Genomic DNA, 144,179 nt, shown 5'->3' on the forward strand with positions numbered 1-144,179 from the left:
TGAGATGATGGCAAGTTAGTTAGATGCCATTATGACCCAGATGGAGTCTCTGGACGGTTGGAATAAAGCAGATGGGGGCTTCCGGAGATGGCAACTCGGCAATGGGACAGCACGGTTGGTCAGTCACAGTTGGTCAGTCACAGTATTACATAATAACTATTAGCGCAGAGAAGGCCGGCAAAAAGGTCTACACAGAGGACTACACAAAAAGGCCAGCACAAAGGTCTACACAGAGGACTACACAAAGAGGCCAACACAAAAATGAGGTCTACACAAAGAAAGGCCAGCACAAAATGACTACCCAGGGTTCTGCACCGAGTCAGTCAGACCCTCCACAGCCTCGTCGCTTCGTCCTAATGGAAGGGTATGATGGCCGTTCAGATGGTCCAGGCGGTGGCCCAGCCCCTGCAGTGGGGCGGCGGTAGCAGGCCCGATGGAGTTGTGGGGTGGCGGCCTTGCCTTCTCCTCCTCCCCCGGGGCGGCGGGAGGGAAGGGGCGTCGCTGTGGAGGCCTAGCAGGCCCGATGGAGTCGTGGGGCGTCGCTGTGGAGGCCTAGCAGGCCTGATGGAGTCGCGGGGCGGCAGCCTTGCCTTCTCCTCCTCCCCCGGGGCGGCGGGAGGAAAGAAGCGTCGCTATAGAGGCCTAGCAGGCCCGATGGAATCGTGGGGCGTCGCTGTGGAGGCCTAGCAGGCCCGATGGAGTCGCGGGGCGGCGGCCTTGCCTTCTCCTCCTCCCCTGGGACGGCGGGGGGAAAGGAGCGTCGCTGTGGAGGCCTGGCAGGCCCGATGGAATCGCAGGGCGGCGGCCTTGCTTTCTCCTCCCCCCCCGGGACGGCGGGAGGAAAGGAGTGTCGTTATGGAGGCCCGGCAAGCCCGATGGGGTCGTGGGGCGGCGACCTCGCCTTCTCCTCCTCCCCCGGGGCGGCGGGAGGAAAGGAGCATTGCTGTAGAGGCCTAGCCGGCCCGATGGAATCGCGGGCGGCGGCCTTGTCTTCTCCTCCTCCCCCGGGGCGGCGGGAGGACAGGAGTGTCGCTATGGAGGCCTAGCAGGCCCGATGAAATCGCGGGGCGGCGGCCTTGCCTTCTCCTCCTCCCCCGGGGCGGCGGGAGGAAAGGAGCGTCACTGTAGAGGCCTAGCAGGCCCGATGGAATCGCGGGCGGCGGCCTTGCCTTCTCCTCCTCTCCCGGGGCGGCGGGAGGAAAGGAGCGTCATTGTGGAGGCCTAGCAAGCCCGATGGAGTCTCCTCCTAGGCCGCCTCAGCGGCAGTCCTAGCAGTCCCAGCGGCGGCACAGCAGCAGCTCGACCCCCCACAGTGGGCTCCAGCACTCACCGGTAGGCTCTGGGGCAGTGATCTTGTCAAGGGAGGAAGGAAGCCGACCGCGTTGGAGTGACGGCGCTCCCTGTCGCCTTCGCCTTCCCGGATTCTTATCTTTGGCACCCCCCAGAACACTCGGGTCTCTTCCAGACCCATGGGGTTTGAGTCTCTCTTTCCCCGTTTCCGAGATGGTCGAGAGGGGGGGGGGGGGTCGGCCGGATTCCCCCTGATTGAATTATTCAAGCGGCGCAGCTCAGCGTTTTGCTGCTGACCGAAACTGCCAGATGAAACGTATAGGAATTTGAGTCATGGAGTGCCAACAAAAATGATTGCAAATCCACTATGTGCAATCTTTATATTGTTTGTTCCATAAATTTAGGACTGGGCAAAGATCTTCAAGGTGGATGGGGACAGGTTGCCTGACCAGAGCCCTTATGAACAATATAACTTCCAAGTATTGAAAAGGCAAAATCCCCAGATTTAAGACCTCTGAAGTGTATGGGCTTCTTGGGGCTTGAAGAGGGGAAAAACATACAGAAAATATATCACAAAATAAATATTGATCAGCCAGCAGCACTTATGGCACTTATGGCAGCTGCTCAGTTATGGTGGTGGTGGTGGGGCGGGATTGTGTATCATGCAGTGGGTCTCTTTTAGTTCTGAGTGGCCATGGAGAACTACATTTTCATGTCACTTTACCTGTTGTCCTCTAAAAGGGATTTTCCACTCAGTAGAAGTCCAGACAGTTTCTTCATCTGAAAACTGCTAAAGTAAGTTAATCCTAGGATTCTGCTCAATTTTGTTAACTAATAGTTTGTTCCATTTTTTTAAAAGAACGATTCACTCTTTCTGATTTTGTTTCTCCTTCCTTCTAGTTCAGTTAGGAACTAAAGTTTTTCTGGGTTTCTCTAGAAACAAGACTTACTTAAGTTTTGGACATGCTATTACTTCTGAAAGTACTGGTAAAGATTTACTCACTTTGAATTAATAAAGGCTAATTAAATAACTACATATAACAAATACAGTCAGAATTATTTTTCACAATTGTAATGTGAAATAAATCCAAAAGAAACCCTTTCATATCTAAAGAACCCAACTTTCACTTACTCAACCCCCCCCCCCCCACACACACACACAAACACACATGCACACCAGAAAATATAACAAATGATCTCAGAGAAAGATCTGTTACTCAGATTGTTTGTTTGTTGTTTGCCTTTTTGTGTTTGTGTGTATATACCTGTATCATATGTTTTACTTGGAGCAACAGAGAAGGAGAGAGAAAAAAAAGAAAACAATAAATAAATAAATAATGCAGTATGAAAAAAAGAAAAAGAAAAATGGGTGTGCTTTTTATTTTGATGAAACTTTGCCTTAAAGACCATCTGTCTTATTGAGGCAAGAAGCAGTTTGCTAAAAACACAAAGAATCAGGAACGGGAATACAATGTTAAGATGTACCAATGTAGACAAACTACTCAATAAACCTAGTGGTTGATATGCAAAAATCTGGAAGTCATGCCAGGCCACATGAGTTGATATTCTTCAATATATTTTTGACTGCTTATCTTATCAAGATCTGCCCCCTGTTTCATAAAGGGACATCTGGAACTACAGGTGTGTAGATCTCCTCTGAGAATAATACTTTTCAATATAATCTTTGATCAGCTATGCCATGTTTTCAAAGAAGTTACATCCTTTTGATTCACCATTCCATGAAATAATATGGTTTTTAGTAAAACACGGAAAACAACAAAGAACCTTTGGTCATTAATTTCCCTCTGCAAGTAATCTGACAAAGGACTTATTCTCTGGAGTTACTAGGGAAATGGCAGTGTCAGGGGCTCCCTGGCTAATTGTTATAGGAATTCACACAAATAACATATTGCTTTTCATGAACTATTATCCTACTTTTATTTGGAATCATAAATGAATAAAAGACAATAACAAAAATGTCATAGTATGTCTTTTTGAGCTACATGAAATCCTATATTCTAGCTAAAAACTACATGTGTTATAATTTTTGTTTTGTGATCACTGAAATGCAGCAATATGTACTGGTCAATATGCTTGGTCTCAGAGATATCACCTATTCATCATGAACACTCTGGAATTTTAGCATTTTTTTCTATTTGTATCTATCAACACTGCAATGAGTCAAGAACGTCTGGCTCTGGGTCCCCAGTGAATTGACAAAGGTCTACTTTCTAACATCTAAGTATTTTGCAAGTTTTTCTATGCTTCAAAAAGAAACTAGAAAGTCCTGTCAGTGGCATGTACATTACATAAAAGTTTATTTCATCCAGTTGTCACACTATCTGTAGTATTTTAAATTAGAGGGAAAAATTAAATATGCATTTTAATACTGTTATTCTCAAAGGCATTTCTAAAAGTTAGGGATATTTATTATTTCAACCATTGGCATTTCAATCATATTTTGTGTTTGGCTTTAGTTTGGAAAGCCAAAGTTTGTAATCAGAACATTTGAGAAATGCAGGACGGCAGTGTGGAATATATTGCTTATGATAATTCATATATAATTTCCAAAAAAGCAAAATCAATTAAAGGGATAGCTATTACCTGCAGAGCTTAGGCAGAGTTATAGTTTCACCCTTGTCTTTGGAAAGCAGATTTGGCCATAATGAGTATTCGTGACTCACACCTTAATCATGTATTGTTCAGATTGCTCTTATTTCATGCATGTATTGTTGTAATATCCAACTGGCAAATTTGCCTTATAGTTCTCTTCTTCCTTTGGATTTCATTCAGAATAGTGCTGTCCTCAGCTACTTGAACCTGCTCTAAAACTTTTTAATATTCTAGTAATGGATGCTTTATGGTGAAGGAATCTGGGCTTTAGATATTATTAATATTTGTAAAGCTTTGGAAATATTGCAGAACAAGTTGCTATGAAAACTTAATTTTCCTCCAAATGGAGATCTGCAGCATTTTTGTATACAGGATCTGGATGGCCATCAGCCAAAAGAAAAGTAGATTGGGTTCAATTAAGATACTTGAAATAAATTGCTACTCTACCAAACAACTGTTTTCCAGCATTGTGCTACTTTGAAATTAGAAACATTCATAATTGGAAATCAAGTCTAGAAAATCTCCTTCTCAGTTACAATTTCCTTCAGTTGAATTTTGCCTTGGATTTGAATTAGAGGCAATTAAGAGACTAGCTATTTTAGATAATTCAAAAAAGGATCTGCAATAAATTAGGACCTCAAAATTCTCCCTATGGATTTCCTTTTTTGAACACTGAATATTTTAGAGTCAAATGTTTGATCAAGTTTAAGCCAGCCTCCTTAAGAATTGCGTTTACTGAATTGCAATCCCAAGTAATGCCTACTACAGTTTTAGATGGGCATTGAAAAAATGTACCATTGGTAAACAGACTTATGTATTTATTTATAGTCAATGTCAGGTAGAAGATATTGAACATTATATGGTAAATTTATATTCTGCATAGTGACCCCAAGAAAGATTTCTGAAACCCTTGCTGATAAATCAAAATAGGATCTCTCTTATAGAATTGGTTCATTTTTTGTTGAGTGACTCCAATGAATATGTAACATATAATGTAGCCCTTTTTGCTTTGGCTACAAAAAAGATCAAAACAAGCTAGATAAAATTGCCATGGAGACTCAAAGTGCAAATTTGATTTTTCCCAACATTTTTATCTGTAATTACTGTAATTTACAATGCTTTCAATTTTGTGTGAACATGATAATTTTAGTATATTCTATTCCTTATTTATTCTGAACAAACAGTTCTGTACATTTTATAGGTTTTTCATGGCCTTGGGCTAGTACAATATACATATTGATTGATTGCTGCCAAGATCAACACCACTTTTCTTGCAAGCCACTCGGGCTTCACTGATGCCCATCTCAAACTAGCTTCACTTCTGCCCATCTCATCCCACTAAATACTGCTCATGGTCAGATCTCCCAGTACCCACCACAATGTCTCGCTAAGCCTTGGCTGATACTGGCATCAGTCCCTGCCAAAAAGAATAAAAAGGAAAGGGAGGAAAAAAGATGGGGAGGAGAGGGTCTTGCAGGTGCTTTGCAGTGGAAATTGTAGATATTTTGATATTGCCCAGTCTGATAGTATCACCCAATGTGGTCTGCTTTCCCCTCCCCCAGTCAAACACACACACAGACACACACACTACTAGCAATGCTACTGTAACAACTACAAGTTTGGGCTGGAAGAAAGTCTAAAAAAATAGATATTGTAGTTAGAGCTGCCTGCTCTTCTCTCCCATGGTACTTTAATTAGCATTGTATGTATCATCTAGACATTTAAGGTCCATGGGCAAAATATTATTGTCTGCTCTACCAATACACACAGCTTAGTCAAGGCTGTTGGCCTTTCAAGACTTGGTTTTGTATTTGTGGAACAGTCTTCCTTTGGAGGATTTTCATAAGTAATTAAAGACTTTCCTCCTTCAAATCAAATCAAAACATTTATTTCGGTCATTGACCAGCACAGGAAATAGTGTCACATTTCCATACAAACCTGGCATGTTTGGTACATTAAAAATATAAATATAAATATAACTACTAAAAACACAATATGGGTGAGGGAGCAGAAGGGGAAACAGGGTGAAAACATACAATGCCCAGATCCATCACCAAATTGTAGATTCAGGGAAGAAGATTACTGGACACACAGTTGACTTTTGGAACTAGTCATTCCCTGGCGGATTTTGTATGCTGCTGCACAGAACTTTGCGACATTGTAGGTTGTAGCTGAATTAGTATCTGCCAGTAACAGGGAGGTATAAAATTGTCCTGAATGGCCTGGGTGCTTGTCTATCAGAGGTAAGATAAGCCTGGCACGGGTATCCCTGTAGAACGGGCACTGAAGGAGCACATGTTCTATTGTTTCTACATGACCCGAGTCACAGGGGCAGAGTCTCTCTGGGAAAGGGATCTTCCGGTAGCGGCCTTCAAGTACAGCTGATGGGAGAGCATGGCATTGGGCCAGGGTGAAAGCCCTTCGATGAATAGGAACTTCTAAGTATGTTAAATATGCCATAGGGGAGGCAAGGTATCTGCTGTCTCCACTGATAAGGAAGGTTGGAGCCGAGGCCAGATCTAGTTGGCGCTCTGTGTCTGTGATACGTTGTTTAATAAGTGCTTTGGCTTGATTGTAATCCATAGCTAATAGTAGACCTGGAGAAAATCCCAACGAGGAGATTTTGGATGCTACCGCCTGCTTCCATGTAGATTGGAAGTCATCCTCCATGGTTAGTGGGGCAAGGCCAAGGGGTGCACGGGACAGTCTGAGCCAGAGGTTGAGTATGGCCACCCACACCCTGGCCTCCACTCTCATAAAACCCGTCTCTAGTTGCAGGGTGGCATTAGAAACGCATTTAGGTACCTGCAAGGCCGATCTCAGAAACTTGGACTGAACCAGCTCTAATGGGGCAAAACTGGGGAAGGGGCCCAGCTGAGCACCATACAAGAGTTGGGCTAATGACTTGGCTTCAAACAGCTTGAGCGCTGCCGGTGTGAAGTGGCCCCCTCTTGTCCTGAGATATTTAAGAATGGCAATTGAGCTCCCCTGCGCGGTGTTGGATACTTGATCCCCATGAGCTCTTCTGCTAGACTTTCCTCCTTGACTGTTAAGGTTAAGGTAATGAATTATGCCTGAATGTGCAGTGGTAGATAGGTGCTTGTGGATGCTGTGGATTATATATATATATATTGCTATTTGTATTTTTTCTATGCTTATATATGTTTGATGTTCTACCTTTTGGTGGAAAGTGTGTTATCATGAAATATTATTATTTACACCTTAAAGTCTTTCACAGTCATGCCACAAAAGAGTGTATGCCACTCTTCAGTTATAAATCTCTATAATACAAAACACAACTGTGATCCCACGCATATGCTAATACATTAGAACGCAGCTATGGGTGCATTTCTTTCATAACAGCTAGACAGAATCTCAGCTTCCATAAAGCATATTATGAGTTCCATACCATTGCTAAATATTTGGAGCTACATTCAAGAAGTCTTGGGTGTATTCTCTACCCGAGAGTGTTACTTTTACTCTTTATAACTACTGATCCCATGATAGATTAAGCATTGTTGTTACACATAATAGAAGATTTAATTTTCTGTTTCTGCCTTCTCAAAGTATTTGTTCTTTCAAAGCCCTTTACACACACACCAAATACTAAAACACCTTTGTGTGTGACCAAGTTCCTCCATAGAAGGCATGCAGCTATGTCTCCATAGCTAGGTTTGCTAAAGCTATCACTTACATCATCATAATTTATATACAGAATCTCAAACTGTATCTTTTTGTTTGCTTCTTGAAATTAGGTGGTATATTCAAATTTCTTCTCACGGGCATATGATGTACATCACATTGCAGACAAATTAGAACAGTGGTGCATGCCTTGGTGTTTTATCTTTTCAAAAACATATTTTATCATGTTTTACATTCTTGTAAATTGCAGGGACAATCTTCTCCACTAAAGGGATCATGTTTCCAAAACTCCATGTGACTAAGTGCAGGGAGATTTGTGTAAGAGCAGCCTTAACATTGGGGGGGGGGGGTGTCCAGTAAAAGAGTGGAAGGTGCAGCCTATACATCAACTCTCCTCGGTGGCAGCTACATTTCAGTGCCCCTCCCCATCCTCAGTCTACTGGCAAGTGATAGCTCACACTTGACTTATGACACCACAACTGATGAAATCTGTGTTCCCTTGGACTTTTATGAAACTGATCAGTAGACTACTACCATCATCAGATAAGACTCTCCCTCCACCTGCCCCAAGGACCCCATATCACATTTACCATCCTCCAAGAAGGCCCAGGACTATTTGTGTGTGTGTGTGTGTTTGGGTTTTTTTTTTTGTTTTTTTACCCTTCCCAATTTGCATTCTGTTGCAACTCAGAGTAGTTTTCACCTTGCTCCAGACACCACCACACCAAGGCTGTAGGTTTTTGTAGTTTATTGAGAATAACAAAATCAAAACAAAGAAATAGAGATGCAATAGTTCCATAGGCAAAGCAGAGACTTAAATGTAAAGGCAAAGTTCCCAAGATCCAAAGGCAAAAACATGAAGCATAATTCCTTAGCAATGGTCAAGCAAAAGTCCATGGTAAACAGTTGAAAACAAGACCCAAATTCCAAACTCAGGAAGCCAGAAGACTGCTGCAAAAAGCCAAGGAGAATCTCCAGAAGTTAACATGGAAAGAGCAGTGTTGGACTGACAACAACTGCCTGTCAGCTACAAGACTAAATACCCTTTGCAAACCAAGCGAGTGCTTCTCCGAAGCCTTAATTGCAAACGATCTTGTCTGCTCATTAATTCATTATCTGCAAGGGTATGCAACCCCTTCTCTGGGTCCAGCTGGGATGGATCCTCCACCTGGCCATGTGGGATTTCACTCTCGCTATCATTCTCTCTAACTGCAGGGACATTCCTTTCCCCTGAGAACTGACTTGCTGTTTCTCCTTCAGCAGCCACACTATCAGCCCCGTCTGAAACATGCACAGGAATCTGTAACCCATCAGCCTCCTCATCATCCTGCAGGCCAAAGTCAGGCTCAGAAGGCCCAAACAGCTCAGCTTATTTGTTGTTGTTGTTATATTATTATTATTATTATTATCTTTATTTTAACCCCGTCTTTCTCCTTGTGGGGACTCAAGGGGGCTAACAATCCCACACTAAACCTTAAAAAGTACAATACAAAAGTTATTATTATTAAAAGTTAGGAGTTATAACTGTTTATTTTAATACTATTACTATTTAATTCTATTTTAATGTTTGTATGTTTTAAAACTGAATTATATCTGTTTTATATCAGTTTTATTGTACACCGTTTTGGTCTCTTTCTTGGAGAGAAAAAGAAGTGTAAATAATAATAATAATAATAATAATAATAATAATAATTCATGCATCTTTACCCAGGAACAAATTTTAATTTGGTCCACCATTTTCTTTTTGTAGTGTTTCCAAGCTTAACTTATCATTCAGATGGGGCTGCCTATAGATCCTAATCCAAGTAACAGAAATTAAATTTCAAGTTAAAGAATGACAGAATTAAGTTATGATAACTTGTGCTGGGGTTTAACTGCCGGAACCTGCGAAGGCTGCAAAACATTGCATGGTTCAACAATAAAGGCACTAACAATTTCTGCCTTCTTTGATCTCTACCCCAAAAGTAATTTCCTTCTGTCAAATAGGTTGGCAGGGTAAACAGAAATTCAGAAAAAATGAACACAGAATAATTTGTACTCTATACCTTAAGGGATACAGTCAGTTACCAATGACACTAGTGAGTACTGTTGACTCCCAGGAGTAAACCAAAGAAACTGCCAGAAATGTTGTTCAAGTGTGCAAACAGCATAAGAAGAGAAAGAAGAGAAGGTGACTTGAAAACAAACAACAAATGATACAAATTAACTTAGGTTTGCAAATAAGTGCAAGAGTTTCTACTGGCATTTCTGACTGGGATTAATTCATCACAACACATAAATGTCTACTGGCTGTATTCAAAAATGAAATATGTTGATTAAAGTTCTAATGAAGTGACAAGCAGAAGAACAGCAAGTACACACTTATCCTCTATGACAGACTGCATTCACTACCAATGTAATATTTAAGTGTGAAACTTTGTAGAGTATTACAAAGATTATTTAATAATTACATTAATCCATACTTGGGAAAACATGTTCCAAAGTTGATTGAACAAGGGGATGAATTAAAAGGTAGAGTGTTGTCAATCATAATGATGCCTAGGCCAGGAACTGAGCATTCTTTCAGGATCTCAACAAATTTAAATTGTTAAAATAAGTTAAAATGGCCAAGAATCAGTTTCTCAAATTCTCAATTTCTCAAATTTCTCAATTTTATTCTTGATGAAATCTGCAATCCATCATTTTAGCTAGACTGGTCCTACTGGAAAATGAAATTTCCTACTGGAAAATGAAATTGACTTTTTGTTGTATTATACAATGGTCGATCTCACCCGTCAACCACCAGTTACATGAACTTCGCTGCCACCAATCTAAATGCATTGGCCTATGACCACACCATTCAAATAGAGGCAAACTCCCACTTAAAGAGTGAGGGCTGTTATCCAGACAGACCCTCTTTTTATATTGATGCACTGATAGACACACTGAAGACTTGTGGCGAAGTATAAACAGATTTGTGAACTAGAACAAGAAGGCTTCTTAGATATTGGGAGAGGTTCAGAACTATGTTCACTCACAGGTGAACTAATTGGGCTTTTCAAAACACCTCAGCCCTCTCTTCCAGAGGGTCCTAATATATAAGCACTCTGTCCATTAGAGACTCTCTAAAAATGTAGCACTTCTCCCCAGAGGCTATTTTTAAATTCCCCTCTCACATTTAATTTAGAAGGTGTACTTAAAATGGGATTTGTAATCATATTCAGGTCTAAATGTTTTCTTTTAAAATTTGTTGTTCTTTCACATTTTTTATTTATTCATTTATTCCATTTATATCCCGCCTTTCTCTCAGAATGTGAGCACAACAGCTTACAATTAAATACAGTAAATAGCATTAACTACTGACATCTTTAAAAAGGCAATTTTTCAAAGAGCAGCTGTTTGTAAGCCTCTTATGAAGAAGATGGATCCAGACCTAGTCATTGGATCATGGATTTTGAAATACATAGGATTAACCTTACATCTTATTTCTTTCACTTAGTATGTTATTCTAACATATCTGTTATTATATGTGTTTGTATTGCCTATGGTACATGAAAAATGAATAATAAGAATCTTCTCAATTAATTATAAAACCCATTAAGGGAGCAAAGTAACTAATTAACATAATTGATGTGCATATTTGATTGGATTTTTTTTCTCCAGAAACATTAAGGCAGTGGTTCTCAACCTGTGAGTCCCCAGCTGTTTTGGCCTACAACTCCCAGAAATCCCATCTGGTTTACCAGCTGTTAGGATTTCTGAGAGTTGAAACCCAAAACATCTGGGGACCCACAGGTTGAGAACCCCTGCACTAAAGAGATTTCTTTTTATTCCTTAGGTGACAATTTTCTGTGTTCAGTGGACAGGGTGATATTTTTCTTGATCTTTAGACATTGTATCAAAAGGCATTTTAATTTAATTTGATTCAAATTGTGTTTTTATGTGTGCATTTTTATTATCACATAGAGTGACATTTTTAGATGTAGGTGATTCATAAAACATGTATTGAATGACATCAGGTTGTTTCTGATTTATGGAGAATCTAAGGTAAAGCTGTCATGAGTTTTCTTGGCAAATAAAGAATCTTTCTCTTTCTCTTTCTCTGAGAGTGAAGTCTCATCTACACTGGCATTGAACTGCACTATATGGTCAGTGTAGCCTCATATAATGCAATTCAACCTGCATTATAATAGCAGTATAGATGGGGCCTGAGTTTTCATGGAAGAGTTGAAATTTAAACCCTGGTCTCCCAGATTCCTGCTCCAAAGCTGAAAAAACTACTACTTTGTCTTGCACTGGAAACCAATAACTATCATAAAAATGACATGCACACACACAAACACATTTCAGTGCAGAATTTTACATATTAATTTTAACTATAGAGGGGAAACTACTTTCTAGAAGATGTATTCAGGACTGCAGTGCTGTGTGTCATATAATTACATTGTGTCCTGCATAATTTCTCCAAATGTGTGTAATAGATTTATTGGTTAATCTATAAGTTAATAAATAAATAGATGCACCTACATTATTTGCTAGTTGGATAGATTCTTATGGGGCACTTCATAAGAATCAGTACAAGTTCAAATTATCACGAAAAATATGAAAAAAGAAAAAGGGAGGAGCTTCAAGAAAAAAAAACAGGTATTAAAGTAGTCTCAAAAGTAAAATATTTGGGAGTCATATTAGCTTCAAATAATTCACATTTATTAAAGAATAATTATGAAAAAATGGGTAGAAATAAAAAATAAATTTAAAAATGGGAACATTTCAACCTCTCCCTTTTAGGAAGAGTGGCAGTTATTAAAATGGATATCCTACCTGACATATTATTTATCTTTTAATCACTCCCAATTTTGAGATCTAACACAATGCTTCAGAAATGGCAAAAAGAAATTATCAATTTTATATGGAGAGGGAAAAAACACAGGATAAGTGCCAGAAACCTAATTGATGACAAAAAAAAGAGGAGGCTTCGCTTTACCAGAATTGCAATTGTACTACGAGGCAGCAGCTTTAAGCTGGGTAAGAGACTGGGGAACATTGAGGAAAAAAAGAATTCTAGCTCTGGAGGGTTTTGACATCGCCCAAGGTTGGCACGCCTATCTTTGGAGAGAAAAGGGAAAAAAGAAAAGAACTTTAGAAATCACCCAATACGAGCAGCGCTCATCCGGATCTGGAACAAGTACAAGAGTAGATTCTACCAAAAGACACCAATGTGGTTCTCACCCAACAAAGCCTACCACCCAGGGAAAAGTGGCTGCATTATAAGCAATTGATTAAGATAAAAGGTCAAGAAATTACACTTAAACCACAAGAAGAACTTACGATACTAGATCCATCTATTTCATGGTTCCACTACTACCAAATTAAAGAAAACTATAAAATAGACAGTGCAATAGGTTTTGAAACGAAAGAAACCTTTTGGGATAAAATATTCAAAACAGATACCAAATTAATAAGAAGGATATATAACCAATTACTAATATGGAATACAGAAACCGAACAAATAAAAGAAAACATGATAAACTGGTCAAAAGATATAGGCCGATCCATACCTCTAATAAAATGGGAAGAGATCTGACAAAGGAAAATTAAGTATACCTACGCAACGGACCTTAAAGAGAGTTGGTTTAAGATTTTTTACAGGTGGTACCTTACACCAGAAATTCTAGCTAAAATTAATAAAGGCAAGATGAAAGATCTATGCTGGAAATGTGAAAAAGAAAAAGGCAATTTTATCCACATGTGGTGGGGTTGTAGGAAAGTTAAAAATTACTGGCTACAAATACACAAAAAAATAGAAGACGTCCTAAAATATAAAATTTAAGCCTAACCCAGAAACACTATTATTGGGAATAACAGACTTTAAGATAGAAAAGAATAAGGATAAGATACTCTATCTAATAGCAGCAGCAAGGATGACGCTAGCGAAAGTATGGAAAACAAAAGAAATACCTACAACGGAGCAGTGGATAGCAAAAATAATGGACATAATAAGTATGGTCATATTGACTCAAAGAATGTCACACAACTATATAAAACCTCAAAAAACTAATTGGAAAGCAGTTCTGGATTATATAAAAGAGGAAAATAAAGATATATATATATATATTATGGACTTGTAACCAAAACTCAAGGAAAATACAAACAAGAAGATATAACAAAAATGAGCAAGGATAAAAAATATGTTTGTGTATGTGTGCATACAAATTAACGGAGAAAAATATGCAAATATGTGTATACATTTATATTAGCACAAGCATGTAAAAATATAATTAAAGAAGACACCCTGGGGAATCTTGGAAGCAACCTACAAATTTCATTCCTATTTCCCCCTCCCTTTCTCTCCCTTTCTCATCCACACGCTATCCTAATATCCCAACCCCAATATCCTCCCAATAACTACCCTTCCCACTTTTCCCTTCCTACCTTTTTACCTGAGTATCAACCTTTTATTGTAAATGTGAAGAAAATAATGCAAATATTTTTTTAAAAGAATCACTACAAGTTTTGTTTCATCTCTATGTTTTTGGGGAAGGGATTTTTAAACAAGATATTTGTAACAGAAAAACATTGTTTAAAATTAGGACAAAATCCATACAGAGTGACCAATCAATCTGACATCCTACCCAAAGTGAAAATACCAATCCATGTTGAGTTTCCTTTATTCAAAATACTTGGTACTTGAAGTATTTTGAATTTTGGATTCTTTTACAGAATTTGGAATGCCTGTATGTGGATATACAAATATAATGAAATGTTTTGGAGATGGTACGAAAGTTAAACTACAAAATTCATTTATGTTTCATATACACATTTTAAATAATTTTGAGCATGAATCAATTTGAGTACTAGAAGACAAAATGTCACCATCTCAGCCACCCATTCAATAGGTTTTGATTTTGTAGTATTTAGTTTTTTATAATTCCAGATAATTGATGTTCAACCTGTACTTCACTTTTTGGAGGGAGGGGTTTTTTTATGTAGCTAAATAAAGATAGACCTTTTAAAAAGTTCCAGTTTAATAATTATTTGATCAATATAGCAATGACAGATTCCTTCTGGTCCTAAATATTAAAAGAGCCTATTTTGCAAACAACATCTTGCAAAATGCTTAGTTGCTTAACATATGTGTCTTTGTATCTATTGTTTTGTATGTTTCTGCCATAATTTGGCAGCATGGGTTTGTATGATACTGTAAGATTACATTTCATCCAGTTAGCCCACACATTGCAACCTAATTAGGATTTTAAATATTTTATATAATATTTATAGCCTGTTAGGCACATTTTAACATAGCTGAAGGTATGTGTGCTTACTGCTGTGTTGCCTTTTGAATAAATTAAAATATTTTCACCATAAAATGTTTGTCTCCTTTTTTTTGCTATATAAACAGTAATTCAACTCCAAGTGAATTTTTCGTGAATAATTAATCTGAGAACGTAACATTCCCAAAAAATCCACATGCGTCTCCATTGTAGACATAAAATTAGAAAGTCTCCCAACCCTCTCCCAGTTTCACTCGTATATAATTTCTCAACATAATTAGGCACCTGAATTTAGTTGTTGTATTTTCATACATGGGATTATGAATTATTAAAATGTACTTTGTGCAGCTTTGTTCTCCTTTTTTTACCATTCAGATTCCTCAGGGAAACATTTGCTTTTCCAATCTTTTTCAAAAAGCTTTGGGGCCCTATTGTTTCTTTTATATTAAAGTTTTACAAATATTAAAATGTCAGTTGAAAATAGAAGTGAAGTAGTATTCAAAAACTTTTATAATCAAGCAGAAAATGTAAATTGTAAGTTCGCAAAAATATACAATGTTTGTAACATAAACTATGAAATCTGATCACCTGAAAGTTGCTCTTTAGGATGCAATGGTGGTTTGTGGCTGCTATATCAAAGGGATTGTGAGCCCATTCTGGAGTTCACTGTCATTCTCAGATGCCTTCAAACTATCTCTGTCTTATGCCAACCCTCAGGCACAATGGTGTTTTCTTGGCATGATTTATTCAGAGAACATTTGCCATTACCTTCTGAGAGTACGTTTTTTGGGTTTATATACCTGAACGGGGATTTAACTTTTTGTCTCCCAGAATCCTAATCCAGCACCCAAACTTCTAGACTTTGCTGGTTCCTTTTCTGGATCTTTATATAACCTTTAAAAAAGTATTCCAAGGTTATGAATCTATCTTAAGGCACATCCAGACAGTGCCTATAATGTGCACTCTGCTAGATTTTTACCTGGAGCATCCAAATGGCAGCTCAGCTAAAAACAAATTCCTTTTAGGAGAAAGCAGGAAAACCCTACTTTGTCCCGAAGGAATTTGATACTGGAAAACTTGGGTCGTCCTGAAAGACTTGTGTCTAACCCAGTATGGCCACTGTCTGGACTTCCCCTCTAAAGTTCTGGGACTTCAGGGGGGGGGGGGGCATCCACACAGCCCTGAATCAGTCCAGAATACCCAAGAGGGCTCACATCCTCTCCCCAGAACCCCTGAAAAATGAGGAAAAATAAAATAACTTACCCAGCCACCATTAAACTGCTGCCAGAGATCTCCTGGTGCATAGAAATGACATGCCAGGAGACGGGAGGGGGGCAAAAGTTATTTTCCTTTTGGACTACAAGTGTATTATTATGTGAAAAAGGATGTGAGAAAGGATGTATCAATGGTTAGTTTTCACTGAATGGATATAGAAAACTAAGAGTATATAACCACTAGACAGAGAATGTAAATCCCTTATATTAGATAATGTAGATGGTTTGTAGTTTGTAGTTTATTGTTTTGATGTTTAGGATGTAGTATTATTATTCTAGAAAAGGTATTTCAAATCTTTTGTTGTCGATGATGTCAATTATTTATGTTTGTATGTACTGTAGGTTTTGTTAAATCTGTTTAAATAAAAAATTTAATCATTAAAAAAGGAAGAAATGTAAGAAGTAGAAGGAGCATCTCCGCTATGAGATCTTGGCCTCCAAAAACAGGGTTCAGGGCTTAGTGATCACAGACAAACATAACATGTCAAAGACTAAAAGTGTAAAAGTTTCAGGGTTTTTCTCTAAGAAGCTGCAATGGAGAGGGAAGATGAACTTGAAAATTGACTTTCTCATTCAACTACTGTCATGTCAGAAGTCTAAACTTCAAGGGGCTATATAATAAACTGATATATGAAGCAGGTCTAATTGCTAGGTTCGTGGAAGTTCTGTGAACTGAGTGCATGAATTGAAGGAACATCTATTGGTCAAAAATAAGAAATTTATAGAGAAAAAAATGTAGACTTTGGTAAACAAAGTGCCATATCAGATTAACTCATATTGAGTCATCTCCAGCTTTTTAATGGAGGAAAAGGTTGTACTGAAAACGACCCTAGGGCACTTCATGACCTCAGAAAACCAATATCTTTTCCTGCAATAATCAGTTGAGCAAACAGCATCCTCCTAAAAATGAACTATGGTTAGAAAAAATAACAGAATCTGTTTGTTTAAAGAAAATGGTACTTTCTAGCAGCTTTAACCCATTTTCTTTCTGAAATTTTCATGTGGTAATAGCATTTCCAGTTCCTTAGTTAAGGAATATAACCCTCTTATGGTATAAATTGCCCAGCTTGACCAATAAACAAAAAAAAATCATTGGGATGGAAGCAATTGCATGTGTTTCCTAACATTTGCCACATGGATCCAAGTATGTAGTAGTACATCAACTGTGGAATTCAGGGTGTATCAGTATCCATACTGTAGAATTAATGGAGTTCAACATCACTTGAACTGCCATGGTTCAATGCTATGGAATCTTGGAAGCTGTAGTTTAGGGAAGCAACAGCCCTCTTGGAACAAAAAGATGAAAGACCATGTAAAAGAACAACTCCCAAAATTCCATAGTATTGAGGCATGGGCAATTCAAGTCGTAGCAAACTGCATTAATTCTACAGTGTGGAAAATAAGATGCTCCCTTAGTTTCAACAAAGGTCAGGCTGGCTCCGTCCCTTCCAAATGTTTGGGGTGCAATGACTGTTATTTCCCTTTCCCTGTGGTTCTTAAAATAAGGAGAGGTTTCTCTGTTTTTTTAAAGTGTTTTTAACTCTTTTTAAAATTTGTGTTTAATGATGATGATGATGATGATGATGATGATGATGATGATGATGTTTAGAACTCTTTCTAAAAGGAGTAAAGTTAAATTTCTTCTTAAATTTTTATCATGTATTTCATACTTTCTATGTTTTTTTTTACCTGGCAATGAATGCCTTTAAAGAACAAGCAAATAAACAGTTGTACTTTCATTCAGTGAAATGAATATGTACATAAACAAACATTCAACACAAGAATGACTTTTTGGTGCAACCTCACCCCCTCTCCCAAATTTATGCAAATGTATTTTTCCCTATGACAAGATATTGGTTTTTGTTTTTGCTTTCCATGGAATGTGAATGCATGAAAACTAAACCTTTTTCCTGCAGAATATGAAAGTCTTACAGCCTTTTGTAAAAGATACATAATTTGAAGACCACATCCATTTCTGTAGAGGTAAAAACATTTCTGCATGCTTTTGTGTTAATAAAATAACAAAACAACACAGAGTCTAATGTGCTTTGTGTCCCAAATCTTGTTTTCAGAACAAGGAAACTACATATATAGTTCTGCAACTGAATCTTCTGCAATAAGAAGCTTGTGGGGAGGCTTGCCAGGAATGATCAGTGCCTGACCAGCAGGTTTGATTGTGTCTTCCTGCTGTTGCCTCCAGGCCAGGAAACCCTCTGACTTCAAACAGCACACAACTGAGTAAAATGCAAGCAGTATATTGAAGATAATTAAAGCAGAAGCAGTAAAAAGCAATCCACAGCAAAAGGTAAATCCAAATAGGTAGAAAAGCTAGATAGGAACAGATAATCCAGGAAAATAGTCCATGAAAACAAACAGTGGAACTTCCAAGGCACAAACCTAAAGTACTTGTGCATTAATCAAACAAAACACTTCAACATGAAATAACAAACACTTAATTCAGGAATCTATCCAAGGCAAGGCATCCAGGAACCTGAGATGAGATCTTGATCTAATTCCAGTGTTGCTTCATCTGGCTACAGATTCTGCACTTGACTCTTCTATCCCTCTAATGAACTGTATATCCCAAGTGGCCAAGAACGGATTTCTTCTCAGCCTTGAATCTCCTATCAGTCTCTGCTGCAATCTGGCAGAGCACCTGAGAGCCTGGTTTGTTTTTCTTTGCTGACTGAAAACACTTATGTTCACAGGCTCATTAATTTCTACAGCTGGACCAGGCACGAGCCTTTCTCAGGTTCAAGGCCTTGGGAATCCTCTGGTAGCAATCCAGGCCCAGGGAACAGACCATCATCCCCAAACCCTTCAGGAACATTCCCATCAAAAGAGTCACTTTGAACATGAAACACATTGTCCTTCTCCTTGCATCTAGAGCAATCTCATTGTCATTCTCTGCATCTAGAGCAACCTCATCATTAGACACATGAACCTCATTGTCACTCACATCATCCAGAGTAGCCTGACCATTAGACACAATCACAAGCTGAACTCCAACACCTGAGGGTGGACTGGATGGCTTCTGTGTGACCTCATCAGATGAGTCATTTTCAGTGCCATAGGATGCTTTTGCCCCAGTTGAGCCTTGGAGTCCCATGCTACCCACCAGACTATGAAGGCTCACTTTTGGCAGGATTCCCTGGCTTAACTGGTGCACTAAAATCCTACAACATTACATGGGAGGCTTCCTGATTTCCATTTCAAATCATAGTATCAGCACCGGGGGGGGGGGATGCAGTGACATTTCCCCACATGTGGTGGTGAAGCATTGGTGCAGGTGATGCAGGGCACAGAGCACCAGGATTGCCCTGCTATCCTGCCAATTCACCACAGACTGGTAAATCACCCCAGGGGGCCTCATCAATGTGATGGGATTTGTGGTCTCTTCCAATTCTATGATTCTATGATTTTATTCTACAATTCATTTGTCACAGCCTTGGCAGGAACTGACAATGTCAACCAGGTCACTTTACCCTATGTAGTTGCTACTTGGAGCCAGAGATCCAGACATCTCCTTGGCCCCAGGAGACTCAAAAGAGCCTTCAGCTTCCTAAGAAAACTTGTAGATGGCATGGTCCCTTCCTCCTTGTCACTAATCCTATTTTTGGAATAGTATAAAGGCATGTAAGCACAGGCTTCATTCCACCACAGCAGGCAGACAGCTATTTGTTTCTTTGTTTGAGGGAAGGGACATCCAATTGGATATTTCCACTAGCAGTGGGCTCTCAATAAAGCATATTTGACATGGTGTAAATAACATATCAGTAAAGATGAGTGAAATTTCTTACTCTCAGAAACACAGTGACAAAATGTCAGATATAAAATATTTTATTTATTTATTTATTTACAGTATTTATATTCCGCTCTTCTCACCCCACAGGAGATTCAGGGCAGATTACAATGAACACATATATGGCAAACATTCAATGCCAAGACACACAACATAGACAAGACAGTCAGAGGCTATTTAACTTTTTCTGGGTGCCAGGGGAGCTGTCGCTTTTTTAAAAAAATATTTTTATTAGAATACTTTTTCAGAATAATACAAAATGCAAAGTACAGCGTAAATACAAAGAGGGAAAGGGGGGGGGTTCACTATACATTAGAGTTTAAAAGACAGAGGGGGGAGGGGGAGGGGGAGGGGAAGAGGGGGATTGAGGAGGGGGGGAAGGAGGGGATGGGAAAAGAGGTAAGATAAGGGGGGAGGAAAGGGGCTAAAGGGACATGGAAGTTGAGGGGGGGGAGGAAAAGAGTGACTTCCTATTCCGTTTTCACCGCGTTCTTGGTTTGATTTCTTCTTAACTTAGTGCGATCTGAGGCCTATCCCTTTAGGCTCTAAGTTATTTCTTATTTAGGTTTCTCTCATCTCGCTATGTTTCTTGTCTTCTCCTAAAAAACCGTTTAGTAGGCTCCAGTCCGTCCTCTTTAAGGGACGGCCGTTAGAGTCTTTCAGAGCATAAGTTAGCCTATCCATTTCTCTTATCTCTAATATTTTGTCCATCCATTCTTGTTCCGGGAGCTGACAAGACAGTCAGAGGCTATTTAACTTTTTCTGGGTGCCGGGGAGCTGTCGCTTTTATGGTCCATCTGTGACACTGATGAAGTACTTCCGCATTCCCCGCATGCTTTTTGCTGGAGTGCATTGCTGGAGTCTTTTTTTCTAGACCATAATTGTTTTAGCTAAAATTAGCACAAAACTTTGGGCGCACAGAGCAAAATGTACTGCAGATGCTGAGAAAGCAGCTTCCTTCTGAAGTTGTAAAGCAAAAAATAGTGTGAGAAAACAAGAGTGCCAAAAGTAACCTTGAGGAGAACTCTTGGGAGAAGAAGTATTGATCTTGACTCCATGAAGCAGATGGAGTCAGCTGCATGTCTCAGTAGATCTGGATGGAGGTTACCCTTTGTTTCAGTGTACAATGCATTTTGTACAAAGTCTTCTAACATATTTTCATGTTTATTTCAAAGATAAAAATTAAAGGTATATAATGAGATTTCATGAAATTTGTGAAGCTTCTTTCCATAAGTTCCTTGTGAAGCTTCTCTCCATATTTTCTTTCTGAAAATATCAAAACACTATCAGGCATCAGTATTTAGGGGAAAAAATAGGTTGCCGTTGAATTCAGTGTGGCTTTATTCAGAGTTTCAGATTCAAGAAATTTAGAAGTGAATGTCCTTTCCTATTTCTTATATTTCCTAATATTTTGAAATTTCAGGAATACGTTACTGAAGACAAGTTAAAGTTGATTAGCTGTTACCATTTTTATATGTGTCTCGGTGGAGATATTTTCTCCTTCTCTCTTCCTGCCATTTGGTGATTGTCATGCCCCAAGGAAGAGATATAAAACCCGAATGTTTTGTTTCATTAAGGTTGTTGATTAATATTGATTGTTACTCAAAATGACAATATAGAAATATTGGTGAATGATACTGCTTATATTTTAAATTAAATGAATTGTCCATTAAATATGATTTCAAGAAAATGAAATAATTCTGAAGTAACAAAATAGAAAGAAAATTTTTACAAAAGAAAGAGAGAATTTATCTCACGTTACAAAACATAAGAGTGACAGAATGAACAAAGGTTATTGAGAAGGTTCAGTTTCAAGTTGTTTCCCCTTGGTTTAGACAACAAGCCCTAAATGTACTTCACTTTTATTCTAAGCAATGAGTAGAACAAACCATCATCTTGTATTTTGCTTCATCATACAACATATTGAGACCAGGACAGGATTTCTTATGTAACATTCCACTCTTCCTTTTGAAAAGTTACAATATAATTTTACTAAGTCAGCATCTATTTCTGTCAGTTCAAATACTGATTCGTCTAACACTACCTTGATAAATGTGCAGGAAATAATTGAATACTGATTTACAAAGTTCTCCTAAGACCATGATGATGATAATGAAAAACAGTTTAGTAACATGATATTTCATTTTTATTACAAAAAAGGTGAAGTTCAGATATGTCACTATGCAAGTGCAAATGAATTGGCAGATATGGTGATTTTGGAGACAAATGAATAAAAGAACCATTTTAAGCACACTTTAAAATGTACTTCAAGTCACGGAGGAAGAAAATTATTATGATTTAGTGCTGAGCAATTCAGAGTGGCTCTCTTGTGTGAGACACAGGCAGATACAGGTTATATATCTTTAAAATTGCTTGCAATATAAAGTTTTATTACAGATGTAGTTTCCAAGTATTTCTATTGTTGAACCATAGTACATTTAAGTCTTTGAGCACTTTTAAGTCTGAGCAACACTGCTGCGATTATTAAGCATGTCCTTGACATGTGCTTATTTCCTGGAATCAAATGTATGGGACACTAACTATTATGCTCCCCAGACAGCAAGCCCAAAATTGACATGATGTAGTCTGCCAGCATTTGGGGGATTGCACATTCCTCATATTTATGTTAAGACTGTTAAACATACCTTATTTGGGGTTTTTTAAGGATATGTTTGTACACAGGTTGCCTTTAGAAAGAAACATGTATGGTATTTTGTCTTAGCATAATATGAAACATCGTACAAAGAAAAAGGTTTTTTTATTGTTGTAGTAAAAATATTTTAACATACACAAAATTGAGAGCCATAACATTTTGTGGTCAAAACATCTCACCTTTTCTTATAAATAGAAAATAAATCTGTTGTCATAATCAAAGAAAAGAATAGTCTATGGACTTTATCATGTTCAAAGTGGGAAATGTCTTTTCTGTAAGCACCCTATGGCTTTGAGGACTGGATACATACTGGATACATATGAAACAGATAACACTCTCAGTTCCTTCCTTCCCATATTTATTAAAATAACATGCTTTGTCTGATCACATGGCAGACAGATGACTCCTCCCAATCCATCTGGCGTTTCCCTATGTCATAGCTTTTGGGTCAGAACTCCAAATGGGGTAGTCTTAACTGTCCTCGTATTATTTATTTATTATTTATTTTCTCTATTTATTCCCTGCCTTTCTCAATCCCGTAGGGGACTCAAGGCAGCTTACATATATAGACAACAATTCAATTCAACATACCTCCTCTCCTGACAGTGTGCCTGTCTCCCTGCCTTCCCTTAAAAATGTCATATATAAAATGATGTCATGAGTCAAATAATCTTAAGAATCCCTGCCCAACAGAAATGTTTTCCTTTTTTATTTTATTTTTTGGAGGGGGAACAGATCTTGCAGCAGTCTGCAAGTTCATAACCTCTATCCCAATGAGTAAACAGGAAAATATCTTTCTGGTCTTACAAAGTTCCACAGTTTCAACATCTAAACAACAATAACACTATGTAACACAATTTTTGTTTCTTGGTTATAAATGTCATTTCCTAATTGGTTCTATAAAAAAACACATGAAAATGTATTAAAATGCAAAAACGTTGGTTTTGTGGGACATGCTGCAGCACATTTTGCTATAATTTTTCAATGAATAGCTCATAGAGTCTCAACTAATTCAATATAGTTTGTAGCAGCCACAAAACAAAGTTTGGGGAGTATAACAACTACTTTCAAAGTAAGTACCACATAATAAAACAGTAAATAACACTTTCAAACTAGGAATGGATGATGTGCTTTTCAAATATTGTTATATAGTGTAATAATAAAGGAAACAATACTGTGAACGTAGAAAACATGAATGGTTTACCTGGGGTCTTTTTCTGACTGCCAGCGGAAGTGTACTACCACCTGATTCAACAATTGAGCATTGATTAAAACATGTCCTGTGTGATACATCACTGGCACATCAGAAAAGATGCATTTGGGATTAAAATCACACTTAAAAAGCTAAGCCTCTGATGGGTGAAGACAATTTGGAAATCATTTTACAAAAATTATCAGCTGAATAACTTTTACATATGTGTCCTACAGATTACAGACAAATCAGGCAGTATTTCATATGGTCATAGTCATATGGAAAGGGTGTCAGAGATGAGTTATTTCCTTGTTGTGATAAGGTCTTACAAGGAAGACAAGGTGAATCTTCAAATTATTTAACATAAAAGACTTTTAGGATAATGAAAAAAATGACCAAATATCCCCAGAACTTCATCTGCTTATTGTAGCTTGGACTTATCCAAATCAAAACTAGGTTTAGTTAGACACAGGCCTCATCTACACTGACCATTATTGCAGTGGCAAGACAACAAATTCCCAGAAAAGTGAACAAAATTAAGCCCTTAAAGTACATCAGTGCTCTGAACTTCAAAGTCATTTCAGTATTTCCAATATAGTCAACTGCACAGTGAAATCACGTTTTCCAAACTGGTTTGAAACTGCATTAAATGGTCAGTGTAGAAGGGGCCTCAGTCAATGTATTGTTGAGAAAAGGGGTTCTGAAACTTGCCCCACAATATGTTAAAACTTTAAGTAGCCCCAGGAACCATCATTCATTCTTTTAAATATTAGAAGTTGTAGTCCTATCCATCTGGAAACTCAAGAGTGGTAACCATTGGCCTGGTTCGAAATTCCACAACAGAAATAGTTTTCTTATGGAACAGTTGCAATTGTTGTCATTTTCTGGGTGGAAAAAAAGGAAGTCTGCAGTGTTGAACGAACAGACAGCCAACAATAGCAAACAATGTTCAACATTATGAGAAGTTTTCCTCTGTTTATAGCAATCACAAAAAATACCGGAGCATCCTAATTGGCCAAAAGGCTGTGCCCAGACACATCTACACCAATTTTTAGCTGAGGGAAGGGCGGAATAGATGGTGTACAGAACTTAGAAATGAGGCCAAGGTGGGTCACAATAATCGTAGAACAAATGATGAAAGATTGAAGATTCACTTTGAAATTAAGATGTATTTTAATAATTACAGAAGAACTAGGAAGTTTGAGAGTATCTGTGTAGTCATACATTTCACTAAGGATCATATTTCAAATACCTTCACAGTGTTGAAAATTTATAGAGGGCAAATTGGTCTGCAAAGGCAAATTCATTATTAAAACTATAATCCCAATAACAATTTGGATCACAATCTTCAAACCATTCTCACCATAGTATTCTCACTAAAGCTAATGAAGCTAATCCTAAAGTCCTTAGGAAACTCCAGTCACGATTCAATAAAACATATTATTTGAGACTTGAGAATATTTCCATGTAATTTCATTCTTTAAGTTTTCAGGATGCTTCTCTGCAAAAAACAAAACAAAACATACGCCATCTGTATGATTGTTCTTTAAACTGCATCAAATCTCAAATGTTGTCACCTCCACCATGAAAATAAAGAGAAGCTTCTTTTCTTAAAAAATAATTTTCTGTAATTTTGTGCAAATGATATATTTGTAAAATAACAGCTTTATGTCTTTTTGAACCAAAGCAAAGTACACTGAGAAAGTATGTACAGGGGAACTGGCAGATTCAAATAAATGGAATCATATGATTCTTCTTAAAAGCCCTTTTTAAAAAAAGAAGATGGTTATACCCTTCATAATTTGGAACCACTGTGAAATTTACACAAATGTTCCTGCAGATAGAAAGAATCTCATCAAAAAGGTCAGGGCATATCTCATCCCTCAAAGGGGGGCGGGGGGGAGAGTGAACATTTATGTCTCCATATTGTTTCTTTTATTTCTCATGTTGCTTGAAAATTGTACTTCTGTTTCTTATTTGACTTTCAGTTGTTCTCCAATACATTACTTGGGAATTTCCCCTGAACTCATGAAGTTATACTAATCCATGATATAATGAAAAATATTGATGGTACAAGTGATATACACATGGACATCACTTCAAGTCTCTACCACTAAGGGTATATTGGGGTGGGTAAGATTGGCCATACAAATGGTTGTCCAAATTAAATCACTGTAATTCCTTATCGAAATGATCACAAATTATCCCAAAATACAAAAATGGAGACAATTATTTACAATGATATGCTATTTATACAGCAACAGTAGACACTAGACCAAAAGTGTCTTTACTCTGTGAAGAAAAAAAGTTATTGAAGTACTGATTCTTTTGGGGATAAGTACAGAGCTCTTTATAGCTCCTTAAAAATGGATTCTCTCTCTCTCCCCCCCCCCATCCATTTTATCACAAGCACTGATATCCATCCACATATATTTGTGACATATCATTTTTGTACATTTTTATTTTATAGAGCTCTGAATAACTCATTCATTAATTTGTTATACTAAAAATGTGTGCTTACCTCATAATTTCAACAGATTTTCTAGATTTTTTCACATAAAAATTGCTTTAGTAAATAAGGTCATTATATCTTATTAGAATTAATTGTAGTGGGTACTTCTGTTTCTCTGTGTCATATTTATTAAGTCAAAAAGACCTTCTGTCTCAGGTGAAGTAAAATTTGGAATTGAAAAAAAATCTTATGGGTCTGTTTATAGGCAAGCTAATCTGTATGATTTGCTTGGAATTAAAGCAGAGAAGGGGAAAGAAAAAAGAGATCATTTTGGAGTAGAAGTACTGGATTTGTGGAAAATAACAACTGGGTATGGCAAAGCTAAAAAGGAAAAAAGAATTAAAAAGAGGTGAAAAGTGAATGTTGGAATGAAATAAAGGTGTGGCAATGTGAGAAGGGGTTAGAAATAACACTTATCTGGTGAATTCTAGGTCCTTGTCAAGCAGCTGACACAGAATCTCTGTTAATGTAGTTGTTCACTATCTCATAGACAAAGGCAGTGTGTAGTCATATATTGCAAGCAGTGCAACAAGGGTAAGGCATAGAAATAGTCCAATGTTCTTTCCAATGGTCAGAGCCAAGCAATATCACCAATTCAAGTCACGTCCAAAAAAAAAAGTCACCAAAGTCAAAGTTCTATCAAAGAGTTCACAAATAGAATCAGGCTGCAGCAGTGCCACAATGTTGTTCCCAGCAACTACCTAATCTAGACACTTTCACAAGTGCTCTCATCTGTTGGCCTTTCCCATTAGATCTCCTCAGTAGGGTGGCAACAGTCCTTAATTGCAGCCTAGCTGGAATGTTTAACTCCTGGTCTGCTTCCTGGAAATCCTGATCCTGCTCTAACTCTGTGTCCCTACTCCCCCGAGGCTCCTGATTCTGCTCTGCAGAGATAGATTTCTCAGAGTCAGGCTGCTGCTCTCAGCTTGTCCATGACTCAGAGCCCATCGAGACAGGCCCAAACTGCAGCACCTACCTCAGTTTCACCAAAGGCGTCCAAACAATGTCTCAGGTAAAAGTGAATTAATGCAGAGTAAAACAATGTTTCACTGGCTTATTCTGCATTAATTAAATACTTCATTAGGTCTGGAAATTTATGGAAGATATAATTCTAATGAGGTGCTGGGCCTGTGAGGATTGACTACCGGAACATGTCACTTGTTTCCCCGTGGTTGGTCTCCACAGTCATTCCGCACATTTGGGTTCCTGGAGGGTGCCCACCCCATACCCCTCAGGCTCCAATTTATGCCTTAAAACCTACTGAAAAGGCCCCTGGCTGCCATGAAGCCTGAGGATACAGGGTGGGGGACCGAGGGATTTTCCTCCTCCTCATTTTTCCATGCCACGAGCAGTTCCATAGTGACCAGGGACCTTTTCAATAATTTTAGGACATAAATAAGGGGCATGTAGCCACTCTGGGAGTGGTGGTTACTAGAACACATGCCAAAGTGGGTTACTTTAACCCATTTTGGCACAAAATGCCCACCTTCCAATGCTGAGCAAAGCAGCCCATTATCTTTGTCCACACCACTAGTCCTAACAGACCTCCAAGGTGGCTCTATGGTCAACCTTCAGCTGAAATTGACCATAGAGCCACTCTGGAGGATCAAGATATTCCTAGAGAAGGGTTAGCTTAGGCTTTCAAAGCCTATGGGGGAAATACTAAAAATGCCTGCGTAGTCCCTTCTGTGCTGTTTTGATTCTGGTCTGTTGTCTGTGAGTCAGGGGGCAAAAAACATGCTGAGACATTTTCTGAGGCAACACTAAATGTGGCATGAGTATGTGGTAGTAGCAGATTAATATGCATTATTCCTGGATGTCACAGGGCTCAGTTCTTTTCTCTTTGTGGTACTGCTTTAAAAGAAAGCAAATAAGGATTGTTTTGCCTTTCTTTATGGCAGCAAATAAAGATTATGCATTAAGAATCTTAAGCTGTGCTGCTGTAGTTAATTGGTGTGTTCAGTAAGAGAATCCCTGATTACATGAAGGATCAAAGAAGTATCTATAAAACATGAAGTGTTTCTTAGGTGGACACTGTAGAACTATTAAATCACTATAGCAAGCCTGCACAAAATTTCTGTGGCCCTCCAGATGTTTTGGACTTCAGCTCCCAGAATTCCTGACCATTGGACAATCTGACTAGGGCTTTTGGGAGTAGAAGTCTCAAACACCTGGATGGTCACAGGTTGTGCAGGTCTGTACTATAGTATTTTGCCAACAAAACCTAACCCAAATCTAGAATTTCTTCACAGGTGAAACATTTGAAAAAACAGGTAAGAACAAAAAAAACACGAATAAAAGAGTTTCAAAACATTTGCATGTGTGTATTGTAAAGCAAAACAGAATTAATGAGCAAATGCAGAATTATGAATTATTTTCTACAGACCTGAAGAATCAGTGTTGATACTGAACTTCACCTATTCAGAGGATAGAAGATAGTTTAAAAAGTTCTAAGTAAGGGTAGTGATATTACCTTCAGGAGAACAAAGGGATCACATGTATCTATGCCAAAAAGTCTTTGGATCTTGAAAGCTGCCTGGTACATAACAAAGTCAGTCTTAGCTGGAAATGAAATTGATCAAATGAAATACCAAATCTGTGTTCCACTGCTCTCCCATTTTGTGTGTATGAATGTTTAACGGTTTTCAATTATCACACAATTCCATAATCTTTCTTTAATGAGATTTCTCTATAATTAGGTTTTCTTTAATACTCTCACTTTCAGAGGATAATAGCTAGTTAAATCAATTAGGATCTCCAATACCTAAAATTGATGATGTAGAATGAAAGAGACTAGATTGGGGTCTCTGTGTGTGATGCTTTCATTTTAGAAAATCTGAAGAGATTCATGTTAAAGTGTGATGAATACATTTCTAGAAATGTTTAATTATCATTTATACATTTTTTTAAATCTTCAAAACACTTCATGTACATAATAATCCTCATCAAATCCTTTGGGGAGAATTAGTATGTTGAAAAGAAAGCTAAAGTAAAAGTTACTCGGTTAAGGGTAGTAAGGTCCAACTCACTTCAATGTGGTTTACTTCTGAGTAAATATGTATAAGAATATGATGACTGTGACTTTGCAGCTGGAATGGGGTGCTACACTAGTACAAAGATGGAAATAATTTTCATTTGTTATTCATTTTCCAATCAGAAAGAGGAAAAGGAAGGGAAAAATACAAATTTATGGATGCTACTAAGGTATATTTTGCATGTTGGAAAATATTTGTTTCTTTTGCACAAATGTTTCTTTTGCACATAAACATGTTTTCTGCACAGCAAATCCACACACATTTCTGCACAATAAGTGAATTAACATCTGAAGTAAACATGGTATTCGTCACTGTAGATATATCAAATATTTTTACTGTGGAACAAATACTAAGTAAAGAAATACAAACTGGAACTGTTGGCTTCACATGCTTCCCCCCCCCCCCCCCTCTTTTCATGTGACACAACTGAAAAGGTCCACAGGAATAAAGCACAGACTCCACTTGGATACATTTCCGATGTCAAAGACCCAAAATCTTTAACACAAATATTTATGGAAGGCCCTGGAATTTTTGAGACAGTTTTGCCAAAGGAATATTATAAGCTACTCAAGGAAGAGTGCTTCCAGACAGCATCCATGATTTAAATGCGAGATAAAAAAATCCCAGGACCTGTCATGTTCAGCATTTTAAAATTGTAATCATTACATTTGGCCCGGCCTTAGTTTTAAATGCATCATGGTGTTATTGTCTAATGTTTATTGCTATTGTTTTAATGTTTATTGCTTTTTTTGAGTTTATTTATTGTTGTATTTGTTATGCTGTTGTTTTATTGATGTGTTGGGGCTCGGCCTCTTGTAAGCCGCACCGAGTCCTTCGGGAGATGTTAGCGGGGTATAAATAAAGGATTATTATTATTATTATTGTAGGATTTTACTATAAGCCATCAAACCAAGTCAAAATAGTGAATGATGCTAAAATGTCTTGCTTTGTTCAAGAAAATAATTACCACAAAATTACATGCATGCTCCACAAAGCAGGGTTTATGGAAGAGTGACAATAAGAATGACATTGTTGAAACAAACCTTTAGCAAATTCCATTTGAAGTTTGTGAAGTGGCATGAATAAGTCAGACCAAACATGAGGGTGTTGGAAGGGGGGACCTTGTCACAAATACCATGTGTGGCACAAAGCCAACAGAATTCAGAGACAAAATTCATATGAAGTACTTGACATAATGTTGTTTTCATCAGGAGTCACTGAGTCACTAGTCAGGCCTGAAGACAAGATGAATGGAATCAAATATTAGACCATTCTGAAGAAGAATCTACATGGGTCACCTTCCATCAAAACAATAAACCCAAACACAGAGCCAAAGTAACACTGAAATTATTAAAAATAAAAGCTGCTTAAGGGGTGGGGGGAGTCTGGGGCTATTATGGCCCATGCACAACCATAATATCAACCAGATGCACCTGTCTGAACCCACTACAGTACCACATTGGTGCCCAGACAATCCAGCTATGGTGGTGACATGGAGATGAACCACCCACTTCCCCTGCACTGATCAGTGTGTGGAAAGTAATAGTGTGATGTCCAATTATACAAGAGTTGGATCAAATTGGACTTGGTCCAGCTGTTTAGACTGCCATGAAGCCCTGGGATACTCTGAAATTTCCAGCCAACTCTGAAAATCCCCCAAATTTTCCCAAAGCAGGGCAAAGTCTGGTTAAAGCAAGAAAACCCACAATACACACCAAAAGTGTTGGACAGTCAGTGCTGGATTCTAGATTAACCTACCTTTCCTTGTTCATGTAGACCCACTCCTAGAATTGCTAGATCTCAATTCACTTAAGAATCAGTGGCTAGACATGAAAATGGTTGTTCAAAATAGATCCCAAACCAAGCTAACAGACTTGGAGAAAAATTGCCATCAATAATTGATAATAACTTCAGGAAGGATCCTGATGTCCAAAGTTAATACGATACTTACCCAAGGAGAGTCATAATTACTGCCAGAAGTGTGTCTACTAAATCTGTCACAAAAATTTAATGTGCAAATTTGATAAATGTGAATTTAATGATATGTGGGTATGAATGAGTTGAATGGAAGGATGTATGGATGGAGTTAATAATTTTGGAAACACTAATAAAAAACTAAGGCCTGCAATGACTGCCTTCTTGCTGGACTGTGATTAAAACCTGCTAATAAGAACTGAAAATTAAACTGTGATAAGAACTGTGACAATGGTTTTTTCAAGTTAAGAAAATGTTTGCAACATTCCTTATGTTAAGAAGGAAGTCAACACAAGCCTTGTACTTTTCAACACCAATCAAGAAGAGGCAACATCTGGCCAGGAAACCGAGATGGAGCCAGGATGGAAGATGTATTTCATTAAGTTACAAGTTTGGGACAACATCAGAAGAATATTCCTATTAAAGATTCATTATAATAATGCTCAAATTGTGTCAGACCTGAAGAGTGTGTTCCACCCGCCATGCTCTGCTCGATGGGAAGGACAGAGATGATGTATTTGGAGAGTGTCAGATATGCTACGGGAAAGCATGATTCTGTACACTTTGGGGTTGTTACTCCTCCTCCTCCTTAGCTGCTTTCAATCCCAATTTTGTGGGGAATGTAGTAAATAAATAATACCTCGATCAGAAAGAAAATAAACCAAGGGATCGAAAATACAATGGGGGTTTGTATTATGTTTTCAAATAACATTTCAGCAAACATCTGCTTCAGCAATAAATGGGGAGAAAGATAATTAAAATAAAGATGTGCTTTAAGGAGGATAAACAGCAGGCTAAGTGAATTATGCTATAAAAATTCCATCAATCCCTTGAGAGAATATTATAGCTCAGAGATCAAAATGTCCTATTTTTCATGAAATCCAACACAATAATCAGATTTCCTGCAGCTCAGTCTCAACAAACAAACAAAATGTTTCTAGTAGATGTCTCTAGTAGATTTCCCATTATATTTTGAGAGCTCTTAATTCTTCTATTTACTTTCATATATTCTTCATTGGCAGTTGGTTTCCTTTTTCTTCCACACCCACTTCTTCAGCCTCACTGGATTTCAATAGGAGATGAAACACAGGCAGATCACTTAGATCACTGAGTAATCCCATCAGCCTCGTGCTGGCTAAATGCTGCATGGGGTTGATCTGAATTAACCCAGGGCAAGACTTCCATAACACAGACCTATCCCAGGTAATACTAAGTTGGTTTTCCCCTGATTTAGGGACAGTGAAGACAGTTGTGTTGGTTCCTAACTGGAACTGGCCACAACTGTCTTTACTATCATCGTGTGTTCCCTGCATGCAGGCAATGACCATCCCCTTCATTCCCCTTCCCATGTCACAGTGGTCCCCGGATATGACACATCACCTATCTTCTCAGAGCTCCGGCTAATGTCAGCTAGAATGCTGCTACACTGAGGATGATAGGAACATTGATGGAAGCATTACCCTCTACCATCTCCCAACATTCTCAATGCAGTGGTGCTCCAGCTGACATCAACTAGAGTGCCAAGAAATAGGCTGGTGGAAGCTGGAGACTGCCACAACAGGAAGAGTGGGACACCCCTGAGGGCTGCCCATTGGCACTGAACTGTGTTCAAAACACCTGGACAATAGGGACTCATATGTACATCCTTAGGCAAGGTCATTGTGGATCTCCTATCTCAGAAAAAAGGGGACAAATAACTAACTCACTTTTGAAAGAAGGGAGAAGTAACCTGTGAAAGCAAAAAGCCTTGAGTACATAGATCAGAGAAAGAAACAGAGAGGTGAAACAAATACTCTTCATAATTTCCTCTGACTAATTGCTTTATACAAGTGTTGATGCTTCTTTGCTTCTAGCAGTGAGAACATTTATTAGGGTGAAAATGTATCAAATGGAACCATCAACAAATGGATTAAGTGAATTGTACATACTGAAGGCCTTGTAAATGCACTTATCTATTCATTTGCTTATATGACATTCAATCCATTAAAGCCTCAAAGAGAGTAAACACATTTACAACTTGAGTAGAAGTTATTAAAAGCAATTAAGAGAATGAACATTTAAAAGTCCATTATGGCATGTGAAAAGATCCATTTTCCGTCAAAGTAAAATGCACAAGATAAACTGAAACAAAATGAAAGTATAACTTGATACTACAGAAAGACAACTCCATAGTGCACAGAATACATGCAGCAACAGCTCTGGGGTTTAATTTGAGCTTTAAAAGAGCTGTGTAGGGTGCTCAACACATTGCCAGATAAGATTCATCTTTAATATCTGTACTAAGATCTGCTTATGCCCTAGTTTGGAGGGAGTTGCTATGTATGTAATAGGACGAATGCAGGCCTGCTTGTATTGTCATATAAATTTAAGCCGCACCATTGAGAAAACACTGCTGACTGGGTGAGCACTTTCTTATGTCTCAAAATCTTGTCTAGTGACATGTTTGAACCAAGAATCATCAAAATGGATAGTATGCTTTTTATTGTAATAAGAACCTAGGCAGTAGCCTTAGCTTCTTTGAGAAGCAAAATGTATACTCTGAATGAATTATATTACCATTTCTTTCTGAGACTACGGTTGGTTTGCTTGCTTGATAAATTGAAAAATCTGACTTGAAGGTACCAGATAATCAATATCTTATTGGCTTCTACAAGGCTTTGGAACCCCCTGCCAAGGGAAATCATCTTGTTCCCCTTCCTTCAGTGCTTCCATTGTTAGAGTGTGGTTCTACAGAGGAAAATATTGCAGCTCCAACTGATGTGAAAAATTCTAGTTTGAAGATGCATTATGCAACACAGGGAACTTGTCAACTTCCTTAGAAGTGAGACAGCAACCCCACAGTCCAGCTGGATTAAAACCAGTTTCAGCACAGCTGGGAATGGGGCAGGATTCCAATCCCGCCCAAAACCCTAATCTCCCAACCTCTCAAAAGGCATGTCCCATGTGACTGAGCCTTGCAGCTTGGAAGGAGGGGAGGGGACTAACTTCTTCCAATTTATTTTGTTCAGTAAATGCATGGGGTTCTGGTAAGTGGTGCTTTTCTGTCTCTTTGGGGGCAATTGGGATACTAGGGGATAGGGGGACCAAACACTTAGCTTCCCTAGGCTATCTGAACCTAGGGAACATGTTATAGCTGTTGGGACACAATTCTGATCTTGTACTCACTGCCACAAGTCAGGTGAAATTCTAAATCCTGGAGTAGGATCTGGACTTTCCCCCATGCTTTCTTAATCCAAGATTCATGAATAAGTGATTTATGGAGAACTCTATCATAATTCTTCTTAATCAAAGATAAACATAATAGTGCTCAGGACAAAGAGCAGTGGGAAATGTATTCACTTGTACACAAATAACTTTCAATTTCCAATTGTATATCCTAAATGAGGCTAGTTTTTGTAACTCCAAAAACTAACCTCACTTAGGATATACAATTAAAATGGAAATGTCTAGAATAACTACAGAAGATTACATTCTTGAATGTTCTTAACTAAGGTCTGATTTCCTAAGTAAAAAGTTATATCACAATGCTATGGCTAGATGTTCTATTTTAGAAGAACAGTTTCATATTTGTTCCTACTCCTCGAAGTTGAGAAAGCATTCAGGAAAGCATCAACCTAACAATGAAACTTTAGGAAACAATATGAATCTTCATCTTGAATTAACATAAAATATTGTTGTAGTACTATTTTAGAGGTGTGTGAAGCTGCTGAAATCCAATTAGCAATTTGTTTCAGAGATTCTGATGTCCCCCACTTCATTTCATAAAGATTCAGAGGGGTCCCATTCCAATTAGTAATCCAAATCTCTGAAGTGTCATAGTTATTTCATTAAGATTTTTTTTCCATTACAGGCAATTGGAAAATTTAGAGATTCATTTCTCCATTATTTTTATGGCTATCAGGATGAAACTTGGCTACTTGGAAAATGTAGTTTATGGCAGGCTCTTTTGAATGCACTTCTATATAGGTCCTCACCTTCCCAAATTACATTTCCTAGAATTCTGCTTTCATCAGAAGAACAGTGCTGTCCTTGTATTGTCGAAGGCTTTCATGGCTGGAATCACTAGGTTCTTGTGGGTTTTTCGGGCTGTAGGGCCATGTTCTAGAGGCATTTCTCCTGACGTTTCGCCTGCATCTATGGCAAGCATCCTCAGAGGTAGTGAGGTCTGTTGGAAATAGGACAATGGGTTTATATATCTGTGGAATGGCTGGGGTGGGGCAAAGAGCTCTTCTCTGCTAGAGCTAGGTGTGAATGCTAATGAAGGTGGTCAGTTGAAACATTCACACCTAGCTCTAGGTGTCAGGAGAAATGCCTCTAGAATATGGCCCTATATAGCCCGAAAAAACCCACAAGAACCTAGTGCTGTCCTTGTTACAGCCTCAGTGTGATAGGCTGTAAATCACTTTCTCATCAATGAGAGTTTTAAGCAATAAGCACACACAGTAACCTGCTAAAAGAAGGATTTAAGAACTAAGGACTGTAAAGTTTGGGGAGGGGAACTAAGGGCTGTAAAGTTTGGGGAGGGAGTATGGGAATTTGGAAAATATAAATTTGGGGTTGGATAATTTCAACAGAGGAAGGAATGGAAAGAAACAGAATTATCAAAAACCTACTGGTTTAGGTTATAACAAGCACACCGAATGAGCAGCACACGTTTTTCTCTCACAGTCTCGTACTAATTCACTTATTTCTAGTCTGGCCAGATGGTCAAATGTGTTTTTATTAGGGCACGTCTTTGGTATGGGACACAGTTTCTTGCTGAACACCAGCTTGGTAGACATATAAACTCCATGTTTATGGATGCTGAGGGGAGGAGATCAGCTTTGTACAAAGGCATGTTATTGGCTTTCTACCAGTCTGTTCTCTTTGGTAACCTTGAGTTCTTCATCAGTAAACGAGTTAGTTTATCCATGTCTATAATTTCCATAATTTTTATTAGCCATTGATGTTTTCTAGGTTTTTTTGTTCTATAGTTTCTTGTGTATACAATCCTTGCTGCTGTTACTAAGTAATTAAAGAGAATCTCTTTGTTTGTGTCCATATCTGTCAATCCTAGTAGGAAGTATTCTGTTTTCATTTGTATTTTGACTTTGAGTATCTTTTGGATAGTTTCTTGGATCTCTTTCCAATAATACTTCATTTTCCACAGGTCCTCCACATATGCTAGAATAAACCTTCTTAAATTTTGCATTTTCAGCATTTATTCAGTACATCGTTTGATACCAATTTTCTTTAAAGTCCATAGCATATGTAAATTTCAATTTTTGATTCCATATTGATTCCCATTCATCTAATTTTATTGGGTGGCCTATATTGGCAGCTGATTTTGTCATGCATTCTTTTATTTGTTCCATTTCAGTGGACCATTCCAACATTTTTTGTATATCTTTGTAACATTTTTTTCCTGATGATATTATTTTATCCCATACAGTTTCTTCATCAATGAAACCTAGTTTTTCTGCCTTTATTATAATATTCTTTAAATTGCATATATTGAAACCAGGAGATGTTCTTGTATAAATTGTGAATGTCTTCTTGTATTTTCATCTGAAATGTTCCATTTTGTTTTTTCAAAATTTCTTTGTAGGCAGGCCATTTTACCTACCCTATAGTCCTCTCTGACTTGCTTCCAGAGAATTTTAATCAAGGCTGATCTTACAAAATGATTTCCAATTTTTTTCTCAAACTTTGTTTTTTTCATACCAAAAGTAGGAGTGCTAACCAATCCATAAGTCAAATCCTTCCAATGTTAATTTTTTCCCCTTTTAAGCAGTATCCAGTCTTTTGTCCATGTCAGAGCACAGGCCTCATAATATAATTTTAAGTCTGGTAGGCCAAAGCCTCCTCTCTTTTTCTCATCAGTTAAATTTAATAATTTAATTCTGGGTTTCTTGCCCTGCCAGAGAAATTTCAATAAGTTTCTGTTCCATTCTTTAAGGTTTTTTTTTTTTTACAATTACACAATTAAGGAGAATGTTATATTGAAAAAAAAACACAGCTTGAAATTTTATGAAACAACTTTACTAATTTCTCAAAAATGTTCCAGAGGCTTTTGTTTTGATTCTTAATGTTTTGGAGGGGTCCCAGTCTGATTAGTAATTCAGAGATTTGTATTAAGAAATCATACAAATCTCTGAATTATGAAACAGAACTCCAAAGCTTTGCACAGTTCTACTAAATTTTTTTTTACTAGAGATAGTTCCATATAGAGCAGAAGTGACTGTTACAGAAACAAGGGGCAGAGGAGGCTTGCTAGCTATCCCTAGAAATTTTCTTGCATGGATAGTGCTATCTTTTTAAACATAGAGTTTATATGTCTACCAAGATGGTGTTCATCAAAAAACTGTGTCCCATACCAAAGACATGCCTGAATAAAAACACATTTGACCACCTGGGCCGACTAGAAATAAGATAAGAAACCAGCTTCTGGTCTGCTGAACTCCAGTTCATCCAAGTAATTCTCCTAATCTTCCATTGACATCACCACCAATTGGATTCCAAGAGAAACACGATTAACAGTGGAGAATAAGAAAGCAGTGATCCAACAGCAAAGTGTGTAAAATAATCCCTTGAAGGACAACCTTAACTGTTCAAACTCAGAAATCTTTACAAGTAAATAAATACCAGCACTTCTTTCTTCCTCTTTCATATACCAGAGAAATATACCAAAAGTTTTTTTTCTATGTCTGCAACACATTTTGATTTGCAGTATAGTCAAACTTTAGCATGCTCTGATTTGCACAAATTATCATGCATGCTCACATCCAGCGACCCTATCATACTGGACACAACAATCTATGGATATGCTGCTGAAAAAAGCACCATCTGATAAGGTTGTTAATCCTGTAACATGTCTTGATATCTTTATTTGACATTCAGACCCAGCAGCAAATTAGAAAGGGAATCTTGTAGTCCTTTCTCTCAATGTGTAGAGGAAGAGTGGACCACGAGACCAGATGTCACCCATTTGTGTGCTGTGAAAGCAGGCTTTATTAATGATTAATTGCACTAGTTTATTTTATGATGTAAAATACTATATTAAATTAATTGTGACTTGCGGGCATATGCTTGTCACTACTGCCCACATTTCTGGACATTACATACTTTTCAATATATAGGTAGTCCTATTCAATTCATTTATTCCCCTTTCAGACAACAATTTAAACAAGAAGTGACAATATTTATTTATTGCTTTAACTGAAGCCTTGGGTGGGCTCAGGTAAAAGATTAATTTGCTGAAGAAAATGCAAGAGACAGCTCTTCCTGTTTCAAATGAGATAAACCATAATGAAGGGAGACCTAATGTCAGTACTCTTGGAGCATCACTGTTAACATTAAGAAAATCTATCAAAGCTATACCACTAAAGCTATTGACTTAAGTGGTCAGTACAACTTAATTCCTATATTAATATGTGAATATGTTACTACAGGAATATGTTACTGTATGTTATTCCATTTAAAGTGTGATCAGAAGTGGGTTCATAGACGGAGATGCGGTCACGCAGGTAGGCAGGTCCCAAACCGTTTAGGGCTTTGTAGGTGAGCACCTGCACCTTAAATTGGGACTGGAAGATGAACGTCAGCCAATGGAGCTCCTTAAACAGGAGGGTTGACCTCTCTCTGTAAGGAGCGCCAGTTAACAGCCTGGCCGCCGACCGTTGGACCAGTTGGAATTTCCAAGCCGTTTTCAAGGGCAGCCCCATGTAGAGCACATTACAGTAGTCCAATCTAGATGTGACCAAGGCATGGACCACCCTGGCCAGATCAGCCTTTACGAGGTATGGTCACAGTTGGCGCATGAGTCTCAATTGTGCAAAAGCCCTCCCGGCCACTGCCGATGCCTGAGCCTCAAGGGTAAGTGATGAGTCCAGGAGGACACCCAAACTGCGGACCTGTGACTTCAGGGGGAGTGTAACCCCATCCAACACAGGTTGCCACCCTATACCCCGATCCGGTTTACGATCGACCAGGAGGACCTCTGTCTTGTCAGGATTGATCTTCAGCTTGTTCATCCTCATCCAGATAGCCACAGTGGTCAGGCACTTGTCCAGCACCCGAAGGGCTTCCTTGGAGTTTGGTGGAGAAGAGTAGTAGAGTTGTGTGTCATCTGCATAGAGTTGGCACCTAACTCCAAAACTCCGGATGACCTCTCCCAGTGGTTTCATGTAGATGTTAAAAAGCATAGGAGACAGAATGGAGCCTTGCGGGATCCCACACATCAAATGCCAGGGGTCCGAGCAGGCGTTTCCAAGCTTCACCAACTGGGATCTACCCTCCAGGATGGATCAGAGCCACGAAAAGACCGTGCTCCCGAGACCCATCCCAGAGAGTCGTCCCAGAAGGATACCATGATCGATGGTATCAAAAGCCGCTGAGATGTCCAAGAGAACTAGCAAGGTCACACTCCCCCTGTCCAGCTCTCTGCGGAGGTCATCCACCAAGGTGTCTCGATGTCGTGACCAGGCCTGAAGCCAGACTGTGACTGATCCAGGTAATTGATGTCATCTAGAAAACCCTGAAGCTGGGAGGCGACCACCCGGTCCAGAACCTTGCCCAGAAAAGGGAGGTTGGAGATTGGTCTGTAATTGTTCAGCACCGTGGAGTCAAGGGAGACCTTTTTAAGGAGTGGATGGACCACAGCCTGTTTTAGTCAAGATGGAAAAAAACCCTGCTCCAATGATGCATTAATGATCAACACAAACCAATCAGTCATCCCATCCCTGGCCGATTTAATTAGCCAAGGCGGGCAAGGATCTAAAGCCGATGTGGTCGCCCTCACAGCACCAAGGACCTCCTCCATGATCTCAGGATGAACAAGCCTGAAAGAATCCCACAAAATTCGACAAGCAGATGCCTCAATCACCTCCCCTGGCACTGTGAGGAAATTGGAGTCTAGCTCAAGGTGTATCTGAGCAACTTTGCCTGCAAAATGGTGTGAGAACTCGCAACACCGAGTTGCTGAGTCATCGAAGGTCTCCTCCACCACGGGTGGGTGAAGGAGTTCCCTGACAACCCAATATTTCAAAATTGAAAACCCAACTTGGTTTGTATGGGTTGCTAACATAGTAATGTCTTTGCTTTCTGATGGTCCAGTGTATACAAACCATGTTTCATGAACAACATCATTAAAATTTTGTGCATAAAATTACATTCTGACTATGTGTATAGCATACATATGAAACATAAATGAATTTTCTGTTTAGACATGGGTTCCATCTCCAAGATACCTCATCATCGTATATGCAAATGCGAGTATTCCAAAATCTAAAAATAAAATGCAAAATACATCTGGTATCAAACATTTCAAATAAAGGGGATACTCAACCTGTAAATGACATAGATAATTTAGAATAAATATTATGAGATACAAGGGAAATGCATATCGAGGAACTATTATTATTTTGCAGAAACTCAGACTAAATCGACATGGAGAGGATTATTTTAAAATAAATGGAGCAGATTTTTAAAATCCACAGTTATTCTTGCACAAACCTTTGCACAAAGGAGAAGTAGTCATTGACAGAATTTAATTAGAATAAAGTTTCCCAGAGCTGATTTCTGATGAAAATACCTTCCCATTTCCTTTTATTAAGCCCAAATGTCCTTTCATACCATGAAAAACATGAATTAGTGGCTTAATTCCAAAAAAGGATTTTCTGCTTTAGACATATTTCTCTTGAGATTTTGCATTTCTGGCTGCTTTATGTTTGTATACAAAACAAATGATTAAAATCTGTTTGTTTTAATTTTGAAAAGGCACTTGCTTTGATTTCTGAAAGATTACATTACCTTTGCTTGTGTTTTAATATTCTCCTTTTTTCACCATGGAAGATTCATTCTCTGTTGTTAGACTTTGCTGATACTTTTTGATATATGATCTACACACACACACACATCATAGGACAGGAACTCAGGCATCAACTGGACAATTATTAGTTCCATCATGCTGAAATATCTAGAAGCAAAATTGTTCATCATGGTGAAAACAATTTTAGTATCCATGAAAGGAAATGTATACCATTGAATGAGGAAGATCTACGGGTACATCTACCCAAAACACTCTAGATCAGCCTCACAGAGGCTAAACGGTGAATGGGGCTGTTCTAGATAACCCAAGGGAAGGTGGTTCATATGAAGGACATGGTTTTGTCCTTCATATTAAGCTAACTTAGAGGAAACCCCTAATTCTATACCAGAATTTGAGTTTTCCCACAAGTTAGGGGTGTCGAGACAGCTGGGACAATTCCTGACAAGAACCAAGTGCAGCTATCTTGATACCTCACTAAAAAGTCTTGGAGGGTGATGGGGAGTTTCTACCTTTCTCCTTTTCAGCCACCAAAACAAGCAGTACCCTTACTGATGGTAGCCAAGGCACTCAAACTGTAAGGTAGGTGTGAATCAAGGCTGGTGACAATCACAACATAGAAGGAAGAGGATGAAATTTAGAGTGTCTGCCCAGCATTGCCAAACCATGTTTGGTGCGGCTAGGCAATGGGGATTCCCTGTCACCTCCAAAGGAGCCAAGGGAGTCCCAGTTGAGCTGTCAAGTAGACTTGAAATGACATTTGAGACACCAGATTTTACTCACTTAGTGGATCTATGTAGAATGGCCCTAAGCCTTTGGCTTGTGCTGGTTATCAAACTGCAAAGCACATAAGTCCCTCACCTAACAAATCTTGAACTATGGCTGAGGTCTATGATGTAGTCTTCTGTCTTATTTCATGCTTCTCAAAGAAAAGGGTTGTTGAATCATCAATCTATTAATAGATTCAGTACTTATAACTGCATCTTATACCTCAGTCCTATCAATTAATTCCTATTACAAATGACTCACTTAACTAACTCTTGAAAAAAATCTCATTGATTCAATGGATCTGCACCTTTTGAAACTAACAATAAGTTCCCGGACTTTTGCTTGGAAGGACATAATGTTGAATAGACATTAAATCAATGCACTCCACCATGCATTAAAAAATTGTATACATAACCAGTAATCAACAAGGAGAAAATGATATATAAATCAAAATAACATGAAATTAAAACATATATAAAACACAGAACATAAAAATCCCCCTTTTATCTCCTCCCTCACCTTCAGGATCCTTAATCCTCTGCAATGTCTTTGGACTGCTGTAGGCCTGAAGGCAGTCTATCATGTCCATATTTATGAATGTGTTTCTTTGTTCAGTACAGTTTACATAAATTGTGTTTTCAGAGATAAGAACTAAATAATAAAAGATAATTAAGTTATCATTCAAATTGAAAATTTCTAACAAAAAGGGACAATTTAATTTTATTCATCAAGATGTAATTTGAGTATTAAATCCTATAATTAGCTATTAGTTAAGCTATTAATGAATTAAATATTTGAACATGCTAATGAGCCAAGAAATGTTTGTGTTTTCCCACACAGTCTTTATCCAAACCTGACTTATGTGAAGAGGAGGTTGTATGTGTTTCTCCAACCAAGAAAACAGTTCTTGCTTTTGTTCTTAAGTGTCAGCCAAGATCCAAAGTATATACTTTAGTACATAGTTAGATATACTTCTAATTTCAATATTGATTTTATACTAAGAAGTAGTAAGAATAGTTTGAAAAGGGGCTGGTCTTCTTTTCATGCCCTGCGTTTTACACCAGATGTCACGTACTGTGTCTTCAAGCAACATTATTATTATTATTATTATTATTATTATTATTATTATTATTAGCTGTACCCGCCATGCGTTGCTGTGGCCAACCTTCCCTTGCTCTTTGTCTCCTTTTTTTTCTTTGGGGGGGGGGGGGAGATGTAGTGCACATGCACACACGCTTACACATATGGGCATTGACCTTTTCAGCTGCAGCATCACACTGTTGGCTCATGACTGGCTTGTGGTTGACTAAGACTCCTTTCATAGAGTCCTAGAGTTGGAAGGGACCTCTAAAAGCTATCTAGTCCAATCCCCTTCATTCTGCCTTCATGCAGGGAAACCACAATTAAAACTCCCCTGACAAATGGCCATCCGTCCTCAATGATTAATAATAATAATAATAATAATAATAATAATAATAATAATAATGTGGAAAAGACCCCCTTGGGCCATCTAGCCCAACCCCCTTCATTCTGCCTTCGTGCAGGGAAAACATAACAAAAGCATCCCTGACAGATGGCCATCCAGCCTCAGTAATAATAATAACAATAACAATATCAATAACAATAATAATGATAATAATAATAATAATAATAATAATAATAATAAATTATAAATAAATGAAAGCAATATAGGAATACATAGAAAAAGATAACTTTAGCATTTCTGAAAATGAAATAGTTCCAATGAAAATTAGGGAAAAATGTATTTTCTGTCGTTTTGAAAGTGGTTTTTGGCATATGTTAGCATGAGTCCCCTTTCAGGGGGAGAAGGGCAGGGTATAAATATAGGAAATAAATCTATATAAATAAAAATGTAATGTTCATTTGTGGGATTAACAGAACTCAAAAACCACTGGACACCTAACAACCCAATGTATGTCCTTCACTAAAAAAAAATTGATTTTGTCATTTGGGAGTTGTAGTTGCTGGGATTTATAGTTTACCTATAATCAAAGAACATTCTGAACCCCACCAACTATGAAATTGAACCAAACTGGGCACACAGTTCTCCCATGACCAACAGAAAATACTGGAAGGGTTTGGTGGGCAGTGTCCTTTGGTTTTAGAGTTGTAGTTCACCTACATCCAAAGATCACTGTGGACTCAAACAATGATGGATCTGGACCAAACTTGGCATGAATATTCCATAGGCCCAAATGTGAACACTGGTGGACTATGGGGGAAATAGAATCTTGACATTTGGGAGTTGTAGTTGCTGGGATTTGTAGTTCACCTACAATCACAGAGCATTCTGAACCCCATCAACGATAGAATTGGGCCAAACCTTTTCAGAGCGGCACCCATCACTTGTTCTCAGCTGGGAATGGAGCAGGAGGCGCCTCGTTGCCGTGGAGCGCAGAGAGCGCAGCAGAAGATCCCTGATGGCGAAGAGGGGGGGTGTGCGCTCTTGGTGACGGAGGTGGCGCTGGGTGGGTGTGGCCAGGCAACGCTGGCTTCCCTGGCCCGGAGGCCCCACCCGGGAGGCTTCTCACTCCCACACAGGAGGGAAGGAAGGGAGAAGGAAAGGAAGGGAGGGAAGAGAGGAAGGGGAGAGAAAGGGGGAAGGGGAAGGAAGGAATGAGGGAGGGAGGGAGAAGCCTGGCCCGGCGCAGCCCTGCCCGAAGCTGCTCTGGGGGGAGAGAGAGAAACACTGCTGACACAAGTGGCAAGGGGCTTTGCACAAGGCCTGGTCAGGCCATGCGGGCCAGATAAATGCCCTCGGCGGGCCACATCAGGCTGCAGTGAGGGAGGAAGCTGGGTGCCACTCACTGTGCCAGTTCTATTTGCATGGCCGTGCGTGCACACTGGCTCTCAGTGCTGGAATAGCTGCTCTTCCCTTGTGTGGATTTTTGTGTTTTCTGCTGTTTCTTTGGGGGGGGAGGGGTTGAGGGGAGGACATACATTGGACTGTTAGGTGTCTTGTGTCCACATTTGGTGTCAATTTCCCCAGTGGTTTTTGAGTTCTGATGGTATCACAAACAAACATTACATTTTTATTTATATAGATTATTATTATTAATATTATTTACTGAAGTACATTTGCAAAGATACATTTTGTCATCAGTAAGCTAAAAAGGATGGGAATTTTAAAAGAAGAAGAAAGAGACAGTAAGCTAGTGTTCATGTGGGGTGGATACAGAGGATTAGAAATGGGTTTGGCAGCTTGAAGATTGACAGTAGTCCATAAATTTGGTTACCACATGGCATGACTACTGTCCCTTCTTGTAATACGTCTGCATTATGAAACAAATTTTGCTATCTAAACAAACCAAAAAAGCAATAATATACAGTAGGCGCGTGCAATTCAGCTGAACAAGATTTTGGGAGATCCATGTATTCATTTTCTCACACCTCCCCAAAACAGGTGGACGTATTCAGTCCGCAGTCAGAAAATGCGGCTAGATCCAGCCCATTCCCATCATTTTTAGGGCTATTGGGATGAAAATGGCCACACTTGGAGGACACATCCACCACTGCTGACCCACCAAGTTTCATAACGTTTGGGTAGTCCCCTGATTTTTAGGGGAAAAAAAATTCATTCTAGAAATAAAGTCTCCTTTAAAAATTTCCCAGGATTGCTCAAGACACCTAAACCTGCTGGTTAACTCAATTTCTAATAAGTTAAATCCAGGCACAAGGAAATGTACCTCAGATCAATGAAGCAAGAGAGGGAGAAGAAAAAATGCCCACCCATACGAAAGGACAATATTGGAAATGGAACAGAAGGTACAATTGCACCAGAAATAATAATCCAACAGCAGCAATATTGTGCCCGTTGATAGGATTTTCCCATCAGCAAAGAGATGTGAATTCAAAACAACCAAAGCACAATGCAGCAATTGGATGGGCATGTTGTCATATGATGGTGTTATGGTATAATTGTGATTTATGAGCCCCATATGATAAAGTCTTCAGTCTCAAAGAAAGGCAAAGGCAACCATTTTCTGAACAAATTTTGCCAAGAAAACCCCAGGATAGGTTAAGAATACTATAAGTCAGCAATGACTTGGAGGCAGACAGCAATAAAGCTGTAATATGTTGCTAAATTTAGAGTGGTCTCCTCAATTGTCTCAGGCCCATTGGCAGTTCTGAGTGGCCCTAGTTTTCCCCGAGTCTGCTACAAATTGTAAAATATTTCATGGGGTGACCTTTCATTTCATTCTCTTCTACTGCAAAAGGCAGTGTTCTGTCCAAAACCGCTTTTTCATGTTCTTAGCAGAAGCACCAAGCTTTTAATTAAAATACAATAAACAGGTGGGAGGATTTATTTCACATTCAGACTGTAGTGTTTTCTGCTATCTTTCACAGCCTGACAAAGAGAGGCACCTGCAACAAATGTTACATCTTTGCAGTTTAAGGGGATAACATCAAAAGCACAGGTAAACATGTTCACTCACAGAGCCTAAGAGTGAGTCCATCTATGGAGCAAAGGAACAAAGCAAATGGCTTCTTTCAGAAATCACCTGTATGAAAGAAAATGGACTGCTCACTAGTTTTATGATAATAGAGATGGGCAGTGAAGCTGAGAGCTCCTGGAATTAGCTAAAGTGAGATGATAGTCGCTGATGAGATAGCCAAGTCTCCTTGAATAACTCAATTGGATTTTGTTTTTTAAATTACTTTAAAGTTGTTTGTGTGTGTTTTCAAAAGCCAAATGCATTGCTAAAATAAAGTATGCAATTCAACAAGATAAATTGGATGATTTCCTACAAATTCAACACAAGCCCAGGTATATTTCTTTTCTAAACAAAGTCCCAAGTGCTTCATAAAGAAATACAGGCTCTCCTAGGCAGTCTCTGTAAATCCATGAAATTGAAGCATTCCATCTTCCCAGCCTAAAGCATTATAGTTGCAGAGACATGAAGATGAGATGGGTATACAGAAAGGACATGATAATTGTTCACACATACAGCTGTAAAGAATCTACTGCCTGTTTCCATTGTCCCCTAATTATTGGGAGATGTTTTAATTTATACCACCAGCCAGCTCTATGGCCATTAATTAGGTTTAAACACTTTTGAAAGAACTCCAGAGAACCATTTGTTACTAGTACAGCTCTGAAACAGACTACAGAATATTTTAATAGCTTGATAATGAGCATGACTCTGTTGTACTCAGCCATACACGAGATCCAGAAGTTGATTGCCTATGAGATTTATTTTGCTAAACACTTCATTGGCACTCCTTTAGAACTGAATTTGGTAATGGTCCAGGGTTTGGGGATTTTTTTCCTGAAGCCAAAGTCACTTCTACACCTTCTACACCAGGCATGGGAAAACTTTGGCACTAGAGATGTTTTGGACTTCAATTCCCACAATTCCTAACAGCTGGTAAACTGGCTGGGATTTCTGGGAGTTGAAGTCCAAAACACCTGAAGCAATGAATTTTTCCCATGCCTGGTCCTAGGCATGACTTTAACCTTAAAGGAGGTGGTTGCATCAGTAGCAGGATGGATTACAACAGTCTCCACCTCACTGGAAGTTCCCTCATTAAATCGCTGGACTCTTTTCTTCAATTCCCTGATACTGTCAATAGCTTCTTTTCCTGCTATTCTCTTCACACATACTTTATTTTCAGTGGTACAATAGTATCATATTCCTCCAGCTTTGGAGACCGATGGCTCCCATCACACCCTTGATAACTACTTGGGGGGGGGGGGGAGGCTCCATGGTTGAAATGCTGACGCTGTCAAGAAAGATGGTGATGGTGGACAATGACAGAAAGAAAGATGGGTCAAGCCACTGAAAAAAGGCTCCTCCCCATGTGATGAGAAAGAGGGGAAGCCGTGTTTGTGGCAGCAGGTCCCCATGCCCCCTTGTGACTGCTGCTGGGGCGGTGGTTACTCCCTAATTTTGGTGGCACATCTGACAAGGTCCCTAGACTCCTATCCATCTCTTCCAGCCTAGTCACTTGGACACATTATTCCTCTATGCCTGTTTCTGCTCTCCCCCTTCAAGTGCTGGACACTTTAAGTGGTTAAAATGGTTCTCAGATCTAGGAGGATTCTGCATGGTAGGGGGTGGACTATATGGCCCTGATGGTCTCTTCCAGCTTTATGATTGTCCGATTCTGTGTGGCTTTTCATATCTAACAGGACCATAATTTCACTTTAAAAATGTTTTACATGAATATTTCTGAAACTTGAGAGGAATAATCCCCTCATATCTTGTGTCATCGTATAGAAAATTCAAGGAGATAGCTCTTGTGTTTTTTATGTTGTTTGTAAAATCTGCTTCTTGGCAGGGGGTTGGACTGGATGGCCCATGAGGTCTCTTCCAACTCTTTGATTCTATGATTCTATGATTCTATGATTCTATCTTTGATGATCTATGGATGAGTGAAATGTTCTGAAACTTGATGGGCTAACAGCAGTAAATGTGTTCTATAATCGTAGCAAGTTTCATGCCAATAGCTCTACCAATGAGGAAGAAAGTAGCCCCTGAAGTTCTCCCATTGCTACCATTACTTAACAAAAAGTAACAAAGAGTGCTTAACTTATTATAATTATGCTATGGACTCCATACAACTTTATAAACACTTTAGAAATTATTTTGCTCCCACCCCTGAATTTCGTAATGAGTATTGTTTTCATTGATCGCACAGGCCTAATACTTTGTCTTGGACATATGCAAAATTACAAGGTATATTATGCATTCAGATCAGGTGTGTGTTTCAATAGTTTGAATAGCTAAAATATGTAGAGTTGAAAATGCTTTAATCAGTGTGTATACATGACCAGTTGATGATTATTTTTGAAAACAAATATAGGCATGCATGCATAAAAATGCATACATAAAAAGCATGTGCATTGTAATGCAGTAATAAAAATGTCGTGTAACCTAGTTTGCAAAATGCGAGGGAAATTATGCTGGGTTGTAGAGAAATGCAACAAAACTGAAGGTATGACTGTGCGATACAGTCCATTACCTGAGGCTGTCACTCTATTAATAGGGTTGTGAGGTCTTCAGACACTAGCTGAAATCTCAAACAGTTTCTGCATTTCTTGAATGAAGAAGAAATAAGTTTCAAACAGTAGTAAAAGAGGAGAAAGTTTCATGGCTTCAAAGTTTGAACATCCATAATCCTTTAATCTTAGCAGGTTCCCAAGTTCTTTGCCTTAGTGCAAAGATATTTGTATTTATGTTACATTTATGATGTGCTGATGCATCAAATAATAGATGAGACTGAGGAATAAGGGCCATCATACTATTACTACAATATGTGGAGCAGCAACCGCATATATTGTGACTTTCGTGTTATATAAAGCTTGGCCTGGTTGGGGATCTGGAGAACTCCCCTAGAGTTCAATAAGCCAAACCAACAGTATGGCTTCTAGAAGAAGTTATCAGTTGTACTTATCCACTGGACTCAGGTTCTGGTCCTGAAATCTTAGGGCATAGAAAGCTGTTGACCTTGCAATCCTACCTGTTACTGTGTGAAGTCAAGTCTGAGATCTTGTTTTCTGCACCAAAAGGAACAAGAGATAGACATTGTCCCTTAAGTATTGTCTGTTATATTTTAGTTCAAGTTTCATTCTGCATCAACCCTTTCTGTTTCTAGTTTTTTTGTGTTTTCCAGGCATAAATTAATAGATAGCTCTTTTGAATACAACTAGGCTACCTCTTTCTTATCTTCCCCTGATTAGAAAATGATGGCTGATTTTGTTGGGAAAAAATCACATTTACCTTAAAAGGGACATGAACTATGAGAGTACTAACGTGCAATCCCAAAATTATAAACACATTTTTAAAGTTTTAACAATGACTGTTTAACCATTTTGCTGGTTTTCACTGGTTTATCTATGTTTTATGGATTTCCGTTATCAAGATTATGTAAATAATTGAAACAGAAGAATAAGATGAAAAATAAACTGATGGGTAGAATGGATAAAATAAGAACTATAAAATAGAGATAACAATGCCATATGAGTATTAGCATTTTTTGATATTTCTTCATTATGCCCACACACAATCTCCTAGACACATTATATGAATGAGACCATTTAAAGTAGCATTACTTTTACTATACATAAATGAGCCATAAAGTAATATCTCAAAATAAATGTTGAATCTCTGACTTAAACCTAATATTGAAAATGTAAGTAGCTTAGTCAAATAATACTCCACAAGACTAAGTCAATGCTGAAGCTAATCAAATAAAATTATTGAATTTAACTGGGTCCTACTCCCTGTCTAGAGTGAAAGTACAGATCCTCTTGGTGTCTAGGGTGGAAGTTCATTTGAACTGAGAATAAATGGGATAAGCAATGTTCAGTTACTTAGCATATAATAGCTTTCAGAAATTTTAACATGAAAGTTATGTCCCTGAAACTCAGTAGTCATAGCAACATTTCTAAATATCAGTCAAATCAATTGAAGGACAAGAGGCTGGACAGCTAAAATATATTATTGGCATTCAGTTGATGAAAAGCTACACCATTTTCACTTTGTGGTGTAGCATGGTTGTCAGCAGTGGTACTCATCTCTGGAAAATCATAGAGTTGGAAGAGACCACCACACAATCAAAGCATTCTTGACAGACTGTGGCCCAGCCTTTGTTTAAAAACTCCAAGAAGAAAAATCCACCATCCTTAGAGGAAGCATATTCTACTGTTGAACAGCTCTTCTGAATGTTTAGGTGTAATCTTTCATGGATTTGGACCAAGAGATGCAGCTACATAGCTGAATGCAAATCCACACTGGAGACTCCCAAGACTAGTTGCTCTGTGTGCTCTACATACATAAGTTACAGTATTACCCATAAGGTATGATATTACCAAATACTTCAGACATGTTGTATAATCTATCACAGATTCTGACATCATTTACTACACTAAAACAAAGAGAAATCAACAAATCAGTTTTCTTTTCTTAGACTAAAAATGTTTCTACAGATTGTGAATTAATATATCCCATGTCTCCTGACAATGATGGAGCCAGCATGTCATTTGGTAAGGCAAAAAAAGTTTTCATATTGAAGGTAGGAAAATAGCCTTCTGTTTAGATTCAGCCTGCATGCCTATGGCTTTAAAAACTACTTAAATCTCTTAAGATAACAAGAAAATGTTCCTGAAACTTCTACAAAAGTCAAAACTGTTCCCCTTTTGTATGGAATCCATTGTGTAGCTGGTTTGTGGTGATGGAAGAGAAAAATATCTACAAGCACCAAGTAACCTATTTCTTCACTGTCGTTTTCTTCCTGCTGTCAGCACCTACACTGACATAGTTAAACCTGTGAAGCAAGATTTCACTTTAAGAACCTTTTGATTAATATTAACCAATGCACAAGAATACATGGATACTGGTGAGATATTTAATCCCAAAAATATTACGCAATCATGCAGGCATCACAACAGGATTCATTCCCTAGGGTAATTATCAATATACTTCCATGCTGTGGAAATATGAAAATGGGTTATAGAAGCAAATTAATATGAGGAAAGGTGAAGTAAACTACCTTCCTTGATTGCTTTAGTGTGTCTCATGATGAAAGTAGATTCCAAGTGACTGAATACAGGCGCCGATTAAAATAGATCCAAACTGGGGTCCTTCAGAAGTTGCTATAATGAGACTCTCATGATTTCTCACTATTGTTATTGCTGACTAGGGTGATAGAGATTTTCAGTCTAACCATGACTAGAGGGCCACACATTCCCCAGCCTGCTCCAACAGACAGTAGCAGAAAATGGATATTTTTCTCTACTGGATTAGAAACTGTCTTGCAGAATGCTGTTTGAGCTCTCTGTGGACCACAGAAATGCTGATGCTGAGGTGTGAAAATATCCACTTTAGTTCTTTAGTGGGTTCTTTTTTAGCAGCTCTCCCTGTCCCAAAAGCTTCTCGTGAATTTTTAATCAATCACAATTTAACATCCCTGATGCAACCTAGTCCATTAAGGAAAAGCTGATAGGGAAAAAAACTCTAAAATTTCACAGAAAATGTGAAATATAATGTGAAGGACTAGTGGCTATTCTGAATCTGCTAAAGGAAAGTAGATAGAAATCTTCTAAAAATTTCACAAAGTATAATCTCAAAGATTCACGGGGAGCCTTACGATGACACATTTGGTGAGGACATAGGAAATAGTCTCCTTGGTGGCTGCTCCCAAGTTGTGGAACTTTCTCCACAGGTTCAGTTAGCTCACTCTTTGATTTCCTGATGGTAATCAAAGCTTTTCTCTATTTTTATATTGCTTTTTGAAAATCTTTTCCCTTGACCCTCCCTGGCTGCTCAATTGTTCTTGATAGTTTTTGAGAAAGTCTGAGCTCCCTGGGTGGGGAAAGCATGGAAATAAATACATGTAGTCCCCAAGTTGCAAACAAAATAGGTTCTGTAGGTTTGTTCTTAAGTTATGAGGTTGTAAGACAGAGATGTGATCTGGCCCTAATAGGATTTATTTATTTGAAACATTTATATTCTGCCCCCCTCACCCCATAAGGGACTCAGGGCAGAGCAGAACATATATACGGCAAACATTCAATGCCAGGACATAAAACCATAAATATACACAAACATTAAAATCACTTATATTCACTTTAAAATCAGTTGCTTTTGCATGGATATTAAAATATCCAGCAAAATAAATTAGGGAAAATTAACACCACTCTGGGATCATCTCCAACAGTTCCAGCAAGAAAACACTTGAGCAGTGAGACGGCACAGCAATAGTTTCTCCATCCCATGTTATTGGCTTATCATTAGCTGTATACATTCAAACCTTAGAGATTGTTGGACAGGATAATTCAACAACAACAACAACAACAACAACAACAACAACAACAACAATTTTATTTCTTGTCTGCCTCTCCGCACGGCTCAAGGCAGGTTACAGCATTTCTAAAACGTAAACAATTCTAAAACATAAACAAACAAAATAATTTTAAAATACTTTGTAAAAGACATATATTAAAACATACCGCCATAAAATGCATATCCAAATACACAAAACAAAAACAAAGCATACAGTGGAGTTGATAATTGTTCTGCCGGCAGGTCATTCCACAGTCATGGAGCATCCAATGTAAATGTCCTCTGGGTGGTGGTTGCCAGTAAAGGTTTAACTAGTTCGAGTAACTGGCCCTCAGAGGACATAAGTGTGTGGGACAGATTTTATGGGAGAAGGCTATCCTGTAGGTAACCTGGGTCCAAACCATGTAAGGCTTTAAAGGTCAAATTGTGAGGCATGAACTCACAATAAATCACCGCAACTCCCCCTCCACACCCAGCAAGTCCTGGATCATGTAGCTTTTCAAGTCACCCACTTGGAATTAAGTGGCAGTACTTTGTGTTTTGATGAAGCCATTCTACAGTAGCCAGGAATCTGTTGAGTGCATGGTAAACCAGAAGGAAGAATAACCACAAGATGTCTCTTTCTCCTTTACTAACTTGTTGAAGAAACATCACTACATTTTCTGCTGATACCTAGCAACATCAAAACTTATTACAATTTATTTATTTATTATTTATTTATTTCGAGGTTTTATATACCGACCCTCTCACCTTCAAAGAGGGATTCGGACCGGTTCACAACATGTGTTAACATATAAAAAATATACAATAACAACACAATGCCACGTCATTACACGATTAAAATATCAGCACCATACACATTAAAACATTATCATCCCAGTTAAAAGAGCCAAATCATCCGACACCATCACAATCCCATTCATCATCCTCCTTTCATGTGGGCAAAGAATTAAATCAGTTGTCAAATGCCGCGTTCCACAACCAGGTCTTTGTTAGTTTCCTGAACGTCATGAGGGAGGGGGCAGTTCTGATCTCTAATGGCAGGGAGTTCCAAAGTCGAGGGGCCACCATCGAGAAGGCCCTGTCCCTCGTCCCCACCAGCCGTGCTTGTGCAGGCGGAGGGACCGAGAGCAGGGCCCCTCCACACGATCTTAGTGGTCTTGATGGTTCGTAGGGGAGAATACGTTCGGAGAGGTAAACAGGGCCGGAGTCATTTGAATTTGTTTGAATTTGAATTTGAAGTCGGGGGCGGAGGGGGGGGGGAGAGTACGAAAACAGATCAAGGCATAATCATTCAATTTGTGCTGAATGTGTTTGTATTTCTCTTAAAGGCCATTATTACTACTTTGCATCAGCTGTAGGAGAGCTCAAGGTGAAGAACACTGTTTCATTTTTGTGTGCTTTCTACAACTTTATCATCATATCCTCAAACATACAGATCTTATATGATTTTGCTGACTGAAGTCTCTAATATTTATGTGAGAAATCAGCAGAGAATGGTGGGGGTTCCCAGAGAGAGGAAGCCTCAAACTATGGAGAGCCACTATTAATCTTAGTTGTCAATACTGGGCTCAATGAATTGTCTAATTCAATCTATGACAGCTTGCTATGTTGCTATCTGATTGGTCACTGTGTGAGCAGAATGCAGACCTAAAATGTGCCTTTAATATTCCCCAGTAGAGTAGTTCTCCTTACGCTTTTGTATTTTATAATTTTTCCTGAATCTGCATTGGAATTTGGATATTCAGGGCCTGGGTTTAGCCAAAAACATCATTAGAAGACTGTATATTATTGTTTCTTAAACAATAAAGCCACAGCAAGGCATGCATATATCTCATCTGAATTGCTGCAATAAACTACACAAGGTTGTCTTTTAAGAGTGTTCAGAAACTTCATCAAATTTAGACTGATAAACAATTAACGGAAGACTATTACAAGGTATCCTGGTATAATGCAAAGTTCTAGATTTGACCTATTAAACACTAAATTACTTACAGGTTACGTAATGTATAATAATCTCCAGTAACATGTTGTCATTTGACTTATTGAGAGAACTGCATCCTGTACATTTTTTACCCAAAACTCTGCATTCACTAGTAGTCATTTTGCAGGATTTGGGTGCTTACACAAGAGCTTCCAAAGGGGAACCCTTTTCATGTCATGTAGTTGTTTTGGACAAGGACTGAACAGCAGTAAACTCACAGGTGTGAACATGAAGAGAATTGTATAAAACTGCCCCAAATTGTTAAAAAAAAGGAGGGGAAAGAAAACAGAAGAGAAAATTTATAACAACTATCCAAATGCCAAGTACCTTTAGTTTGGACAGGTCTGTCAAGCTATTCTGCCTATTTTATTAACTGACTCTTGTCAAATCTCTATGAATGTTTATTGTTGTGGGGTTTTTATTTATTTGTTTTATTTGCTCTGCTCTTGTGCTTTTACTTGTTTTTATTACATTTAACTGTTGGTATTAGTTGTCTTGAGTGCCCTGTGTAAAAAACCAAGAACATAAATAATACATTGCTGCTGCAGCATAAGAGCCATTTGTCTGGTCAGACATCATTCCTGTGATACTGCAACAGGGGAAACACGGAGACAGGATGGATGTCATGGCAGTATCACCTTCCTGCACACTGAAAGGACATTTCTCAATTGATTTCTTAGGTCTTATTCATGATCTTGTCACCCTGGCTAAACATGCATAGATAGATAAATATAGGGATTTCTGAGGCACACAGGAAAGGTGCATGCCTCAAAATATTTTTTTTGGGGGGGGGGGGGTAAATCTTTGGTTGTCTTAAAAGGTCAGTGTAATTTTCATTATAAACATTAAGCAACTTTGGTAAAGCCAAGAGAACAAAGTCCTTTTAAAATCATTCCTTTGGCCTCATTTTCACCAGTGCCATCATAAGGAAGGAGTTGTGGGTGTGACTAAGCAGAGCCATCTTAACTGTAGTTTGGGAAGGATAGGACCCCAATGGTAGTGATTGCAAAAGGCCCTGCTGCAAGCTACATTTCCCAGAATGCAAAGCCGCTTAGGATCCGAATGAGGCTGAAGGAATCAAGTAAAGACCGGCCTCAGCAGTCACTGTTTAGAGTTTGTCTAAATCTATATAAATAAAAATGTAATGTTCATTTGTGCTACCATCAGAACTCAAAAACCACTGGGGGGATTGACACCAAATTTGGACACGATATACCTAACAACCCAATTTATGTTCTCCACTCAAAAAAATAAACAATAATTAACTGGAAAGAACTTACCCCCACAAGGCTAAATGCCTATATAGAGCCTGTGTTAAAATAACACTCTCCCTCGCCCTTCGCTCCTGCACGAGGGAAAAAAACCCAACCGCTGAGAGAGAGAGAGAGAGAGAGAGAGAGAGAGGGGGGGGAGGCACGGCACAAGAGAGGGAAAGGTGGCCGGTCTATCTTCCTAAAGGATCGAGAGAGAGAGAGGGAGGGAGAGGGAGGGAGAGGGAGTGTGTGTGTGTGTTCCTTTTCTTCTTGCCTTGCTGCCTCCGCTGGGCTGCTGGGAACTCACAGGGATTCTGTGTGTGTGTGTGTGTGCCCACAAACCTCACCCATACTGAGTTCTGGGAAGGCATTCTGGGAAATGAAGTCCAGTATTCAAAGTGTTACGGGAGAATCCCCATTTTCCAGGATCCAGGAGATCAGTGAAGAAGGATGAGACAGAGACAGCTTTTGCAAGTTCACAGAATTTAATGCTTACCCAGGGTAAGGGTGCTCCAGCTTCCAAAAGTGGCTGATGTGGCACAAAGCAATCCCCCAAAGCAACCAGTATTTATAGGCAGAATTACCTAGTTTGCACATGCGCATAGGATCTTGACATTTAACAATCTAATCATTATCAGTTTGTCCTCGAGAAACCGCGGCCAAGAACATTTGTTGGCAAAATACTATAATTTCCACTGTTTCCCTTTCCATCAGCTGACCAGCCACGTTTCCCAAATGAATTACGTAAAGGTGAATCTTCAGAATGAATCATAACTTCATATATATCTCTTTACACATATACGACTCCATATATCTTCATATATGTATTTCTAACTTATTTAAAGCAAGCATTTTCCCTTATTAATCCTTCTATAATCACAATACATTATTTTCCTATTCTTATTAAAATACATTGGGCTGAATTGCCTGCTATTTACATCAGATGGAGGATAGGTGGCGCTATTGTACCATATCTTCAAATGTCCTAGTTTTGGATCAATAATTATCGATTTACCTGTAGTGCCAATTCTTTGTGACCTTCCCTTTTAGTACATAGCACACAAAACCTTGGCTTCCTCCAATATTGACTTAAGATCTGGCGTATTCTAGTGTTCCCATCTGTTAATTTCCCTTAGTATTCTTCCCCCGAAAGCCTCAAGAACGGACGGCTAGCTTTTAAGGTAAGACTTCTTCATTTAATTCCATTTTTCTAATTATTATTTTCCTAATGACTGCCACATACCCCACAAAATCTTGTGACGAAGAAAACCTTCACTTTTCGGAGTCACACCTTAAGTGTGATTATATCACCTTGTCTTCCCTGGATAACTGCTGCATCTCCTCTAATGACTGCCACAAAAGAAGGGACAAAAAGGCACACTATGTGAGTTAGCAAAGGCTGTCCAGGAAGGCAGAATCAAAACACTCCCAAAAGATGGCCATCCATTTTTACTTTATAGCAACCCTGGGCTATAATATATGTACAATAATAATAATATCTATATATCCATCATAATAATATCTATCAGTCCCTAATAATATATATGTCTATGATATCTATATGTCTTTAACAATGATAACTACATTTCTATCATAATATCTATATGTCTGTAATAATGTCTATATGCCTATAATAATATCTACAGGTCTATAATAATATCCATATGTCCATAATTATAATATCTGTCTGTCAAAAATGTACATTTATAACAATAATACCTATATGCCTATAATATAATATAATATAATATAATAATAATATCTATATAAAGTATAATAATGTCTATACATCTATAATAATAATAGCTATATAATATCTATAAAATAACAATAAAAATAATCACATCTATATGTCTAATAATATCTATAGGTATCTCATAATATCCATACATCTGTTGCCTGTTTTTGCTCAAAAGATATTGAGCGGCTCAATTTGAGCCCTATGCTCCTTCTATTTTTACTCAGTTTTATACTAATTTATACAAGGCATTTGATATTATTATTATTATTATTATTATTATTATTATTATTATTAACTTTATTTGTACCCCGCTAGCATCTCCCGAAAGACTCGATGCGGCTTACACAGGCCGAAGCCTCAAAACACAATACAATAGAAACATAACACAACAATAAACAAAGCAAATCAAATAATTAAGCAAATAACAGCAACAGTGACAATGCATCAAGACACTTTAAAACTGGGCCGGCCGGCGCAATGGGGTACAGGGTTAAAAGTGCTGAAACGGCAGGAGGAACGTAGGATTAAAATAGTGCGGTGTGCAGTAATATTGATTGTACTAAAGTGCTTCTAGGACTTGGGATGGGGGATTCCTAATCTGAGAAGGCACATCGGAACAGCCAAGTTTTTAGGTTCTTTCTGAAAGCTGCTAAAGTAGGGGCCTGTCGAAGATCTTTTGGAAGAGCATTCCAGAGTCGGGGGGCCGCCACAGAGAAGGCCCTGTCCCGTGTCCCCACCAAGCGCGCTTGCAACGTGGGTGGGATCACGAGCAGGGCCTCCCCAGATGACCGGAGCGAGCGTGTGGGTTCGTAGATGGAGATGCGGTCACGCAGGTAGGGTGGTCCCAAACCGTTCAGGGCTTGTAGGTGAGCACCTGCACCTTGAATATGAAATTCATAAATAAATAACATCTATAATACTAATACCTATATAGCTTTAATAATAATATTTGTATCTATAATAATAAAATCTAAATGCCTATAATAATATCTATTAGGCCTGGGTAACAACGCAAAAATTTGTTTCTAAAATTGATTTGTAATTGGGGGTTTTTTTTGTTTCGATATTTAAAATAATTACAAAACTTTCCCAAAAAAAAGTTTCGGTATTTACGAAATTTCGTAAATATTTACAAAACATTTTGTAAAGATGGCGCCCTTTTTTTTTCAATATTTTTAAAATATTTTTTAAATTTAATTATTAATTTAGTAGAATAGGGATTAATTATTATTAATTATTATTAAGGAGGGAAGGCAGGCACTCACTCTGGCGGGCCCTCTCGCTCGCCGCTCGCTCGCCCCTCTCGCTCACCGCTCGCTCGCCCCTCTCGCTCCAGCAGACAAGAGTTCTTCCTCCCACCCTGAACATTATTCCACAGATATATCAACCCCACTTGCCTAGTTTCCAACAGACCTCACAACCTCTGAGGATGCCTGCCATAGATGTGGGTGAAATGTCAGGAGAGAGTGCTTCCACCCTTCTCGCTCGCCGCTCGCTCGCCCCTCTCGCTCGCCGCTCGCTCGCCCCGCTCGCTATTATTATTAATAGGCAATGCTAAGCAAGCTGGCCAATTGCAACATTCAGGCAGGAAGCAGCCAGACCATGAAGCTGCAAGGCCATTCGATGCTCATCAAGCTGGCCAGCTGCAACATTCACGCTTGCCTCCAGCAGACAAGAGTTCTTCCTCCCACCCTGAACATTATTCCACAGATATATATCAACCCCACTTGCCTAGTTTCCAACAGACCTCACAACCTCTGAGGATGCCTGCCATAGATGTGGGTGAAATGTCAGGAGAGAGTGCTTCCGCCCCTCTCGCTCGCCGCTCGCTCGCCCCTCTCGCTCGCCGCTCGCTATTATTATTAATAGGCAATGCTAAGCAAGCTGGCCAATTGCAACATTCAGGCAGGAAGCAGCCAGACCATGAAGCTGCAAGGCCATTCGATGCTCATCAAGCTGGCCAGCTGCAACATTCACGCTTGCCTCCAGCAGACAAGAGTTCTTCCTCCCACCCTGAACATTATTCCACAGATATATCAACCCCACTTGCCTAGTTTCCCAACAGACCTCACAACCTCTGAGGATGCCTGCCATAGATGTGGGTGAAATGTCAGGAGAGAGTGCTTCCGCCCCTCTCGCTCGCCGCTCACTCGCCCCTCTCGCTCACCCCTCTCAGCAAGCATCGGCAGGCGGCCATCTTATGTATTTCCGAAATGGACGGAAATACAAAATTTTTTGGCGCCTGCCGTTTCGATATTTAAAAACACTTCCAGGTTAAAAAAAATGTTTTGTAATCGTTTCGTAATTCAAAAATTAACAAATTTTTTAACGAATTATGAATTAACGAAACGAATTGACCAGCCCTAATATCTATATGTCTATAATGACAACAATACCTATATAAAATCTTTGAACTGGGTTATATGGCAGTGTGGAGTCAGGTAACCCAGGGCCCTTCCACATATCCATATAACCCTTTGACCTCGAGGAGACTGAAATGGGCCTGTATTAGGTTGACACTTTGCCACTTCTGTTGTGTATTGATAACTTAAAAACCAGATCTTCCTCTTTTCTTTCTTTCCCATTTTTCCACAATGGGCCACAGCAACGCGTGGCAGGGTACAGCTAGTCTATATAAATAAAAATGTAATGTTTGTTTGTGATACCATCAGAACTCAAAAACCACTGGGGGAATTGACACCAAATTTGGACACAAGACACCTAACAACCCAATGTATGTCCTCCACTAAAAAAAATGATTTTGTCATTTGGGAATTGTCGTTGCTGGGATTTATAGTGTACCTATGATCAAAGAGCATTCTGAACTCCACCAATGATGGAATTGGGCCAAACTTAGCACACAGGGCTCCCATGATCAACAGAAAAAACTGGAAGGGTTTGGTGGATATTGACCTTGAGTTTGGGAATTGTAATTCACCCACATCCAGAGAGGACTGTGGACTCAAACAATGACGATCTGGACCAAACTTGGCACAAATATTCCATATGTCCAAATATGAACACAGATGGAGTTTAAGGGAAATAGACCTTGACATTGGGAGTTGTAGTTGCTGGGATTTATAGTTCACCTACAATCAAAGAGCATTCTGAACTCCACCAAAGATGGAATTGAACCAAACATGGCATACAGGACTTCCATGACCAACAGAACACACTGGGATGGTTTGGTGGTCATTGACCTTGAGTTTGGGAGTTGTCGTTCACCTACATCCAGATTTGTAGTTACTGGGATTTATAGTTCACTACAATTAAAGAGCATTCTGAAACCCACAAACGACAGAAATGGGGCCAACTTCCCACACAGAACCCCCGTGACCAACAGAAAATACTTAAGGCCATCCAGTCCAACTCTCTTCACCAGGGCAAGAAAATGTAATCAGAGCCTTCCTGACAAAGAGCCATCCAGTCATAAATATAGATAGATATGATTCTCACACACACACACAGATATAGTATCATAGATTTGAAAGAGACCCTTAAAGAAGGACTATGATATGTTGCATATTCCAGAGTAGGCAAACCAGACACTCTCCACATCAACACTGACAAAGAAACAACAAGAAATACTGTTTACTCACAAGCATAAAGGAATTACATATATTACAAACCAACACTTTCTCATTGCTTCATTTTCCAGATCACCAGACTGGGCCACAGCAACGCGTGGCAGGGGACAGCTAGTAAAATAAATAAAATAATTAAATCTGCAAAGAAGACTAAAGCAAGCAAGCATTAAGCAACTTTGGCAAAGCCAAGAGAACATAAAGTGCTTAAAAAACATTCCTTTTACTTTGGACCATCATCATAAGGAAGGCACTGTGGGGGGCAGCCAGACAGCCATTTAGTCAGTCTAATAATCAATTGAATAAATTGATTTGCTCCAAGCCAATCTCTGTGCTGGGCTGTAAAAAAAAAAGGTAATGACCTATATGAATGTGTCTTGAGGGACTCTTCCAACACAATGGGGGAAGCAAATGGATGTCAGGAGAGTTTGGATGGTGACTTTCTGCCCAGAAGAAAGGGGTCAGTCTAGATGTCCCTTGATGGTGTCTGTACTATGATTTCTGTCCCTGGGTTATAGATGTGATTTCCTAATTGGTTCTGTCATAAAAACATGACAAAAGTTTATTAAACTGCTAAAACTTTGTCTTTGTGCAAGGGACATTGTCCTATATATAGCAGGGAGCACCTTATTTCACTTTGTTGAGTCTCCACCAATTTAACACAATTTCTGCCACAAAAACAAAGTTTCTGGAGTATAACAACTACTTTGAAAATTCACCAAAAATCTGTGGATAAGTCACTGTTAGGTCAGCTGTGATAAATGTGTTCTACCACTGTAGCAATTTTCATCCAGAAAGCTCAAAAATGATGAATAGAGAAGCCCCTGAACTTTCCCCACAGACAGTGATTTTTCCCTATTGCAGAATTGCATCCGCCATTAACGAAGTACTTATGAAGATTCAGAAGTTTTGTGAAGTTCAGAAATTTTAACCCCCCCCCCCAAAAAAAAATTTTTTTGCAAAGACTTTAGAAACAAAGTGCCAGTCCTCCCTGTTTTTGGAAGGAGTTTAGAACTGCATTTTTAATGGGTCGCTCATGCGATCATTTATGCTATCCAGTATTTAGCCATAGGTGAATGTTCACACCTGTTAAGGCTTCTTTTCAGTAGACTGCACTTCTTCTTCTCTTTCTTCTTCCTCTTCTTCTTCTTCCTCCTCCTCCTCCTCTAGAAACCTTATCAGATTTATTACCAGCCAAGTGATTGTTTGTGAAGCTTTCTTTTGTATTGCTTCTCTCATTTTTTAAATGATATTTGGAGATGGGATCAAATTTTATTGTGGGTAATTTCTATTGCTGCCATTATCTGCATAAATTGTAAGGGTATTTTCTCTGCTTGTATCGATTTCTTTTCGGTCTCTGGAAGAGGGAGCAAGAGCATCATTTCTACAACTACCTGTGTTTCCTTGGTTGCTATGGAAACACTGTTGTACCACTCCAGCAAGGTGTATAGATGCTACAGACAAGCTGAGACACAAAGATTCATTGCTTGATTCCAGGTACCCCTTAGGCAATGCAATTTCTGTCTGTCTCTGTCTATATGTGATGTGTCATGACTTAATTTGAGAATGTATTTCTTAAACTCCTTAGTTTACATGAGCACTCTGACATTTTTCCTCCTAATATTGGTCACTAAAATACTCATGATAAAGGTGGAATATGTTCATTTAAATACAAATGGATACAGTGATGAAAACACAATCCTGAAGAAACAGTTATTTTTATTTATTTACCATATTTTCACCCCAAAGGGGCCTCAAGGGGGATTTATATATAGGCAACAATTCAGTGCCATAAATTCAACATGCATGTGTATGCAAGTGCATACATACTAGGCTTGTGCATTTCGGCTGAAACTCAATCAGTTTCTGCTGGCTGGATTCCAGTAGGTTCCTGTATCCATTTTCACATGGCTCTTGAAAATGAGTGAGTATCCAGGTAGCCTTTTTTCAGTCCTCGCTTGAAAAATATGGCTAGATCTGGCCCATTGGCAGCAATGGGAAACAGATGAGGCTCCCCTTTCCATTCATGAGACACTTTCCTTTCTTCCCTGCAAAGCAGCCTGGCTTTTAGCAACAGGGTTAAGGAAGCACCCTTATGGTGGGAACTTCACAGGCTCCCGTTCCCTTCATTTCAGGCATTGTTTGTGCTTGTATCCTTCATTAAGATCTGGATTAAAAGCATCATAACAATTATCTTTTAGAGTATTTTCCAAAGGAGGGGAGGGGAGAAGAAAAAGAGGTGACCTTTCAAGGGTGACCTTCCAAAAAGGGTGACCTTCCAAGCCTCCAAACATATGTGCATGCATCTCACCCACCCATCCAGCATGTTCCCAACTCTCAGTTAGTCCCACTACTTCAGCGGTTCTCAACCTGGTGGTTGCGACCCCTTGAGCAGTCAATTGGTCAGTTGAAAGGCGTCATGCCACCATTTCTTTTGGCCCCACTACCTCCACCTCCCCAGAATGTCTGAGGAGACGTGAACTGGGCGAGAGGCTCCATGCCAGCTATAGACCCAGCTACAGGGCCTCCATCAACTGGAACTCACTGCCTACTGAGCCCAGCAAAGGCATGAGCTGGGCAAGAGGCTCTGTGCCAGGCCTAGGCTCTGCCACAGGGCCTACATTACACGGCTCTTGCCACCTGCTAGGCTCCCTGCCCGATCTGGGACTGGGCCTTGCTGTGGGCCCCCTGGTGCCAGCTTTCACCACCTGAAAGATAGGTGCCAAGTTGGTCATGGGAGTTCTGTATGCCAAGTGTGGTTCAATTACATTGTTGGTTCACTTCAGGATGCTCTTTGATTGAGGTGTAACTGCAACTCCCAAATGTCTGGATCTATTTTCTCCAAACCCCTCCAGTATTTTCTGTTGGTCATGTGAGTTCTGTATGCCAAGTTTGGTTCAATTCCATTGTTGGTGCAGTTCAGAATGCTCATTGATTGCAGGTGCAACTGCAACTTCCAAACGCCTGGGTCTATTTTCTCCAAACCTCTCCAGTATTTTCTGTTGGTCATGGAAGTTCTGTATGCCAAGTTTGGTCCAGGTCTGTAATTTGTGGAGGTCTCAGTGGTCTCTGGAATTCAGAGCTGAATCAGTTCAAGGTACTGCAAATCCCATCATCTTGTCTATACTCCCCCAAATATATTGTTTTTGTGATTAATCACTATACTTGAATTATGTTACATTTGTAACAATGACAACATCCTCCATATCAGATATTTCAGTAGAAAAAAATACAGTTATAAAGTAGCAATGAAAATAATTTTACTGTTGGGGTCACCACAACATGAGGAACTATATTTAGGGGTCACAGCATTAGAAAAGTTGAGAACCACTAAACTAAATAAAAAGAATAAAAAATAAAGGAAAATCAAATAGATTCAATAGAGAGGCCAATCCAGAAGCCAAGTCAAAAATATACTGAATTAAATAAAAAGAATAAAAAATAAAGGAAAATCAAATAGAATCAAATAAATTCAATAGAGAGGCCAATCCAGAAGCCAAGTCAAAAATACACTGAAGCCAAGATGCAACCGTGATGCACAGGTTTTGTGTGTCAAGGACCAAGAACCCACTGAAGATCATCAGTCATCATAATGTCTCAAAGAGGTAAACCTCAACTGGAATGGTTTGCACATCAATGCTAATTTTCTTACTGCTTTCTCCTTTTCTCTCTCTTTTGAGAGTAGGGACAAAATAAGAGAAGCTGTAAGGAGTTGAAGATGACTTCTATTTTGTCCAGTTGTTATGTAGAGACATTGAGAAGTCCAAGAGTGTTCCACAATTGTGAAAAAGAAAAGCTTTGGGAGTTACATTTTATTTTTGACTCTAGAGAAACTTCTGAGTTACATCTTCAAGCAGGGCTGTCCTCTTAATTGAACGTGTGTGCACATTAAATTACAGGGATTACTAAACAACTTTAAAGGATACTTCAAAAGAACATGGTAGGTCCAGTCTGCCTCTGTTATTCTACAAGCTACCTGTCAATTTGTGAACAAAACAAGCAGATTAGTTCTAGGCATGATGCCTGAACATCTTTAATATGAGTTCTTTACATTTAACAAAACCATGAACTGCCTAAGCCTTTTATTTGTTAAATAATATGAGTCACTTTTCCAAATCGTCCCACATAAATGGTTCATTTGTCACTCTTGTTTCCTATTGCAAACTAAAAATGCAACATGATGGGGGTGCGAGAGACAATTGTATGGGACAAATGCCTAACAACCTTCAACTTTGCAGAGTGCCGTTAAATACAATTCCAAGTGATAATACACTAGGGTCCCATCTGTGGAACTGCATTATATCATCAGTGTACTCATATAATGAAGTTTATCTGCATTGAACTGCATTATATGGATCTGAACTGACCAGTTTATATTATATGACTGTGTAGATGAGGCCTAAAATATATGTATACAGTATACATGCACCAAAATCACAACCTGGGAGAAAAAAACTCTGTCTTTATCATGTTTTCAGGAAAATGAATGTAATGTGAAAGCTTGCTAGTAAAACTGACAAGTATTCTATCAGCTACAAAATGAACCAAAGCAAGAGTTCACACATTGCTGTTAAAATATTTCCCAAAACAACTTGATTTCAGAAGTTGTGAAATATAACAATCAGGGTAGATTAATTATGTTTAAAATGTATTTTTTAGGTATACTAAATATAGGAAATAATTTTGCTGGAGCTGAGATTCTTGACAAAAGGATGCATTTTCAAAACAATATCATCGCTCAGCCATGATATTGTTTAAAAATGTTTGTGACTGCGATATGTTTTTTTTCCTGATGTATTGTTTTTTATTTGATTTTATTGTTATTACGTTTGTTTTAATCTGTATTTTTTAGACTTGTCCCCTTGTAAGCCACCCTGAGTCCCTTCGGGAGATGGCAAGATATAAAAATAAAGTTATTATTATTATTATTATTATTATTATTATTATTATTACATCCTTTCTCTTTGAATTGAAGAGGAAGGTATGCATTAATGGACTGCTAAATAGCCCAGAAATTTGTTTGGATTAGGTTACGTGACAAATGTTTTTCCAAAACTGAGCGAATTTCAATTCATGGACCACATCTGTCTTACCAAATAAAAGGCTTTTCTATAGTTTGCCAGCATACTTCATTGCACCCCCGGTGGTGCAATGGGTCAAACCCTTGTGCCAGCAGGACTGCTGATTGAAAGGTTGGTGGTTTGAATCTGGGGAGCAAGGTGAGCTCCCATCTGCCAGCTCCAACTTCCCATGTGGGGACATGAGAGAAACCTCCCACAGAATGGTAAAACATCAGTTCATACCCTGGGCAACATCCTTGCAGATGGCCAGTTCTCTCACACCAGAAGCGACTAGCCATTTCTAAATTTGCTCCTGACACACAAAAAATGCCAGAAAATAATCCTGAAGAGTTAGTTGCTCAATAATTGCTACACATGTTTTCAACTTTAAAAAAAATCAAATATTCTTTTTATCTGTATTCTTTTCCTCTTAAGAGAGTTAGCTACCTTACTGGTCAATTCCAATGGCTCAATTTCCTTGACAGACAGATATCTGGGCTCCAGAATGTTCTTAGACTGATTTTTAAAATGGAGAATAGGATTAAGTGGCAACAACAGTCACAAAGCATGAAATTCTGCATACATATTTCTCTGCTATCTAAGTTCAGAAGCCTTCTATATTGAATTCAAACAATTAAACAAAATGTTTAAGCTGTGTGGTTCACACAGATAACAGTGTTGCTCTATACCGTTGGACATAAATCTGTTTTCCCTTACTGAAGTAGGTGCATTGTGCTAGCCAGATCATTAAATTACAGAATAAACACATCCAATTTGCATATTCAAAAGAAGAGTTGAGATTATTTCCTTCAGAACTTGTTAAATGGAATTCTGGAAATGAATATTTATTAGACATTGTGAAATAACATTGATGATGTTCCTTAAATGTGAAGCTTAAATTATTTACATGTGTAACAGTCTATGTATGCAAAACAGGATGCCATTCAAAATAAAGCAATCAATGTTTAGTGATCCTACCTCTAATATTAAAAAGATGTCAAAATTTACAAGCAGCAGATAATGCATTATCTGCTTTATAAAACAATCATATGTTAAGTTGTCATTAAAAAGGTGTTTGATTCTTCAGTTCCTAAATCTTCAGCTCCATCGCTGAGTCAATCATGTTCTGCAAACTCAGGATAGTGCCATCATGTCAATATTATGACAAAAATTGCTGTTTGCTATTTAGAAAAGTCAGGGCATTCCTTAACATTCATGCAATTAAAATATATTGTCATCTACCAAGAACTATGTGGAGGCAGGGGTGGAATCCTGTTGTGGGAATGCTTGTGATCACACTTTTTTCCATGGTTACATGGTAGCCAGAGAAGACAGGTGTAATCTGCAGCTCTGCACAATCTCCTCCTCTGATACTTTTCTTGCTTCATGACTGCTGTGACCAAAATATTTTTTCTTTCAGCCACAACCAGCATGACTGTCAGACTCCAGAGAGCTGTAAGCCTGGTGTTACAATGGGTATAGGCCTGGTCTTTCCAACTCTAGAGTAAGTCTTCTAGATACAACAAGGACATGCAGAAGCAAACCATATTACTCATCAAATGAATTTCAAATTATAAGAAATCAGTTCCAGGGCACATGTCTATAAGTATGATAGTCTTCGCTGAGAGTTGTTGCATTTACTGCTAAGTGCACAGACTGCCTGCACTATTTTATATTTTATTTCATTTTCATTTTCTTTTCTTTTTATAAAACTGGATATTAATAGAAAGTTTATTGATAATGTTGTTTACCAGTTTCAGATATCCCAAACTACATAGTTTATTTTCCAACCTGGAATGTATGATTTTTCAATTATAATACATTCTTCAAAATAAATCTAAATTCTCCTTCATGTTCACTAGTACAGTTTAATAAGTACACACAATTCTAGCATACAGAGAGTGATATAACGGATATTAGAGATAAGGGGAAAATAAAAAAGAAGTGGCAGATTTAAATCAGCACTTCTATAGACTCAAATGAAATGTTTTCATATTAAGAACCAAGACCTCGATGAATGATTCGGGCTATTTTCATTTCTTTTACATTCATTTTTATCTCTAAATATATATATATATTCTCCCCATTCTAAGTATGAAGAAATTTTAAAATGGCAATGCAACTTTCTCAGAAAAAAATAAAACAAGAAAATTAGTCCCAGACATATTGGATGGGCCAAAGGATTGCAGGTCATATATTACAAAGAAAGAGTTGTATCTTTTATCTGTGCACTGGGTGCATCTTTCCAATGAACCCAAACATTTATTTATTTATTTGAAACATTAATATTCTGCCCTTTTCACCTCAAGTGAGACTCAGAGTAGAGCACAACATATATACAGCAAGCATTCCATGCCGGGATATAAAATAACTATCAGTAATATACACAAACACTAAAATTATCTTTCCCCCACCAGCGCAGCAGGCAGGGGGAGAGAGCTTTGCCTCTTCCCCCAAAGAAGAAAACCAACCCAAAGTAATTCCTGCCGGAACTACTTTGGGGGGCAGAGCCTGGAGGGAAATAGCCTCCCTCTGGCTCAGTCTTTGCCTGACATTGACCCACCTCACCCGCCCATTAACAGTTTAATTATTGGTTGCCCTAGGGAGCCGGTAGGAATTTTTTCCCCTTCTACATTTTTTTTTGCCTACCCTATACTGTTACAGTGGGGCAGATTGGGTTTGGTGGTTATAAATAGGTTTAGCAGAAAACAGCTAGAAAAGAAATACATTTTGGTGTGTACCCAAAGCATCTCCTTTTGGGACAAAATCCGTTAACATAAAACATCACCGGTTGTTACTCTAACCGAGGTAACTACAGGATAAATGGCTTTAAATGGGGAGGGTCTTACCTCAACATCCTTGGGGAAGATTCCTCCAACACATTACCTAAAAGGTTACACAGGTTTATGTCACCCAGGAACCGGGTGCTTCGCCCTATTTAGCCGAGGAGTAGGCTGGGAAGGGACACCACCTTGGCTTTATTCACTACACATTCATGCTAGTCTGATTATGAGATACAGTTATTGATTTAATTAGGTAACAATAATAATGTTGCCCAGTTTTAAACTCATAACTGTTGTATGGTGTCTTCATTTGGGGGGGGGGGGGGGGTTTGGCAAGCAATCAGTTATATCTACTTTAAAATCAGTTGTTTAAAACCATTGTGAGCATGTTGCAGTAATCTATGCTGGATGTAATGAGAACATGGATCACCTTGGCTAAGTCTGACTTCCCAAGATACGGGCACAACTGGTGCACACATTTTCATTGTGCTAAAGCCCCCCCCCCCCCAGCCATTGTTGCAACCTGAGGTTCCAGGTTCAGCAATGAGTCAAGGAGGACTCCCAAGCTGGGCTCAGAAAATGGCAGGATAGTTGGACAATCAGGGAACATCCTGGTTCACTAGGAGGAAGAGATTCTTCCAGAAATGCCTGACCGAAGGTTGGCTTTATTCAGGTCCCCTGGCAAACATAAAACTATCCCTCTGTACTCTCATGGGTGATCTGTCCTTATGCTTCATCCCATTCACCCTCCTATAGCTTGTGGTGGTTGTATTTGTTGTATGGAAATATGTATTCATTCATATTCCAGTGATACTTTCTTTCCTTTTGTCACAATATTGGAATAGACACAGATTCATATTTGAGGGAGAAGTTATAAGGCCCTGTGCTCCCATAGTACCAAAATGGGAGAAGCCTCCAATGAAAATGTACTGGTGAATAGAGTTTCCAGTATTGAGAAGGGAGCCCTTTGATGCCCAAACATAACTGATGGAAGGTCAAAGCTGTGACCTTTCCTGTTCAATGAAAAATGTATGTGCTTTTTGCTAAGATGTAATGCATAACTTTCAGTGCTGGATACAGAATATTTAGCCATTCTTATAAAAGTCCTGTGATATATATTTATAAGCTTTATATAGTGTATATGATAGCTTAGTCATACCTCCAAGGTATCATCTAGTACTTTATTAAAACACAACTATGAATAGGTTTTTGCAACTTTTCCTAATTAGAAAATCAGCTCAATTGGATGAAACAGAATTAGATGAAAGAAGACCTGTGTTGGGTTAAATTCTAAACTGTTATGTGTTAATTGCAAAATGTTCTGGTGTGTTGTTTTTAGCCACTTTTGTTTTCAAAATGTATTTTAGCAGTTGACATATCTGAAAATCTCCACATACTTAGAATGTCTGTCTATTAAGAGACATCTTTCAACTTCTAATTTCTCTCCTGAAATAACATTGTGAAAATATTCTGTTGGATACTACTGCAAACTATAGGTTTTTTAAAGCTCACTTCTGCAGGTGAATGAGAGTGTGCCTCACTACATACCAGATGAGAGACTCCCTCCTGGGCACACAGAAGACTGGGCTACTTGGAAGGCACTGAACAGACTGCGCTCTGGCACCAATGGGGCTACAAAGTTGAATCCATGACATGCAAGTGTGGAGAAGAGCAAACCACAGACCACCTGCTGCAATGCAACCTGAACCCTGCTGCATGCACAATGGAGGACCTTCTTGCGGCAACACCAGAGGCACTCCAAGTGGCCAGATACTGGTCAAAGGACATTTAATCAACTACCGAGTTTGCAAAATTTGTGTTTTTTTATCTGTTTGTTTAGTTCTGTTAGAAATGTAATACAATAGTATGGTTGCTGATGACACGATAAATAAATACTACATAAGTTTTAGAAAAAATTCCAGCACAGTTACCCTAATGCTAACATCCACAGCAGAGAGTGGAACAATGCTCCATTAATGCCAGTTCACTTTAATTTTGATATTACTTTAGAGCAGGGGTTCTCAAAATTTTTCAGCCGCGGAGCCCTTTTTGAAACAAAAGTTTCTCGTGGAATCCCAAGAAATGTTTATATATTACTTATATATAATGTAAATTTATCAGGCATGGGTAAACTTTTGGACACAGGGGCCACATTGCATTTTAAAATTTGGCAGTGACAGATGGATAGAAAGTGTTTTTGTGAACTAACTAAAAAAATGAATAAATTCCTATGTATACTGCACATATCTTGTTTGTAGTGCAAAAAGAAAGAACAATACAATATTTAAAATGAAGAACAATTTTAATTAATATAAACTTAACAGCATTTCAGTTGAATACTTTAGAGGTGATCCAGTCCAATCCTCTTCTGCCATACAGGAAAAGCACAATCAAAGCACCCCCATGCAGCCTTTGAAATAATAATAATAATAATAATAATAATAATAATAATAATAATAACTTTTATTGAAAATAGGATGAAGCACTGGAAAACTGAAATGTTTGTTGGAAATGAAAACTATGGACTTGTCAACATCAGAAGAGGAATTTTCTATGGAGACTCATTGTCCACACTGCTTTTCATCATTGCCATGATCCCTCTGTCAACAATCTTACAAAAAACAAACCTTGGCTATCAAACGTCTCAGAGATCTCACAAAATTTCATCTGTACATGGATGACCTGAAGCTGTATGGGAAAATTGAAACTGAAATCCAGTCTCTGACTAACACTGTCAGGAAAAAGGAGGAAAAACTTGGAAGGCAACGAAGAGGAGGGAGGAAGAGGAGTTATGCCATCATGAGGGAAATAGAGAGAGAGAGAGAGAGAGAGAGAGAGAGAAGAAAAGAAGGCAGTGCTAGGTCCAGGTGGTTGCAATGGAGGGACAATCCTTTTGCAAAGGCATGCAGACAGGGTCAGGGTGCTCGCAACTGTCAGGCTGGACTTAGAACAGAGGGGAGAAAAAGGAAGAACACGGGGAGCCCCTCTGGATGCTTTGCAGAACTCTTGAGTTTGAGAACCACTGCTTTAGAGTGACTAGATATGGGTTGCACAACAAACTAAAATTTCTTATGCACATGCAAGCCACTTTCTACTATCTATCATTTGATACAACCCAACCTATCTTGCTGAAATTACTAGTTGTGAGCTTCTCCAGATGAACCAAATGTATTGGGAAGTTGCTGAAGTGTGGCATTTGTTGTTATTTGCTTGTCTATTCATCCAAATTATGTTTCTTTTATGCCAGATGATTTCTGGCAATTTTTGGCACATCTGCAACATTTTATTCCCATCCTTAAGTGGGTTTCCTTTTAATTCTGAAATATAATGGAATAAAAACGTATTCTTCTCTACTCTTCCTTCTCCTCTCCTCTCTCTTGTTCTCTTTGGCTTTAGAAACAGTGCTGCTAAACTGCATCAGCATATCAGTGAAAAAGCACTTTGAACTCTAACAAATATTGAAGGAGAAAATGTGCCCTTCAAATCATAGGATTATCTCAACAAAACATGACACAAGTTTTTTTAATCCTTTGAAAGAATTAGAGTGCAGAAGAAGGAGCCAATAGATGCAGAAGTGATAACAACTAGCAAAACATGGCAAAATTCAAGAATTTGTATTTTAAGAATTCACACTTCTTGAATCAAGAAGGAACATATTATTAGGCAATCAAGCTATTTAAAGTAGTTTTTGCTAGGAATCATATGCTCCCTGAAAACACTCCCAATAATGGATTATTTACTTGACATAAATGGAAAAAGGAGATATAGTCACGAAAAACTCTCCATTGCATATGGAAAAATGAGATGTGGATATTTAACAATTCCCTCTTATATTAGGTTAATAATGTTTTCCCTTGATCTTTTCATTCATCTGCAGTAGGAGTGATTCATTCTGAATGACTGTCAGTCTGAGCAACTCTGATCAGTATATTTTATAAATAATATATTTAAAAACTCCTATGCGCTGAAATTATTTTAAGGCTGAAAGACACACTGACAACAGTCAGTAAATTTGAAGTTAAGCTTTTGATGCCCAAATTGGCTGTTATCCAATGGGTCCATTTAGTCTCAGAAAAAAGAGATCTACTAATGATTTTTACTGCCAAGGAGTCAAAGCTTGCAATTTGTATTTTATTCACAGCATCCTGGATAAAAGGCATTTCTCTTGTCACTTTGGAGAAGGCAAGGACCAGCTTTAACTATGTGAAGTAAGGAACATTTTGCTTCATTGTGTTTTTTCACTATTAATAATAAGACAGCTAGATTTATCTCCCTCAAGCAGTTGCTGGCAGATTATTTTTTTCTGAATACTCATATACATGGTGAGCAGTAGACAATTGTGTTTCTTTCCCCCCACCCCCCACCCCTCCAGCAAATCCTAACCATGAAACCAAAGCAATTATCTTTTTTTGGGTTTTCTTTAGTGAAAGGAAATTTAAAGTAAAATCTACACAACATTAATAGTGAGGCCAACAAAAAAATAAATAATAAAATAAAATAAAATGCTAGTCCTTTTGCAAATGAAGAAGATTTTGGAAATTGCCCGACAAAACAGATTTTAGCACAGCACTAGTACTCAAGACATTTTGAATTTGTCTAAGGGCCTGTCTCAGATTTTCTTCATACTGTAGACATCCTACTGCTTACAATGATAAAACACAGCCTGGATGTAAACACAATAGTGTCTTCACATTAATATTCCCCAGAAACTGAGAATAATATCATGATATTGTTGCTACACTAAAAGTCAACATTGTTAAGTCCATAGTATGCAGAGAGAGTGAGTAGTTGGACTAGATCTGATGCTGATTACACCAAGAATCCAAGAATAGCATGAAATTAGGAGAATTAAAGTAGCATTGATACACTACAGTTTTACTGGTCAGTGGGATGGTAGTAGTGGTAGTTAACACTTTATCTGAAATTTGGTATATTGAGGAGTTGTGAAGTCAAATATAGGAACTTTGGGCATTCAGCACCCTGGACTAAGAAATCCAGTTTCAGTAAACTTAGAAAATTTTCAGCAAGTGAAGGGATTATATTTCAATATAGAAAGAATTTCCAGATGGGTTAAGACTCTTCCCCCCCCCCTCTCTCTATATGCATATAATGTAAGAAAAAGAAATAATCAAAGAGGAACGCAAATACCCACAATTTGTACAGAGAAAATAATAAAAGCTAACACTCAAAATGAGTTCAGGCTTGTTAGGAGATATAAATAACAATAAAAAGTGGAGTTTTGGCTATGTTCATAATGTGGTGGAAGATAAGGAATGATGGGGCTACAGTAAAAAAAAAGATGCTGAAATGCTAACAGTGATTGAGAGATGGAAAAAAATGGTTAACACCTTCTTTTTCTCAGGGCCCTTCCAGGGCCCTTTCACACAGGCCCTGTATCCCAGGATCTAATCCTAGCTTTTCTGATTACCCCACATTATCTGACAGTGTGGATTCATATAATCCAGTTTAAAGCAGAAAACCTGGGATCAGATCCTGGGATATAAAGTGTGTCTGGAATGGCCTCCGGTGTTCTAGACTAGTGAAAATAGAAGAACTTATGACGTAAAGAGAATGTAGCCCAGGATAGATAACATAGTGCAGGAATACCTGGCTACTCTCAATTAATGTGAGTCTCCAGGATCAGATGAACGATATCAAACAGTACAAAAGGAATGTTTAGATATAATTTCAGAGCCATTATCAATACTCTTTTATAATTCTTGGGGAACAGGAGAGGTCCTAAAAGATTTTGAATGGTGTCCCCATCTTCAGGAAGGGAGAGGTAATGATCCAAGAAAATACCAATCAGCTTGTCATCAATACAGACAGTACCCAAGTTACAAACAAGATAGATTCTGTTGGTTTGTTTTTCAGTTGAATTTGTATGTAAGTCAAAACAGATACATTTTTAAAATGCAACTCCAGCCAAATATAAATATATATATTTCTTAGCTTTAGATAGCATAGGGAACGAGTGAACACCCCTGTGGTATTTGCTGCCTGTTCAGAAGATTTCACTGCACTTTTTGCCCCTGTGATAATTGGACTTTGAAAAAATTGGTATGTTGTGGAAACAATGATTGGTAATAAAGTTTCAGTAGAGACACTTTTTTCCACATGATAACTCTCTCTGGAGTCTCTCACTTCCTGATGTCTCTCACTTCCTGTTGTCTCAGACTGTTGTCATTGTAATTTGGATGTTTGCAACTTGGGAACTGCCTGTACTATTATTTATTTATTTATTTCATTCACTTATACCCCGCCCTTCTCACCCCGAGGGGGACTCAGGGCGGCTTACAGGGAGGGCACAATTAGATGCCCGATCACATAACAAGTAATCCAAAAAATAACAATTCAACACTTAAATTAAAACATCAATACATAGTAAAATCCTAAAACCTAAAACAATCTCATGTCAGAGTCCATATATCAGAGTCCATAAGTCCGTTCTACTCCGTTTGTCTTTGTCTATTCCCAGGTCCTTGAGTTAATTGTCAGAGTGACCAAAAGCTTGGTCCCACATCCAGGTCTTTAGTTTTTTCCTAAATGCTAGGAGGGAGGTCGCCGATCTAATCTCCCCGGGGAGTGAGTTCCACAGGCGGGGGGCCGCCACTGAGAAGGCCCTGCTCCTCGACCCCGCCAGCCTCGCTTGAGAGACTAGCAAAGGTAAACAATCTATAAATATTTAGAAAATAATTTTGTGATTACTAAGAGCGATTGTGTTTTTCAAAATATGTCATGACATCTTTTTTCATATATTTACACACTTGGGTGATTATGTTAATGCAGTAGTTCTAGCTATAATTCAAGAATATTGCCAAGTTGTATCATGCTCAGAAGAGGGTGTCCAAGATGCTAAAAGATTTGGAGACCAAGACCTATGATGAACAGCTTAAGAAGTTGGGAATGTTAAGCTGGGAAGTGGTGGTGATATAATACAATAGTCAATTGGCATACCATTGAATGAATGTGATATAGAAGAGAGAACAAGCTTGTTTTCTGCTTCTCCAAAGACAAGAAACTCGAAACACTGGACTGGAGGAGCTTATGGTCTCTCCCAGTTCTATGATACTATAAATCAATGAGTCGATGTTGTGTAGATACTGTCTAAAATTCTTAACTCACCTGAGGTTATGAAGTGAATTGATAGCAACATCGCACCCCAACTATCCTGCAAATATCTTCAAAATGTTTTGATTAATGCTAAAACAATAAGTGATAACATTATTGTGAAGATAATATAGAAATCCCAAACTGTTTAATATTCAGAAAGAAATATGTTGGTTGTAGCTTTAGCTAAATAGTTGAAGAGGCAGATTAAATTATTTTACAGTGTACAGAATATTTGTAAACTTACTATAAGCATTTGATGTTGATGTGACAGAATCTCTCAGCCAACTCCTATCAAAAAGCCTTTGTGAAATAGGGTTTGGGAGCTATGAGTGGCTATTTCTTACTTACTTTGTTACATTGTGTTGAGGAAGTACTCTTACTTCATAAAACTACAGTTATTAATTCTAAAAGACAACTCTGAAATTTAAATGTTTAAATCTTTTATATAAAACTAATGATTTTTTCCCCTTTATGTATATAAAAGGAACAAAACTAACTACCCATTTTCCACTCCACAAAATCTACTTGAAAAAACAAATCAGAATAGAGATGGCATCTTTCCCTGCCTCCCTCATTCACTCATACATATTTGCAATAAATGGATTTAAAAGCATCCAACATCTCCATAAACACTTATCTCTATAGTATAGCCTAATCATTTTGTGTTTCTCATTAGATGACAGAGACCTATTTCAGAATCCTCTATTCATTTGTTCTTATTCTGAAAAGATGTGATGTATTTCCAGTGCTGAACTATGACAATATTACTGTGGTTGACATAAATTAATGGTGACAACTTCAGTTACATGGTGTCCACTGCTGCTTTAAAATTAAAACTTCAAAGTATTTAGCAATTATCTTGTTAGATTTCTCTTTTACTTGGCTTCCCACTTCATCTTTCTATCCTCCTTTTTAATGCCTGCCTGTCTACTCTGCATTCTGGCTACCTATCTATCTATACCTGCCTCCCAACTATTCCCATCTGCATGTCTAGCTTTCTCTTTGGTCCAAAACACTATGTCATGTTAAGAAGATAGCTCACTTGAAGCTTCACAATCATTCAAAGGTCCCCATGCTTCTTTTCATTTAACATAAAATTTAGCATGCAAATGAATATGGCGACCATATCACCTGAAATACATTTGCACAAAGAAATCTATGGAACTTGAATTCCTATTATCATGTTTGGCCGAATTACATCATATTATGAATATATTTGGAATTTGTTGTAATAATTTATGTAATTTATGATTGTTTGTCCTTAAGTAAGTTGTATTTTAATGTGTTTACTGATTTAAAGTTTTCTGATTCCAAAGAAGGCACATCTATTCAAATGTAGATGATGTCAGAGTGGTTATAGTTATTTCATATGTATGTATGTTTTCAATGTGTTTGTATTAGTATTATAATGTATTACAATGTATTAGTTTGCATTTCAAAGATGGATTCAGCTGTGTATTAGAATTGTTATTAAGAGGCAGAGAGAGAAAGAACCTTGAGACAGAGATAACAGAAATTCCTTTGCCCAGAGAAGAAAAAGGGAGTTACCCAGCTTGAAGGACAGGATGTTTATTCTTGCCTGTATGTCTTGTGCTGTGTCCGTCGCCATGTTTTTTAGTTCCAAAATGTAGTTCCATCATGTAGTCTCTATGTGTATAGACGCTTTAAGTAAAGCTAACTTAGAAGAATGCTGCCTGTGTTTGTTTATTTTTGAAACTACACGCTTGCTGCGTCAGACTGGAGAGTCTGAACCCTGTCATTGGTTATGGGCCCAGAATTACGCCCAGAATTACGCCCTGATGACCAGATTTATGGATAATAAGAGTACCAAGGAGCAGACCTGTAAGCATGCTGCCGGAGCCCTGAATTGCAACCCAGTTGACAGAAGAGGCTGACGGAGCATGGGAACTGAAACAGCCTGACGGAGCAAAAAGAGAGAATTTTGCCGTGGCTATTCAGTGTGAGTTGATGACAAAGATTGCAGCCTGCGGTGAGTAACACGGCTGAGTTTTGAAAGAAGATACGCAGCGGGGCGCGCTGGGCCAATTAAGTGATTAAGGAGGTGATTGATGTTGGAATCTGCCAAGCCATAAAACTGCCAGAAGCTGTTTTTCTTACAGCTGGGCTTAAACTCGGGGACCGAGGGTTAAAACATGGCTACGTCTATCAATCATCCTACAGTAAGTTTTGACAAACTGAATGATGACAATTACAATGAATGGTCCATATACATGCAGCATTTGTTGGCAAGAGAAGGATTACAAAATTGTTTAACTGGGACTGAAGCAGATCCTGAGAAGAATCGTAAAGCTATTTCTACTATTGTATTGTGCCTGAGTGGTGGTCAACTTTTACACATAAGGAATTTACAAACTGCAAAGGAGATCTGGGATACTTTAAAGGAAATACATGTTACTGACAGTGTTGTGGCAAAATTAATTTGGACAAAGCGGCTTTACAGAGCTAAGCTTGAATCAGGAGGAGACATTCGTACACATCTCAAGCTGATGAAAGAATTGTTTATGGGATGCAGTTCCCGGGGAGTGGAGCTGAGCAATGAATCAAGAGCTTACATTCTTTCGGCATCATTAAGCTCTGAGTGGGACTTTTTATTTCATTCATTACAATCAGTAAGAGCACAAGATTTAACAGTAGAATTGGTGTGCAGTCGAATTTTGCAAGAAGATGAGCGGCGACGTTATGAGAGAGAACAAAGTCTTTGCGTGGGGGAGTCAATAAACACAGCCGATGAAGCACAGCCATCAGTCAGATCTGTTACAACTGACCGGAGATGTTTCAACTGCAATAGAATTGGACATTTGGCACGTAATTGTGTAGAGAGAAGAGACCAACCCAGAAGCAGTCGTGCTCGTGGTTCCAGAGGTCGCGGAAGCAGAGGGGGCTATTATGGGAGAAATAGCTCAAGTCAAGCCGAAGAAGCGAGGATCATGGTTGCTGCTGTAGGAGAACTGGATGGCATCAAAAGAGACAGATGGGTTCTAGATTCGGGTGCGACGCATCATATTTCGAATTCTCTACGTAACTTTAATTGCACCCAATATACCCAGGGGAGTATGGTAACAATGGCTGATGGGTCTTATCTCATGTTTGAAAAGTTTGGTACTTGTTATATCCCTTGTCTTAATGTTTGTTGGGAGAAAGTATTGTATGTACCAGAAATGAGAACTAATCTGTTAAGTGTAGCAACTTTGACTGAACATAATTATCAAGTAAAGTTCAAGGGAATTTATTGTTATATTTTTGACCCCAAGGGTGTTTTGATTGCCAAGGGTGTGAAGAAAGATAAAATGTACTTAATGTTTGAGAAATTGAATCAGACAGAGAGCAATGAGAATGTACAAGTGCAATGTGTTAAAAATGAGATCCAACATGACAGGTGCATACATTTACTTCATAGAATTATGGGGCATGCTGATATGGAAGTCTTGAAGAAAACTTTAAATTTGTGTCCAGAACATGAGCTTGAAAAATGTTATTTTGATTTAAAATGTGCAATCTGCAGTGAGGTAAAAAGACAACCAATTAAGTGTTACAAGAAATCCAAAATTAGAGCTGAGAGACTTTTCCAAATAGGACACATTAGTATTGCAGGACCTTACCAACAAAGTGGCGGGAATTCTAGATTTACTATGTTGATAGTGGAGAGATTATCTAAATTTTCTTTTGTATATTTCTTGAAAGATTTGTCAGAGGCCACTGAGAAGCTCGGAAATTGGTTAAAAATGGTTGAGAATGTTTTCGATGTACAACTGGAGACGCTGTATATTGATAAAGGAGCTGAAGTGTGTAAAGATGAGTTAAAACAGTTTGTGAAGTCAGAAGGAATTGAAGTCATTGAAATGAGTCAGTTTAAGAATGAGGAAGGAATTGCAGATAAAAGAATGGAGTATATAAATGAAATGAAAACATGTATTTTCAAAGACTCGAAGATTGAGAATGTTTACTGGCCGGAAGCAATTCACACAGCTAATTATATAATGAATCGTTTATGGGATCAGGTGTTGGATGATATTCCTTTTCGTAAGTTGTATGGCTATGCACCAAGTTTCAGACACATGAGAATCTTTGGACACTGTGCAAATGTATTATTATCTGTGAATGAGAGAAACAAACGCAACCGTTATCGCGAGATGTTTTTCCTAGGCTATTATAAGAATTATCTAAAATTTTTGAGTTCACCACAAACAGTCAAGTTAGCTAGAGTGGCATATTTTCAAAGATTGAGAGACTGGGAAGACATACACATTAACAAAGAGAATTTACATGGTTTACCCACAAAGAGAGAGGAGAATAGAGTTGCACCAGACGTAGAGGTTGAGCAGAAGCAGAAACATGAGGGAAAGATTGAGCCAGATACACGTAGAAAGGAAAGGAGTGTTGCCACAGACACAGAAGGGAAAAAGAGACATGAGTCAGGAACACACACACAGACAAAGAGTGAGAAAATAGCTAAGCAATATACAGAAGTGATGCAGAAGGTGCAGGAGTTGGCAGAAAGAGGTACACATTCAAAGGAAAGAGAAGCCACATACAAGTCAGAAGCAGAATCACCAAAAAGTAGAGGAGAAATGACAAAAACACCTGAAAGAAAGAGTTTGCAAGTTAAACAGGAACCTGAAGAGCCAATAGTTACAAAGCAAATTAGTGTCATGAATGAGAGAGATGCAGTGAAATACATGCAGTACCATAATTCAGCCACTGGGGGCGTAGATACAGTTGCAGTAGGTAAAGATTACACCAGCTGGGATGATAGTGAGTTCTAGAACCAGCAAGTACCAGAATGTTTTGAAATGAAATGAGTTTGTTATGAATTGGTTTAGATTGTCAAAAATGTAATAGTGCAAGATGTTTGAAACTGTGTTCAACTAAAAAGCGTAGGTGCCTTTGCAAAAATGCAATGTGTTTTATGTTTTTTGTAGTTTTGCTATGTGTATTGCTAAGATCTTTATTATGCATTTATTCCCCTGTATTGTTGTATTGATGTATTGAAACTAAGAAGTCATATCATGTGGTGTAAAGTTATAGAGTGTAAAGAATTACAATGATTATGAAATGATTATTAAAGATAATGGTTATTAAAGTATTGAGGTAATGAAGAAGAGTAATTGTGTGTATTGAAGAGATTACAGAATTACAGAAAGACATTATGAAATGAAGAGCAGTAATGATATAGAGTTAATATGTAAAAGAAATGCAGAATTGTATGGAGACATGATTGTATGTACTAAGACATTATAAGTTTGCAGAAATGTGTTATGTAATGAAAAAAGTTACTGTGTGTAGAAAAGTTATAATGAAGCAAGCAGAGTAATATGGAAGAAGTATTATATGTGTTTAAGATGTAATAGAAATGTTGTTAGATTGCTAAGAAAAGTTAAAGAGTAAAGAATAAGTGAATATTGAAGTTGAGAGTCAAGAGTTAAGAAGTTACTATTATGCAAACCACATGGATGTATGTAATAGAGGAATTGTAACACATTGAAAAAGAGGGGGAATTGTCAGAGTGGTTATAGTTATTTCATATGTATGTATGTTTTCAATGTGTTTGTATTAGTATTATAATGTATTACAATGTATTAGTTTGCATTTCAAAGATGGATTCAGCTGTGTATTAGAATTGTTATTAAGAGGCAGAGAGAGAAAGAACCTTGAGACAGAGATAACAGAAATTCCTTTGCCCAGAGAAGAAAAAGGGAGTTGCCCAGCTTGAAGGACAGGATGTTTATTCTTGCCTGTATGTCTTGTGCTGTGTCCGTCGCCATGTTTTTTAGTTCCAAAATGTAGTTCCATCATGTAGTCTCTATGTGTATAGACGCTTTAAGTAAAGCTAACTTAGAAGAATGCTGCCTGTGTTTGTTTATTTTTGAAACTACACGCTTGCTGCGTCAGACTGGAGAGTCTGAACCCTGTCAGATGAATTGTATTTAACTAGATCAAAACAGATTTGGAAGTAGAAAACATGAAAATCTACAAAAACTCACAGATTTGCCCATTCCAGGACAAAGTATCTCATTGATATAAAGAATAGATTTTTCAACAGAATAGATGTTATAAATAGTGCCAAACTAGAGCACTTCTTTTACTCTATAATTGATTATGAATCTCCATTTTAAGCTTTCCATTTAAAGCATATTATCTTTACAGCTTTTTAATGAAGCATTGCTTGGCTGTTTGTTGCACATTTATTGACTGGCTACATTAACTCCTTTGACAACTCTTCTTTATAGAAACAAAATATGCAGATGAAACTGAGTGATGAACTTAATAGTACCACCAACATTCATCTTTGCCAAAAACTCCAGAGTATTGTCTGGCCTTCCTTAGTAAAGGGCTAGTTTTAATGAAAAGAGATTGGTCTCTTGAACAATTCATTTTCCTTGGTAGGGGGACCTATATACAGAGTAATGCCCACCTCATGGGCATATCCTGTTTCACTCCTGCTTGGTTGGAAACTATGCAATGTCTCTGATCTCAAGTAGCTTCCTCAGCTCCAATTCTCATGGTTGCCTTCTGCTTAGGGTCAAAAGGCTGAGCTATTCAAATGTTCTGGATCATTTGATCATTGGGTATTGTCACTCAATTTGTGTCTCATATTAGGACAAACTAAATTTCTGTATGAGCAATTAAGTTGTGGCCATATCAACTCCAGGTTATACTTTCGCAAGCACTAATGTTCTTGTCTCAGCTCCTTTTGCTTCACACCATCTCATTGCCACTAGGTCCACTAAATGATCATGCAATTTCTGTGCCACTTCCTTATTTTCAAAACCCAGCAAAATGTGGAACACTTTAATGTTTATGTAAGCATAGTTTTAAAATAGAATTATTAAAAAGAGATCTTTGTTATAATTTGAGGCATTGTTAATTTTATGTAAGTTTTGAGTCAGGAGGTCAGACATGGTCAGTGGAGTATTGATTAAATATATTTATACTGCATTCCCTTTATTAAAATTATAACTAAAATGATTTTGCAAGCAAAGCTTCTCTTTTTTTGGCAAGGAAACTATGGTCAGCATTCTATTCCTTCACATTATTTGAGATTAATGTAACTATATTTACATGCTAAACTCATTAGAAATGATTAGCAGTCTAACTTTTGGTGCCAAGGCATTGATAATGCTTACCTTGTACAACAACTTGCGCATTTAAGGGAACAGTCTTGGGCATACTTATCTATGAATGACCTCAAATGGATGCATCAGGTCCGCCAAATAAGGAATGGAGATTGAATGTCAGCTGGTAATTGGCTAAAGCCATGTGGAGTAAAGTTGTGTGTGTATATATATAAGATTTATATGTGTGCCAGGGTGCGGCAGCTTTTTGCAATGTACTGAGTTGCGTGTGGCACTGATGCTTGTCTCGGCATGGACATGATGAAATAAAGTTTTCTTTTGTACTTCTCCTGAGACTGGGTGTCTGCCTATTTGCCTCCTGCGACCAGACACAATGTGGGGGCCCTGAATTAGGGTCCCTATCAGTGGGAGGGAGATGGTAGTGAGCAAGTGACTCAATAGCAACATTTTTGGAGAGAAAATCATTTATACAAAAACATTATATTTTGTCTAAAAATACTTTTGAAGACAGAAGTCCCAAAATATAGGAAAAAATCATTGCAAAGCATACATAAAATCTTGTAAACTAAATCGTTATTAGTTCTGAATAAATTCTAATCCAGTCACATTTTGATTAATTCACCAAAGATTTTCACTTTGCCTCTAATTCAAACCTTTGGGTGAAGAGTTCCTTCCTTTATGCTAAAGCCCCTTCTGTACAGCCCTATGCCCAAGGATCTGATCCTAGATTATCTGCTTTAAACTGGATTATATGAATCTCCACTGCCAGATAATCCAGAATAAGCAGATAATCTGAGATCAGATCTTGGGATATATGGGCAGTATGGAAGGGGCCTAAGAGATGACAGGGAGACCATGGACTCCACTTTTGTGGCTTCTTTTGTCCTAAAACCACAGTTTCCAAAATGCATGAAAATGTTAAAATATCCCCATTCATCTGCACAAAAGCAACTTATATCTCAAAATACTAGCATTTTCCTCTGCAACATTTTGAGAGAGATTTGAAAGAAAAACAAAGATATTTAGCTTACAGGGTTTGGTCCATAGGGAAATAAAAAGGAAAATAGATCCTTAGCCCTTATGCATGTGCCAACCTCTGTTTTAGGAAATGCCCCCCTCTCCCCCCACTTTTTGAATTCAATTTATTAACAGGCAATTCTGAGGGGCCTGAGGACATGCTTTCTTTCCTGAAACTCAATGGGGATTGCACAAACTCTCAAAAACATAAAAAATGAGGGACAAAAATGTAAATAAAAGTCTATCTTTTTCGTTAAGAACTGCCAAGACATTCTGCATCCTGGTGAAAATGTAGATCAGTGCTCTTGCAGGAATATAACACTTCTACACTGCCATAAAAAATCCAGATTATCTTCTCTGAACTGGATTATATGGCAGTATATGCTCATATAATCCTGTTCAATGCAGAAAATGTGGATTATCTGCTTTCATAATCCAGATTATATGGCAGTTTAGAAAAGGCCAGAGACATTTCACACACACACACATGTAAACAAGAATGACTAAAGAGTCAGAAACATTCTGGGGGCAGCCTTTATGTTACACAGAAAGAGGCAAATACCTCAAGCAAAGTATACAATCAGCCTTGCATATTTACTGGAGGTAGGGCACAGGAACCATACAAAAGTGGGGATATTATTAATAGAAGAAGCTTAGTTTAAAAAAAAAAACCTGAGCAAGCCCTTCTTAAAGAATCTCTAGCTCCTCCAGCATGAGTCAGCTTCAAATGGAGGACCTGTAAATTCCCAGAGAAGGAATTTAGGAATCTCTAAGTCTTCTAGTGCAACTCCATGATCAGCTTCTGGCAGAAGTTAAAGGGTCACACTGGAAAACCTAGAGATTCCTTTATAAAATATCAATCAAAACTACAAATAAGCAAATCAATGAAAATGAAGCCAGGAAATGAGGAGGGTTGGCTGTAATGGAAGGTAGCACCAATTATAACTCACTCTGCTTTCTTTACTTAAATTTTCATGTTATCTTTTGCCCCTTAACCCCTGAAATAACGAGACAGACAACAAAGGTATGGATTCAAATTGGGCAACTTTATTGAATGTCTAAACAAGACTGAAGGAGGGAGGCAAGCCAGCCCCGCCCTCCTTCTAGGAGGTTCAAACCGGAACCTCCTCCTCTCTGCCTTCAGGGGGTGGGGCAAATCGCTCTCCCCACCAACTGTGTTGGTGTGGAGAGTCCCTTTTCTGCATTTTCACATGGTCTGTCCTGTGTGCTGTATTAGGAAGCCTGAAATAGGAACAGAGAGGAATTCAATTTTATTTTAGATAGCCTATCTTTTGCTGGCCCTGTTTTTTCTTAATAAATTTCCTACCTGATTCTCTTGGATGTGGTAGGTGAAATCTTCAGAGGCTGCCATCTCCTGATGGCTGACCCTCCCTTTCCACAGTGTGCCCTGTACTCAGGGGAGTGTGAGGAGGAAGGGCCTGAGAAGCAATCAAATGGTTTGAACCAGCTAAACTCATTGGCTAAAAGTAAAGAGAAACAGTATAAAAGCTGCTGCTAGGAGCTCCCCTGACAGTTATTTCTTGTACCCACCCCCCCCCCCCTCAGGTTGTAACAACCGACTGTGTGGGTGGTTGATAGCATGGGCTCTGAAACTCAATCTGGGAGAACCAGTGTCAGTTTGGCACTAGTTAGGGGAAAGGAAATCCCTTACTGGGGGCTCAGGTGGTGTATCCAGAGTTGGGTCCAAACCAGCAGTTAGGTTGGATGTGAGTAGCACCCCCTGGTTGGTCTATGCAGGTCAATTAACAGGCAGGTTGATCAATACAGAAATCCAGATCTCATATTGTTAGCTAACATTACTGTCAAATGTAACCAATAAGATTGTGACCATTTGTATTCCAATATACATTCATCTGTGTGCAGTTCTTGGGACTGAGTGGCATCACCTCATTTATGCAATATATTGTCATAACCAAATATTATACTGTCTGTATGACAGATTCAACACCCCCCTCCACACACACACACTTTTGTATCTACTTTCTTTTTATATCACTGTAAGATCAGACTAGAGCATAGAATGATAATTCTCTTTCTGAAACAATTCTGTATAAAGATTTTTTTTAAAAAAATGTGCTGCATTTGGTTTCTTTGTGTACTAAAAGTGAAATAATTATAAGAGATGGGTAGAAATGAATTAAACATGAGCAACCTTCTAAACAACAATTATTCTTTTTCTCCCTAACACAAAAAAGCAATTAATTCTTTATAAGGCAGAGAAGGAAGCATTTACCATTACAGATATTCTTGTGACAAACTTTAAGGAGACTAAGATGTTCAGTTTCCATGGTATGGCAATTTCACTTTTCATGCCACAGCATTTCCACAGAAGTAAGCATATATAGAGATGTGTGTGTGTGTGTAGGGGGAGATTCTTCAAATATACAAAAATGTGATGCCAGGGAACTGAATTTAAGTAGAGTTGAATCATAGCCATCAATTATCCACAACTAGATACCTCTGCTTGATGAGCCAGTTGTAACCACATTATACAACAATTTTCCCCAATGACTGAAACTTGCTTTTGCTCATTCACATTTGTGCATATCCAATGCCTTTTAAATGTTTTTTTTTGTTGCCAAAAATCAATAAATACACAGCATTATCAACTTGTAGCCATGTAACTGGAGGAATTCTATCATCATACATGGTTGACAAACAGTGCATTAATTATATCAATTATAATTTACACTGTAACAGTATGCATCTCTAAGAGTTATTTTCAAAAGAGCAGTTTGAAAATATGCAAATGTTAGTAGATCAATAGGTACCGCTCCGGCGGGAAGGTAATGGCACTTCATGAAGTCATGCTGGTCACATGACCTTGGAGGTGTCTACGGAGATGTCTTTGGCTTAGAAATGAAGATGAGCACCAACCCTCAGAATTGGACATGACTGGACTTAATGTCGGGGGACAACCTTTGCCTAATTTTAAAATCCTGTCATCTTATCTTACATAACATGCAAATAAAGGCTCATTCCTTCTTTTTTAAAAACCTGTCTATTCTCTTCTTAATGTAGTCAACATGTCTATTTCAGCACATTCAAACACTTCCAAGGTCTTGTTGAAGGCATTCAGAACCGGAATTGCTGGGGTGTTGTGTGGTTTCTGAGTCGTATGACTGTGGTTTAACAACATGTTCTCCTGATGTTTCACCTACATCTGTTGCTGGTATCTTCAGAGGATTCTCTGGAGATGCCAGACAGATGCAGGTGAAACATCAGGAGAAAATGTTGCTAGAACATGGTCATACAGCTTGGAAACCACACAAAACCACACTTTCAAGGTTAACTATTCAAATGAGGGAATCTTGTCCACTTCTGTACACATCATAATCCTGCTGCAGTGATCCTATATTGTTGAATTCTTTCTTAATGCTGATCATCTGTCAGGGGTGCTTTGATTGTGCTTTTTCTGCATGGCAGGGGACTGTACTAGATGGCCCATATGTTTTCTTTCAATTCTGTTATTCTGTCTGTCAGTCTTGGGGCTCATCTGCACTGAGGCCCCATCTATACTAGCATATAACATCTAGATTATCTGCTTTGAACTGGATTATATGGCACTGTAGACTCATATAATTCAGTTCAATAATCTGGATTATCTTCTTTGATAATCTGGATTATATGGCAGTGTAGATCCAGCCTGAGGGGATTATTACATTGAAAGTCCTGAAACTTTAAAGAACAGGAGGAAATAACAAAACACATGATGGATGCAATTAAAGCCTCAGTTGCCCTAGGCTGGAAGGACCACAAGAAATGGGATATAATAATTTGGTATAAATATCTAGCTGACTACATACTCCAAGTTTATATTAGTGAAATGAAAACTTTTTATAAGATGGGTCAAATCAGAAGGACCTGGAGGCAAAATGTAAGGGTCTCATTTCCAGAATAAAGGCGAAAGATAGATATAAGGAGTTAAATAAGACTATCCTCATGATTGAACAATTGTAATAAGTATAACAAGAGTAGTAAACTGCTCCTGGAATTGGGGGGGGGGGATGAAAATAAAATGAATACTTTTTGAGACCCTTAGACAGATGGTTGTGTACAAAATGGTAACCAGGGAAAAATGATTAAATGCTCGAATATACTGAGGTACAAATATTCAATAGTATTCCTGTACCTTTGTATCATTAGAAGTCATAGGTAGAGGTTTGGGGATGGGATGGGATGTGGTGGTGGTGAGATTGGAAAAATACTTGTATTTTGACTGCTGAATTTTGAAGATTGTATGTTTCTGTGTGTGTGTATTATATATATATATTATATATATAATAAAATTCATAATAATAATAATAATAATAATAATAATAATAATAATAAATATTGAATGTCCTGAAACGGCTTGGATGCTGCTTACACACCTGCAGATGTTGGCATCAAACTGGTTCTAGGAACTCCAGAATGCAGGGTTTTCATTTTGTTCCCTCCCCACCAGAACGCTTTGGATATCTGTACAGCAATTCATATCACACAGAACTGACCACCAAATTATGTGGTTTATATTAGATCTGGTTATATTTAGATATTTCACCTTCTTCTCTAGGAGCCCTCGGTGGCGCAGTGGGTTAAACCCCTGTGCTAGCAGGACTGAAGACTGACAGGTCACAGGTTCGAATCCGGGGAGAGGCAGATGAGCTCCCTCTATCAACTCCAGCTCCTCGTGCGGGGACATGAGCGAAGCCTCCCACAAGGATGATAAAAACATCAAATCATCTGGGCGTCCCCTGGGCAACGTCCTTGCAGACGGCCAATTCTCTCACACCAGAAGCAACTTGCAGTTTCTCAAGTCGCTCCTGACATGACAAAAAAAAACTTCTTCTCTAAAGGTCTAACAATTCTTTTTTTGACAAAATCTCAAATATTGTGTCATTTAAAAAAAGAAACTGTCCCTTGGCTGGGAGCTTATTAAAATCTGGCCCCCAGTTTTCCAAATGTTTTCAAATAAGCTTCTGTTTTGTTCATGATTGGAGTGCCTTGGAGTTTTTTTGGTGATATATTTTTAGCACCTTATTATTAAGAGAGACCTATGTTCTTGTGTTTTGTGTTTTTGTGTGTCTGTCTGCCACATCTATCCCTCCTTGAACCGGTGCTTGGCCACTGTGTCAGACTGAATGAGAGCTAACAAATTGAAATTGAATCCAGACAAGACAGGTCCTACTGGTCAGTCGCAAGGCCGAACAGGGCATAGGGTTACAGCCTGTGTTAGACGGGGTTACACTCCCCCTGAAGACGCAGATTCACAGCTTGGGAGTGATCCTGGACTCATCGCTGAGCCTGGAACCCCAAGTCTCAGCGGTGGCTGGGAGAGCTTTTGCACAATTAAAACTTGTGCGCCAGCTGCACTCGTACCTTGGGAAGTCTGATCTGGCCACAGTGGTCCACGCTCTTGTTACATCCTGAATAGATTACTGCAATGCGCTCTATGTGGGGTTGCCTTTGAAAACTGTTCGGAAACTTCAGTTAGTCCAACAGGCGGCAGCTAGATTAATCACCGGAGCATCATACAGGGAACATACCACTCCTCTGTTATTTCAGGTCCACTGGCTGCCGATCCAGTTCCAAGCACAATTGAAAGTGCTGGTTTTGACGTATAAAACCCTATACGGCTCCGGCCCAGCATACCTGTCCGAACGTATCTCCTTCTATGTCCCATCTCGGAGTTTAAGATCTTCTGGGAAGGCTCTGCTCTTGGCCTCGCCTCTATCACAAGTGAGGCTGGTAGGGACGAGGGACAGGGCCTTCTCAGTGGTGGCCCCTCACCTGTGGAATTCACTCCCCGGGGAAATTAGGTCATCAACATCCCTCCTCTCCTTCAGAAGGAAGGTGAAAACATGGATATGGGACCAGGCCTTTGGGTAATCTGGCAGACTGACAAGGTAATGACAACCAGAATTTGGAAAGGACTATGGTAATGCTGAATGGACTTACGGATTTTAGAACTCGGTGAACGTTTGGCCACTAGGTTGACTTTTTAGTTGTTATTGTATTAATTGATTGTTTTTAACTATTGTGGCTATTGCTGTTATGTATTCTATCTGTTGAATTGTTGGCATCGAATTGTGCCGGTTGTAAGCCACCCTGAGTCCCCCCTTGGGGGTTGAGAAGGGCGGGGTAGAAGTGCCCAAAATAAATAAATAATAAAATTCCCTCATTTTTAATGCAGTCTTGCTGGCCGTCTTAGCTTCCTGGTAAGAAGAGACTTGTCTGCCCATCCTGCTTGACTAGTATTAAATGAAGGGAGTTTTTTTTTCCAAGATGCATTTCATGTCTCTGAAATCCATTTTTTAGCTTGTATTCTCGAGATATAATTCAGAAACGACGTTGCAATTTTTGACACGGCTGGATTCCTTGTTAAACTCTTTCTCTCTTCTGCACTAGAGGAAGCAAGAGGAGAATGCAAAATGGTTTACAAAAATTAGAGTCAAATTAATTCCAGGGGAATCCCATATCTCTGCTTCTTGTAAAACCTTGGACAGGCACTTCATCCATTGAACATAAGTTGCTTGTTCACTGGGCATGCCAGAGAGCTGTTTTCCACAGTGCTAAAATCATGTAACCCCTGAGAGTGGTTTTCAGCATAGCTGGCTTTACAAGCAACAATGCCCTGCATTACTAGGATTCCTCTGTGCCACTAAAAGGTTTGCAAGCATATCACTTCTTCCTCATTTTATTTTCATCCACACATCAGAGGACAGTCGTACTTGCAATATGCATAAGACTAAAAGCGTTTGACTTTGGTTTGTTCACTGTCAAATACCTACAAATGTTTGAAAAGGAAAATGAGGAGACTGTGGGATGAAACAGACCACTGCACTCAAAGATGCTGCTAATTAAAATGATTTTTCCCTTTTCATAGAATTAATCTGCAAAGCAGACTATCATGTTAATCAAGGTCAATACACTGAGAGTCCATTTTGCAAATGGAAAGACAAATAAGAAAAGACTGTTCTTTTTAACTCAGACAACTTCTCAAGTGTAAAGATGATGTCGAGTCAAGACTTTTATGTTAGCTGACAATATCTAAAGTTTTGGCTGTTAATAGTGAAATGACACTGTCATCTGTATCCAATTAGATGCTTTCCAGCAAATTATGAAATAGATGAATATTTGAAAGGAAAAAATAGAAAGTAAAAGATGAAATACTTTTTTACTTGAGCTACATCGCTATATAGTAGTGGTAGCAAAGTACCTAAGTGTTCTTAACTAGGGGTCCACTTATTGAGGTCCCATGAAAAAAAAAAATAAGGGGATCTGTGAGACTGAACTGAAAAAAAATCAACCTCGATGGCACAATGGCTTAAACCCTTGTGCTGGCAGGGCTAAAGACCGACAGGTCAGAGGTTTGAACCTGGGGAGAGAGTGGGTGCACTCCTCCTGTCAGCTCCAGCTCTCCACGTGGGAACATCAGAGGAGCCTCCCACAAGGATGGTAAAACATCTGGGCGTCCCACAGGCAACATCCTTGCAGACGGCCAATTCTCTCACACCAGAAGTTACTTGCAGTTTCTCAAGGCGCTCCTGACACACACACACACACACACAAATCTTTATTTTCTTTGATCTCTAACTGAAATCTAGCATTCCCTTCACTTATGACTATATGTAATAAATTACAATAGCATTTATGTTATACTATATTGGGGTTGTTGCATATCTTGAAAAATTGCTTATATTTATCCATACTTTGAAAGTACGATAGTTGTTAGACCTGACTCTAGATCACATGTGATCACAGTCCTGTTCTGTACAAACTATAGTGTGACATGCTGATGCTGAGTGTCATAAAGACATCTGCCCCCCACATTTTGAGAAAGAGACCATGCTTTTCACCTGATTGGCAGAGGTTCATAGAACAAAACAGGTTAAAACCTTTTACACCCACACACACACCCCTAAACACACACACACACACAAGAATGATGCTGTACCATGATGTTATACTGGTGCTAATGCTTAGTGCATTGGGTTGTTGTAGGTTTTTCAGGCTGTATGGCCATGTCCTAGAAGCATTCTCTCCTGACATTTTGCCTGCATCTATGGCAGGCATTCTCAGAGGTTGTGAGGTCTGTTGGAAACTAGGAAATTTGGGTTTATATATGTGTGGAAAGTCCTGTTGGAAACGAGGAAAATTGGGTTTATATGTCTATGGAAAATCCAGGCTGGGAGAAATAACTTTTGTCTGTTGGAGCTAGGTGTGAATGTTTCACTTTGATTATCATTTGATGGCAAGGCAGGTTTTATGTGTGGCTTGTTACTGTCTGGGGGAATCCTTTGTTGAGAGGTGATTAGCTGTTCCTGATTGTTTTTTTTTTTTTGCCTGCAGCACCCCTGTGTTTGAGTTTTGTATAACATCATGGTTACTGTTATAATTACAAACAATGCTTAGTGCATTTTTTTGCAAGAAAGAATGCTCCATGAACTCTTATGCTTCTCTCTGTGGATAAATAAGTTCAAGTTTCTGTATTTTATAAACCTGCTTACATCAATGTGAGAATCTCACATAGTAATTTATTTTCTGCCTGAAGAACATTGTAACAACAATTTTGTTGTTTATAGAGAGATTATTATTATTATTATTATTATTATTATTATTATTATTGTAAAACATGAACTTTCTGTTTTCAGCTAACCATTTCCCATTGGCCTAAATACTGAAGAAGCACTCTACCTGTCTCAAACATTAGAATCTCTATAGTTTTTGTGAATTTTATGGAATGTTGTAATGGTCTCAAATAACACAGGTCAGTGCCAAAGCTTATTGGCCCATTACTCTACATGAACAGAAAGTGTATCTGTAGCATACCTAACACTTTGTTGTGGTTGCAAAACTGAAAGTGGTGAGCCAGCTGTATTTCAGGAAAAGTTATAGGTTATTCTTGAATGGTGAAACCACTGAAACATGAAATTAAGTAGGTTCATAAGTCAAAATGAGTAAATCCATAATTTGCAATTGTAAGAGCTCCTTACTTTGTTTCAACAAGCTTCACAGATGAACTATCACTTAAATTGATGGCCTCATCACATCGTTATTCAATACAAAAATACTGTAAAAGTATAGATAAGAGGCCTGTGCAATCACTGTAGGTGCTGTAGTAAGGGAGTGGTATGTTCCTGGGTCCAGGGCCTGAGTTACCTGGCTGCAGCTCTTTGACCTAGTTGAAGTTTCTGAGCACTCTTTAGGGGCAGCACCACAAAGAGCCAGATACAGTAATCTAGATGGGTTGTAACCATTGCCTGGAGCACCATGGCCAAGTCTGACTTCTCTGGGTATGAGCTCAGCTGGTGCACAACTTTTAATTTTGTGAAGGCCCTCCTGGCCATGGCTGAGACGTGGGACTCCAGGTTCAGTGATGAGTCCAGGAGGACCCCCAAGCTGCAGACCTGTGTTTTCAAGGGGAGTGTAATCCCAACCAACACAGGTTGCCACCTTATATCCTGATCTGCTTTATGACTGACCAGAGGAGGGCCTCTGTCTTGTCTGGATTCAATTTCAATTTGTTTGTCCTCATCCAGACCACTACATCTGACAGGCACTGGTTCACAGTCTGGGCCGCTTCCTTGGCTTTTGGTGGACATGAGTAGTAGAATTGGGTGTCATCTGTGGACAGGTGGCACCGAACTCCAAAACCCTGGATGATCTCTCCCAGCTTCATGTAGATGTTAAACAACATGAGGGATAATACAGAGCCCTGTGGGATCCCACAGGACAATGACAATGAGGTTGAACAGGCACCCCACAGTATCACCTTCTGGGACCAACCAATGATAATTTCTTTATTTAAGGTCTTACTACAGCCATTTTCAAGCTGGATGGAAATTTGCCTTGACTAAGGGAGGCATTTGCCATCCCCTCTGGCCTGTTGGGTTAACCAAGAGGGGTAAAGGTCGAGAATGCATGTGGTGAGACTTGCTTCTTCAAGGATCCTGTCCACATCCTCAGACTGCACCAATTGAAATGATGATAATGATGATGATGATGATGATGATGATGATGATAACAACAACAACAACAGTCATCACCATCATCATCATCCTGTTAAATAAACTTTGGAGTTACTGTCTCTCAACTTTGCCTACCTCACAAAGTTGATTCAACTCCCAACAATCCCCTTTTATCTTGAAATCCCTTTAGAGAATGAACACAGGCTTCCCCCCACCAAAACTTTCAGGGAGGAAGATGAGGCAAGCATGAGGTGGCAAGCAGAATTCTGGGAAATGTAGTTTGGGAAGGTGAAGACCCCTGTAGCAGAGATTTCAAAAGGCCCCACCGTAAACTACATTTTCCAGAATTCCTTTTGCTTCGGGATACTGGGGCTGCCATCATAAAACCCTCAATGTGATGGTCTCTGCCTGTCTCTTTCTGGCCTGGCCATGTGCTGGAGGGGCTTGTTCCTTTCCCAGCCATCCAGCCAGGTATCATTCCAACCTGCCTGCCTGCCCACGCCGGGTCCCCCTTGCTGCCCCCTTTGGGGAAAGAGCAGGGCTTCTCCCTCAACTCCGGGTCTCGCCATCCTCCTCATGGCCCTTTGGGGGAACCAAACCCAGCCACAACAGAGACGTGGAGCCATTTACAAGAGCTACATAACTTATCTGAAAGTCATAAGTCTGTTTTGACTCTTAAGTTTTTTGTGTGGGTGTCCCTCACGTTTCTCAATATTGCTTCATATATAAAAATCTTACAAAATAGATATGTCAAACAAAGGTTTGCACAGCCCTAGTAGATAATTCATCAAGCCATGTTAATCTGGAAGTTTTTACAAAATTATAGCACTTGATTTCAAATTGTGAAAAAGTCAAGTAATCCATCATTGTTATTGACAGTCTTCTGAAAAATCAGGACAAACAACTGAGAAAGCACCTCTTTGCTCAGAAATAATTTGGCATTCATTTTTAGAATTTTTTTAATTGATTGGAAGACTTGGGTGCTACTTACTCAAAGGCACTGACATCTTCCCCTGTCTAATTTTCGTTCAAGAAATTAATTCCAAGGCAGCATCTTCTCCACTGAGACTGTTTAACCCTTTTGTTCTTTATTTTTGACTTTGATCTGCATTGTCCCAGAAGAACACATCAATCTTGAAGGTCAGCAGCACAAACTTTTGTATTTTAATTAATAGAATACACTTCTAAACTAACATTACAAAAGTTAGTGTAGCACTTAATTTTCAGTTTTTTTTGCTACATAATTAAAACAACTTGATGCAAAAGCAAGACTATTTAAATGACCTTCACTTTGAAGAGATAACAATTCATGTTCAGTAGAGCTGAAGGTCTGCAACTATAATACAGTTGGATATTTTGCCAATTAAAATAGTAATGTGTTCTCTTCTGCTTTGGAACATCAACACATCTGCATTTTCATTCAATTGCTTTCCATTTTATGGATCCTGTATCCCCTCCAATTGACAATGGTATGTTTTGCTTCTAAAATACAATAGTACACATAGCCTTCATTCCTCTCTCCTTTTTTGCCAGACTATTATGCCACATCTAATAGAATGGCTATTACCCTCTTTTGTTTAGCTATAGTGCTTTTTGCCATCAGAACAGACAAAGAAAAAGCCAACATATTGTTATCAGAAAATATGTTGAGAAAATCCAGAAAAAAGCTGAATGAAATAAAATGGATGAGGAGTTATAATGATTGTTTTAGATGGAAACCTACTTCTTGGTTTTACTCCCAAGAAGTGTGCATAGGATTACAGGCAGTTCCCAAGTTACAAACATCTGTCTTAGAAATGACTAATAGTTAAGAATGGGGGTGACACAACATGAAATGAGAGAAATCTATTCCTAGGAATGGAAATTCACTCCTGAAAGAGTTATCATGGAGAAAAAGTGTTCCCACTGAAGCTGTCTCCAATTTTTGTTTCCACAACAAGCCATTGTTGGATTATCTGGCTGTGTAGATCCTATAATCCAGTTCAAATCAAATAATCTGGATTATATGGGAGTGTAGAAGGTAGGGTTGTGAACGGATCCATTTTCAAAAATGGATTTAAGCTGGTTTGGATGCCCATAACAGCATGGACTCTGCCACCATGTTTTTTGGACAACCACAGATCAGTGGCTGCCGAAAAATGGCTGCTTTTGGTTTCTTTCCAATACACATGGAGTGTGAGGAGAGAGGATGCTGCTAGAAGGGAAGGGATCCCAGAAAGGGTGGTTTCTTAAGTCCGATGCCCTGAAAATGACAGACAGGGGAGCCTTGTAAATTCTCCATTCCCACCAATGGGCCGGATTTTCCAGTTGCCAATCTGAAAATGCTTTTTTCCCATTAGCTGATTTTGGGAGACACCCGAAAACTGATCTGGGTACCATCTGAAATTTGGATACTGAAAATGGATCACGGTCCAGCCGAATTGCACAACACTAGTAGAGAGGGCCTTAGTCACTCTGTCCTTCTAGCCTCTTTCAATGTGTGTGTGCCTGGCTATAGCCTTAGTCTAGCCTAATGCTCTGCTCTCTTGCCTATATATACACTTTAAAAGTTACACTTTAAAAATGCATCTGTTCTGACTTACATGCAAATTCAGATTAGGAACAGACCTACAGAACTTATCTCGTTCGTAACTTGGAGAAAGCTTGTACAGCCTACAATATGGATGAAGAAAGTGTAGTGCTCCAAATGTCAATTAACAGCAAGTCACATCAACTATACTATTGACCATTCTTATTAGAGCTGATGGGATTTGTAGACAACAAATGTATAGTTATACATTAAACATGTTTGTTCTGATACATATTACTTCAAAAAAGAAGACCATATTCCCCAACACTTACGCCACAATACTTTTTAATTAAGATTTAAGGTGCCAAGATACTTTTGTTTTTGCTTTGACACACACACACACACACACACACACACATATTCCAGATCTACCCCAGTAACCTTATCAACACTACTTTGATTTTCCAAGAATTTGTCAAGTTTTGTCTGAAAAGGAACCTCATAATTCATTTTAAATGAAACTTTGCTAAAAATAACAAGACATAGTATATTAGGTTTCTGCTCTGTTTTCAGAACACTTACTACTATGCATCTGAATTCTCCCTAGCTTCCTTAAAGCAGGTGCTAACAGGTTTGCTCCTACTCCCCAACATTTAATATTCCTCAAAATTATGTCTCAATTTCAGTTGTCAAAATATTGCCAGCAGTTAACATTTTCTTTGTGTATTCAGCTGAACTTGTTACCACAGATGTTTTGAATTGTCACTCCATCTGCATTTTGTTACATTGGTAAATTATTTTGTACCTTGAAATGTTTCACAAAAATTATCTCCTGAAGCTCTGAAGGTGCATCATTATTTTTCAACAATCATAATGACATTTATAAATACATATATTAATCATGTATTAATTGTTTTCCTGTAATGGGATTTTAAACAGAAAGTATGTGAGTTAGATTTGGACAAGACCCAAATCATAAGTCAATTCAGGCATAGGCTGGATATGCTGAGGCAAAGTAGGATTAGCTTCAAAGATGGGGTGGTCAAAGTGTAGCGTCTCAATGCTATTTTTTTCAGTTTTCCTTTTAGTCCTTCAATCTTTCTGGACTACTTTTTTTCTAGCTAGAAACAATAATAGATCATAGAGTACAAAGGGTCCATATGGGTTATCAAGTCCAACCCTGCTCAATGCAGGTCTTCCAACTGGAACATACGCATCCCCCCCCCCTTTTTTTTTTTTTGGAAAAAAGACATCCAAAGAAGGACACTCTTCATCTCTCTAGGTCAGTGGTTCTCAACCTGTGGGTCCCCAGGTGCTTTGGCCTACAACAGCTTACCAGCTGTTGAGATTTCTGGGAGTTGAAGGCCAAAACATCTGGGGACCCACAGGTCAAGGTTCACTGCTTTAGATGATGGGTTCTACTGCAAAATTTCTATCACTGTCAAGTCATTTTTCTAATGTTCAAAATCTGTTCCCATGTAATGTAAGACCTAGTTTTACCCCCTAGGCAGTAGAGAATAACTCTCTTTGTGGCAGCAGCTGAGGTATTTAATGAGTGTGGTCGTATCACCTCCAATCGTCTCTTCCCAATGAGTATACCCCTCTCATTCAACCTTACCTTATAGATTTTCTACTGCATGCCTCTTATCATCCTCATTGCCCTTTGTTACAGATTGACAATGGATGCAGAAGAGTAGAAGCTTGGTCCTTTGTATTTTCATATGAGCAACACAAGTTAAAGAGGGAAAATATACATTTTACTCTTGTGCAACAGAGTTCAAAAACCAGTAACTTCAACACAAACTTGCAGTATTGCATTAATACAGTCACAGTCCCTCTGGAATAGCACACTCGTGTATAGTCCTTGCAATTTTCTCATGCAATTTTTTTCACATAAAATATGTCTCTTCCAGTCTTCCTTCATTGGACATGGAGGTGAGCAGAGAAGATAAACTTGCCTGCACATTGGAGACAAACTCTGAGAGTGCCTTGGACCACAGTAAGATCAAACCAGTGCATACTCCAGGAAATAAAGCCTGACTGCTCACTGGAGGGAAGGATATTAGAGGCAAAGATGAATTACTTTGACCACGTAATAAGACAGGTTGGAGAAGATAATACTGCTGGAGAAAATGGAAGGAAAAAAGAAGAGGGGGCAGCCAAGGGGAAGATGGATGCATGTTATCCTTGAAGTGAGCTTGACCTTGTTGGAGCTGGGGGTGGTGACAGCCAACAGGGAGCTCTGGCGTGGACTGGTTCATGAGGTTACGAAAAGTCGGAAGTGACTGAACAAATAAACAATAACTCCTCTACAGACCAAAGGGAAAGAATCACAGCAATAGTGGTATCTTAGGCCCTTTCTTTACAGACCGAAAGGGAAAGGTTTTCAGAAAGAGTGGTATCTTAACTCTGATGCTTTTAAATCCAGATCTTAATAAAGGATATAAGGACAAATGACGCAATTGCCAAAAATGACAGTCTGAAATATATTTATTGTATAAAAGTGTTTAAATGCCTATATAGTACACAACGTTCATTATTTTTAATTGTGTTTGTGAATTTCAGCACTTCACATGTTTTTGCTCATGATGCTTTGAAGATTTCCTTGAAGATTTTATTCCTTAAGACAACATGTGACTTAGCATTGCTTGGTGTTTTTAAACTAAACTTCATTAAGGTTTAGGCTGAATTTCAATGCTCACCCAGTAGGTATCATTTTCATCAAAATCAGTAGGAATTACTTCTAAGTAAGATCATGCTAAAGGCTTCTGTTTGAAAATAGGTTCTTCTAATCCTGCATTTCTAAACATAATTATATGACAAGATGCTTGATGAATATCAATGGGGCATATTTCATATATATATATATATATATATATATATATATATATATATATCTGCAACATTAAAAAAGATTCAGAATAATAAACATCAACTTTCTGCTTTTTGTACTTCTCATGATTGGCATCCCTGTGTGTACAGCAGGATATCAATGTCATCAATTATCAATATATCAAATTGAACATTATACCTAGACTTCCACATCTGTGTGGTTCACTTTTGAAGATTTAATTATTCACAGATTTTATTACTATGTTCTCTTTACAATTCTGGATCTTTCAGTGTGACTCTATAGCTGACTTCTGTCAGATGAGCCTAGAGATTCCTAGAGAGAACTTCTCTAGACTTTGTAAGTCTTTCATTATGATATTATTGTCAACATCCATCAAAAAATCATCACAGAGTTGCATTGGAGACCTAGAGTATTTTGTGCTCATAGTTTTTTTTCCCATTTTTCCAGGGGTTATGAACCCCTAACACCAGCAGATGTGGAGAGCCAACTATATACGTGGTCTATCCCAAAAGTAATTAATGTTTTTGTGCCATGCAGAAGGGCCAGGAAAGAAAAGTGGGGGTTAAGGAAAGAGGAAGGGGAACCCAAGCATACAGTTTGACCTTCCTTAATTGAATCTGCATCTTTATAGCAGTTGATACATTCGCAAAGTGCGTAGTACTTTTTGCATCTTGTCACAGGTGAATATGTAGAGGAGTTTGAAGCAGCATTCTTCAGAAAATGAGAACAATATGGATGAAATATCCAGGCAGCTGAATAGCACCTCAAGTGAAGACTTCCTTCACTGCTGTGAAGAGTAGAAGCCATGCTGAAATCACAGTATTAAAGCATGAGGAGCCAATTTTGAAGGGAATAAACTGTAATTCCATGTATCTTCAATTAATTTTTAAGTTATTCTCATTATTTTTGGGACAGGCTATGTATGTAACTCTGAGTGAGATTCTGTGTCAGATTCTGTGAGTCACCAAATAGTCTTTCCCACCCCCTTCTCTCATTTCTTGCTTCCCTTAAAATTTCTCAGACATTTTTGCCTGAGTAAAAACTTTCAGAGGTTCTATTTTATAATGGTCAAAGTAATTTCACATGTGATATCTCCCCAGACACACATTAACTTCTGGTTATTATGAGATTCAGTGAGTAACAGCAATGAATGCTCATAAAATAAACCTGAACTGATACTTCTACCTGACAGTTCAATTTAGGTAAAATTCAATGATAATCTTTAGAGCAGAGGTCAGCAAAATTGTTGTCCCTCCCTGGTTTAGTGCCAATGTAAACTGAAAAATTGGAACACAATATGTAATGTATTTGTTTGTCATTTTAGCCCCCAAAACACTTGTATGTCATGAAACATCTTGAAATGGGAAAATGTAATGGAGAGCAAAGAGACAATACAAGGTGCATAATTCAGGTAATTGGTTTTACTTAAAATCTATTCTAAATCCCATTTGCCCTTTAGCACACTAGTAAAAGAATATGACGTAACCCTCAATTCTATGGGATTTGATCATTTCTTATAACCATGTCCTAATTTTTAAAAATAATTTGCCAGAAGGCTTAATGCAATACATTTTGCTTAGGCATGTATGAAATTAACTTGGGAACTACTAGAGCATCACCTCTGAAAGAACTAGAAACAAAAACATATTCCTCCCACACATCACTTTATCTTTTTTTAAAAAAACTCTATGTCATATACATGACAGAGGTATATATGTTTTTACTCCCCCCCCCCCCTCAAAATGTGAGTTTTTCCATCAAAGGGCATGCACATTAATTCTGGGAATGGGAGGAAATGTCTGTCCCACACAAGGAGAGAGTGTATATCAGCTCTATTTTATAGTGTGGTGCTCTAATTTCATATATGAGTCTAGAAATTTCAGTCAAAAATTATCGCATTAAACTTGATTTGACTTATCATGGGCCAATGAACTGTACCATAACTTTTATCAAAAGTTAACCATTCCCTTTTCTGAGTAGAGTGGCCAAGAACAAGAAATTCTTCTGTCCCAGAAGAACGTCAAAGAAACACTAACGCCTCACCACAATGCTACATCCCAGATTATCTGATTTAAACTGAATTATATGAGTCTCCACTGCCAGATAATCTGGGATAAGCAGATGATCTGAGATCAGATCCTGGGATATAGGGGCAGTGTGGAAGGGGTCTAAGTCATTTACAGAAGTGCCCCAAGCAAATGCAGGCATAGGTGACAAGCAGACCAATACAGATCATATTTCCAGCCAGACTATTCAAGGCAGAACTAAAGTTTTGGTGGCAGAGTTTTCCGGGTCCTATTTTACTTTAATTCCTGCATAATATTTGCAATTCCAGGACAGCTCTGACAACCTGAGAACAAAGATCTAAAATGGAGTCTGATATACCCACCTAAACAGAAAGGATGGGCTGTCTGAAGATGGCTTTGGTTATCCCCAACTTGTATGCTTTTGTTGTTAGATATTTATTAGGTAATGCTCTTAATTTAAAAAAAATGCTGAACAGAGGATATAAGGAAACAAGGAAATTCCCTCTCATTGGCCAGAAAAGGTCATGTGATGAAGCTAAATGGTAGAGATAAGGTGAGCTATAATTTATTTATTTACTTACTTACTTTATTTATATACCACTTTTCTCAGCCCTCAGGCGACTCAAAGCGGTGAACAACATCGATACAAAACATCACGAGACAAGTATTGGGCAATTAAAAACAATTGTAACAAAAATCATTAAACATCAGTATAACAATCATTAGCGCCTCAAAAGTAAAATCAGAATCCAGTCTCATCATCCATAAAAACACTGTTCTAGTGTCAGTTATTGTCTCCCCCATTCAGGATATGAGACCCACATGCATATGCTCCATTTTTTTTCCTTTTATCTTTTCTATAGGCCTAAATAATTGTTTCTCTTGATCCAAGCAACACCTGCATTATTTTTACCTGTTCTTGAATTTTGAAGATGTTTTTTCCCCTGTTATACCATTTTTTAAAATAAAATAGTGGCCTTTATTTAAAATGACAAAATAAATGTGTGTGTATATATATATATATATATATATATATATATATATATATATATATCAAAGCATGAATGAGGAATCTGTGGATACAGATGGCTGACGATATTCAGGATTCCTGACAAAGGGACCTATTACACCTGTATTTTAATGAGCTTTCCTTTGCAGATGGGCATTCCTTCAGGAAGCCTCCAGTCTCACTGTGCTTCCATCACACACTATTCTCTTTGGCATATACAACTTTCTGCCACCTCCTCAAAATCCAGCTCTGAGTTTGTCCATTCTAGAGATGCAGCATCCTTTTGCTTTAACCCAGAAGGGTCAGGATCAAAAGAAATAAATGATTACATGTTGTCTTCAGGTTTGTCTACCATTGGAGCAATCCTCCAGGACAGACACTAAAAAAATTGCAGACCCCATGCTGTTGCCAGATTTAAGAAAATTCTCATTTTTTTCCCTGTCTATACCAGACAGTGTTCCTGAGATGTTGTACCATTGTTCTCCAGAAGATTAGGTGATTGGCTAACTCACAATACAATCTGCCTTGATTACATTGCTGAAGTGACAATTTTAATTCATATATTATTTCCTTAGCAGTGGTAGCTCATGGCTTCTGTGCCAGTGGGGGACTGCAGAAAAACCTGCTCTAGATTTTATTCTAAAGACAGTAGGTAAAAAAGTACTGAGCTCTATCCCACTCATACTGACCCCTATCTTCTAAATAGTTTTAAAAATAGGGAAAGCCTAGACTAATCCCAGAGTGGATTCACCATCCCAATGACATGAAAGGCATTAGCTTCTGCTCCCTGGGGCAAATCTTAGATGAGTGATGACTCCTTGAGGATATGTCCTACTTTGCTTGAAATCTTCAAAGAAAGATTTCATAGAACTTCTTTTCTTGTCTATAAAAGAAACAGAAGAACAATTTTATCCTTCTCAGAGGGCAAAACATTTCCAAAATGTAGGAACTGGATCTAAGGCAGAACTGAAACACATCCACACTGAATGAATGTACAAACAGCTTTGTTAGTCTGATTAAAAAAAAAAGAATGCTTGTGATTAGTTTTAATTATTTTGACTAGAATAATTATTTGACATGTTTTTCCCAATTTTCAAAGACTCATCTAGCACCTTTGTAATATCCAGAATCACTGGCCTGTAGAGATGTTTTTTTAAAAAAATAAACACCCCTCTTATTTTGCCACATCTTACTTGCACATAGGTGTAAGATGTTTTTATAATCTTCACATAGGTTTTTATAAGTTGGTGGGGGGTTTGCTACTCAAGTGTTTTTGTTGCCTTCTGGGTTTTCTTGTGATTGAAGCATGAGGGGTAAGGCACCAGTTCTCCTTTCTGGGACCTCCAAATCAAAAGAGAAGGGAGGACTTTTTTAAGGAAGCCAGGGTAGGATATGTCCAGATTAATTCCTACTCCTTCCTTGGAAATTGGGAAGCCCCATTAAAGTGCCTTGGAAAACCACCTCCTGCAGGGAGTTGCACACACCTGCAGCTCCTGTCTCCATTAGAATAGAAACAGCTTTAATGAAGCATTGAACCCAGGTCATCTCTAAAATCAGAAGGGAAAGGACCACAGGAAACACGGCTTCTTAAGTCCACCCTTCTCTCTTCATCTGGAAGCAGAAAGCAGATTGAAGCATCGAGGGGAAAAAGGGCATTCTAAGGCGCCACCAGTTCTCCTCTCTGGTGCCTCCAAATCAAGAGAAGGGAGGGCTTTTTAAAAGAAGCCCAGAGTAAGATACCTTCAAGTCAATCTGCTGTCCTTCCCTGGGAAATGCCCCTGTAAAGGTCCCTTACCTTTTGCAGCCAGGATTGCAGGGCCCAGAGTTAGTCTGCCAGCTAGTTTGCAGCATAGGTGGGCCTGGCGAAGCTGCAGCAGCCATTTTAGATCAGGGAAGGCACCATCTTAGAGAGAGTTTAGAGAGGGGGAGTGTCTTAGGCCTGAGTCAGCAGAGATCGGCCAGGATTGGTTGAGAAAAGGGGGTGGAGTTTAGAGAGGCTTGGAGGGAAAAAGAGCTTTTTAAGTCAGAGAGAGAAAGGGGGAGTGAGAGATTAGGTTTTTGAAGAGAAAGAATGTGTTAGAAGTTTGTGGTTTAGAGTTTAGGAGAGGGCAAAGTTTGCCATTGGTTTGCCAGCAAAGTTAGCTGAAGCAAACTTGACAGCTATTAGGGACATAGCTGGGTTGTAGCTAGATAGGACATAGGTTAGTGTATCTGAGCTACAGAAGTAATCCTGACAGAGATTCAGTTCCTGTTAAGTTTGCTTGTTAGTGAAGAGAAGAAACTCTTTTTATTGTAACAAAAACAGAACTATTATTGTAACTGTTACGCATTCAAGACAAAAGCCAAAAATTCTCTGTAACAGCCAAGATATTAAACTGTACTTACTTTCCTGTGTTTCAATCAATAAACTTTCATTGTTTATTTAAATTTAAAAACCTGAGTCAAGTGTGCCTTTGTGGCTAAAGTTTCTTAAACAACTTCAACTGTTTTTTTTAAAGAAAAAAATAATAAGACACAGTGTTTAGTGGTCTCAAAAGATCTTTAATATTTGGGCAGCTAGAGTGTTCCCTTACATTACAGTTTGGTGGCAGCGGAAGAAACTTAAAGATACCCCTCAAACATCATATTTGTTTCCAGTGATGTGGGATTGATTATTGTATATCCCCATCTTTATAATTGGTGTACAGCGGAGTGGGATCTGATATTGTTTGATCTCCTCATCGGGTCAATCTTTATATTGGCGTGACAGCGGTGAGATTGTTTGACCACCCTGTCCAAGTGGTGTGGAGGCTCGATACGCTTGACCAAAAAATCTTTATAGCCCCCCCCTTAAAATGCCTTGGAAAACTGCCTCCTGCAGGGAGAGAGCTGCAGGTGAACATGCCTGCAGCTCCTCTTTCCTCTAGAGCGGAAACAGCTTTAACAAAGCTGCTTGTAGTTGTGTATATGCATTGGTTCAGCTACTTATTTTTTCATGGAATTCTTAGCACATTAACATGCAGAAAATGGTAGAACATTTTTGATAATGTTTATGTAAGGCTTTTGTGCCCTGTGTTTACTGGAATTTACAGTTTTTTTCCAAAATCACTTTAAACAATAGATAAACTATCTAGTTTGTTCTATGGAATTATCATCCACTCATTCCTTGTTTTTAACAATACACAAATAATTTTTTCAAAAGTTGCATCTATTCCTGGTAGGATGAAACCATGCCATATCTTCAATTTCTGTTACTAAAGAGTTGGGCATCTAATTTCAGTACCTCAATCATGGTTTCAATACTGACTGATCCAATGAGCTAAGCATCCAAATCGTTCTGCTTAACTTAGGAAATCTATCAGTTTTGCTTTCTTTCACAATAACTCACTTTAAGAAAAAAAGAGCTCTAAACAAAACTTAAACTATAATGCCAGCAAATGAGATTTTACAATCATTGCAGAAGAAGGCAAGCAACATGTCCCTCTGAAATGGAGTGTTGCATGATTTACGGGCAGTATTGCTATGTTCTAGCAGAATTTTCTCCTCATGTTTCACCTGCATCAGTGGTTAGATCTTCAGATGATCCTCTAAAGATGCCAGCATGAATGAGGGGATAATCTCCCCTTTGACCTCTTGATGGTGTGACCACCCTATTGGCAATGATGGCCACATGAATAGGTGATCTCCCCTCCTTCCTGTCACATTGGCCACTCTGTCAATGTCAGAATGGGGCACCTACAATATCCAGGAGTTTGAATAAAGCTCAATGACCAGCTAGGAATAGCTATGGTGGCAACAGAGCCACCATCTATCCTCTTTTCCTGCACTAATTAATGCCTGGACAGTGGAGCTATCCAAATGGTAGTTTCCAATAATCCCACCCCACCAATACTCACTGAAAGTCACTATGCATAATGGGACAGCCAACCTTCCATTGCAGGTAATTGTAGACAACCCCAAGTAAGGTTATGCATGAGGGTAGAAAGGGAGGCCCAGCTTCATTACTTTTTAATGATGAATGAATGGGAGGCAGAAAAGAATATTCCATAATCTAGAATAGAGGCTAATTCCATTATCAGGCCAGTTAATGTTGAAATATGCCAAGGTCAAGCTTCACAAGCTTTCCTATATGCAAGGGGACATAAGGATTAGACATTTTTCATCTGTGTGGATGGGAAAGCTCTAATAGGAATGTTTTGAATTATAATTCAATTGTAATATTTCACTCAAGACAACAAAACAAAAAAGAAAGAATACATTTTAGTCCTGTGCAATGAAGACTGTTCATCTTTTAATAGGGGCAATAGCTGGGTCAACAGGGATAGTAGCTGTGTGAACAAGGACATGAACTGTGTTAACAAGGGCTTTCTCTAAAGAAGCAACTTCTACATTTAAAACACTTTTCACAGCTGTCAGTAGCACATATTTCTGTTTTGTTTTCTTGACTGGAGGTTCTCTTTAGGTCGACAAGCCAGTTAGAGGGTCAACACAGAGCTACTGAATCTGGAGAACCATAATACAAGGAAATAACCCACCAGAACTAGCTTCTCTATTAGAAGCCAGCCCTTTTGACATCCAAAGGGCTGGCTATTTTCCTTGAAAACATTGTATTTTGCATCTTTCCCATCAACAAATCCCACCATGCATACAAATGATAAAAGTTAGGCAGAAAGCTAGGAAAAATATATACACTCTCTTAAAGGGTTGAAACAATAATGACTTTTTAGAGGAGAACCTGCCACTGGTCTGCTCCCAATCTCCACCTTGCCTTGCATTGAAAATGAAACTGACTTTGGGAGCCTTCTGAGATTTACAAAACTAAAATGAAAAAGTATGGGGTAAGTTTCAATTCTAAAATATTTGGTGTGGGCCATGCAAACGCTTAGAATATGGCTGCCAACAGTTCTTCTTTCACTGTTATTTTTAACTCTCACTTCTTCTTTTCTATTGTTTTTGCCCTCATCCCTTCCCTTCTATCCCCCTTCTCCTCAAATCAAATCCTTCTTCCATATGTCCTTTCCCATCCATTTCCTCTGCTGATTTACTTTTCATCCATTGTTCTTGTAGCTCAGCACTTGCAATCCCTTTTTTGCCTCACTTTACCTCACATCACATCACCCCTCACACTGCATCTCTGATGCATCTTGAATTCCTCCTCTTAGGCCCGTCGCAAACTCTGTTCCTGCGGGAGAAAACCTTGCTAGCATGTCCCTGACATCACGAGACTCCGCCTCTCGCCCCGCCCCTTTCTCCGCCCCTTTCTCTTTGCCAGCGTGGTTTTTCCTTTGCTAGGGCAGCATTGCCCGCATTTTCTCTCAGTTGGCAGAATTCAACTGAGAGAAAATGCGGGCAATGCTGCCCTAGCAAAGGAAAAACCACGCTGGCAAAGAGAAAGGGGCGGAGAAAGGGGCGGGGAGAGAGGCGCAGGCTCATGACGTCAGGGACTTGCTAGCAAGGTTTTCTCCTGCAGGAACCTAGTTTGCGACGGCTCTTACAAGGCTCATTCATCCTTCTACCCTGCCTCCCCCACTCCCTTGTTTTTTTAATCTTTTTCTCTGTTTTTTTTTTGAGCCATCATTGGTTGAATCCTTATACCACTCCTCCTTTCACCCTTACAGTGTGTCACTACTACACAGTTCTCCTTCTCCCTTACCTCACAGACTTTTCTCTATAGAATAATTTGGCATAATTATTCTCCCATATACCAGATCTGGTACCAATGGGCACTGGATGGCATATCTAAAATTTGACGTAACTAAAGGTATGGTAACCCTAAAACGTCCCACTGTTTATGGACAGATATTGTGGTAGACAAAGGGGTGTCTGTGTGGTGCAAGTGGCCCATAGAAAGTATTCAGGAGTTTTGTAGCTCTTTCTACTCACCTGACCTCTCTGATTCCATCACCTACAAGTGACAAGCCTTTCATATATCAGCAATTCACTTTTTGAATAAATTATACCCCCCCCCCCCCGCAAACACACACACACACACACACACACACACACACAGCTTAATATCTCAGATCAGGTGATTGTTTCATGGACCTGCTGCTATTGCCCACTCTACATGTAGGCTTGATAATGGAAAACAGCTGTGTAGATAGTTCTTCCTTGAAAATTAATCATGAAATTTAATGTATTGACTTTTCCCTTTGCTTTTCTGTTGTTGTGTGAAGCTATGATCATCTTCTGAGGAATAAATAAACATCATTTGCATGTCTACCTTTGGGACTGCTCGCTTTTTAGTTGCTTTTGAGGTTTTCCCTTCAGTCAATTTGAATTATGAACATCTTTGTGCAGCAAGCTAGCATCATTAACATGTCTACACTGGAGACTTTGTTAGATTTTTCCCTAGGAATATCAGTGGGAGGGAAAGGCAGCAAACAGTGCTCAATGCTAGAGGTATAAGTCTCAGAAGAATGGGCTGGAGCTTGCAGGAAAATATTTGCATGTGGCCAGGGGAGGCAAGGCAAGAGCCTGAGGGAAAAAGTAGTAAAGGAAAGACTTTGAAAGTGCCTAGAGAGCTGTACAAACCAATGCATGAATGTGGGCTGTTTGCCCAGGCAAAAACCAGGCTTGATCCAAGAGCATTTACAGCCCCATGAAAAGCTTTGAAAATTACTCTTAAGAGAATAAATATAATGACATGCTGAAGCTATCCATAACAGAGCAATGACAAGGCATCCTCATTCTACTGCTGACTGGATGACTTCAGCATGTCATTATATTCATTCTTTGTAAAAGTAACTTTCTATGATCTACCCAGGATGGATCTAGAGCTCAGGAAAAAATAGTTTAGAGGTTTGTTGTTATTCTGTGTCTTCAAGTCATTCCTGGCTTGCAGTGGTGCTAAGACAACAAGATTTCTTCAGATGTTTGGCACTGTATTCCTCTAAAACTGAGAGAGCACCAGGGCTGAGTGGGGAGTGGACCCTGTTCTCCAAGTTGGACAAATAGTCAAATTACTCAGTCATATGACCATGATACCTGGGGTATTTAGAGAATCACACTTTTTCTGGGGTTATGCTGATGTATGCCCCCAATAGAATGCCATACTGAAAGAGTGAAACCCAAAAGAGCTGTTTCAGGTCAGTGTTAATAGCACTGAGTTGTTGTTATATTGTTCTGTATCCTGCTTTTACCTTTGTAACTGAGTCACAAAGCAGCTCACAAGAATTTTAAAAAACCCAATACAATTTAAAATTTTCACCATACAAATAATCAAATATGATTAATAATAAACAATGGTTAAAATAATTTAAAAAGTTAAAAATACTTAAAATACCATATAGCAGAGTTCTTGGCCAACTCTAAGGAATTGAAATGGATAATTTGTCTGAATCTGTAGAAAAACAGCTCCCTATGGTAAGACTAAGCAAGAGGGAACCAACAAATACTTCAGTGAATGAAGTTTATGTCAAATCTGGATAGATAATGCGTTTTTAAAATCCTCCTTTCTTGTTACTTTATTGCAGCATCTGGTATTCAATTGTGTTTTCCCATCGAAATACCAAACAGTCCTGGTCTCATTTAGTTTCTAAAATCAGATGGTATCTGACAATAGGGTGGAATTGTAAAGCAGTGGTTCTCAATCTGTGGGTCCCCAGGTGTTTTGGCCTACAATTCCCATAAATCCCAGCCAGTTTACCAGCTATTAGGATTTCTGGGAATTGAAGACCAAAACTACTGAGGATCCACAGATTGAGAACCGCTATTGTAAAGAAAGACAAATATATTTGAATTATAAATAAATCAGGAATTAAAACCATAGAGAGTCAGAAAGAGAGAGAGAGGAATGATCTCATGCTTCTTCATTATTTGTGCTAAGCTTAGAATTCAATTTTTAAAATCAAGAAGTAGTTTGTTTGTTTAACTTTCTATTCAATTGTCATCAGATGACTCAATTTGGCCCGAGATGTCATTTTCTAAATGAAGACATAAAATCCAGCAGCACATGACTCTGGCAATTCATGAGGAAGAAAACAAGCAGGCAGGTCATTTGTTTTGTTTTAAAATTAAAATGTGCAACACATCAGTCTCATTTCACAAGAGACGGATGTCAAGAATCTGGTGATATATAGACAACATCATCAAGAACTCTAAGATTGTGAGGTTTGCCTTTTAGCCAATGCAGTTTGAAAAATGTGCAACATATGTATGTGTCTTTTAGTCATCAGTTCAACAGAAGTGCCATGTCTCTTAAATAATTCAGGAGGTTTATTATCTCACTAGAGGTGTTTGTTCATTGGAAATCCTGGGCAAACAGCTGCACGGAGCAGCTGTATCACAATGACACTGCATGCCAGGTTCAGACTAATGACACCTTCACTTGAAAGACTTCAGGAACATGCTGGGAAATCCTAGAGTTAGCATCCAAGTGTCACTATTGAGTCAGTGTCTTTGGTGGATAGGTTCAATGGTGCACTGGGTTTAAAAATATTGGTTGCCAGAAGACAAAGGAGGGCTACATTTAAAGAAATGAAATAGTAATGATCTGAATCTATATAATGTGTGCATTGACCACACATAACCCGAATCAGAATTATTTTTTTTAGAATTATTATTATATTCTTAAATGCACAGTACCCTCAAAAATATTTTTGTTTTGTGTTATTTATTTATTTATTTATTTAATGTGTCAGGAGCAAACCAAAACAGTTTTATTGCATTAAAAACAAACAAACAGACAAAACACAAAGTTTGCAGACTTGGTATTCTCCAATGACAATTTATTTAGTTTCCTACCATATGAAGAGTCACTCAAGGAAGTAATGAGCCACTCAGGACGTGGTATTCTATTAAATGTCCTTTGACCAGTAGCTGGCCACTTGGAGTGCCTCTGGTATTGCTGCAAGAAGGTCCTCCATTGTGCGTGTGGCAGGGCTCAGGTTGCATTGCAGTAGATGGTCTGTGGTTTGCTCTTCTGCACACTCACATGTCGTGGATTCCACTTTGTAGCCCCATTTCTTAAGGTTTCTTAAGGTTGGCTCTTTATCTCGTGGTGCCAGAGCACAGTCTGTTCAGTGCCTTCCAAGTCGCCCAGTTTTCTGTGTGCTGAGGAGGGAATCTATCATTTGGTATCAGCCATTGATTGAGGTTCTGGGTTTGAGCCTGCCACTTTTGGACTCTCGCTTGCTGAGGTGTTACAGCGAGTGTCTCTGTAGATCTTAGAAAACTATTTCTTGATTTAAGTCATTGGCATGCTGGCTGATACCCAAACAGGGGGTGGGCCGGAGATGTCACTGCCTTGGTCCTTTCACTATTGGTTGTACTCCCCGGCAGATGTCAGGTGGTGCAATACTGACTAAATAGTGTAATTTCTCTAGTGGTGTAGGGTGCAGACACCCCATGATAATGCGGCATGTTCCATTAAGAGCCACATCCATTGTTTTAGCGTGGTGAGATGTGTTCCACACTGGGCATGCATATTCAGCAGCAGAGTAGCATAGTGCAAGGGCAGATGTCTTCACTGTATCTGTTTGTGATTCCCAGGTTGTGACAGTCAGCTTTTGTATGATATTGTTTCTAGCACCCACTTTTTGCTTGATATTCAGGCAGTGCTTCTTGTATGTCAGAGCGCAGTCCAGGGTAACTCCCAGGTATTTGGGTGTGCTGCAATGCTCCAGTGGAATTCCTTCCCAGGTAATCCTCAGAGCTCGGGATGCTTGTCTGTTCTTAAGATGAAAAGCACATGCCTGTGTTCTATGTAATACAATGTAAATTTTAGTTGCATACAGTAATAATCTTGGAACTCCAATTATAATTTCAGGTTACTAAAAGGTCATTATTTTTTAACAATGATACATTGAATTCAATTCGTTCCATGACTGAGCCCTTAACTCAAAATATTAACTCAAAAAATTGAAATGCATTGAAATGCCTTTTCACCTCCCACCCCCATTTCTGTTATGTGTTTTTAAATAAGAAAATGTACTTTATAAATAATAAATAATGTATAAATACACATTCACATGGAACAATAAAAAGATAAACTTTAAAATGGTAGAAGCACATCATTGTGGTACAATGGTAGAAGCACAAAGTTATGACAAGGAAGCACAAAGCACAAAGCGAAGAGGCAGTAGAATCATTTTCTTCATACTGTACTCATTCCAGCCTCCCTCACTCCCTCTCCTTCTTCATGAAGCCAAACATATCAGGAATAAAAAAAACACACAAAATCAACTAACCCTAAGTTTCTCAAAGCAAGCAAGAGCAAAGCAGACAGCAACCTCCCAAAGTGGAAAAGGGGCTGAGGCACAGAGGCTACTCCCTTGAAGCCCTAAAGCCCTTTGGCACTAGCTCTTAATTCAAAATGCTACTCATGTCAAAATGAAACCTAGGCTGAGTAACAGCTCATAACTCAAAATGTTCCTAAGTCGGGGCACTCTTAAGTTGAGGTTCCACTGAAATGTCTAATGTTTAAGAGGACCATCTACTTGCCCCCAGGGAAATGGACATCTTAGGCAGTCCACCACTGGATAGGCTTAATGAGTCTGAGATGGAGATTTGAAATATATCGAATGAGAAGTAGAAAAACCTGTATACAAATGGACCATTTTTTTTGTCTAAAATATTCCCAGAAGCATTATAATATATTGCCTCTAACTCAGGTGTCCCCGAAGCAAGGTCTGCAGGTCGGATATGGCCCTCCAAGATCATTTCCCTGTGCTCCAACGTAAAGCGTAGACTTAGGGTGACTTTAAGTCTGAAACATCTTGAAGGCACACAACAATAATCCTAATTAACTTGACCATCTCATTGGCCAAAAGCAGGCTCACATTTCCCATTGAAATACTGGCAAGCTTATGTTAGCTAAAATTGTATTTCATTTTAAATATTTTATTATTCTTTCACACACACACACACACACCCTGTGACACATTGGGTTAAACTGCTGAGCTGCTGAACTTACTGACCGAAAGGTTGGTGGTCCAAATCTGGGAAGCAGGATGAGCTCCCTCTGTTAGCCCCAGCTTCTGCCAACCTAGCAGTTTGAAAATATGCAAATGTGAGTAGTTCAATAGGTACTGCTCCAGTGGGAAAGTAACAATGCTCCATGCAGTCATTGTGTATGGACAATGCTGGCTCTTCAGCTTAGAAACGGAGATGAGCACCCCCCCCCCCAGAGGTGGATAGGACTAGACTTAATGTCAAGAGGAAATTTACCCTTTTATTGTTCTTTCATATATATATTTTTCACTGCAAATAAGGTATCTGCAGTGTGCTTAGGAATTCATATTCTTTTCAAACTATAGTCGTCCCCCCCCCCCCCACAACAGTTTGAGGGACCATGACCTGACTCTCTGTTTTAAAAGTTTGAGGACCCCTGCTCTATAGGGTGTGTTTTATAGCTCTGTGTTTTTTAGCTTGTTGGGGGCTTTCCAATTCCTTCTCTCTCTTTTTTGTTCTGGCCAATTTCTGCTACCATGTGTTGCTCTAAATTGTATTATAAGTATATTCTACAATATAGATGTATGATCAAGTGATCAGTTTTGATTGGTTGTTATTTACAGATCTCCTCCCTCTGGTCTTATTCTCCTTAACTTAGTTTTATGTTGTCTGAAGCTCCTTGACAGCATACCTTTTTTTTAACCTCACCGCTCTTTATCTCATCATTCTTTATCTCCCTTTTTAGTTGCTGTTATTGTTCCTCAATAATAATATCCAGTCTTCATTTTCCTCTGTGATTGGATGCCAGTTGGCTGTCTGGATGGATACACAATGAAACACAACACATGTTGAGACCAGAACACCTTCAATGAAGCATTAGAATAATGAAACAGTAAAGATTTTTAGATTAACTTTCTCAGAACATATAACAGCCAGGCACATTAGATTTCTGAGTCCACAGGAAAGTTTTTATTACTGCTAATTCTGTAGAAATATCTGAAGAAATATCTTCTGAAGAAATATCTTCTGGCAGAAAAACCCTTTTTGAAAGCCCTCTGGCACCCACCAAAATTAAAAGTACTGATAAGCCCTTGGCTTAGTATTCTTAATACTAATACTATTAATTAATATTAATACTCTTGCTAAGTATTCTTAGGCAAGAGTGTGTTGGATTTAGCCCTCAGGCTTGCGTTTCTGAGGTAACACTAAAGATTGTTCTTTAAAATCTACGCTGTCACCATTAGTCTCCTTTTTGCTGCAGGAAACTGCTCTTAAAACTTCACCCACAGAGGCACATGTGAGGCAGATGTTGTGAATAACAAAACAATGATGCTTATTTAAGAGAACAGGAACAATTCAGGTATAAAGCTTATTTGTTTCAAAATACTGACTTAAAAGTGTGTGGTTACTTTAAACAGTTCAGACTTAGTTACACATGAAGCACTTCTCTCTCCCTCAACAGAAATACTGACAGGATTGCTTCTCTGACAGTAATTTCTAAATGCCTCCACACAGACAGTCCTTTCTTTTGGGATCTGTCTCTCCACTCCCCAGCTATCCTTCCCAAATAGCTGTAATCTTCTCACTAGCTATCTCTGCCAGCCAACTGACCAATCTCTGGCCTCTCTCACTAACCCTCTTCACCACTCCAAACTCCTAACACCATCTCCCTTTGACAGGGTTTTAAAACCTTTCCTTAAACTCATTTTTTTTCTTTTGCCAAGTTAGGCTCCACCCACTTTCACTTAGCCAATAACAGTCCTTCCTCATTTCCCTCCAAAGCTGCTCTTTCTAAAAACGACCCCTTCAGGAAATGAGTAACTAAAATGGATTCTCCCAGCACCCTTTCCAAAATGGCTGCCAAACTTCTTGGGCCTACTTTTCTAGGCTTTTCCTAGCTTAACAGGTAGGGAATTCACTACTATGTTCCACCTATTTAGGGGGATTTCAAACCACTTTTCTAATGAAGGTAGTTTGTGGAATGAATTAACAGTGAGACAACCTTCTTTCCTAAGTGGGGCAGATAGCCAATGAGAAATATTTGTGGAAGCTTCTTCAAACTTGAAATCAATTTCTGATGAAAGTTTTTTTCTTGCATTTAATTTTAATGAGAATTTTATCATCTCTTAAACATAAATGTAAACATTACTGGGATATTTGTTCCATCCCATTAGATAAAACACACATGAGAATATTTAATGTGAAAATATTGTAAAGAGCATAAAGATAATTATTTAAATAAGTGAATTAAGTCTCTGGTCTTAATACAGATGATGTAGTTATCATGTTATGGCGGATTTCTGGATGTGAGATCTCATTGGAACCATATTTTTGCTGCATGGAGCTTAGTTGAAAAGAAACCATAAAATACAAGAAATAGCTATGTACAATCCCCTTATTCTAATATTACATATATTGCTGAACCCAAAAAAGAACAATGTTTGGAAGAGAATTTTTTTATGTGTGAAATTTAACATGTTGTGGCATTCATTTCTATTGAAAATAGTTCCTAATAACCTCAGGGCAATGATTATTTCAGATGTGAATAATTTTCAGAAACAAACTAGAGAAGGCAGTACGTATGCATGGAACATAAGTTGCCGCAGGACTGAAATGACTGATGTCTCTGAAAATGAGCTATGCTAAAGAGGAATGTCTGTGGGCATCATAGACCTTGGAGGGCAATTCTATAAAACATTGCATGACATCTTACATGGGTTTCTAAAACATAATTTACCACCCTAATGATCTAATAAGCAGAACAGTAGTCTTTAAAGAATGACACATATAAGGTACATTTATTTAAATAAAGAAACAATATATATACTAAAAATTAAGGCAAAGATAGACAAAGCAACATTTCTCACAAAAATATAGTTAATTCAAACATCAGAACATCTCTAAAATAGGCAGGTTCCAGATCAGGGGTCCTCAAACTAAGGCCCGGGGACCGGATGCGGCCCTCCAAGGTCATTTGCCCGGCCCTCGCTCAGGGCCAACCTAAATCTGTAACAACTTGAAAGCACACAACAACAACAACAACAATCCTATCTCATCAGCCAAAAGCAGGCCCACACCCTATTGAAATACTAATAAATTTATTTTTGTTAAAATTGTTCTTCATTTTAATTATTGTATTGTTTTTAAGTGGTTTTTTTGCACTACAAATTTATTTATTTATTTATTTATTATTTAAACTTATATGCCGCCACTCCCCTGGGACTCGGAGCGGCTTACAAGAATAGCTAAAATCTAACAAATTTTAAAAGCAGTTTAAAGCAATTTAAAAACAACAATATCAAACATTAAAAGCCTGTCGAAACAGGTATGTCTTACATGCCCTGCGGAAAGCTGGTAAGTCCCGCAAGGCACTTACCAGCTATGTGCCAAGATATGTGCAGTGTGCAATGGAATTCATTCTTTTTTAAAAAAATTATAATCCGGCCCTCCAACAGTTTGAGGCACTGTGACCTGGCCCTCTGTTTAAAAAGTTTGAGGACCCCTGTTCCAGATGGTAGTGCTTGGGAATAGCTGCTCCTCCAAAAAGGAGCTGTTATGTGGTGTCCCATAAGGTGCCTTTCTGTCCCTAATGCTCTTTAATATTTACATGAAGCTGCTGGGAGAGATCATCAGTAAGCATAGGGTTTGGTGTTATCAATATGCTGATGACACCCAAATATATTTCTCAATGCCTTCAAAAACAGCCTCAGCTAAGGATAGCATGTCTCCTCTGATTGAAAGTCTGAAGGAGGTAATGGGATGGATGAGGAAAAACAGATTGAAACTGAATACAGACAAAATAGAGATGTTTGTCATTAAGGGTCCTAATCTGCGGATGGAGTTGTGTCATCCAGTCCTGGATGGGGTTACACTCCACCTGAAATATTGTGTTCATAACTTGGGAGTGCACCTAGACCCATCTCTCCAATGTCAGCCCAGGTAGATGCAACGGTCAGGAATTCTTACTATGAGCTTCGGCTAATATGCCAGCAGTGCGCTTTCCTGGACTTGGAGGACATTAAGATGATAGTGCAGGCACTGACAACCTCAAGACTGGACTTCTTCAATGCACTCTACATTTGGCTACCTTTGTACCAAATCTGGAAACTCCAGATGGTTCAAAATATGGCCACCATATTGGTTACAGGAATATCTGGGAGTGAACATATCATACCTATCCCAAAGTCACTCCACTGGCTGCCATTTAGTTTCCAGGCAAAGTACAAGGTGTTGGTTTTGACCATTAAAGCCCTATGTGTTTGGGTCAAGGTTACCTAAAGGATCACCTTCTCCCATACAGTCCACTCCGCACAATGAGGTCCTCTGGGGGGCATCTGCTCCAACCATCCAGAACCTAACTGGCAATCATCACCCAAAGTACCTCTTCATCAGCTGCCCCAAGACTGTGAAATGACTTGTCAATAGAGTGCTGATAGCTAGATCAGCTGTCAGAATTTAAAAACCATGTAAAGACCTGTCTCTTCCAGCAGGCCAACCCAGCCAGTCTTTACGCATGAATTTTAAAATCATGTCATGTGTTTGATCTGTCCTGTGTGATTAATGTATATTTTACAGAAATGCTTTCATCTGTATTCTTTATGGAACTGAATTTTAATTTGTATTTGTAGAATTTTTATAGTATTTGTGTGTTTTTAATTGTACTGTCACCCACCTCGAGCCATGAGGAGAGGCGGGTAAGAAATAATAATAATAATAAATAAATAAATTATTATTATTATTAAATCAATTTTTGAATGTGAATTATAATTGATAGGCTTACATTTGTTTAAAAATAATCTGAAACAACCAGGTTATCTGTGTTTATCTAAAAACAGCTAAGGAGTGAACCATTCACACAACCTGGTACAGAGAAATAACATAATAATGTGGTTAACATGCTCTCTCTTGTCTCCCAGTCTAATTAACATCATGGAAATCCCAAATGTACATGTTGTTGCTCAGGCCTATGAAAGTTTGTGTCTAGGTTGTAATTCTAAGCTTTGTAATAATTCCATACCAATATTTTACACTGCTTCGGAAACACAGTGACAATTACTACAGGCCTTAGAAAATTATGCAATATATTCAGGAGCATCCATATTCTGCACTAGGGTAACAAACAGATTTTTAAGGCAGTCCTATGAAGACTAGGAATGGAAAAATTGATTCCTCTGAGGGCCAAAGTGTACCATTCAGATTATCTGGGAGAAGGTAATCTTGTAGGTAAACTCGACCCAAAATATGTAGAGTTCTAAAGGTAATAACCGATACTTTGTACTTCGCCTGTAAACTAATTGGCAAACAGTGGAGCAATTTTAGTATAATATGCTGACTCCTAGGTGTACCCGTAACCAATCCGTATGCCATATTTTAAACTAATTGGAGTTTCTGAACTTGGTACAGAGGTAACCCAAAGTACAGTGCAAGGTTGCAGAAATCCAACCTTGAGATAACCAGGTTACCTTGACATTCCCTACCATATATAGATCTTACAGTTCTAGGAAAGAGGTACAAGTGATGTATTAGCTGAAGCTGGCAACAAGCACTACTAAGTATTCAGGCTGACATTTGAAAAATGGATCTAGGCTGAGATAGTGTGATTTGCCCAAGGTCATTCAGTAGAATTCCATAGCCAAGAGGGTTTCAGACTCAAAGCTTTACTTGTCTGTGCCACTATTCAGAAGATTTCACCTCACTTTCTGTCCCTGTGACAACTGGATTTTGAAAATCATGGTTTGTGGAAACAAGGGTTGGTGATAAAGCTTGAATGGCGTTATCTTTCCCCCATGATAACTCTTTCAGGAGTGAATTTCCCTCCTGAGTTGTAGATTTTCTTCCTGTTGTCTCATCCCTGTTCTTAACTATTAGTCGTTTCTAAGTCAAATGTTTGTAATTCAGGGAATGCCTGCATATGCTTAGTGATTTTGTTCATTGGATGTCCCTCAAAGACAAAACTGTTCACTGTTTTATATCTACCAACTTGGATTTTCTGAAATATTTTGCTTCTGATGAGGCGGGTTTCGGGGGGGGGGGGTGAGTTTCGGGGGGGGGGGGCTGAGTCTGAGTGAAAGAGGGTCTAGCCTAGCAAACCTTTTGTATCATTACCCCAATACTCCCATGCATATGGGATATATTGAGTATGGTGATCAGATCATGATATGAATAAACATAACAGTTTAAATAATGCACTAGTAAGGCCTTTTCGCGAACCACCATGAGAATTTCGGGGGGGGGGGGAGGCTGAAGCCCCTCAAGCCCCCCCCCCCCCCCCGGCTACATGCCTGGCTCACGGCAAGAAGTGTTTGATGTTTTACATTCTATTATCACTTGGATTTCTCACTAACCACCTTTTTGCCTCCTAACTCCTATTGTTTGTGTGATTGATGCATCAATGTGCAAATGTTGTTATTTCTAAGACCACTGCTGCTAGTGGACAACATAGAAATCCATTCCTTAACAAATGACCTCCAAATACCTTTGTCCTTGCTCCATGATTATCAACAATGTAAAGAAAGTTATTTGATATTACAAAGGATGATCTATTTTCAGAATTCATGTCTAATAAACCTTTGGCCTTTGCACACAGTATTATATTTTAGAAGGGAGGAATACAAACCCTGATAGGCTCCCCCAGAAAGTGGCATGTTCAGAATTAATACCGGACAACTAATTACTGAAAAGACCTTGACAAGCTGACAGGAGTTCAAAGAAATGAAGCAAAATATGATGAGTATAGATAGATTAGTTTGTGAGCAGTCATTAAAATACTTAATTATATGTAACACTGCTAAAGCATAATGAAAGATGGGCATGATGACAATCTCCAAGTACTTGCAGAATGTGGATACCAAGGAGACAATGTTGCATATAAAATACTGAAGGGGACTGAATGCGAATGTCATTGCAACCTTTATCTGGTTTGGATGGAAATTTGGGTGCGTTAAAAATGGGTTAAAACCTTCCTGCCATAAACAATAATTCCTACAATTATTGTAAAGCAGACTCTACTGCAATAGCTTTCAAATTGTGGATGGATCCATAGGCTTACCAACATCCCTGTACAAAGCAACAGAATCCAAGAAAAGATTTGTTGCTTTTCTCTGCTGATTGTATGAATTGACCCCATATATCTTTAATGTTCAGAACACAGTATTTTGTAAAAGCCTTTAATGAACAGTTGTCTTTTAAGTAATAACCTTTTTGTTTATTTTGTTGTTTTTGTTTCTACAAGATTTTCATTTCATTTAATTTTCACTTGTATCCCAGGTTTCTCCCAAAACAAGAGACAATGCAACCTACAACAAAGCTTAAAACAGAACACAGGTAAAATCAATACACACACACACACACACAGTCATATTAAAAATGAAACCAAAGTCAAAACAGTTTACAAGTATTTGAATAATACCAAATGATAGGAAAGGTAGAGCATACACAATCAGAAGGCCTTTTTGTAGCACCCCATTAATGGACCAAAACCTGTTTGAACATAAAATTGGTTCCACAGCTCTGCTGCAAATGGAAGTTTTAGTGTACTAGATGTTTAATTAATTCAGATCAAAAACAGGGAAACCCTGCACACTCAATGATTGGGAAAATCTTGTGATCATAATTTCCCAGTGCCTCAATCAGCAGTATCCTGGAAAACTTTGATTGGACTATTGCCTAGCTAAAGTGGTACCTTTTTTTTGGGGGGGGGGGGGTAAACTAAAGACATCAAAGTGCAATGTTGCCTCTTCAAGATATCAGATGTTGCTTCAGTTGTATCCTACTCCATTTCATCATTTTTCTGTCTTAAACTCAAAATGAAAGCTTTATTAATTTATTTTTAATCGTGATGCATAACCAAACAGAAAAACTATTAACAACAAATTTCTTCTCCAAAATGGCAGACTTTACCATTTTTCCTGGGAAGGCTCACATTTCCAAAATTTAGACAAGCTTTTGCAGTCCTTTGTCTTCAGATCATGTTTACTGCCATGGTCTCATACTCCTCTGGCCCTCTATTTGTGGGGCACTAAAAAAGAAACATTTGCCACATTATTAGCTCTCTTGCTCATTATATTGAGTGCCGGGAACCAGATTATTGAGGTCAATTCTGCCTTATCTACATTGCAATAATATTGCAGAATATTTTCTATATTTTTCTATTTATTCTAACTTGCAAGAATAACTTGCAAAATTTCTCTTTTCGCCCTGGCTGCAATGAAAATTTACTCCAAATTTTCACAGATGTTGTAGTTGATTGCTCTGAGGATGCTCTGATCTAATCTAATTTTATCTAATATAAATGTTAGTATTGCTGTTTTATTTAATGTGTTTTATTTGTATTGAATTTCAATATGTAAAATCTTTATGCTAAATATTTCTTGTAGAACTGTTAGATTGTTTTATATTGTTGCACATTTATATCATATGTATTTATTATTTTGGAAGCATTTATAAACTGCAAATAAGTAGTATGAAGATGGATCTTTTATACATCTGCTGATGCAGTCTCAGCAGTTATTTATTTATTTCTCTGAATGATAGTTATAGCACCTCTTTCTCGCTGCTGCACATATCTTTTATTTTTAACCTTTTTCACATAGCCAATTCTTAGGAAAAGACTGTGAAATACTCCTTACAGGCTTGAACATGTTACACAAATGTAGGTCTACAGGGAATTGATGTTTGAAAGCCAATTTTTAAAAACATCTTGGGGACCAAATGAAGTCTTCAGGAAGAAATGCAGTGCCAAGGTTCTAAGGAAATGGATCCATAATGTATAAAATGAAAAACTGCTGCCACCAGCATCAGATAGTTTAATCTTAGGAACTGTGAATTGGCTTTCAGAAACTGACTGGAGGGGAAAAAAACTGGCTGATAACTTGAAATTAGATCCATTATCAGGGCCTATGGTGTGACTTCAGCAAAAAACCATCCAGAGTAAGTAGTAAAATTTCAAAATCAATATGTCACGAGACAGGCAGCCAGTGAAGCTTGCTGGAGAAAGTGACAATACAATCAGATTTTTATTTATTTCATGAAATGCAGGCTGTAATGAAAGAACAGCTGCTGTTCACAGAAACTTGGAAACAAATAGGCAATACCCGCAGTGGGACAAGTAAAACAGGACAATAGTACTCCCAGTCAGACAGAAAGATTAAAGGTTGTGAAGTTTGGAAGATTATTTTTCTCCATTTTCTTTTATTTGGAGTGTGGTGGCATCTTTCTTTGATTATTTGAAAAAAAAATTACTCACTTCTGCAGATAAGGTCTCTCAATGGTTGAGAATCATTACAATTGCTTCCTGAAACTTAAGACTCTCCTTGTTTTAACACCTTGTAACAATAGTATTCCGAGTTCCCATGTTGCAAAATCTGCTTATGTTCCATTTGTTATTATACTTAAACCTTACTTCCAAGTTTTCAATAGCAACATGTATCAGCTATTTTTCTGCATTCCTGTTGCTTCCTAAAACCTGTAAACAGACACCTCACCTCTGAGGATGCTTGCCATAGATGCAGGCGAAACATCAGGAGAAATGCCTCTAGAACATGGCCATATAGCCCGAAAAAACCCACAAGAACTTAGTGATTCCAGCCATGAAAGCCTTCGACAATACATCAGACATCATTTTGTCTGAGAAATTGTAATTGGTAAAGTTGCAGCCCATGGGTTTAAACCAATTCTAATTATTCAAAAAGTGGACTATTCAAGTTCAAGTTCACTTTATTATGGTCATTGACCACCAGTTCGAGAGAAGAGGGACATAGTCCCTTACAAGCATATAAAAGTTATGGGTTAAGAGACTTAAAACTTTAAAATTAGCATATCATTGTTAGGATAGTAAGATAATTAACTTAAGAATCTAAGCTAAACTAAAAACCATATACAGGATTATATTAAAATCCAATAATATTTATTGAATTAAAGGGAAGGGAATCTAAAGGGAGGGAACAGGGGTGCTCATGTGGCACAGAGAAGGGAAGTCCAGTCAAACAAAAGAGGGAGCAAGATTCATACTATAATTAAAAGGCTGTAATCCCAATTTTCTGCTAGTGTGAAGTCTTAGTTTGTACTAGCTTAAACCCTTGTGCCAGCAGGACTGCTAATCAAACTGCTAATGGCAGTTCGAATCCAGGGAGTGGGGAGAGCTTCCATCTGTCAGCCTCAGCTTATCATGCAGGAACATGAGAGAAGCCTCCCACAGGATGGTAAAATATCCAGGCATCACCTGGGCAACATCCTTGCAAACAGCCAATTCGCTCACACCAGAAGCGACTTACAGTTTTTCAAGTTGCTCCTGACACACACACACACACACACACAAATCTGGATGTGATAAATAGCTCTGTGGATCATACCTCTGGTCTTTACTAAACACTTTTGTGAGCTTTGTAACATTTTTACCTCATTTCATCAGGAAATTCATATACTCAATGTTGCAAATAATAATAATAATAATAATAATAATAATAATAAGAAGAAGAAGAAGAAGAAGAAGAAGAAGAAGTGTGCATGTGCGTGTGCATGTGAGTGCCTTCATGTTATCTATTGACCTGAGGTGATCTCATAAATTTTATATAATTTTATTAATGTTCAGAGGTGGTTTTGGCAGTTCTTACTGTTGAAATATAGCTAACCTCACATATTTGTTATACTGCATATATTTCCTATTCAACTACTAATCATGATTGGCTATCCTCAATTTCCGAGATTAGACAAAATCTGATGCCTTTAGGGTATTTAGGCCATGAACACTAGATATGTATAATGTCAATTGTAATGAAATGTAAAAGCCAGGTGGAATATTTGTCAGTTTCTTTTGAATTACATTGTGCTTTTTATTTCATTTATACATTCCTGATCTTCTTATGAAAGTCACTATGGAGACCCTATATTTCAACCTAATACACATATGTTTATTAAGATACGTAACTGGGTGCACTGAAGTGGGAAACCATGTCTACACTCATATGGCTAGAGATTATCTCTTGAGGAAACTAAAATAATATTATGTGCCTGTGTGTACCTGAGGGGTTTTTCTGGCTTCACACCTACTGTGGGGCTAAGGTCATCAGAAGAGGACAACACCAACATGTGAAGTTAATGCCATCATGTAAAGTAGTTTTCTGTCTTCCCAAGAGGGTCAGGAGATGAGTCACTATCAGACATCGGCACACAGATTAACTCTGTATACTTTTCGTTGAACTGTTCGTATTTACATAAAAACCATTGTTTCCCTTAAGATCAACCTTTGTGTAAATTGAATGGGGAATTAATCTGATCATGAATTGCCTTGTGTATTTCCCCACCTCATTCCATCAGTATAAAGCTTTCTTAGGATGGACCTTCCAAATGACTCTAACATCAAAACCATAAATGCAGGCTTTGGAGCCAATCAGGGGAGGGCATGGGTACTTAAAATGACTGTCAGAATGAACAAAATGCCCTGTACTTTGCTGCATACTTTATGTTGCCTCTTTTGAGAGCACAGACTCTGTAACTAACATCCTTTCAGGCCTGAAAGAAATAAACTTCTCTTGTGGTTGCCTTCAAACCCAGTGTGTGTGGAAAATCTGCTCATAGGCACAGCATGTGAGGCTCAGACCCATTTTTTGTGGTTAGCTGAAATCACTCATCAAACGTAATTAGTGAAATAGGGTTCAAAGTGAAATGTTAAATAACTGAATACCTGTGAGCCATTCAGTAAAAATACTGAACATGAGTCTAATAGTGTCTTATAAAGAATCGATCCTCCAATTCTGGATAAAAATTTCTGAGTATCATTACACAGCCTCCCTTTTTCTGTAAAGTAGCATTTTTAAGCTGAACAAAGGACACCAATGCGATAAGGGTACTTTAGAGAGAACAGTACTGGTAAGGATGCATTACAGTATTTTTTCAGGTTTGCAGTTGATCTAACCATCAAATCTAATGTGCACCCTAATTTTAGCAACAAATTTGACCAAATGCATTACATTTAGATAAATACAGTAATTGTACTTATAATTTAAAAAGATGTCTTTTTTCAAATCTTGAGGCAAAATAGCTAGCAATATGTTGAGGAAAGAGAAAGGATGTTCAGATCAGCAATCCCTCAAGAGTGGGGATTGACTTTGTCTAGAAGAGTTTGGGCCTTGACATATTATAATGAGCTATATGTGCATGCTAGCTGTAAAGCATGTTCCCAGGAATTACACAACTATTTAAAAATATTTGCAACACATTGCCCTCTCTCTGACCACATGGCAAATGACTAAATGGGAGAGAATGCCAGGATTTTGATAAAAAGCAATAGACTAAGGGTACAGGAGTCATTTTGGCAAATTAGGCCAAACTACTAAGCTGCAGAAATTGCTGACTGGAAAGGTCAGCAGTTCAAATCCTTGGGACGGGATGAGCTCTCACTTTTAGCCCCAGGTACTGCCAACCTAGCAGTTCGAAAACATGTAAATGTGAGTAGATCAATAGGTGCTGCTTCAGCGGAAAAGTAATGGCACTCCATGCAGTCATACTAGCCACATGACCTAGGAGGTGTCTACGGACAACACTGGCTCTTTGGCTTAGAAATGGAGATGAAAACCACCCCCCAGAGTCGGACTTGACTAGACTTAATGCTGAGGAGAAACCTTTACCTTTACTGAGTAAATTTGTTTGGCTAAGACAGTAATCTGACACATGGAACTGCTGTGTTTTGGAAGGCAATTCACATGTGTTCTGGAAATCAGAAATAATTGTGCAGAAAATAAGAGAAAAGCTCTGTATCCAGCTTAATTTGGCTAAATTTAATAGTGAAACTGAGTATACTTCATATACTGTGCTTCTTCTGAACATTGAGTTTGCTTCCACATTGTGACATCCTGAGTGCTTGATAGACTTTATGGAGGATTTCAGTTCATATTTGAGATGCCACACTGAGGAGAATAAGGATGTTATTATGGCACTGCAACCTTTACAGAGATTTTGAAGAAATGACAATGCCTGCTAAGTAAGTCATATTGCCAACTGAGTTCTCATTATTGAAATTATCAAAGTGTATTGCAGTTCCCAAAGATGTTCAAACTTCAAACTATAATTCTGTAGCTATATATGTGCTTGTGAGCATATGCATGTGATGTGATGTCAAACAGTGGGTTTTAATCATTTATACTAACATAATTAAAACATAACATTTTTTCATCATGTAGCATTTCTATTGAGCTACCATAGTGTAGTGGTTTGCAGAAACATGGAACCCAAAGCTCATAATTGACACATATGGGCATTTGGTACAATATTGTTCAAAAGCAGTTAAATAATGAACATGGATGTCATGAAGTAACCTGTTCAAACTATAGAACAATTAGTATTTGTTTCTGACATGATGATATATAAGGTATGTTTATGTTTATGTTTAAGACTAGAATAGTTTCAGTCTATTCTAATCTCAGAGTGCAGAGTGCATATTATAGATGAAAGAATCTGTCACTTTTAATTCTACCACAATTTCATTCAGTTTGTTTTTAAACAATATATATATATTTCCAGCTATAGTAATAAAAATTTCAAGGTTTTTTTGAAAGTACACTGAAAAGAAATTATTTCCCATTTGTGAATATTATATTTAGTAGTACAGTTGCTTCAACTATAGGAGGCAAATATTTTGCCCTACATAGATGAGAAAGATGAGGAATCTCACATAAAAAATAGCAGGCATAATTGTTCTTTAATATAATTGAATAGGTAAAGATTCAAAGCTAGGCAAAGTTAGAGCCCTGTAGTCCTCTGAAAGGTTCATTTTTTCCAAGTGTTATTTAAGATAAATTTTTGATAAGTTATTTATTTATTTATTTATTTATTTATTTATTTACTGCATTTGTTGACCGCCGTTCTGAGCCCTAGGGCGACTCACGGCGGTGTACAACATATAAAAACAGTTTACAATAAGGGAATATCACAACAATAATATCAACATAACAATCAATAATACAATTACACTAAATCATCCACGCCGTCTCATCGTAGAATCATATACCAATCTCGTTATCCATATTCCATTCCAGTCATCATTGCCAATTGTTGTAGCACTTAGTCGAACGCCTTCTCAAATAACCATGTCTTTAGTCTTTTGTGGAATGTCATAAGGGAGGGCGCCTGTCTGATGTCTACAGGGAGGGCGCTCCACAGCCGGGGGGCCACCACCGAGAAGGCCCTATCCCTCGTCCCCGCCAGGCGTGCCTGTGAGGCAGGCGGGATCGAGAGAAGGGCCTCCCCAGACGATCTCAAGGTCCTCATGGGCTCATAGGCCGAGATGCGGTCAGAAAGGTATTTTGGGCCGGAACCGTTTAGGGCTTTGTAGGCCAAGACCAGCACCTTAAATTGGGCCCGGTAGCAGATCGGCAGCCAGTGGAGCTGGAACAACAAGGGCGTTGTGTGCTCCCTGCGTCCCGCTCCTGTTAGTAATATGGCTGCCGCGCGCTGGACTAGCTGAAGCTTCCGGGCCGTCTTCAGGGGCAGCCCCACATAGAGAGCGTTGCAGTAGTCAAGGCAGGATGTGACCAGAGCATGTACTACCGTGGCCAAGTCAGACTTCCCGAGGTACGGGCGCGGCTGGCGCACGAGCCTGAGCTGTGCAAATGCTCCCCTGGTCAACGCTGAAACCTGGGGATCCAGGCTCAACGATGAGTTCAGGATCACACCCAAGCTGCGAACCTGCGCCTTCAAGGGGAGTGCGACCCCATCCAGCACAGGTTGTAACCCTATACCCTGTTCGGCCTTGCGACTGACCAGGAGTACCTCTGTCTTGTCTGGATTTAATTTCAGTTTGTTCGCCCTCATCCAGACCATTACAGCGGCCAGGCACCGGTTCAGGACCTCGACAGCCTCCTTAGTAGCAGGTGGAAAGGAGTGACAGAGTTGGACATCATCTGCGTACAGATGACACCGCACCCCGAAACTCCGGATGATCTCACCCAGCGGCTTCATGTAGATGTTAAACAGCACGGGGGACAGTATAGAATATTACATTCCCAAGGGTTAAAGAAACACATCAAAGGGCAGGGAGAGGGTCATGAATAACTTCCACATTCAAGCATCTCTATCCCTGTTTGCTCCATTCCACATCTTGACATGTTAAATGGGAATATCTGGAGAATTTTCCTTTCAGATCTTCTAAATCTATGCAAAATCAATGGTGGAGCCATGATTGGGATTCCTTGGGAATGGAGGCAGTGACAGCTGGTGACCCATTGTGTCGGCGAGGAGGAAAATCTCGCTGTGTCTTGGTCCAAATTACAAAAGAGCTATCGAAGGTGCTGAACACTTAACCTCAAATTGATTTTGTGCCTGTATTCTGTTTTCTAATTCAAAGTAAAATCTATATCATCAGCAAACACACACTGGAACTATCACGCTTAGCTCTCTTCTCTCATTTGAATGTTTAGGAAATGATGCATGCAGGGTTTATAATGGTATCTATAGGGTTGTGCAAAAGTCATTTGTGCATTATATGTTGGATCTATTTTGTAAGGTTTATACATATGAGGCAATATTAAGAAAAGCGAAGGGCACCCACACAAAAAACATAATAATCAAAACACTCACGTATGACTTTTCATTAAAGTTCAGTAAGCCTCACAATTCTCCCAAAATCGTTTCATTTTCACTATAAGGAAGGGACTCCCCCAACCAACGCAGTTGGTTGGGAGAGCGATTTGCCCCTCCCCCCAGAAGGCAGAGAATGGAGGTTCCTTCGAACCTCCTAGAAGAGGGGAGGGGGCTGGCTGATCACGTGAGCCAGCCTCCTTCCCACGGTCTTGTTAAGACTTTCTAAGGAGACAGACGTACCTTGGCCTGCTGCTCAGGTCGGTCTTTGGTGCTGGCTGGGAAGGAGGGGGTGCCTTCCCTCCTTCCCCTGCTGATCCTGGGCAGCGGGCGAGGTCGGACCCGCGAGTGACCAAGATAATTTGGAGATCGGGCGGCGTTCGCTCGGGCCGTCCCGGGCGGCGGCCGCCATTGACGTGCCCGGCGGGGGCAGGGGAAAGCTTCTCCTCGCCTACCTTCGTCCGTCCGCCGCCATTCTCGTGCCGCGGCTGGGGCAGGGGAAGGTTTTTCATCGCCTCCCTTAGCCCGTTCGTTTTCTGAGGCCGGGTTTTCGGCGCGAGGGCCGAGCTAAGCCAGGCTTTGAAGAGAGCCTCGCCTGGGTTGTGCGTCTAGTTGGCGCGCGCGGCTTGCTCGCTGCTCGGGCTCAGTTGTTTTGAGCGCCGCTGCGCTGGGCGCCATTTGGGCCTTTAGGGCCGAGCGCCGCTGCGCTGGGCGCCATTTTGGGGCCGTTTCGGCAGCGGCTGCATTTGCCAGCGGCTTTTTCTTTGTGACGCAGTTTGGCCAAGTTCTTTTGGCGCAGTTTGGCCGTAGGGGAGGCGGAGGCCTCGATCCGGCCGCGCCTTCAGTTTAAGCCCTGATCCAGCCTCGCTAGCGGCGGCTGCTATTTTTGCCAGCTGCCGCTGTGCGGCAGCGGCCGCCATTTTGTGGGCGCGCAGCCGCCATTTTTGTCTTAGGCACGGCCTTTTTTCCTGGCCTGCCTGGTCAGGAGCATAGGTTCCTGCAGGCTATTAACTGGGCTTGGATGATACTGATTTGGGTTTTTTGGTGTGAGCGCTGGTTTCCATCTCTGGTAGGGGATAGACCCTGGCGGCTCAGGGGTCTCTTCCAACTATTTGGAAAGGAGAGGGGATGCCCAGTTGGCGAAGGGATCAAACAGAATTCTCCTGTGGGCAGGAGATGGGATGGTGTCTCTTTCAACTCTTTGATTCTATGATTATAAGGGCCATAGGCATGGTGATGGGGAATTGCACATGGGGTATCTTCCAACTCTTTGATTCTATGTTTCTATGGGGGACATTAGGCAAACTTCACACCCCCTGGGGTTTTTTCCAACTCTTTGATTCTATGATTAGCACTTGGGGTCTCCGCAACGCTTTGACTTTATGATTCTATGGGGGGCAATAGGCAAATCTCACAACCCCCTCCCCTTTTGCTGTAAGTCTATGTGGCAAAACAGCTTTGGCATAGTTTATAAAGGGAAAGTATTGCGCTATATATATGAATATAGAGGGGTTATATGTAGTTATGGATATGGCTATATCCTATGCGCGAGGTATTTTCCAACTCCGTAAATGGAATGTTTTGCGCTATATACTTGCGTAGAGAGGGTGTTTCATATGTAGGTAGGGTATATGTATATGCGCGAGGTCTTTTCCAACTCTTTGATTCTATGATGTTTGGGGGCCTTAGCCCCTCCCTTCGTAATAATGATAGTATGGATATGCCTACCTCCTTTAGAGAAGGGCTTCTAGTGCGTTCCTGGCTCGTTAAGAGGATAGTATGCTCATGAGTTTGTCTTCCCCTCTCCGTTCTTTAGGATGCCTTCAAAGAAGAACAAAGGAGGCCCTAAGGGAAAGGGTCCCGCAGAGAAGACGGGTCACAAACGCCCTTTACGTCTGGAGGGGTCATCGTCGGATGAAGACGGCGTATCTATGGAAGATCTAGAGGCCCTTCTTCAGCGTATTAACCAAGTTGAAAGGAATAGGGGGGTGGGGCTTGCTGGGGCGTGCTTGCCCACGCGCCGGGCAAGCAAAAAGCAATTGTTTAAATCTTTGCTGTCTCGGGTTTCTATTTTAGAGTCGGTTTCAGCAGGAGGGGCGACTCGGCTTCCTGACCAACACGCAGCTCAGGGGAATACGGAGGGTTCTTCCCTGGTGTCTTCGGCTGTGCAGTCCATCACCAGCCCTGAGGTGCCTTCTGATGGGCAGAATGTCATCAGTCCGGAGGCGTCTGGATCAACAGCGGCTGCTGTGGCCGGACCCAGTCAGCCCGCGGCATTGGCCTCCACACTCAGCGCCGCGGCCGGGTCCACGCAGTCTGTGGTGGCGACTGCGGCTTTCACTGAGGTAGCAGGGCGCGAGCAGTCGGTGACAGCTGTTCCAGCAGGTACTTCCACCACACTCACATCAGCAAGTACTTCCACCTTACTCACATGGCCCTAGGACCAGGGGCGGGCTCAACCTGTGGTGGGGGTTCAGTCACATGCTGCAGTGGGGATTTAGTCTGCTGGTGGGTCGGAACCCAGTATAGGGGGAATTAGGAACGATTCCACCACTCAATCGGCTAAACCGGCTACTGTCACCTTGGAATCGGCCCGAACTGGGGAAGCCAACAAATTTTGGGGCACAGCAAAATGGCCACCACAGGCGACTCCTACTGTCAGTATCTCAGGTTTAGGTTCCCATTTGGCAACCAAAACAATGGAGAAGATATTGAGAAATGAATATATCGATATCTTTTCGCTATACTTTAGGGATCTTGATAAGAAGGAGAAGGAGGAGTTAGATGAGGACAGTAAGGAAAGAATTAAGAAACGCAAGGTTGAGCAAAATTGGGAGAACTGGCTCCCTTGTTTCACGATGTACGCAAATCTGCTTTCTGATGCTGCCCGGGAAAGGGCTACAGCTCTGTGGCAGTATCAGAATATTATTAACAAGGCTTATGTTAGCGGCCCTCCTAACGCTTGGCTAGAGTATGATAGGCGTTTTAGAGCTGAAGTGGCTTGCCACCCAGACAAACGTTGGGACTTGATCGACGACCAAATTTGGATTGAAGTTATGAATCCATCTAGGGCTCCCTCTGCCTTGAAGGCGGACAGTGGGCACACTATTCAGAATATAGCGGGACAGCCCTCTCGGCAGGGGGCTCCCCAGTTGCAGTCCCAGCTCCAAAAGCCTTTATGCTGGGAATTTGTGGCTCAGGGAGCCTGTTCACGAAAGGATTGTTGATATGCGCACTCGTGCTCTATTTGTTATGGGACCCACCCGTCCCGAAATTGCCCCAAGGGGAGAGCCACAAGAGGTACTACTAGGGACACCCAATTCGTTAAGAAACCTTCGGGACAGGCCGCAGTTTCACAAGGGCCCCAGCCCAATTGAGTTGAATCTGTTGAAGGTTTGACTGGATCAGTACCTAGATAGGGGGGCAGTTAAGTACATATGGGAAAGTTTTCAGAGGGTTTTCATATTCCTGCGTTGGGCCCCGGTTTCCCACATTATCCCCTAGTTTGAGACCCATTATAGGGATGGATCATAATAAATTGTGGCAAGTTCTTAGTGGGATGGGCATCCCAAGCCACCTTGTCTCTCTCCTGAGGAATCTGTACAAGGACCAAGTAGCAACAGTCAGAACTGACCACGGAACAACAGACTGGTTCAAGATTGGGAAAGGCGTCCGGCAAGGCTGCATCCTCTCACCCAACCTTTTTAACTTGTATGCAGAACACATCATGCGATGTGCGGGGCTGGATGAATGCAAAGCTGGGGTGAAAATTGCTGGAAGAAACATTAACAACCTCAGATATGCAGATGACACCACTCTGATGGCCGAAAGCGAGGAGGAGCTGAGGAGCCTTCTAATCAAGGTGAAAGAAGAAAGCGCAAAAGCCGGGTTGCAGCTAAACGTCAAAAAAACCAAGATTATGGCAACAAGAATGATTGACAACTGGAAAATAGAGGGAGAAACCGTGGAGGCCGTGACAGACTTTGTATTTCTAGGTGCAAAGATTACTGCAGATGCAGACTGTGGCCAGGAAATCAGAAGACGCTTACTTCTTGGGAGGAGAGCAATGTCCAGTCTCGATAAAATAGTAAAGAGTAGACATCAGACTGGCAAAAAAGATCCGCCTAGTCAAAGCCATGGTATTCCCTGTAGTAACCTACGGATGTGAGAGCTGGACCTTAGGGAAGGCTGAGCGAAGGAAGATCGATGCTTTTGAGCTATGGTGCTGGAGGAAAGTGCTGAGAGTGCCTTGGACTGCGAGAAGATCCAACCAGTCCATCCTCCAGGAAATAAAGCCCGACTGCTCACTGGAGGGAAAGATACTAGAGACAAAGTTGAAGTACTTTGGCCACATCATGAGGAGACAGGAAAGCCTAGAGAAGACAATGATGCTGGGGAAAGTGGAAGGCAAAAGGAAGAGGGGCCGACCAAGGGCAAGATGGATGGATGGCATCCTTGAAGTGACTGGACTGACCTTGAGGGAGCTGGGGGTGGTAACGGCCGACAGGGAGCTCTGGCGTGGGCTGGTCCATGAGGTCACGAAGAGTCGGAGACGACTGAACGAATGAACAACAACAAAATAGGGATGGAAGGGTTTCGTAGGGCGTTCCGGGTTGGGTAGTTGCAGGAAGTTACTGTTATACCTGGCAACAGCAACGCCCGCTGAAATACATCTTTTTTCGGCATGGCGAGTAACTCACTTATCCTAAGAGCAGCGAAAAAGGCCGTCAAGGCCGCCACATGAAATAACCACTGCTCATACTCGGTCCGACACAGGGTGCCCATAAATTTGGCACTCATTCTTTTCGTATAGGAGCGGCATCTTTGGCAGCTCACTTGGGTTATATTGATGTGGCCATTAAATCAATTGGCAGGGGGAAATAGGATGTTTACAGGCGATATGTTCGCTCGGCGTTTGTTTGTTGTTTATTTTGCAGAGACTGCCAGGCTGGTGCATAGATGGAGTATCCTTGTTGGTGGGCATAGTTATGTCCACTGGGCGGAGAGATATGCCTGGAACTCGTCCTTTGGCCAGTGTCTGGGTGCGCTTCCACTGCATTGGCGAGTGGAAGGGTGTTCGGGGCCTTCTTTGGGCCGGTGCTCCATATCGGAGGTAACGATCTGGGCCTGCTTAACGGCAGGGCCCTGTATCTACATGCTTGTGCTGACATTCTCAAGTTCTGGCAGGCATGGCCCCGGTTTCACATCGCTTGGTCGGCCATCATTACACGCCTTCGGTGGCCAGGAGGCGGTGACGTCAGGAAGCTCGAGAAGGCCAGACAGCATGTGAACCGGGCCATGCGCACGGTTTTGGCACGGGGCAGGGGATCTTACATACACCATGGAGACATTACACATGACAAAATACAGTTGTACCATTATGATGGTGTACACCTCACAGATTTGGGTAACGCACAATTTTGGGCTGATTTGCAGTTAGGCATTCAGGAAGTTTTGAGGGGCTTGGTGGGGGATGGGGGCGAAATAGACATTTGCCCCCAATCCGTGGCATAAAAAGATCAGGAAAACACAGACATGGAGGTATACGCAAGGCACCCCTTAAGGGTGGGGGGCAGTGTACAACAATCACTCACCTAGAAGTCACCAAATGGGTAAGGGGACATCACTTGGCACAGAAATTGGAGAAGCCGATTACAATAATATGAGACAGGCTTCTCCAGACTTTTACCTTCAGGTTGCCTGGTTGGGGATCCAGGGCACACAGATATTACACACTAAATAGCCGAGGACGCTGCCTCAGCTAGCCACCAAGTTCCTAGACACATAGTTTAGTTCAGTTGAACTTAAATAGGTAACATTCAATAAAAGTTGCCCAATTTGAATCCATATCATTGTTGTCTGTCTCGTTATTTCTGGGGTCAAGGGGCAAACTGTGCCAGTGGGGCAAAGCCAAAGAGGCCAATTTTCTTTAAACTAAGGAAAGCCAAGTTGACTGCCGCCATTGTGAGAAGGCAAGCAAGCTAGGAGGGAGACTGAGAGAGACACACTAAGGCTTGAAAGTGTCAGCCTCTTTCTTCTGATGTGAAATGAATTCTGGACAATGTAGTTTGGGAAGGACCCTGTAGCAGAGAATTCAAAAGACCCTGTCCTAAACTACATTTATCAGAATTCTGCTCACATCAGAAAACCCCAATGAGATAGGGGAAAGCTATTATCCATCCATAGCAGCAGCCAGCTGCTATGGATTTATGTCAGGGTTACCCAAATTTATGTCAGGGTTATGTCAGGGTTACCCAAATTTATGTTAGGGTTACCCAAAATGCACTTTGGATGACCCCTGGATTTGCAGCCTTCAGAAATTAATGATATCTGTGGCATGCACACTGCTCCTTATCTGCTCTTCCTGCCTCTGCTTAAAACAAATACACTGGAACTCTGCTTTTCATCTACCAAGTATCCTTGATGGCAATACTTTATTTTCTTGTTCTAGTTCTTAAACTATATACAAGTATCTACTTACAAGAGTCCAGCACAGAGAAGCAAAAGAGGAAGATCAAGTACATGGTCTCCACTTATATAGCTAATCCTCTTCTGCTTATCTTTTGGTGACACCTCTGGACATGTCATTTTCCTGCTAAACAGACATATCATTCTTGGTCCAGTCCTTCCATGCTCTGAAACTTGGGTGTAGAGTTAACAGTGGTAAATGTGTTGTAAAATTGTAGCAAGATTCATCCTGATAACTCTAACAATGAGGGAGAAACTCCTGAAGTTTTCCCATTGGCACAATTATGTAACAAAAAGGTAACAAAACCTGTGTTACTTTGTTATAGTTACACTATAGACCCCTTACATTATTTTGGAAACACTTTAGAAACAGTTCACCACCCCCACGCCCAATTTTGTAATGAATATTGAAACATCTTTTTCATTGATTGCACAGGCCTACTATCTAATTTCCTGCTTCCACTCTCAAATATAACGGCACAGTTCTCAACTGAATTCCCCAAAATAGCACTTTAGATACGACCAATAGCCAAAATTCATAACATGGGTATTTATCCTTGTGAACAATGAACTCATATCAACCTACGCAATCACAAATTGATTGTATATCTTATGCACCACATTATGGATATATAGACAGTACCCACCTAATTCAGTTATAGTATTTATTTGCTACCATATAGTTACTCTGTCCTGCTAAATACCTGAAGTGATTTACTTCTTTAATAACAACAACAACATAGGTATACTGTAAAAGGCTATCTCCTATTGTCCTTCACCCTCCATGGGACCATTCATGATGGTAGAAAATACCAAAGTAACTTGGAATATCCATATAATGAAAATGTTCTACACTATCAGTGTTGAACAGGAGTGAATAAGAGAAATCGGCTTCACAGACAAAACTGGAGTAACATTTAAATCAATCTTTGTGTGCTAAACATCTATTGTGCTTGCCATGAATATGTCAAACTTGCTCATTTCTCTGATGGCACAGAGTTAAGATCAAAATTCTATTGCTATGGAATGATGGTAAGGCTTTACACAAAACAGCTGCTTCACAATACAGGCTGCTCTGCAATAGAAAATTTGATGGAGAAAGTATTCACAAAGCAGGGTTCCCCCCCCCACCACCCTCAGACTTGAAGCTTGTGTTAACTTTGTACAGTGCAATAATCACATATAAGCTAAATTCCCATTACCTCTTGGATTCTGAAAAGTCAACGGGCTTGCAACTTTTTAGCAGTCTTATTCAATGATAGGATCAGAAAGTATACTGATCTGCAATATCTACGCACCTAATGGCCCTAAAAGGAAATTTGTAAAAACTTTGAAAGAAAAGATAACATCAACATCATATAATCATCTGGTAATCATGGGGGACTTTAATGGAATCATCGATTACAAACTAGATAAGACCGTCCCCCAAAATAAGAACAAAGCAACAAATACAAATACCCTTCCGAAATGTTTTCTCTCTTGCATGGAAGAATACGACCTTGAGGACGCATGGAGGATACAGAATGAAAGAACAAAAGACTATACATATTACTCTAATAGGCACCGTACGTGGTCCAGGATCGATATGATCTGGACCACACGATCTATGACAACAAAGATATCAGAAATAAAAATACTCCCAAGGGACTATTCAGACCATGCTCCAATAACGATGACAATAAACCATAGACAGGGACCTAGGAAATGGAGACTGGACGACAACCTACTTAAATTAGAAGAAGACATCAAAAGGAATAAGGAGAAGACAAAGGTATATTTCCAGTTAAACTCTAAAGAAGAAACTAAGATAGAAACGGTGTGGGATGCATTCAAAGCGGTGCTCCGAGGATCCTTAATTCAACAGAAAGCAATTAGAAATAAGCTTAAAAGATTACAAAAAGAGCAGATAGAAAAGCAGATAGGAAGTGCAGAGCAAAACCTGAAAAACAACCCAGATAATCAGACGCTGAATGTAAAACTGGAATTACTGAAGAAAGAAAAACATAGGTTGGATTCAGAAAAGATGGCAAAACAACTAAAGTTCATCCGGCAACAAGAGTTTGAGAACGCCAATAGAATAGGTAAACTTTTAGCTTGGAAAATAAGGAAAAAAAATCAGCAGCAAAGAATCTCCAAGATCAAGACAAAGGACAAGACCTTGATAAAAGACGCTGAGATAGTAAAAGCATTCCAACTTTTTTTTCAAGATCTATACAGAAAAAATGAGATCAATGAAGAAGAGATAGTAAGCTACATATGTAATCAAAAGTTAGGAAAAATTTCAGAAGAACAAAGGAATCTACTAAATAAAGAGATAACTATTGATGAAATCAAAAAAGCGATTAAGAGTCTCCAAAATAACAGAGCTCCTGGTCCTGATGGATACACAGCGTGCTTCTACAAAGCGATGGAAGAGGAAATGGTAGACACCCTAAAGATTGTGATGAATAAAGCATTACAAGAAGGCTCAATCCCGGAATCCTGGAAGACGGCAGAAATTACTTTAATACACAAGGAAGGTACTAACAAAGAGGATATAAAGAATTATCGACCAGTCTCTTTGTTAAATAATGATTATAAAATATTTGCTAATATATTATCAAATAGATTTAAAACCTTTCTAACAGAATGGATAGGGGAAGATCAAAATGGCTTCCTGCCGGGTAGGAATATCAAGGACAATATAAGGATCATTGTGGACGCACTGGAATTCTACGAAACTAACCATCAGAAAGAAATGGCATTACTTGCCATCGACGCTGAGAAAGCGTTTGATAACATCAATTGGTATTTCTTTAAGACGCTTTTCCAGGAGATGGACTTTGGCTTCCAATTTAGGAACGCGATAGAGGCCATTTACAAAGAACAGAGAGCTAAGTTAATAGTAAACGGGATATACTCGGAAGAATTTCCAATTGAGAAGGGCACCAGACAGGGGTGCCCTCTCTCACCGCTAATCTTCATCTTCGCTCTGGAGATCCTCCTGAGAGAAATAAGGGCGGATAAAACACTTAAAGGGCTGAGGTTAGACAAGCAAGAACTCAAGACAAGAGCTTTCGCTGATGACATCATCTGCGTTGTGGAAAACCCAAGGGCAAACATAACCAAATGGCTGGAGATAATCGAGAGATACGGAAAGGTCGCAGGTTTTAAATTGAACAAGGAAAAAACATCACTCCTACCTAAAAATATGACAAAACCTAATCAGGAGAAATTAGAAAAACTCTCAGGAATCAAAACAGCTAGCAAGATTAAATACCTGGGAATTTGGGTAGCTCAAAGAAATCTGCATCTACTAAAAAATAATTATATAGTTAAATGGCGTGAAATTAAGAACGAAATGGAAGCTTGGAGCAAATTAAACTTGTCTCTTTTGGGCAGAATAGCGGCCTTTAAAATGAACGCACTCCCCAAAATGCTCTACCTTTTCCAGAACCTTCCAATTATTAGGAATAAAAAAATATTTAAAGAATGGGACAGGGATGTATCCAAATTCATCTGGGGGAAGAGAAGACCTAGAATAAGACACACAATCATGACCATGCAAGTTGATAAAGGAGGCTTTGGACTACCAAATTTGCAACTATATCATGATGCATGCGCCCTATCTTGGGTAAGGGAGTGGACCAGACTCACTAATAAAAAAACGCTAACAATAGAGGGCTTCGACCTCCGAAAAGGTTGGCATTCGTATCTTTGGTACGAGGGGGAGAAGACCGAAAGCAATTTCGGGAATCATTTTATAAGATCAACACTTCTGAAGATATGGAATAAATATAAAAGATTCTATTTCCATAAAACACCATTATGGATCTCCCCACTCGAGGCCAAGCAGCGCAGATTGCTAGGATGGTCTCAATGGCCGTCATACAAAGATATCTTATGCAAGAAAAATGGTACAAGAGAGCTAAAGACACAGGAAGATATAGCGAAAGAATTCAACAACGTTTCGTGGTACCAGTATGCCCAAATTAAAGAAAGCTATAGAGAGGATAAGAAACTAGGCTTCGGCGAAGAAAACGATTTATGGGAAAAGATCCAAAATAAAGATAGAAAAATAGTAACAACCATATATCAAACCTTACTGGGATGGGACACGGAAACAGAGACGGTCAAGCACTCAATGATTCAATGGGCAAAAAACATAGGAAAACCCCTCCAATTAAAGGATTGGGAAACAATCTGGAGGAAACGCCTCAAATACACCTATTCATCAGATCTAAAAGAGAACTGGTTAAAAATGCTGCATCGTTGGTACTTATCACCCCAAAAAATAGCAAAAATGTATAGGAACACAGATAACAGATGCTGGAAATGCAAAGTGAGGGAAGGCTCCTTTTACCATCTATGGTGGCTATGCCCAAAAGCAAGGGAATATTGGAGATCTATACATAAAGAGTGTAGAAAGATCTTAAAACTAAACATCCCCATGCTCCCCGAATTATACTTGCTAGGAATGTTTGACAGGAAATTGTTCCCAAATAGTAATATGGAAAAACTTTTTATCTTTTTTACGACAGCAGCCAGAATGATATATGCCAAACTTTGGAAGCAAGACCAGATACCATCCAAGTCACAATGGATAGGAAAGATACTGGAAATCCAAGAAATGGATGAGCTGACTTTCTGGCTGCGACAAAACACCGGAAAAGGAGTTGTGATGACAGACTGGAGCCTCCTCAAAAGCTATATTGAGAATGAAATGTGAGGGTATACTGACTCAAATTAAGACTCCATAATGAAGATGGAGGAAAACCAAAATATATGCAATGTTATAAATGGGAAATGCAATAACAATGAATGTAATATATACAATAGACTAAGAATTGAAGACTATTACAATGAGTAATGACTGCGGAATAGCCATTGATTATTGTCTAGATAAGAATATATAGCTTTCTTAGGAAAGAAGGAGAGAGAACTGTTACTATAGTGCAAACAGAAAGAACCGGATAATGTGAATGATTGGTGAGAGGAAGTCGGTTTTAGTGGGGAGGGGGGGGGGGAGGGGGGATTATTTGGGCACTGTCTGTTACATTGTAATATTTGTCATATTTGTAGCGTTTGTCGTTTAGCGTGTTCATGCCTGTTTTTTTTCTGTCTACTGGTTTTTGTATTATTGTATCACTGTTTCACTTGATATCTATGTAAAATTAAAACCAATAAAAATTATATATAAAAAAAAAAAAAGAAATAAAAAAAAAAAAGAAAAAAAGTGATTTCAGTTGTAGTGCATATTACAAAGAAAAAAAATGGCAGTTCCAACAGCTACTGGAATTTCCCATAGTCCAGCAGCTGAACAAAGAGAATATTTGCATTGTGAAGATAAAATGAAGATGCTAAGGTTTTGCAGCTTCAGTTAACACTATCAAGTATGTTTGTTTGCTTACTTAATTACCATATTAAAATTAATTATTCCCACACCTAGTATAAAAAGATTGTATCTTAAAATGAGAATACAGGTTGCACTATGATTTTAACCATCTTTCTCCAAACCTAAACTGTTTATATAGATGGTGCCCATTCAGCTTGAACCGGTTTCTAGCACTTAATTCATTTTATTCTGCTTCAAACAACTTGTAAAACTGCTGACTTCAACAACTTCATAGCAGACGTAGGTTAGGTAGATTAAAAATGACTTCTGAATCCACTTACCTGGAAACACGTCAGCTACTGAAACTTGCAGGAACACTTCTGGAAATAAGCAAAAAGAGATGCTATAAGTAACTTTCTTAATTATTTCAGAAAATATCCTCTCACTTCAGTTTCAAACAATAGCTCAGCTTTTTATTAACTGTTTGTGTCTATTGACACCTGTCTCAGAGTCTAAAAGCCCACTTAAGAAAGGTAGCATTCAGTGGAAATATATCCAGGCAGTCCCACAATTACAAACACCAGACTTACAAATGACTCATAGTTAAGAATGAGAGTGAGATAACAGGAAATGAGAGAAATCTACTCATAGGAAGGGAAATTCACTCCTGAAAAAATTATCCTGGAGGAAAGGTGTCTCAGCAGAAGATTTCTCGCCAATCTTTGTTTCCACAATAAACCAGTTTTTTCAAAATCCAATTATCAAGGGACAGAAAGTGAGGTGAAATCTCCTAAACAAGGGTACAAACAGCCAAGGACATATACATATATATGGTAGGCCTGGGTAACAACGGAAAAATTTGTTTCTAAAATCGATTTGTATTTGGGGGGGTTTTTTGTTTCGATATTTAAAATAATTACAAAATTTTCCTTTTAAAAAGTTCGATATTTACGAAATTTCGTAAATGGTAAAAAATTAACGAATCGAAATTTTTTTTCACTAATTAAACCATAAAACTGGCCCAGACATGCGGAAATAATAACGAAACGACCTCAAAACAATAACAAAACGAATACAATATCGAAATACGAAGCATTTACAAAACATTTTTGAAAATTCGTTTTTTAATAATTGCTCCAGAATGGTTCGTTATCGTTTTGTAATTGAAAAAATTAACGAATTATTAACGAATTACGAATTAACGAAACGAAACCGCCCAGCCCTAATATATGGCTGGAATTAGACTTTAAAATACAGGGTTAGTCAAAATGCATAGGCCAATAAGCCATTCAATTGAATGGCTTATTGGCCTATGCATTTTGACTAACCCTGTATACCTGATCTGATTTAGAAACAAATCAAACTTAATCTTACAGAACCTGCCTTTTAAAAAATGTTTCCATGTTTACACAAGAGCTTGCATGGCAGTTGCAGCAGTCATGTGGCCTACTGTGTTTCCTTCACAATGTCAGAAACACACTTTGTAGCCCTCCCTCCCCCCTTGCCCCGCCACCCATGAATTACTGGTGAAAGCTGGAGCAAAAATATTAACCCAGCACTTACTTGGACATGTGCACTGACAACTGATCCTAAAATTCCCCTTGAAGGACTGCAGTTCTAATTTAAAATTTTGACTAAAGGTGACTGACTAGAGTAGACAAGAATGGTGACTAGAGACAGAAAATAATTAGGTGAATTGTACACATCCAGAATCATGGGAGAAGTTTCAGGAATTTGATGTCCAAAACTAAATGAAGCCAAAACAAAGGATGAAAGTCAAAGAATAAAATGGGGAGGCAGGGATCTAGCAACAACCTTGATGGAACTGTGAATTGTACACCATGAAAGCTTATGGAAACGTGTTGGTTAGTCTGAAAGATGCTGATACATCTTTCTTTTCTCCCTTTTCCTTATGTGTTGGAACAGATTAATGTAGGTATTTACTTGAAATCAACTTGAAAGGAATTAATGTTTATGCCTTCACTTGTGGTGGGTAAAACCTTTGAGCCCATATACACCCAAAAGTTGAAGGTAGAAATGCAAAAGTTCTCAAAAATTGAGAGAAAATTGAAATTAATAAAACTGAGGGTGGTCTAAAGGTCAGATAAGTTGTTGTTGTGCACCTTCAAGTCATTTTCCAATTTATGGTGATCCTTGACAAGATTTGTTCAGAGGAAATTTATTAAGGCCTTCCTCTGAGACTTTCTCAAGATCACTCAGTGGCTGAGCAGAGACTCCTGGGTCAGATCCAGACAGGCCTTTATCCCAGAAGCATCTGTGTTTTAAAAAAATGCTGATGATTCTGGGGGTCTGTCCGTCTGCCCCCCAGGCAGATCCCTTAGAAAAGTAATAAAAACCTACGTGTGTAGAAATGTCTCATTATATTTTGTATCCTGTAGAAGATCTCGATAAAGAAACAGAAGCTCTACATAACTGATATAATTACTTCTTCAAAAGACTATTATTAGTACTGTGAGGACAACATACTTATGTTTATTGTAGATTTTGGCTTATTGCATCTTGTACAAGTTGTGAATTATATGCTTGGTGTAGAAGTTCCTTATCAAGTTAGAGAACTTAATTAATTAGAGTCTGCAAAGACTCTGCCACCAATATACAGTGTTCTGAAGAGTTTTTATTATGGAATCAGGCTACCACCAAAGTAAAAAGGAGTTTTCAGTTGTTGTTTGACCAGAGTTTTAAAAGTAAGCTGGATTGTTCTGGATTCAAACTCAGGGCACAGAACACTGAGGTGGATATGGATGAATTCTTCTAAGTATTTGATGCCACCAATCTGTAAACTTGGTTTCCCTAACTTACTAAGGAACTTCTACACACAGAGGCACACCGAGACAGTTGTTTGTTAACAAAGAACAAAGGTGTTTATTTGTATGGTTTTAAAAAACACAGGCACTTAAGCATAACGGTTGCAAGAATGAGATGAAGCTTATTTGGTTACTTTAAAACAGTTCAGTACTTGGTTTTGAATAAAAAAATCTTAAATCCCTCAGGAAACTAGCAGACTTCCCCCTGACTAGAATTCTTTTACTTCAAATAGTCCTTTTCCTTTTCACTATACCAGCTATTATAGAATCATAGAATCATAGAATCAAAGAGTTGGAAGAGACCTCATGGGCCATCCAGTCCAACCCCCTGCCAAGAAGCAGGAATATTGCATTCAAATCACCCCTGACAGATGGCCATCCAGCCTCTGCTTAAAAGCCTCCAAAGAAGGAGCCTCCACCACACTCTGGGGCAGAGAGTTCCACTGCTGAATGGCTCTCACAGTCAGGAAGTTCTTCCTCATGTTCAGATGGAATCTCCTCTCTTGTAGT

Source organism: Anolis sagrei, chromosome 3 (assembly GCF_037176765.1).
Source record: "Anolis sagrei isolate rAnoSag1 chromosome 3, rAnoSag1.mat, whole genome shotgun sequence".
Taxonomy (NCBI): domain Eukaryota; kingdom Metazoa; phylum Chordata; class Lepidosauria; order Squamata; family Dactyloidae; genus Anolis; species Anolis sagrei.